Raw genomic sequence first — 144179 nt, forward strand, 5'->3', positions numbered from 1 at the left:
AAGGGATAGAGCCTCGTCGATCTGGCGCTGCACACCGGCTGCCGGGCCCACAATCAATTGGGCAAAGCAAATTTTTGGAGTATTTCATGTCTATTTCGAACAATAACATATGAATGTTCATATTTCATATAAGTTATATCGGGAGGAGAGACCTGCAGGTCATGATCATGGTCATGGTGATTCAGTTCACTTTTCGCCTCCCAGGCACAGGTGATGCCAAACAAAATAATAATAATAAATGAAAATTGTTGTGAGCGATTGCAAACCGTTGTGTTACAGGACCCGGACCCTGGACACTACATTTCTGATACAGTTTACTCCATCTGGAATTATGATAGATGCATATTTTGGGAAATTCAATTAGGACAAATGGCAGGCAGTAATCATACACCTTTTCATGTATGGCTTGAAAGCAGTTTGGCTCTGTTTTTTCTGAAATTCCTGGAAAGTGGATGATAGTTGGGATGTAACATGAGCCTGCCGAGAATATTCAATTTGTAGATTACCAAAAGAGTGTTGTACTCTTGCCTAATTCTAATCTACATACATTCATGTACACTCTCTTTACTCAAATTTGAAAAGATACCATATTTGACAGGCAGTCACTAAATCTGCATCACATATAGATGGATTTCATTTTGAAAAAATGGAAAGATTCTAGATTTCAAGAGTTTTTGCTATTTGTTTGATGGCTTGTAGTCCTAATTCATTTCTAGAATGATAATACCCTCTCAGTGAATTAGATCGCATGTTCAATCTGATTTTGTGTCAAAGTCAGCAGGATTTTAACCTTTCACCTTCTGCTCAAAGTCTCATGAGTTGGAGCCAGTCGGTCCTGGCCTCTACCACCAGGCCGTGATTAATCCATGGAACATTCATGATGAAACCTGAGCTATCTCATTTTATTCTGACTTGCATTCATAAACCATGTTCAGACGTAGTTCGAGTAAAGCACAGCAATTAAAATTTAAATGATTCTGTTTATCACAAGGGTCGTGGGAAAAATTATCAGCCAATTTCCACAGCCTTCACAGGTTCCCTGCGGAGGGTTTGTGTAAATTCTGGAAATACAGTAGTAGCTCCTTGTACATCATTTGTTTACCACCACCATTTTTCTTTTCCATTCTTGTTGATTAGATTCTTAATCTTAGCACTAGTTTCTTTGTCACAAGTGATTAGGTTAGAACTGTACTGCATGTCCATGTGTACTCTCAAAATGTCAGTATTTTTATTTGACCTCTTGGTCATATAAAGGTCATAGATACTCTTGAGGACTTGTCTGCACAGAAAATTTACTCCAACCAGATAGTCATGTAGCGAGATACTCCTGGAAATATTCAGGAGTATCTTGGTAGGACTAAGAGGTTGTGGTAAGTTCTCCCGACCAGAGGAAGTTACCATGACCTTGTTCAGATGGGCACAATTCAAACATTTCCTTAGACCAAGCATCCTCAGAGGCTCAGCCTCAGACCCTTTTTCCGACCTGACTTCAACCGAACTTGCCTTCGTGTGAACGAGGCTAAAGTCTGCCAAGGACAATTGTATGGAATTTATGAAGACTTGCTGAGGGATTTAGGATTTCAGACATATTTCTTTCGTTCTGGTTATACGTAGAATTCTTTGTAGATTATGTGTAGAGTGGGGGGAAAGCAAGGAACAAGCTGCTACTTGTATGTGTGGAATTGTTCCCCATCTAAAAAAAGAACAAATGAAGAAAAAAAACACACACACATAAAAGATCAAAGTGCCTGCATTGTAGCTAGCACATCCAACAATGTAGGTAGGATTCCAAATTTTAAAGACATGATTCTTTTAAAATTTTTGTTTGTCAATCTTGTTAGGAGATAAATGAAAATTTCATTACATTAGATAAACATGAATTATTGAAATTTGCATCTTTCATTTTTTTTGGGGGAAGGGTAGGTGGTTCCAAGTTTACGTGTAGCTAACGACTGTCTTCTTTGAGAAATGAAGCAAAACAAACAAATCCATTATTTTAAAAATATGTCTAAGATAGAAGTGTAGAAACTTCCTTGAGTATAAGATTCGATGATGATGAAATTTGGATACTACATTTTTGCTGCCTACTTGTTATCAAATCTCTGTATTATGAATGTGATAGCAAAATATTAAAAGATGCACAGTTACATGCACCAAGGAATAGTTTATCCTCCAGAATACAAATTCTGACTGAAAGACTCAGTTTTACCACCAGACTCCTATGAAATGTCACCATCTCATCGCGGAACATTTTAATCTAACTGCCCGTATTTCCCACCTCGATTCTGGTGAGCACTGCGTAATTATTCTAGATGTCCCCCCCCCCCCAGCCAGTCAACTAGTATGATGACAGCAAGCCTCAAGGGCACCACAAAGTCATTGGTGCTCTTCTTATATGTAAACATGTGGGACACCTTAGATAAACCATCCCATGGCTTTCTTTGATTGCCCCACATGAGCGATTAACCCGGTAAACATCCGCCACCCAATCGTTGATTGGATTAGGCAGAGAAGAGGGGGGGTTAAACTTCATTTTGGTCGACACATTGCCAATTTTGATTCAAGAAGTACAATTTCAGGTTCATGTAAATTTGGGAAACGTTCTTGTTTGTTTTTCTTGTGGTAAATGCTCCACAGTTTTGATAATGTTGATATTGTTAGAACCAGTTGACGACATGAGCTTGTTTCGTGCACAGTTATCACCTGGTGCCCGTAACACAAAGCTAAGCAATCATCGTAGAGCATTTTTCTACGATTGATTGCATTGACTACAATGCACAATCAATCGTGAAAATCAAGCGTACGATTAATCGCTAACCTTTGTATAACGGGAACCTGGTTTAATAATCAAGAGGTTAATATATTCCTCTTGATACTACATTAGCAGTATTTTGTTTATTCAAAGTTTTTGTCCTCAAAGATTCAGTTTATTCAGACGTTTGAGACTATTGTTGTAAAAATGTATTCAATCTTTATAAAAATAGGAATGTGAGGAATTGCATTGAAGACTAATAAAAATGAATGAAAGAAAACAGGAATTGAATACTCTCCACCCAAGGTTCACTCTGCCATGTGCTTGTAAAGTGTCTACAAAAAATCTTTTTTCCAGTTTGAGTCTTCATACTTCACACTTCATATGTTGTGCAGCTAATAGATGCCATCTTTGTGACATCTGTGTTGATATAGGCTACTATCAGAATGTAGAAACTTTATGTGTTTTTTTGGTTGGATTCCTCATGGGTCTTGCAAGGAACTTCTTACTACAGTCCCACACCTTGGACTTTTTGTGATACCTGGAGCTAAAAATGTTAGTGAAAGTGAAAGTGGATCAACGTGGAGAAATGTCCTTGAGTAGCTATTAGTTAACATTCCATTCCTGTAGACATAGTCTTCGCTTCAAAACAGAGTACTACTCTATCAATGCTCTTGCTGTTCACATAAACTTGGGTCTTTTTCTCCGCTGCAGCCTTCACTCACATTAATTTTCAACAAATAGTTTTTTTTTCTTGGATTATTCCCACTTTTTTTCTCATTATAAACCCATATTTTTTTAACATGCCAACAAAAAGGGAATCTGACGACATTGCCCAGCTTGTCATCGACAAGCTCGAGAAAAGTAGTCAATTAAAAAAGTTTGTACAAGATGCGGTTACGGAGGCAATGTCTGCAATCATCACCCGGCTAGAGATGCAGGAGGGCCGGATCATGGAGCTTGAGGGGAGGATAAAGGCCCAGGAGTCGGAGGTACAGCTACATAAGGAGGCGGAAAAGAAATCTGTGGAAAAGATGGCAGTCTTGGAGCAAAGAATTGATGACCTGGAGCAAAAATCCAGGTCACGCAACATCAGGATCCAAGGAGTTCCAGAGGTGAAAGATGAAGATCCAGAGGAGGCTGTCATTGACATTGGCAGGAGGATGGGGGTCCACGTGACTTCATCCGACTTTGTCCGATGTCATCGACTGGGTCCTCTAGTAGACAAAGGAGCAAGAAGAAGTTCTCCTCGTCAACTGCTAGTGGAGTTTTCCAGCCTCCGCACCCGAGCTCGTATTATGGGAGCCAGATCAAAGTTGAAGGGTTCAAAAATCTTTGTTAATGATGATCTGACTCCCACAAGACAGAAGCTAATTTTCAATGTTCGTCACTCACCGAAAGTTGAGCGGTCTTGGAGCAACGATGGAAAAATTTTCGCTGGACTTAAGAACACGGGAGGCAGACTTACGAAAAAACTCATCACATGTGATGATGATATTTTGAAGCTTTGAATTGTAATTGATGTCTATTGTAGAATATCATGTTGACCTATATGCCCACTTTGAAAGATAAAAGTTATTTCCTTGCGAGCCAAATCCCATGATAACCCAAAAGTTTTTAATTTCCATTTGTGTTTTTTTTTCTTTCATTGTTATTTCTATTGCAATCTCTAATCATCTTTTTCTTTTTTTCATTTGCTTTTGTAATTATTAATAGTTTATTAATAGTTTTCGAGACAATCTTGAAATTGCTACTGTCTTGCATTTAAATATGAGAAGTATGCCTAGGAACTTTGATGCATTTAGTACACTAATTGAAAAATTTGAAGATAGTATTAGTAAAACAGTGATTGGAGTCACTGAGACCTGGTTCTCGAGTGAGAATGACTTAAATCTTTATCATATTCCTGGTCATAATCTTGTGTCTAATCATAGATATGCTAAAAAAGGAGGTGGAGTTGCTTTATATATTCCAGATTCAGTGGACTTTCAATTAAGGGATGAGCTAAATATGATGGCTGAGCATATGGAATCAATATTCGCAGAGTGCTTCATTCGAGGAAAAAGAAATGTTTTATTTGGAGTTGTGTATAGACCCCCTCAGAGTAAGTTACATGTAGAGAGTTTTGTGAACGAAATGCATAGTATTCTTTCAAACCCACTTTTCGTAAACAAAACAATTTTCATAATGGGTGATTATAACATAAACCTCCTTCAGTGTGATGAAAATTATCATTATGATGCGTTTCTTAATATGATGCTGTCTTTTTCCTTAATGCCATTAATTATTAAACCAACAAGGGTAACTGAAGCTTCATCTACGCTCATAGATAACATTTTCTGTAATAGACAACCTTTTCCATCCTCAGGGATTATTGTATCAGATATTTCAGATCATTTCCCAATCTTCGCTCGTTTAAGTTTGGATATAGTCTGTAAACAAGAATCCAAATCAATTCGGAAAAACACTTCCGCTAATATCGCAAAGCTGCGGGCAGCCTTGATAGAAACTGACTGGAGTGAAGTTCTTAAAGAAAATGATGTGACATATCGTTTAAAAGGTTCTTACAAAAATTCATGTCTCTGTATAATAAAAATGTACCAGTTGTAAAGCAAAGTAGAAGAAATCGTAAAAATGTTCCTATTATGCCATGGGTTAGTGCTTCTTTGTTGAGATCCATTAACAAGAAAAACAAGCTGTATTATTCGTATTAAGTGCGTGGTACCGAATCTTCACGTAAACGTTATGTAAATTATAAAAATACGCTTACTTCAGTCCTTCGTACTGCAAAGAAATCATATTATCGCACCCAATTTCAAGCAACAAGAAACGATATCAAGGGAACTTGGAAAGTGATTAAGAAAGTATTCAAGTCAAAGGAAAAGATATCTCATGTAAAGAGTATTGAAATTAACGGTCATGTGGTGGAAGAAAGGAATATTATAGCAGACAACTTTAACGATTACTTTTGCAGCATTGGTCCAAAACTTTCAAGGGCAGTGCCACTTTCTCAGCAGACTTACAGAGATTTTATGAAAGAGCAAAATAGTAAAAGTTTATTTTTCTTACCAGTAGTTCGGGAAGAACTGCTTACCATTGTGAAATCTCTTAAAAACGGGAAAAGTCCTGGTTATGATGGGGTTACTAACAACTTCATTAAATAAATTATCTTAGGAATTATTCAACCTCTACTTCATGTCTTCAATCTATCAATGTCATATGGGAAAGTTCCTACTGACATGAAAATTGCGAAGGTCGTACCCATTTTTAAGAAAGGAGACCCTCAATGCCTGAATAATTACAGACCTATTTCTCTATTGACTGCATTCTCAAAGATTCTTGAGAAAGTGATCTATGTTAGAACTTTGAAATTTTTCAACAAGAGTAATATATTGTCTAAATTTCAGTTTGGCTTTCGCGAGAAACACACCACCACCCATGCCTATTTTATTGATAAAGTATCACAATCCATAGACAAAAAGATGCATACAATTGGTATATTTCTTGATTATTCGAAAGCTTTTGACACAGTAGATCATGATATTTTGATTGGCAAGTTATCACATTATGGTATCAGGGGTACAGCATTGGACTGGTTCAAGAGTTACTTAGCTGACAGGAAACAATTTGTCTTGATAAAGGATGCTGAGTCAGGTTTACAGAATGTCCCTTGTGGTGTTCCCCAGGGATCCCTCCTTGGTCCGTTGTTATTATTTATTGTGTATATTAATGATTTTCACTATTCCTCTGATATTTTATCGTTCATTTTATTTGCAGATGATTCAAGTTTGTATTATTCCCACAGAAATCCTGAGACCCTTTTAAAAACAGTTAATAGTGAACTGAGGAAAGTCACTTTGTGGATTCAAGCAAATAAATTATCTCTAAATTTGCAGAAAACAAATTATATGCTCTTTAGCAACACGATTAGAGAAGTTCCAGGTGATGTTATATTTAATGATGTGTTAATAGATAGAGTAAAGACGACCAAATTTCTGGGGTTGCATATAGATGAAAAACTGATTTGGAAAACCCATATAAATCATCTATGTAAGACATTATCAAAAAATAGTGGTGTAATATACAAATTGAAATCCTTTTTCTCTACTGATATTCTTTGTGTGATGTATTCAACACTAATTCTCCCGTATCTCAATTACGGTGTTCTTGCATGGGGTAACTCTCTTAAAACCAATCTAGAAAGGGTGTACTTGATTCAGAAAAGAGTTTTAAGAATTGTTTGTAATGTTAACTATCGCTCGCATACTACCCCACTTTTTTATGAGCACAGAATTCTAAAATTACAAGATATCTATGATTTTCAACTTGGTACTCTAATGTATGCATACAATGCAGGCATCATGCCACCAGCTCTGGTCACAATGTTCATGAAAAATAGTGACATACATAACTATTATACACGAAATGCTTCTGCTTTCCACTTACCCAAGTTACATACAAGTTTTGCTTTTAGGACAGTTGTAAATACAGGACCCAGGTTCTGGAACTCTCTCAATTCAAATATAAAAAAATCGGTAAGCATTTATACTTTTCAGCGTGTACTTAAAGGTTATCTTCTTAATTGTTATTAGTGAGTTGCTCTAGGTTAAGAAATGCTTTTACATGTATATACTATGTTATTTTTTAATTTTGGAGCCTATAAAAACTGTATATAAGACTGGAGAATGTTATGATATATCAATATATATTTATCTTGTGTCTTGTCTAACTGGTTTCTTCTGCAGAGGGTCAGCCCATGTTTTTTTTCCCTTTTGTATTCTTTTCTTGTGTTTCTTTTACCTTTGTCATGTTTTTAGGGACAGTGATTTTCCGTTTCAAAAAATTGCCTTTTCCGTTTCAGAAAATCTCAAATTCCGTTTCAGCATGTCAGGAAACGGAAATTCCGTTTCCCCATAGACTTTGTACACACGGAAAAGTGACAATTCCGTTTACACATTGAATCGAACTGGTCAAAATTTGTATCTGCTACTGTACCAACAACACAATAGAATCCGTTCTAATCGGATCTATGCGGGTGCATAAAATATTTTTACAAACCCATTTAGCATGCATACATCCTCACCTTTCACATTATTAGCATTATTTCACGGTGAAATTATATTTCATCGATAATTTGGGTTTTTTTTGGACATCGTTATCATCAGTCAACGGCTTTTGCCAATCCGCCATCTTGGATTTTAAGACCACGATATCGTGCTGATACATCTTCAAACGTAGAGGGCAGCAACACGCGACCGTGTAGTTGAACGATATGTGTGCATGTGAAGCCCAACCCGGCCGGCCGCGCCGGGTACGGGACGGGTACGGGGTACAATCGAGTGTGCTGATGTCGAGTGCAGTCACGATGTGTGAATTGTCATGATAGTAGCGAAGTGAGATCGTGTTTTATGGGGTTTTGTGGCCATTTAATATTCTCATTTTCTTGTGATTTTGGAGTAATTTCTGTTGCTATTCTGTGTATTTTGAGGGAAAATACGTTTTCCGTGATTTTCCGTTTGAAATGCCACTTTCCGTTTCAAAAGGCCCTTTCCGTGAATTCCGTCCGTTTTCCGCGATCGCGGAAAATCACTGTCCCTATGTTTTGTTTTTTACTTTACTATTATTATACATACGATCTTCCACTTTTTTCATGCCATGTTATCCATACTTATTTCTTCTTCCATCATATATCACTTAATTATATCATATTGTTGTTAGTTTATTAGACTTCATAATTGTACATTCAAGCAATGTATTCTATTTTTTTAGTGTGTTTTTTTTGTCATTGATTAGATTTAGTTTGTCTTTTTTGTTTTATTGTTGTTGCATTTTTTAAGTTGTTTTGTGTCTTTTGTATTTCTAAAGATATTACATGTACACACTGAATACTATTCAGTCATGTACTTGAAACAAAGGAGACCCTAGCCTTACAAGCCTTGCTTTTTCAGGGGTTCTCCTTGTCTTTCTCTCAATACGTAATTAGTTATTTGCTGTGTTTCTTTTTTCTACTGTAACAATGATTTATGGTTAATTGATTTTCATTTGTAGAATGTGAAATCACACTTGTAAGATAAAATGTATGTGCAGAAAGAAAGACGAATAAATATATTATCTTATCTTATCTTATGAAAATGAGTGAAAGAAAATGGAGTACAATATACATGTAAATAGCATCTCATCATGAGGGCAGCTTTGTGAAGGTGCAGACTTTCATGTTTCGCATTTTATCTTGTCCAATTTTTTTTTAATCAATTTTGTAGAACAATGAACATATACATGTACACTTGAAGTCACAGAGTTTGTTATTTTCTCTACTCTTTTTTTATACAGACTACTGCACGTCATTTTATCATTTTCTTCTGACAAAGCAGCAATTAAACTCTTGTTTATTCTCCTAATCTCCCCTTCCTTATCTATTAGTTTTTATACCTATTGTATGCTGTCGGCCTTACTACCTCTTTGAGATTCGCTAACGTCTGTTAGGAGTGTTGCAAATTCTTACAATGTTCTCTGAGGAGTGTTGCAAATTCTTACAAATGTTTACAAATCGTTTGCAAACTGCAGCTTCAAAATGAAAAATATGTTTGCAAATGATAGACACACATTTTTTATGATCAGTGGGTTTTGTATACAGGAGCCATGTGGTCATGTGGTCACTAACATATTGGTGAATTTAAAAAAAAAACTTCAGCAAAAGCATTTGCAAATGCTTACAAGTGCTTTGCAAGCAGTAACAACAGTTTGCTAAAAAATAGATTTGCAAAGAAGTTTTGAGCATGTTCAGAATTAATGCGCAACAAGAAAAATTGTTTGAAACACAAACTTTCTGGCAACCCTTTATGAACCTTTGGCCTTCTATTACTAAACCTGGCGAAATCTCAAATTTGCTACATTCGCAAGCTAGCATTGGTCGCTCAGTGACAAACCCCCTTAAGAAATCACAAATGAACATGCCACATGAGCTTTTTTTTATTATGGTGAACACAATAAAGAACACCTGCACTCGATTAGATTAGTCTGCTGCCAATAAGAGAAGGTTTAAACTACAATGAGGTTGATGTATTTCCCTGTTTTCTTGACATTCATTGCTGTTGTATGTGAGGAAAACATTGACTTATTTTGTTATCCTTTTTACTTAATTTCCGAAGAGTTTGTCAACATTGTCAAATTTGTTTTCATCGGGGGGGGGGGGGGGTGGGGGGGGGGGTTCTGTGCTGTTTTCTCGGGTGAGTTTTATAAGGGAGCCTTTTTTTCATAGTATTGACAAGATCCAATGTAGATATGAATGTAGTATAAATGGGAGCAAGTACATGCGTACTTCAAAAAAATGTATTATTCTGCTTAAGTTGTTTAGCCTACCAATCCCCACCCCCATCATAAGTAGGAAAATAGATAAATAAAGAAATGAATTGATAAATGAATAAATAGATAAATGAATGAATAAATACATATACAAATAAATAAATAAGTAAAGTAGAGAAATAGATGATGATGATGATGATGAGGAGGAGGAGGAGGAGGAGGATGAGGATGTTGATGATGATGATGATGATGATGATAATAATGATGATGATGAGGAGGAGGATGAGGAGGATGATGATGGTGATGATGATGATGATGATGATGATGTTGATAATGATGATGATGATGTGATGATGATGATGTTGATGATGATGATGATGATGTTGATAATAATAATGAGGAGGAGGATGATGATGATGGTGATGATGATGATGATGATAATAATGATGAGGATGATGTTGATAATAATGATGATGGGGACATTGATGATGATGTTGAAAATGGTCATGAAGATAATAGGGACAATGATGTATTAATGTTGTGCTGTCAATATGGCTGTATTATAGAAAAATATTGTTTTTCGTTTTTAACAATTTCCAATAGAGTATAAACTATTGTTTTTTGCAATGATAATATCATTTAGCCATTTTACCTGCTGATGACATTTTATGAGTTGACCCCCCCTGCATATAACATCTCTTAATATGCATGGGGCTAATAGAAGCAAAAGTAGTAGTTGTTGTCATGATGGTATGTAGATAAATGGATATTACACCCAGGGGTAATCTACAAAATCTATGGCACTTTTGGCGTAATATTGTGAGAGTAGCCTTCTATTCTAATATAATTTTTATGTGTATTTCTGCAGAAGTCACCAAGTAAAAGTTGGTCAGCTGATGCTATTTCCTTTCTCTTGGAGTCATTAGTTGAGAAGACTTGTTTGGCTCATATAAGGGTAAGTAGAAACTTGTATTTTATTTTCGTAATTCTCCAAACAAAATTACAGTAGATCTCGCTCTTGTGCATGTGCACCATCACGTTCATAAGCATGTTCTTCACCATCACTTGATGCCATTCTGCGCTTTTTATTTCTTTATTTTTACCGCCTTTGTGGAAATTAGTGTTCCTGGGTCATGTCCAGATCGCGTCTTCTTTAATTGTCTTGGAAATTATTTTTTTCATTGTTTCTGATAATTTTCTTTGCATTATGGATCAAGACATGGACACTAGCAGTCCGCCTAATCCGGACTCCAGACTGGCACGGCTGAAAATGAGTTTGTTCGTCAACTAAAATGGAAATGAGTGACTTATGAGAACTTATATCATATCAGTGCTGTTGGCATCAAGAAAAAATTAATATTCTTGAAGTAGTCATATGTATCCACACCTTTAAATATTTAGTGAAAATAAACATTGCACACATGCAGACAGATTGGTGTTGAAGGGAAGAATTCACCCCCCCCTTCCCCTATAGTTGCTTTCCTCTTATCCCTCTTCCTCTTCTTTATTTTATTTTACTGTTTGTATTTGTTTTGTTTTCTTCTTTTCTTATTATTTCTTCTTGTTATTTTTCCATTATCTTCTAAGTTTTGTTTTGTGGTCCTTGTTAGCCTTCTAATTACAAAGACAGGGTTTACCTGTAATTCGTCTCTTTCAAACAAAATTATCTCATTATTTCTTTAGATTGCAGTGTTACAATAGTCATTAATGACCAGTAATTACGGATGATATTCATGTGACTAACTCTTCATAATATCTAATTTTACTTTCTTCAATAGTAAATTTGTTTATATGAAGCTGAAGGTATTCTTTTCTAAGGACTGAATAAGGCTAATTAAAACTCACAGGCATAACAGTCTGTACCTTTATTTTATACATGTATTTTCCTTGCAGCCATCCTGCATGTACAGTACGAGAAAATTGCCCAATCAACATTGAAAACAATTATTTTGTTTTTCATGTATTTATGTTTATAGATTTGCGTAAGATGTGTGATAACATCATAAATATATTACAATTGCATTGTTGTAATTGTTTAACGTGTTTGTTAAACACAAAATGGATCTCTGAATGTGTTGTCAATGTTTTTACAAACTCACAAGAGACCGAGAAACATGTTTTTCACTTTCAGCTTTTTGGCTCTTTCTGAACGAAGGTGATGATATATTTCATGATAGAATAATATGTACAATATTTTTTGTAAAAATCATGATATCACAAAAGGCTTTAGTAAAGAGGTTTAAGCATTTCAACAGTCATGCTCAGTATCACAAAAACACATGTATTTTTTTAATTCATTGATTTTGGCCTTTTGATACACTCATGAACACGATGGCAATGCTGATGACTATCAAGGGACATTTTTACTTTTCATTCCAGTGTACAATCATCGCTGCCAGTTAACTAAAACCACTGTCACTATGAAAAATCACAACAAGTGTTTTCAGACATAACGTTCAAGAGGCAACATTGACAAATTTGCCTTTGCCCAACGATCTGTACCTGAATGGAATAAACTCCTTCTTCAAATTGTTAATGCAGTTTCGCTTGACAGCTTCCAAAAGCTCCTGCAAAATCACCTTGAAAATATCCCTCACTCCTCCTCATAACGTGCGTCCAAGTCTAATTTCATCTTTGAGATAGGCTGCAGAGCCCTTTGAAGATTACAGCAGATGAAAACTAAAGACTCAGTGTCATGTGAAACAAAGATTTATTCCTCACTGAATATGTGGAATTATCATGTTTTGCCATTTTGTTGTTCAAACAAGAGGGTCCTTATTGTAAAATCTGAAAAAATTGAAATATTGTACAATTGAAACCAAAAAAACAAAAGAAATAGTGAGTGAGGCGCATCATCAACTCTCTCATTTGCACATCATTGAGTTGTGCATATAACTGTTTTGTGAAAAATAAGCGAAATTTAAAAATGCCAGAACTTTCTTATTTTAGATACAATTTTTAATGAAATTTTTAGTGTTATGCTTCTTTGCATTTTCTCTTTCTCTTCAAATCAACTTTTTCTGGGGTGGACTTGTCCCTATTGTGTGTGTGATTTGTTTTTCTCTCCTTTTTTAACCAAATACTCAGGAGTGAAGGAAGATAAGTGCAAAAATAAAAGTAAATGTCACTCACTGTGATTGTAACTGCAAGAAAACAGAAATTAGGAGAAACTAATTTTATAAAGCAGAAATTAGTTTTAGATTTGTGGTTTCTGTCTTTGTTTTTAGGAAAAATTAGACCACAAGGAAACCAAATAAGAGGGAATTAGGCAGGATTTTTTTACAGACATTTTTCTCAGAAAAGACTAACTGGATTTTAATAGCTCTTATCATTCTCCCCCTTTTTAGTAGCTTTCCATTCTCTTCTTTCTTTTTCTTTTTCTTTTCTTTATTGCGGCATGAGCATCTTTTTGATGGATACATGTACATGTGCATTAAAAATATTCACATTAATATCATGAACTTAGAGTGGAATTAAGATGGTTTGATTTTCTATTAATATTTTCCTAATTTAACCACACTAGAAAGAATTGGAATTAGAATATGGATTACTCAGAAGGATATTATGAATGAAATTGCATAATACATGTACCAATAGGATATTAAAGAGAAAGTATTAGACTACATGTTTGCTTAATTGGAATGCCTCGGTTATACAGTGTACAGTATGCCACTTTGCTTTGGAAAAAGATCTACCAGTGACAAACCGGTTCCCTTTTGTTTTCTAAAATCCAAACCAAACTATTTTCCCCATTAGACTTTGTGGTAAATTTACTTGTTCTTGTTAATTGATACTCATGTATAGAATTCCAGATTTTTTTTTAAAGGGCTTTCTTATATATTTTCAAGTCAAAATCTAATTTACTGAGTTTTCTTTTTGATCTTGGAAAAAATTTGTAACTCCAATTGACACACATATTAAGCATATTATGACTTTCCAGTACTGTGAAATATATATGTTTTTTCATTGAAAGATGTAATTTTCCCTATCATTTGATACATGTCTTACATGTATATTAGAACTTGACAACGCATCAGGGATGTGCCATTAAACGCGTTAGAGACTGAATGATTTTGCTAGATGTATAGTCTGTGTTTTTCATAGATTCCAGCCTACACAGATGAGGGCTCAGTCCCCAATGGGGTAAATGCTGTACTTGAGCTTTGCCAATGACCAGCACTTGATCAAGAATTATAAACCATCACTGGTAGTCCCTTGGAATAATCCCCTGGGCTAGTCCTGGTCATTGTGTCGATCAAGAGTGTACCATCCAGGGGATGTAGACAATGCACCCATAGGCATTTTCAGGAAGGATAAGATGTACAAAGGGGGGGGGGATGGTACATTATTGATGTGTTATTTTCAGGAAAAAAAATACGTCAAATTTCTAATCCGCCACCATGATGGATAATCGTTTTTAACAATTTGATGCTTTACCCTGTGGTTATGCTGTCATTATTCATCTCTTTCATGGACTCATGATGTTGAGAATTATATCTGTTTTCTTACTTGCAGGCAATTTGCGTGAAAGATGAGCCATTAACCGTCGAGTTGACCCTACCCACTGGCGAGAGTGTCGTGAGATTGATGCTGAATAAGGGTTTTGCGGAGCTGCTTGCAGACTGCGAAGATCTGGATGATGGGACTTTGGATGATGCGAGCACCATCACTGACGGGACGTCCACACCGGCGTTTAGCCGAGCTATGAGTGAAGTAAGATTTTTTTTATGAGACACTAACTTCATAAAGTTCTGGCAATAACCTTGATTGTTTGTAGCTCTTAAGCAATCCTTATTTTCAATGAATACTTCTTTTTTCAACTTAGTATTAAACAACCTTGATGTACAATCATGTCTGTCTCCCCTGCTAGAATTTCCTGATTAAAATGGCCCTGAAATATTGCTACCTGGGACCCCCTACCCCAGAATGTGTTTGTTTCATAGAAAATCAATCTCATAGATGAACGTTTTTAAATGTATTTTCCCTAATGAATCTATCATCTGAAAATGCCATTGTGCAATTAACTCTCTTGTGGTGGTTGTTGTTCAACTACCGGCCCCCAGTCCATCATAAGAAACCCCCTGAAGGGATTAACGCTGCCCCAACCCTCTCTTCATGATCTCATCACGTGAGGTCCATCCATTAGCCGAGGTGATGGAAACTCGAGACAGGGGATGGGGAACGTTTCATTTTGCAGCTGGACTTCTGTCAATAGTGTAATGATGTAAAACCACATTGTTTCTTAAAGAATAAAACTGTGCAATCAAACTTCACCTAGATTCTTTGTCCAGCTCAGACATAACTTTGTGAGAGTTTATGATAGCCAATTTTTAAAATATTGTTGCAAAACTGAACATTTCTTGTTATCATCCTGGTAGAAATAAAGACATGTTTTATCGCTGTTTGTTTTATATTACTTCAATAGGAATATATAAAGTCTCATTCAGAATGAGGCAAGAGAAGCTTTAGAAGTAGCATGTTTCAGTTCTTAGACATTGTGGGACATTGCCCCTATTCAAAGTTCAAAGATGAATTCAAAAGTTACAATGCAATGGAGGTAGCAATTAATTTCTATCAGAAACAAAGAAAATATTTATTTGTAGTTGGTCTTTCTCTTTAATCAGAGTGTTGATCAATTCTTTTCTCTCTTTTTTTCCCACTCTCATCAACAACAGGATGGTGAAGATGGTGCTTACTACAATCCTGAAATCCCCCGTTCCGTCGTCAACGTCCTCAAGGGCGTGACCGAAGCCGGTGAGATGGAAGAGGGCGGGGCGATGATGGCTGCACCGGGTCAAGCATTCCATCCCACAATGCTCCCTGATGTCGGGGTATACTTCTGGGTCACCGTCAGCCATCTGGATGAGCCAGACTTAGTAAGTTAAGGTTCAAGTTCATAAATATATACTTTTATTCATTCATATATTTATTCAAGGGTGCTCATTTCACCAAAAGTGATGGTCTTCTATAAGGCCTTGATTTCAAAAAGAAATTAAAAGGAACAAATAGAATAAGAAGACAAATGAATATTTGACTATTGGCAGTAATTTGAAAGTGTGCAAATATGCAGATCTAAAACAGAAAAATTATGCAGTGGCTCAGGGCGAATTCGCCCCCGAAATGCCCCATTGAGCCCTGGATTTTTTTTTAAATTCAAACTGTAATACACTGTTGCAAAATTAGGTTGGTAAGCTCAAAAGAGTAGCTCAGAACCAAAAAGAATGAAAATTTTCCATGATCCCCCCAAAATCACAAAAATCATTATTAGTCTAACAAAATTTATGCAAGCTGAATAGCTATTTCCCTTTCCATTTTGTCTCGCCTGCATAGCATTAGCAGAGCAAGACTAAAGTAGGCGCCACTTTTCCGGTGGCAGTGTCGTCGTCAACATCAAATCTTAACCAAAGGTTAAGTTTTTGAAATGTCATCATAACTTGGAAAGTATACGGGCCTAGTTTTTGAAACTTGGTCATATGGATAATCAAGTATCACTGATCGTCTTGCACAAGTTTTCGGTCACACGATCAAGGTCAAATGTCATTTAGGGTCAATGAACGTAGCATTTTATCATCATATGAATGTTCTTTTTGTCAATGATTATTCCATAGTCATTTTCAAAGTCAGCACTGCTGCTATATTGAATTGTGTAAAGCAGGCAACACTGCCAGAGGCGCTCCACTTGTTACCTTTGTTTTGTCTCACCTGCAAATCAGAGTGAGTCTATAGGCGCTGCTTTTCCAACAGCGACGGCAGTGGCGTCAACACCAAATCCTAACCGAGGGTTAAGTTTTGAAATGACAGCATAACTTAAAAAGGATATGGCCCTAGTTCATTAAACTTGGCCATAAGGTTCATCAAGTATTACTGAACATCCTGCCTGAGTTTCAGGTCACATGACCAAGGTAAAAGGTCATTTAGGGTCAATGAACTTAGACTATGTTGGGAAAATCAACATCAAAATCTTAACCTAATGTTAAGTTTTTGAAATATAACTTTAAAAATATATGAACCTAGTTCATGAAACTTGGACATAAGGTTAATCAAGTATTACTGAACATCCTGCCAGAGATACAAGTCACATGACCAAGGTCAAAGATCATTTAGGATCAATGAACTTTGGCCAAGTTGGGGGTATATGTGGAATTACCATCATAACTTTGAAAGTTTATGAATCTGATATATGAAACTTAAACATAAGAGTAATCAAGTATCAATTAACATTCTGTGTGAGATTCAGGACACATGATGGAGGTCAAAGGTCATTAAAAGGTCAATGAACTTTTGCCAAGTTGGGGGTATTTGTTGAATTACCATCATAACTTTGAATGTTTATTGGTCTAGTTCATAAAACTTGGATGTACAGTGTAAGAGTAATCAAGTATCACTGAACATCCTTTGCGAATTTCAGGTCACATGACCAAGGTCAAAGGTCAATGAACTTTGGCCATGTTGGGGGTATCTGATGAATTACCGTCATAACTTTGAAAGTTTGTGAATCTGATATATGAAACTTAAACATAAGAGTAATCAAGTATCAATTAACATTCTGTGTGAGATTCAGGACACATGATGGAGGTCAAAGGTCATTAAAAGGTCAATGAACTTTTGCCAAGTTGGGGGTATTTGTTGAATTACCATCATAACTTTGAATGTTTATTGGTCTAGTTCATAAAACTTGGATGTACAGTGTAAGAGTAATCAAGTATCACTGAACATTCTGTGTGAATTTTAGGTCACATGCAGTCAGTCCGCAAGCCCTGAAAAAGTAGCTTCTTTTATCCAAGTGATATTCATGACAAGAGGGTTTTTGCATAGTTAATGAGCTTGGTGCGAACCAAAACACCTCTTTTTATTCGGCCATTGCTGCTCTAAATATTGACAAAATTTCATGTTTTTGGTATCTTTGTAAAGAAGTAGAATCATTCTTTTAGGTCATGTGTTTGGATTTTTAAAAGAATGTTGTAATATAGGAAAAACTTTTGATCTAAAACATGAAACAAAATATTTTTTTTCACGCAACAAAAGTTGTTGTTTTCCCACTTAATTTCTGTTTGGGCACAAATGATTTTTAGATCATGATAAAGCTGAAGATCTAAGCTTTAATATGATATAATTTTTATAAGAAGATGTAGCCAGCTTTTCATAGGCCAAGTACATTTTGCAGCTCAAAAACAAGAATACTGCGCTCTGATTGGTCAAAGACCACACACCCACGCAAATTCCAATGCTCCCCACACTGGGCCTCTGCAAGGTCACACTCACCATGTGGTAATCTCTTCAAATTACCCGCGCCTGTTTGTTTTGATAACAGTATTCAGCCAATCAGAACTCTGGATTTTATGTTACTCAGAAATTTCAGAAATCTCGTCTTGCATCTTGATGGAAATAACTGGCTGCTGACCCATCTAAAAGATGCCACATATCAAGAGTGACATTGTAAGAAAGTATAGAGTTTGAGCTTTCTGATGATATAAATAATGTTGGTGCCTAAAACACAAAATGTTGCACAATTTGCAAGTGAAAACAGAGGAAGAAAATTTTGTTTGATGCATCTTTTCAGGTAAAAAATTTACTTATTTATCAAAATATTTCAGTCAAAAGAAATGACCAATATAAAAGGGTAACATTTACTCTTGCCCATGGTACAAAAATAATCAATATTACTCAAGAAGAAAGTGGTTAAATTCTTTGAGAAAGAAAGTCTCACAATTCACGAGATTTTGCAGGGACATGAATTCAGCCACGAGAGGACTTGGATAAATCTTGCTCATTTGCTCATTAACACAGGGGCTTGCGGACTGACTGCATGACCAAGGTCAAAGGTCAATGATTTTTGGCCATGTTGGGGGTATCTGATGAATTACCATCATAACTTTTAAAGTTTATGGATCTCATACATGAAACTTGGACATAAGAGTAATCAAGTATCACTGAACATCCTTTGCGAATTTCAGGTCACATGACCAAGGTCAAAGGTCAATGAACTTTGGCCATGTTGGGGGTATCTGATGAATTACCGTCATAACTAAAAGTTTATGGATCTGATTAATGAAACTTGGACATAAGATCAAGTATCACTGAATATCCTGTGTGAGTTTCAGGTCACAAGGTCTAAGGTCATTTAAGGTCAATAAACTTTGGTCATGTAGGGGGCATTTGTTGAATTACCATCATAATTCTGTAAGTGTATTGATCTAGTTCATAAAACTTGGACATAAGAGTAATCAAGTATCACTGAACATCATGTGCGAGTTTCAGGTCACATGACCAAGGTCAATGGACTTTGGCCATGTTGGGGGTATTTGTTGAATAACCATTATAACTCTAAAAGTTTATGAATCTAGTTCATAAAACTTGACATAAGAGTATTCAAGTATCACTGAACATCTCATGTGAGTTTCAGGTCACATGACCAAAGTCAAAGGTCATTTTACATGTAGGTCATTGAACAGTGGCAATTTTAGAGGTAATTATTAGATTGCTGTCATAACTTCCAAAGTTTATAGATATAGGTTATAAAATGTGGATATAGAGGTAATCAAGTATCACTGACAAGTCTTAGGTCGCATAATCAAGGTCAAATGTCATTTATTGTCATTGAACGTAGTATTGTACCATTATACAGTGCGTCCCAGAAAAAACGAAACCGAGATTAAGCGATGATTTATCATAACTTAATCACAAATACAATAGACAAATGACCTACCAATGTAAAGCTTAGAATCTCCTCTTTCATCTGATATTTCTTAGATTATTCCTCATTCACGCATGAGTGAGCAAAAACTATTTGAAGAAAGGATGCCAAAAACTCATTTGGCGGGGGGTATCTGAATTTCAAAACGAAAATCACATGCCTAAAAAGTTCAATATCTGCTCTTTTATTTGATACCTTAATCACAAAAAATGGTCAAGAAGAAAAAAAGTTATGTTCCCTCGAAACAATGCTTGTATTTCCAAAATTTCATTAAATAAAGTGTTTTCACCGGTTTCCCACAGAAGCTATCGCATGGTTAACAAAAGAATTAATGCATGGCTGATCGTCAACAAAACGGAGTGTCAAGTGAGTTTGAACGCTAGCCTGTAGAACCTCTTCATTTTATGAAATTATTAAAATTCAAGCCTTATTTCAAATAACCAGAACTTTGTTATTTCTTGACCATTTTCGGTAATTGAGGTATCAAATTAAAGAGCAGATATTGAACTTTTTAAAAATGTGCTTTTCTTTTTGAAACCCAGATACAGCCCGCCAAATGACTTTTTGGTATTCCCTCTTCAAATTGTTTTTGCTCACTCATGCGTGAATGAGAAATAATCTAAGTAATTTCAGATGAAAGAGGAGATTCTAAGCTTTATGTTGGTAGGTCATTTGTCTATTGTATTTGTGATTAAGTTATGATAAATCATCGATAAATCTCGGTTTCGTTTTTTGTGGGACGCACTGTATGAATGGTGTTTTTTGTGAATGATTATTCTATAGTCGTTTTCAAAGTCAGCACTGCAGCTATATTGAATCGCGCAATGCAGGTGAGACCGCCAGAGGCGCATCACTTGTTACCTTTGTTTTTACTCTTGATATTGTTGTCCTATCCAGCTGTATATCCAATACACTCAAGCCAATGAAGATGATCCTGACCCAATCATAGCACAAGCTGCCCAGCATGCCCTAGAGTCAGAGGAACTTGTCGCTGAACTAGCCAGTATGGCCCCTCACCTGCCCTTCCTTCTCAACCCGCAACCAGGTCAATATTGTTTCCATAATATTTTTTTCATGTGTGATATGATTTGATTTGAAATATATTGAATCAAAAACAAGATGTTGCCTATTTTTCTGTGTACATTGCACGTACATGTACCTGTAAAGTCTAATAATAACTTCATCTGCAACGTACAGTGTACAAAATATGCATATTTTATATAATGCAGTCATTAAACAACACAGAAAAAGCATGATAAAAGACAGGAGCAGAATGGACGAGCTATACTTGAAATATTATTTGCAGTATTGTTGTATCAGGCTCATGGGCCCGAATTCACAAAGGTGGTTTTGAAAACCCATGGTTGAATCCATGGTTTATGCAGATTTCCTGTATAAATTATGCTTAATTACACTTAAATTAGCGCGTATCGGGCGCGTTTACAAAACATGTCCAATGCTGATGCACGCTTTTGTCACAGTGTGCCAAATTGATGCCTGTTACCATGGTTAGATACGCTTTTTTATTCATGAGTCCCCTGTTTAAAGAGTGTACTCATTAATTCAAAACAGTGGACTCGTAAATATAATAGCGAGGATAACCACGGCAACAGGCATCAATTTGGGGCACTGTGACAAAAGCGCGCATCAGCATTGGACATTTTTTATACATGTACACGCGCCCGATACGCGCTAAATTAAGCGTAATTTATACAGGAAATCTGCCTAAACCATGGACTCAACCGTGGGTTTTCAAAACCACCTTTGTGAATTCGGGCCATGATGTCACACAAAATTGAGGGCATTTACATGTAGCTCTTCTTACCATAATAAAATTCAAGGCACTCATTCATATTGACATCAGAAGATGCATCCCTAATAAAGCTGCAAAATCTTTAATTATTCAATATAAAGCTATTTAGTGAAAACATGATACTTTTAAAGTAGTGAACAGTTATTTGAAGCAAACTTTCTTCTTTGTTTTTCCACTTCCTTCTTGAGGAATGAACCATCAAACACAATCTCTTATTTATTTTGCATGCATGTTTTCATCACGTGCTGCATGCATGCAAGCATTGGGCACTCTACCCTATTTTCTCGCTTAAATCTGTTTTATCGGCAGAAAGCAAATGCTTCAGGCATAGATTAGTATCTTAAAAGGCGCTTGGGGAGACGGGCAAACATATCCTGTTGTATTGCACCGATGAAATCCGTCTATGCATGTAAAGTCATGTATGTATCCATATTTAGACATCATCCACTAGATACATGTACTGTATGACCTAGAGGGAAGGGCATCTTTGTGAAATATGTGGGAATGCTTTCTACCTATTATGTTCTTTTTGGTACCAAACCATTTCATAAAAAATTTGAATATTGCTTTAACAAGATGCTTCTGAAAGTAATAAGGAAGCAGTTGGTACTACCATACCAATCTGTCCAACTATCGCAGTAAGAAAACAAATTGTTTCTATTAGTTCTAGTCCATTGTGACTTTATGTAGCTTTAGTTTAAACAGATGATGGCTCACACAAGGCTGAATGCCTCTTACTATGGTACATGTAGGTGATTGCTTCAGGCATTATTTTTCTTCTCAATTTTGAGCAATGCACATTTTTGCTTAATTACTTGAATTTGACTTGACCTGTACACATTAATCAATGTCTGGGTCTGAGCATAACTGTTGTAAATGAAAATCCATTTTGCCCAATAGATCGTGGGCCCGGTAGCCACTGTGCAGCACCAGAACGACGTTGCCCTATCCCTTAAATCGTTTAACGCCAAACACAGGAGCAGCAACTCCCATCCCATCTTTTAACGTATTCTGGTATGACGCGGCCAGGGCTTGAACTCCTGACCTCTTGGTTGTGAGACGGACGCTTAACCAACTAAGCCAAATCATGTGCGATTCTAGAAGAATGCAGCCTTTCTGTTTCTTTATTTGTACGATAAACTTCATTTTCTTTTGTGTATGGTGTTTATGGCTAATACCCTATTGCCAAGGGAAGAAAAGTCAGTTTCTTTACTAAAGTCTCTGAGTGAGTGAGTTCAGTAGCCGTCAGGGTAAATAGTCTGTTTTGCCTTACACGTACAAGTACATGTACAGTCATCAGGGGCAGATCCAGGATTCTCCAAAGGGGGGGGGCACATTTTCCTGAGGAAAAATTAGACAAGCAAAAAAAAAAGTTTTCACTTTCAAAAAGGGGGGGGGGGCACAATTCTGTTTTAACAGCATTTTTTACATTACAAATTTCAAAATTGTGCCTCTCAAAGGGGGGCACGGGCCGGCTTTGCCTTGCCCCCCCCCCCCATGGATCCGCCAGTGACGTACACATGTACATCTCAAAAGAGATTTACTAGTATTGAATCATCTAAAGCAGTTCATGAACTTCCTATCATCCTATTCCATGTCTCCAGAGGTTTTAAGCAGTGATTTTGTATGGTATGGCTTAGGATCAGCGTCACTGCTGTATTTTAAACTGTTCAGTATGATCTGTAGGCTACGCAATCAAGAGGAGGAGGAGGGGGGGTGCTTCGGAAATATTTAAGTTGAACTAAGGGTCGCATTTATATTTCTCAGTTGTGCAGCATCACCACATTGGTCAAATCATGCCCTGGGAACATGTTGCAATTGCATAGTAATCAGTGGGGTGGTGCAGTGAATATCATGTGCATGTTAGCACTTAAGAATGACCTTAAGGCTTAAAGTCACACTGGACTCTTTTCGAAACACACCCAGGTAGAGCTGATGGTCCCAATTATGGTCAAAATGGTAGCGATGGTATGGTCGGTGCATGCTTCCAAATGCTGAGCCTGTGACCAGCACTTTCTCAGTTGAAGTGAGGTGGGGAGTGCTTTATGAAGCAAATAAGCCAATTATTTTTCATTGACTAATCTGTTCTGAGCCAGTCAGATGATAGGATACAGTAGTTTATATTGGTGAAAATCACCTACTACATGTATTTGTTTCATGAAATGCACAGAGATGGGGTATGTTTCATGAAGCAGTTGGTGATTTTCATTGACTAATCTGTCCTGTGCCAATCAGGTGCAAGTATTCAGTAGCTTATAACAGTTTGCAGTGAAAATCACCTACAATTTGTTTCATGAAATGAACAGAGATAGGGTATGTTTCATGAAACAAATAGTCAGTAATTTTCATTGTCTAATCTGTTCTCAGCCAATCAGATGCAAGGATTCAGTAACTTTAATATGTAACAGTTGTCAGTGAAAATCCCCTATAATTTGTTTCTTGAAATGCTCTCAGGGAAGTGAACATGTGACTGGACAGTGTCATGGGTACCATGGGGTTATTAGATGCAAGGTGTTCTTAGGGGGTGTTGCAAAAAAATATTTGCAATCAATCACAAATATTTTGTTGCAATTTTACGATTGACTGATCAATTTCATCTGTAGCAAATCAGATTACACTCCTTGCTTCATGAAGCAGATTACCGATCAATCACAAATATTGTAATTAATTGCATTACATATATGCTTGATTTAGGGAACTTGCAATTGATCGCAAGTTTCTTGCAACGCCCCAAAGACACATTGATCCACCATTTAAAATCATGTGTCGTGCGCATGCTTTGTACCTGTAGATAGAGTTGACCACAAATTGACAGCTAAATGTATTTTTAACCAGCTGGAAGATTTATCTACATGTATGATTGAGTGGGTGGGGCAATTTGTTGGTACATGTACATGTATCTTTCAATAGGCTAGACTCTGCTTTTGATTTCCTCCTATTAACTTTTTCTCTCTTTTTATAACTTTTTTTCACTACTTCCTTTTTTACGCTATGTCTTTCTTTGGTAGTATTGCTAATATTTGCTTCTTTTCATCCCTCAAAGTTCTTACTCTTTCTTTCTTGATATTGATTTCTTAATTTATTCCTAACTTCTAATTCACTAACTTCTAATTCACTCTTTCTTCCTTTCATTTTCACATACTTCAATCTACTCTATCAATTCATCTAACCTTTTTTTCAAGCTTTTTTTTTTATTGTCTCATGAATGTTTTTTTCCTGTATTTTATTTTCTCTGTTCCATTTGTCCAAGTTTGTTTAAAGATTGATCAGGGTGCTACACAACTTTTTAGAAGCACTTGCCCAGTTGGGCAAGTAAATTTTTAAATAGTTGGAATATACTTGCCAAAAAATCTATTTCACTTGCCCCAGAAAATCCTTGAAAAAAAGTTTTACCTCTTCAAAAGAAAGTTTTGCAATTTTATAAACCATTGACCTTTTTATCTCTCTTTTGACATGAACTAATCTTCCTTGTTTTATTGCATTTTTTTTTCCAAAGTGACTTTATGTTTCAATATATCATATCGACCCTAATTTTCGTCATTCTACTGTGAGAATTTTGCTTGCCCGATTCCGGCATGTAGTTTTGGTCTTTACTTCAAAGTACTTGCCCGACTCTAACTTTTACTTGCCCTGGGCAATCAGACAAGTGCTTGTAGCACCCTGAGATTGATAATGATGGTTGATGATTATAATTATTCACAGCATATAACCATTACCAGGTTTCTTTTCCAAAACTGTGTATAAAAACATTAGATGACCATCTGATTATAATTGTTTGCATGGTCAGCCCCCCCCCCCCCCCCCCACTTTTGGCTCAGCCCTCTCACTTTCAAAACCGTTCCGCGGCCCCTGATTACCACATCAAAACATCCAAAGATGCTTCTTGTTAAAGTAAAGTTAGCTGTCTAATGCCTGATGGAAAGCAAATTAAATGTAGATTGTTGGAAAGAGAGAAAAAAAATCATTTTCTTAGAAATTTCAACACCATTCTAAGACATAGATCATGATATCTTGTGTATAATGCATTCAAAATGCTTGTGTATTGTTCATGTTTCTCTGGGTACTGCATCAATACTTGGCACTCAAGTTATATGCTCATTCTCTGAATTACTTTTATCCTGTCAGAAGTTCCTATCAATTTCTGATTCTTAAAATGATGAATGGGGAGGTATCAAGGGATGAAAATTAGCAGGAGAGAATAATCACTTCTTCTTTTCTCTCTTTTTTCTCCCATCAGTAAACTACTCGGAAAAAAATGTTAAGATACATTATAAGATTATGGGGTAGATTTTTCCTTCCCGTAGGCTTACATTCCTTGTAAATTGATAGTGTTTAACAACTGAAAATAATCCATCTTATCCTTTCGATATCATTAATCAAAGCGATGACTTTTTCATTTTATGGTGTACATTAAACGCAAGACAGACACACACGTACGTGTACATCTAAGATTGATTAGTTTATGAAAGAACAGACCAGAAAATTTTATGTGTACAGCTAAGGCTGTGTTTATGCTTCCACTTTTCAGGCCAGAATCAGCGTTTCCATACGTGATTAGTCCAAAACACGGTTGCATCCATGCTTACTTTCATTTAAACGACGTTTAAAAAAAGGTGCGTTTGTAAACGTTGTTTGACCAGAATCAGGCTTTCTGGGGAAGTATAAACAGAACCACGATCGTAAACGTGTTTAAATGACGTCGTATGGTACATGCTTCCGGTGAGACGAAAATCCGCGGGCAAATACAGTCTTACTGCTCCATGGTCGCATGTTACCTCCACGGAATTACCTCTCATCTCCCTTGTTACATTTGCATGTGTGATAATTGATTTAAATATTATCACTAGTACTCTTCCAATTTGTAATCACGATGAATGTTGAGGGATTTACAAAAAGAAACCCTAGAACATGAGTTATAATGAGGAGACATCGCCAGATGCCCCCAGTACAATAAACAATTAGATATATATGTTTTATTATTTTATTATGTATACTTTAATATTCTTTATTTTATCTCACTATTATCCTCACCATGGTGGAAATTATATGGCTATGTCAAGTACCTCCATGCAATGACTAAAATATCGGAAATAAAATTGTTCGATGTTTAAATAACAGTCAACGTACATGTACCTTCCCCATAATAACACTCGGAAAGAAAAAACTTTTGGAAAAGGGCACGCCCAATTTGACCTCGCTTTCCTGCTCAACGAAAATTACGATGCGAAGACAGCTGGAGTTAGTGATTTCGCCTCCGAAAAATTAAGCATAAACAGCACTCCCAGAACCACATTTACGATCGGCGATTTGAAACGACGTTTGAAAACGCTGATTCTGTCCTCGCAATGGAAGCATAAACACACCCTAAGATTGATTACTTTATGAAAGAACAGACCAGAATTAGGGCAAGGATTTTGGATGATGTTGAACATTCTTACAGTTTTGTAAAAAAAATCCTTTTTAAAGATTTGCTAAATAACCTTAAAATGTTTAACTTCACATTAATATTAAGATCTGCTATTTTGTATATCAAAGAGAAATGATGTTAAAATGCAGGTCTGAGGAGGTTTTAAGATATCATTTTACATTTGCAATATCATCAAATCAACATTGATCTTGATTGTTCTGTAAACCATTGTAACCTCTTTGACGCTTGTGTTTTTTATTACTACAAATGAAACCAAGCCATATAAATATGAATTAGAAAAAGCTCCTATGGGTATTTGAATGCAAAATTCAAGACAGTTCACAAGTTTGCTATATTACACATGTATATATGGGGTATATCAGAAAACAATTAAATTGTCAAATCCTTTTCTTTATGAGAAACATTTTAAATCTTGGCCAGTTAACCCCAAATATTATAGAAAGTACACTCTGTTTGCTTTTGAGTGACACTTTGATTATGTGGAGTTAACTTTGATTACAATTCTCTGACATGATACATTATTTGACTGGACATGAAAATGGTCATTTGACTTTTTGGAAGTGATACAGACTTAACTGTATGCCCCCCCCAAAAAAAATATATATAAGTGAGTCAATTTGTATATCAGAGCAATTTCGCTCAGTATGTGTCCCTTTGACTCATTTTGGGGCCAATCGTTTCACTGTATTAAAGGACAACTGTAACTCACTTTTGTTTTCTGTGTACGTGTATGCTTTCGAAAATTTAGGAAACCAATCTTTTTGATGGTCAAAGTGATAATTTACAAAATGTTTTGTCTTTATACAGATATGCCATGCTGTGCCCAGTACAGTGTTGACGAGAGATGGTATAGGGCAGAAATCGTTGAAGTAGTCAGAAAAGACATTATCATGTGTCATGTTAGGTTCGTAGACTATGGCACGGTGGAGTGGCTATCCTTAAACAGGTAAGGCGACATGTATCCTAGATTCATGTCTTTTTATTTCAGTCTGTGTTGTCTTGATTAATACAATGCGTTCGGTTTCATTGATGTGACTACCCGTCTCAAAATCCACAATTAGTTCACCAGAAACAAATTGCAGTTTCTCATAGTGTGAAAGAACAGTTCCTACTTTGGATAATGATAAAATAATTTACTGGAATCTTTGAGGAATAATGATGAGAAATTGAGCTTTAGTTTGATGTTTACTCAATCTTGAAGCAAGACCGATTGTATCTCTTAATGAAAACGCACAAAAAAAGTTTCTCCAAAATGCTTTATGTAGGGAACTGTATGCCTTTATATTGATAGACAGTACTGGTAGGAGTAGAATTTGTCTTTCAGATATTAAAGACAATTTGATTTTGACTTTTGGAGCAAAATTAATACGTTGGTTCATTGCAGAGAATCTTTTGTAACAGCTCTTTTTTTTTTTTAGCTGGTCTTAAATTTTCCCCACTTATCAAAATTCTTCATATTTAATGTTTTTGTATATCTTTTTTTCTGAATAGAATTCTACATGAACGGGTACCTATTCATTATAAGTCTGTGTTTTACATGATAAATACCACAATGATAATAATGAAATGCAATACGGTTGTATTTAATATAGTGCTTAATACAATGTTTTTAAATGTATACCCAGCTTTAGCATGGGTGTTTCATAAAGCTGTTTGTCAGCTAAGAGCGACTTTATGAACAACTGGTGATCCTTTCTTGTGGTAAATGGTATACAGAAAAATGTTTATTGGCGATGGTCTAGCGCGTAAGAAAAGTTCACCAGGCGTTCTTAAAGTCACTCTGAACTTAGAAAACAGCTTTGCGAAACACTCTCCTGATTGGATACTCCACTATTCAAGGAGTTCCTTCCTACCAGGTAAAGTGCTATGGGTGAAGAGTGGCAAATATACAGTAGACAAACACCCTGCAAAAGAATGCAAGTGCTGCAGTGGGATTTGAACCCTGACTTTGTGGTTCAAGGCCGGAAACTAATCCACTGGGCTTTATCAACCTCTCTATATTAAGGAGATATTATACTATTTTTTATTTATTTTTTCACGTTCTTCGACTCCAAATTCAAGGGAGTTATTCTGATGACTGACAAGATGGAAATTAGAACTAGTCATTTGCTAGATTTTCTGTCTTCTAAATGTTTTTTTTCTAAAACTGATTTCTAAATGCCAGCTTCCTACCTGATGATGAGATTATAAAAGTAACTATTGTTTTATGGCATATCAGATTACTTGTTATTTTCATTGAAAAACAAGTTTTTGTTCAGTGACTTTCAAGCAGCATCCGAGAGTTAATTTATCTCAGCTTTTCAACTTATAAAACTAATCTTTGGTATATTCCATTCAGTGTAGGTGAAAAGGACAACTTCAGAAATAGAAATATGTAATTATTGAACATCATAGTATAATAATGTAGGAAAGTTGGAAATGCAGGTCACCTAGATCATTTATAATCTGCCATCTGATCTGGTATTTATTAGGGTATGGACTTACCCCAATTTCTGATGAAAAGTGAATAATCCTCTTTGAACCATATAAAGCATAGACATGACCTTATAACAGCAGATTACTCAGCCTACACAAGAAATTACCATGTAAATGGAAATGGAATGACATAGGCTCTCTTTCTTCTATTCTTATTTAATAAATTGTTTTTCAAAAAGTAAGAACAATTTTTCAACTTTTGTAAAAAAATTGTTTCAAAGAACTAACGTTTTTTGAATTATGGTAGCTCTTTCCTCTTTTTTTTTGCATTTAAAATAAATTTATGGTTTGATTTGGTATTAAATATCCTTTGAAACATGTTTTTTTTTTGCAAAGGTTAAACCTATTACAGCAAGATCAAACAAATAAAAATAAATAAAGCAGATGCAGGGAGTCGGTAAAGGCCATCCCTATAAAACCAACTTCCTTTCTAGACGTATCTATTCCAACAACAACAACAACAACAAAAGATAAAGTTCAATCTTACAAGTGCAGAAGTAAACAAATCTTATGGTAAAGACTTTTTCTCTTTCACTTTTGAAATAATCATTCATGTTATGCGGGCGAGAGGGATTTGAGGAATTCTTCTTTCTTGAGCTTTTTTGCTTCATACTTGCATCAATCAATTATGTTTGGACGGTTTGTCATACTTCGTAAGCCAACACCTTTTTTGCAACAGTTCTTTTGAAAGGCCAAGGCTAATTTTTTTTTTCTCTCTTCCGAAAGCCACATGTTCGCCTTTTCTCATGATATTTGTAGTTTTGTTATATGCCATCAAGTCGTCCATAGTGTCCCCGTTGGCATTCCAAAGATTTACCATTTCCGTGTGGTCATTGCTATCAATCTTACATTGCATTGCAACATAATGAGTGGACGGTTTGGCATCCATTCTTGTCATACTTCGTAAGCCAACACCCTTTTTTTGGCAACGATTCTTTTGAAAGGACAAGGTTGATTTTTTTCTCTTCCAAAAGCCACACGTCCGCATTTTCTCATGATATATGTTGTTTTATTACGTGCCATCAAGTCGTCCCTGGGTCCCTATTGTTCCCATGGGTATACATGTACATCCTTTTTAGGCTATTCTGTCAGGAATGTACATTAGGTGGTTTCAGACCGCCTCGAAGTTCGCCAGTTCCAGGTATTCTCTGATCGGGAAATTTACCCCGATCAGAAAATACCAGGTATTTTGGCGGTGTGAAAGCAAACTACGCGTAATATCCCCGAAAGAAAATACCCGATAAATAGTAGGTACTTGGCGAAATTACGAGAACTTTCGCGGGGATTTTTCCAAGGTCGTGGGTATTTTGGCGGTCTGAAAGCAAATTACGGGAACTTTTAGCCCAGCGTGTCGTTGGGTGCGGCGCCGTGCATGGGTTGCTGCTGGGCTAGTGATTTTGAATTTCACGCCTTGCTGCTTATCAGACCATACTGCGCATGCTCGTAACTTCAGGAACTTATTCCGAAGGGTATGTTTCAGGGCGGTGTGAATGCAGGAATAATTAATGGGTATTTTTCAGCCTAAAAAAGTTCTCGTAATTTAACGGGGATTCTTGTGATCGAGGCGGTTTGAAACCACCTAATGAAGCTCAGTTCTTTCAAAGATTTACAATTTCCGTGTGGTCATTGCTATCAATCTTATGGTGCATTGCAGCAGCAATTTTCTCCCAGCATTGCAGGTTTAGAACTGTTCAGTTGGAAACAAGATCGTGAGTTTTTTTTGTTCCCCCTTCAAAGTTTTCATTAATTGATTAACGTCCGATAGAGCCAGCAGTCTAAAATTACCTACATGTAGCATTTAATATTGGGTCAACCCTTTCTGGTCTACTGCTCGCAATGTATGTAGCATTGCAGAGCTAAGAGCCAGTGTTTAATCCTAGTATTAATACACTCCTCCATTTGATGAATATTTCTGCAGTTAACTAATATGTGATAATAAAGGATGTTCTGTAAATTCAGTAAAAGAAAGAGGTTTGTTTCATGAAGTGGCATGGACAGCTGCTGGTTCCCTTCATGACTTTCTCGAGTAATACCGTGCTTACACTTAATCGGCAATTGGTTCTGAACCAAATGCCGATGCAGAATCGGCATTTGGATTGCGTTTACACGTTGTTACAGCTCGCGGTTCAGAACCGCGAGCCGATGCAAAAACCTGAAATTAAACGCATACCTACAATATACGTCATAATAAAGACAACGCTGGATCATTGCGCTTACAATTACGTAACAATGGTAAAGTAATTGAAATGCGCACAAATTGCCGGTGCAAAATCGGCTTTCTGTTTACACGTAGTAAAAAAGCCGATTCTGCATCGGTTCGCGGTTCAGAACCTACTACTTTGGTGGTGCAAATTGCCGGTTCTGAACCGCGAGCCGATTCAAGTTGCTCGCGTTTACACGCTATGAAAAAGCCGATGCTGAATCGGCTCGCGGTTCAGAACAGCGAGCCGATTCAAATGCCGATTAAGTGTAAACACGGTATTAACCATGATTGAGGATTTCATTTGTTATTCTCTGTGCCCTTTGTCATCGGTTATGAAGATTATCTATTGATTGAAAGGTATTAAGCAACAGTCATGCTCTCACTACTCCAGTAGAAATGCTCTCAAACTGAAATCGAAATAATGTGTGCACATAAGAATTCATGAAGTTACTCTTTGACAGTATCAAAGAGTGGCTCAGGGCACATACATGTACGTGAAGCAGCGTGCAATTTCAATATTGTGCAGGGCATTATGCAAGACAAGAATCCACAAAGCATATTAAGGCCTAATAAAATTGAATATGTTACCCTCATCCAACCGATTGTAAAACGTGAAATACAGTGTCATTATTCATATATTATTATTATTCATCTTTTTTGCACACCCAAAATATACAAGTGCATTTTTTGTATAGAGAAAACGTCAGATTTGGGCACAGAAATTGCTCAAAAGTCAAATTTGTATTCAGTGGTTTAAATAAGTACTTAAATTTACATTTTGACTGCATTAATAAATCATCCTATGTGTGATTATCTTTGTGCAGCGAAGGTATGAACAAAAATTGACTAACTGAACTAAATTTCTGATTTTGGGCTTTTGAGGGCAACATAATTGTTTTAAGGCCTAAAGATAGCTTCACATACAGTGTATCTTTGACTCATTGTGCCAGAGTACAGTTTAATAGCAAATAGGCATGACTGCGATGGTACAAGATATGACATAACGTAAAAGAAAGATGTTTATGTAATGAAGCATTGTCAAGTTGAATAGAATGTTCACTATTTGTGTTGTATACAACACCATGAAAGTTTAGGGAAAATACAAAAAGTTATTTGACTTTTTAGATGCAAATTGGGGGGGGGTGCAACTTTGTGCAATCATGGAGAAGACAGAGTAACTGGATAAAGGAAAATAAAGCAGTAAATAATATCAGAGTATGATGAATACAAGTGATGAAAAGTGGACAAAAGGACTAAAGGAGAGAGAGAGAGAACTATGTAATAGAGAATAGAAATGGAGAAGTAGAAATTGATATTGTTTGAGTGGGTGTGAGTTTTGATGCATATACACATACGTGTGATCACTCTGGAGACAATGTAAGGATCATTTCCTTATCTTTTCAGAGCTCTTGATTTTCAAAAGATTTGTCTTTGATTAGTTGAAAGCCAGACTGCTCCTAGGAGAGTTTAGCCCGACTCTAGCCAGGGACTTTCCCTAATGGCAGTATCTTTGTCCGAGAAAACTTAAAAGAATTAAACCTCTTGAATGCTGTTGGAGATGACATCCACTGGCGATGTTTGCATGCTTTACATTACCTCTCTGTTGTTAATTAATGATCTTTTTCCACAGTCGTCCATTTTATTTTAGTTTAATATTACATTATAACACTCCCAGGTGTGCAAGGTGTGCATGGAGTAGGTATAGGTGTATTTCTCCAAATTTTCTCCTGGATACTTCTGACTTTCCCATACTATTTCACCTCTTGATTTCTTTGCATTGTCAGGATATTAAGGTCCCTTTATGAGCATATTCCTACATTTTTCGGGACTCCTTTTCAAAGATCTATCAAAATGATGAGGGTGAGGATGAGGAGAGGAAGCAAATGATGGATAAGAGATAAAAAGAGGAGAGAAAAACAGGTGGGAAAATACTTCTCTCCAACCCATCTCAAATACTCTCAGCTCTAGCTTGAATTGATTTTTTAATGAAATCATAATCATGGATTATTTACATGTAAGTGGTTCCTTCGATCCAGATCCCTCAAATACCGTTTTACCAAATTTTGTGGTTAAGTTTACTTAATGCATGATAAAAATGCATGCAAAAATTGCATTATCAAACTATTCCCTCCCATACCCCTGTAGGTGTTTTTATGAATAATAGAAGATTAAAATCCTGTTTTTAGGTTGTCAGGAACCTTTTTCTTAATATATATTGTAATTCTTTTTCTTTTACCATAAATTCCTGATTATAAGTTGCATCTCTCAGACAACATGTGTTTTCATTAAATCAAAAATATACTGTTTATATATCAGATATTTTGTTTATTTGTTTCATACAGTATCTATTATAGCAACAGAAAAGAAGGGGAAAAAATGGGGGATTGGAGGCTTCCCCCCCCCCCAAAAAAAAGAAAGATATATATATATATGTAGAGACATTTTTCGAGCAATTTTTGTTATCCAACCACAAATTAATCTTAATAGGAGATGAATATCTAAATGATTAAAGGCAGAAGAATAATCTTTTTCTGAGATTTATTCCTTTATAAAAAGAAATGTAATCCTTACTATTGAATCACCACTACCATTCTGATTTTGAGATATTATGCAATTTCCTCTATTCATTTGTATGATTATTATTATTTTTACTCTGTACTTTTGTACCTGGAAACTGCCAGCTCACTGGTTATATTCCCCTTTCTATACTTTACTGCTGACCTTGAATACTTGGGTTTAAAAATTTTCTTATCATCATTAGATGATTGTGCAAGGAAGTCCGGTGCAATCCATCCCCAAAAGGTTATCTGTATTTCCTTTCTTATTGATGTATGTAATGAAATGCACTTTGGCCGTAGGCGGCTGTCCCACCGTCCCACGCAAGAATGTCAAGATTTTTTTACTCTGCCTCCTTTAGTTTCATAAAGGCTCATTTGTAACTTACACCACCATCAAACGTAGCATTCATTGCTTTGTAGTTAGAGCTGCATTATTCAAGTGGTGTTAGGATTTAAATGCAAATGGGCAATTCCACATGGGAGAGGGGAAAAACAGTAAATGTCAAAATTAACAATTTGCATCTGAATGTGAATGTCCTTTTTACACAAAACCTTATATTTTAAGGAATTGAAAACCTTTTTCAAATATCTATTACAGATTTTGTTGAACAATCTTTTGAATTTGATGACAATTTTCAATTAGAGAACATATATTTTACATTATTTTGGATAAATTTGATAACTAAAAACATGTTTTACATTTTTGGTTCAAAATCATCTTATTTTGTGTGTGGAGGTGTAATAATTACCAGTAGCAAATGTCTTTATCATGGGTATTTTCAAATTTCTCAGAGAAAATTTTGCAATCTACTACAAAACAGATGTAATTCCATTACCATGAAACTGAAAAAGTTTTTCTTATGAACTAAATCCTTACTTGAATTTTACATAATTCTGAATTCTCTGATTTCATGTGACTTACTAAAGACTTAGCAACATTTTTTTGAAATATCATTTCTAATTCTGCTGTAACTGTGGTAACGGAATTACATGATAACGGAATTGCCATTATCATATCTTTGAAGGGATGTGCGTTAGCCCATTTTGTTCCATTAGCATGTTGATATCTTAGCTGTAGTTCATATTTATGAACATTAAAAGCCTTCTGATTAGTAATTACACTCCAAATCAGGATGAGATTATAAAATTACTTGACAACAAGCTCCCATTCAGTATAACATTCAGAATAAAGGCAAGATAATGTACTTTGGCATTAATTAAGTATATTGATGGAGCATACAATGTAGGTGAATGCCTTTCAAATGATTAATGGGCAAACACTTCTTGGTGAGGAGTAGAAGAAAGATTATGCAGGATGATAAAACAAAATTGTCTTCCAGAATCCAGATTGATTTTGCCAAAAATGTCACTGCCAAGAACCAGTTCTAATGAGATCCAAAATACTGGACACACAATCACGAAGTGACCATGTTCACTGTGTGTGCCTTGGAAAAGAATGGCATTCATTAATTTGTAAGTGCCTCTGAACAACTCACCCTCGACAGTCTGTAGTGAACTTTTCATTAAAAAAATTCTGGGATAGCTGGGAGTAGTTCTACATGTATGCTTCAAAGAAGTGGTTATATTTTTCAGATGGTACTGCCTAATCATTTAAGCGATATCTTCTGTGTTACTCTCCTTGTATTGGAAGACTGGAAATTCTTTGCAACAAGCCGTGGTTAGGGACCAGACTTTGGCATTGGCAAACAGTGTAGCGAGCAGTAAAAAGTAATGAGTGGAAAAGGTTGAAGTTAGATCCATAATTTGCAGATGCAAGAGCCACATGCCAAAAATATCATACTAAATCTTGATACAGATGATATTTCCGAAAGTATGGTGGATTTTTGACAAAGATATTCAAGTCTGTCTTTTAAATTAGCACCAAACCAATACTGTTCTCCACCCCTATGCAATGGATGTTCAGAAACATGCAGTCAGCATCATCCAATAATCACTGCTTCAGGGATGGAGTAAGTGAGTAACTATGGTGACCCTTCAAGTAAGGATGATACACAGAATGAACACTCCTCTAAGGAGAGGATGGTGATAATGTTGAGACCAACAGTGTCATCAATAACAAAACATATGAGAACAGCAACATAACAGAAGACAAACTCAATTGGAAATGGGTAGAAATGTACAGCATTCTGCTGTGAAAGAAATTCAAAGAGACAGAGGTAGTATTCTGAGATACATGTTGTAAAATAAAATATTTATCTCTATAAAATCACCTAAAGTTCTTTCCGTAATGGTATTCTAATAACCATTTATCTTTGTTTTATCTCTGTGACACATGCCTATTTATGAAGCAATTTCCAATGAGAAAGGCTGTTTTTTTAGCACTCATCTCATTCAACCAATGAAAAGCCTTTCTGCCATGAGGTTCGACAAATGAGTGAGATTGCATCAAATCATATTCTGTGCTTACAGCGATTTAATTTTAAAAAATTAACAATACTTTTAGAAGTCAATATCACATTTCCTACCTCATTTAATTTCATAGACAATATTAGTCAATAAAATTATTTGAAATATTTATTTTATATCTACAAGAATAATGTTAGAGTAGTACTCTCATGATTACATAATTTATTATTTTTCCTTTATTTTTATTTCAAAGTTTCGAGCGAATTGACCTCGAAATATTGCTGAAATTGAAAATGGATAGAGAGAATAGCTTCCACCTAATTTGAAGGTCTTTTTTTTTCTTCAGAGGAACATTGGCGCAGGCACATCATCTGTGATGCAATGGTTGGATACGCGATGAACGTGTCTACATCCTACATGTAGGCACTGCTTTGTCACATATCTTTAGATACGGAAGATAAAAATTCATCTCGGATAAATTTTCATATTTTATATGAAAGATAAAAATTTTTAATAGAGATACAATTAAAAAAATCATGGCCTAAGAAAACCACCTCAGGTCATGAATATGACATATGATCATCAAATCACTGCAGTTTCTTAGTGTCACATTTGGGAAATACATCTGTCAGGAAGATGATATTTACTTTATATACTCAGATCTGCTATAATTGCAGTCCTCAGTGAGCCACATATAGACAGAAAATGAATCCTTACCTTTAAAGAGAAGTAGATTAATTGGTGCACTAATTTATTGCTTTAATAGTTGCCCCCAGCATTCTTTCAAAATGTGAATGTCAACATTTTTTTCATGTGGTTTTAGCATTATTTCTCGTTTTAAGTACATTTATTGAACAACCAAATAGAAAGTTTTCAGTTTAACTGTTTTAAGATGCCAAATGTATGTAAAATTATGTTTCTTTTGAGTATTCAAAGACTTTAGAATATCTTAAACTATCATCTACACAAATTTTTTACTGAATATGCAGATCTGATCGCATGCTGTCCTCAGTTTTTGTAAAATTCCTGATGTGTATACATATGGCTGTAGTCCATGTAATTCCGTTACCATGAGTATAAGTGATGATTTTTGGCCTTTGCATTATTCCTTTCATCAGTACAGGAGGCAAAAAGTGGCTTGTAAGTCCTAATACCCCTGAAGTTGAAAATGAACTAAAATTTAATTACCACTGATCCCTAAAATTTTGTAAAGTTCTGTTTATTCATGGTAGAGCCACTTTATATTACATACTACATGTATATACTTATATTTTATTTGATATTATAGACGTGAAGTACTTAGTTTGTGTTAAGTATTAGAGAAGAATATATAAACAAGCTATATTGAGGCATTTCTTCAGTCATAAATGCCTAACAATATTATTTTCCTTCACAAATGTCAGAGGCGTAATTCCGTTACCATTATGTGTAATTCCGTTACCATATACTTCCCCCAAAGAAAGACCAGTTATGAAAATTTGTTGATGATTTTTGTGAATAAATTACTTTCAAAATAAAGTTGACATAATGAATTGAATCAGACATTAACTAGGAGCTAGTGTGTTGTAGATTTCAGAGAAACTTTTCCTAAACTTTATGTTGAAAAGTTACTGATTTCTCTGGTAATTCCGTTACCATAGCACATGTTATTCACATCTGAATGTGTGAGGGGTTTTCTAAAAATCTTGGTTCAGAATATAGCACAAATGGCCATGCATAGTAGTAAGTTCAGAAAATGGGAAAATATTGAGACATCTGGATGCTGTGAGCAAAAGTAACAGCCAAATTTCTCTGATTTGTAATTCCATTACCATGGAATTGCCCAAAAGCTACAAGTTCAGTCTCCCTTTGGTCTGCCTTTGCCATTCCTCCCTCACCCAGGAGATACATCAGGATATGGGAAGTCTATTTTATTTATTTATTTATTTATTTATTCACACATATATTATTTAAACAGGTTCACAAGATCAGAGATTCTTTATATTAAGAATTAGATATAACATATTAAGAATTAGATTTGAAAAAAAACAATTTGTATGAGTTCTCATGATTTGGCAAGGGTCAAGATGGAATTTAATTTTGATGTTTTCCCCTTACTTTCATAGATATATACATACTAAATGATGATGATAATAATTTTATTGATATAGAAATATAATAATAGGAATAATTATAAAAGATCAAAATAATTTATATGATTTACATGTATTATGTACCAAAAAACTGCCCCAAAAAGTACTTGAAGCACTATGTAAAGGCCTGAATCAACTATTCAAGCTTTCAGTACATTATCCTTCAAAGGGCAATGAACTTCAAAAGGCACTTACATGCCAATTCATATCAACAATTTTGATTAGACTTTTCCATCATCATAATTTGACTGATGACTGTGCAATCTTGTTATCCATGAATAACCTCAATTTATGTTTAATGAGCTCCCGTGATGATCCTATGATGATCATATGTTGACTAATGGGATTCCTTGACTGCGTAGTTCTCTTCAGTTTATGTTTGGTCAATATTTCTTTCACTATTATACTTACATGAAGATGAATACTGTTCTTATTAAAGAAAGCTATAGAGTTCTTAATAAGGACTCTGAAATTATTAAAAGGGGTTAGAGTCCGGATTGATTTGCTTTACATAAATTCAAATGATGGTGGTGACTGTAATCTTGATCTGAAAAGACTATAATAAAATAACCACCAAACTGCCATTAAAAAAGCATCAAAACAATTCTGGCAAAAATGACTAAATTGTGAATTAGCAAAATATGCATGGCATTGTTATTCTAAAAAGTGAAATGTTACATGTAGATCAACATTTGAAAGGTTTGAGGAGGGAAAGCCTTTCCAAATGTTAAATCAAACCTTGCATACAATGTAAAGCTCCATGACTTTAAGTGTTAGAACAAACCATTTTAAGTGGTAAATGCAACATTTACAACAGGTTGTCACTCCTCTCACCTTTTTAATATTGATTAAACATTTCATTCTTAAGAGTGCTCCAATAATAATCAACACTTTGATTGTGGGCATTAGACAAAAATGGGTCTTCTTCAAACCAATCATAAAACTTTGGCGTTTTTCTGTGTTGCTGATTTTTAGCATACTCTTGTTTCCATTTTTTTCACAGCAATTGATTTAATAAACTTTGTCAAAAGTTGATAGATCTCTATTTATGATACATGTAGTACAGGGAATAATTTTCCTGGTATCGCATCGCAAGTTGCTCCACATTTTTGAAAGACTGCTATGCATTAAGTCTTTTGTATAGCATATTTTTTACATAGCACTGTACATTTCTTAGTTGAGAGCTTTTCTCTTATGACCAAAAATGCTATTCAAATTTGTAAAGCAAAATTATTCCCTGCAGTAACAAATACCCTTGATTTTATTTTTAACCCTAAAGAATATTGCCCATAGCAGTAGTTGATCGAGTTCAGCTTTAAACCCATCCCTATGACGCACTCACTAAAAGATACAAGCTGGTTTGGTTTAGATTTATGCACTCTTAAGTAATTATAACATGGCTTTGTTTCAGTCCGCTCATTTCCATAAATTTCCAGTATCTTGAGATATGTTTGCCCAAATGCTTGTGCTGTCCCACTTACACTGCCTGCACTTATAAACATTTGTACAGGCTCAATTACAAAATTGATGTTATTGCGATGCTATCCAGAACATAAATTTTCACAATTTATTTTTGAACATGCTTTGAGAGTTTATGTCTGTGCTGTGATATCAAAATTGCCAAACTTGTTACGACAAACTCCATGATTTAGGGGGACAGCCAATGACTACATGTTTATTCTTCGCTTTGTTCTTTTGTAATACTTCCAAACATTTTTCAAGAATTTTGTTTCTCTTCTATCTTAGTAAGATTACTTTCAGAGATTTGTAATGTTATACCCCCTTTCTCTCTTTCCTTTGCCAATGACATCCTATTTGCAAAAGTGACTGGCACGTATAATCTGGAGAGATTGAAGAGCGCCATCATATTCAACAACAACAACAACTCTCTGTTCTTCAAAGCTGATTTGTAATTTCAATCAAATCCACTAGTACAAAAGTTAGTCTTCAGGCTGAACTGGAGCATTACACATTGGTCAATATATGCTGTGAACATGTTGTACATGTATGTAAAATTTTTGCATCATTAAAAAACTTACAGTTAAAAAACTGATTTAGTAACCAAGAAATTAGTTTTAACTGATCCTTGCATGTTCTATAGAACTAGCCTCTTATCAGAGTCTTTGTTCAAATATTTATGTAACAATATATTCAGGAGACTTTGAGAGAAATCATAAATGATGACTCTGCTTCCGAGCTATTGCCTAGATTGATGGTTAACCTCTATTTGAAAGTACTTTAAAGAGACAATATGATGAGTTCAATAAACATATTTTGAAAAGCTTTTAGAGACGGGACGAATCTGTCAGTCTTGAGTGTCAGAATTTGTTTCCTGTATCTTTTATTTTGATGGTGCTTGGATGGGACGGGGCAGCTATCTGTGAAAAAGGGGACAGTAGGTTGATAAACTAAAGGGGGTATCTCACCGAGCGGCAAAAGCTTACAAATGTAGCGAGTTATCACATTGTCGATTTCTCTGACAAGTGTTGCAAACTCTTACAAATGTTTGTTTGTGATAAAAGGTATTTGCAAACTGCTTCAAAATGGGAAAAAAATATATATGTTCAGAATTGTTCAAAGCACATTTTTATCAGTGTGTCAATTTTATACAGGAGCCATGTGGTCATTCAGTCGCTTTCTTTCCAAATAAAAGAGAACTTCATCATCATATTATAACCATTTAAAATGCTTTTGCAAACCCCAGGAAGCCTATTGATTTTGAAGTTAAAGGTCAAGGTCACAGTGACATATTTTCATCTCACCCTTTTGCAGTCCTTGCAAATGCGATAACTTCAGTTTAACTTAACCTAGGCTCATATTGTTGTATATGATACTAGCCTGGATTCCAGGAATCCTCTTGATTTTGAGGTCAAAGGTCAAGGTCACACTGACATGCTTTCATCTTACACTTCTGAAGTCCTTGTAAACGCGATAACTTTAGTTTAATTTAACCTAGCCTCATATAATTTGGTATGTATGATATTAGCATGGATCTCAGGAAGCCTAATGATTTTGAGGTCAGAAGGTCAAAGGTGAAGTCGCCACCTTCCACTTTTCTTGCTTGACCAATAACTCCATTTTCTGCGTTACAGGCGGGTAATATTATGTGCTCGCCTTAGAGAGACTCTTGTTGTACATGGTTTTGGAACCCCCTCCCCCCTGTTCCATGGCTTATGCGAAGCCGTTTCAAGTAACAAATGTTACAATTCGCAAATTTATTCTCAATCATTCACTGATAACTTCTAGAACCAGCAGGGATCTGTTGCAGGATTTAATCGCAACTCACAAAGTCAAATGCAAGTCCATGATGGGAGGTTTTGATTGGTTGATAGTCAGTTTGCATCAGATTCTGAAATTATGAAAGCTTGAGATCTATGTAGATTTCTTTAGATTTTTTACAGATTCCATCTTGGCCAATCAATTTTTTTTCAAAAAATATGTTTATGTCTATGTCTAGCTTTGCCATTTGTAACAGGTTGTATGAAATAGGGATAAAATAATGCTAGTCTCAGATTAGAACACTTGAAATCATTTTAGGGTCAGGAAAAAATGAAAAACTTCACCATTTATTTCTAATATGCATGTTGATAGAGGTAGTTTTTGAAGCTCATCATTATAAATGATGAGCTTCATTAACTACTTGATAAAACATAGGCCTACATTGTGTGCTCGATTGCTAATTGCAATTGGTTGTCATTCAAATCAATAGTAATAAATGCTGTTTGTTAGCTGCAATCAAAACAAGCTTTATGAATCGGCTTACAATTCAAAGTCTTGGATTGATGGTCAAGAGTGAATGGACCACTGTGTCAGGACACTGCTCTCTTGCTCTCAGCAGACACTATTACCAGATTACAGGAAGTCAAAGAGTATTTCAAGAAGGCTTCACATTCCGTCATGGTATAAACCAGAGAGACGACAGGTTCAGATTGGTTTATTAGGAATTGCTTCTTTGGAGAGTTCCCGGTTTTTAATGGGGTCTGCCCAACCCCCCTCGTCCATCTTTCCAGCGTGATAGATGACCCTTATTACCCTCTGACAAACGTTGGTGCACCAACCATCGGTATCCAAAGCCTGGGTACATCTGCGTCCGATCCCCAAGCGTTTTGTGGTGTCAGAACCAAATGAAGATGCATGGTATGAGAAGAGTGTTTGTTTGTAGAGGTATCTGTAGCCCTACGCCATTGATGTAAACAATTAGCTTTGTTTGTCCGATGAGGAGCTTTTGCTCAATCATCCAAGTTGTTTCCATTTGTCTCTGTTATGGCTTTTGTTTTCAAGACTCCTAGTTTTAACTCTATTTCATTTCTTTAACTTTGTGTTGAGTGACAAATGAAACCATCCCTTAGGGGCGTAGGGAGTTTTGGCCCACTTTTTCACTCACTTTTGATTAAACACACATTGTACTACTCCTTGTTTTTCTTCATCTTTTATTGCCACTTTTTTTTCTTTATATCTGTCCCTTATTTGTTTCTCGTTCTAGATTTTCTCCATTTATTCTAGTTTATGTTTGTTTTTCATGTTTGTAATTTTACAGGTTTTCCTACACAATTCTTCTTGCAATCACCCCGCTCTCTCTCTCTCTCTCTTCTCTCTCTTTCTGTGTCTTGTCTAATTCTATATACCATCTGGTGTAAAGCTGTCCATTTCTCCTTATTAAAAATCATATATTTAACTTCTACTCTTTAAGACCACATTAGGTTTTCCTTGCTCTCAATTATGTTTGAAGTGGCAATATTATGAAGATCATCCCATATTTACATACTTCACTGAAGAGAGCTTATTTGGGTACCCCATTACCCTGTGCCATATTTTTCTCCACTCCCCTTCCTTGTAAAAGTAAATTTCAATTATATTCAAATACCCACTTGGGAATGCCTTTCCTTCGAACCTCAGTTCTCCTCATCAGTCAGCCCCTCTTCTTTTCCATGAACCCTATATATGCTGCTCAGGACATTAGTCTGCAGGGACAGACTAAAATTTGACACTACATGTATAACCTATTATACCATGTCTAGATTGAAGACTAGATGCCACAGTGCATAGTGAATCTAGTCTAACTACTTCAGACTCTGCATTATGCACTATGCAGACTGCGAAAACCAATGAAAGGTCTTTGCCTGTAGACTAGAAGGACATGAAGATCAAGCATCCTCTTAATTTACTCCTTGCCCAGTATTTATCCAAAGATGCATTATTTCTCATCAAATGAATAATTTCCACCCTTTGAAGCTTAGATACACAAATCCCAGGCATCTTTTGGCTCCCCTGTAGGTATGTTTACCAAGAATCGTCTCGGGAAATGAGTGGATTATATCACGAAAGATGACCCAAGATCTATCAAGTAAAAGTGATTGTTCTCTTTTTTATATCTCTTTCATCTTTATTCTTTATTGCGATCTCCCCCACTTCTTCACTTTCCTTTGTATTCTCTTCATCTGCATGATCTTTGTTCTCTTCTTTACTTTTTTCTTCACTTTCTTTATTTTCTTTGTTTCTTGTTCCCACCAACTCCAAGATCCAAATATAATTTGTAAGCCAAGATTACAATGATTTAATACAGAAGCTAATGTTATCAACTTGTTCACTATTTCAAGCCAAGGCATGACTTGCCTCCAAGCACATATGTATAGTAATGGCCATTTGACCCTGTCATTGCTCAAAAAAAATTTAAGAAATGCTGAAAGAATATGGAAATACTAATACAAATGGTGAATTATTGTGTAATGGATGTAAATGTTAAGGGTGTTTAAAGTGCACTTACTTTTCAAGCTACATGAACATTTAAAGCATCAATGGTCACCAAACACATTTATGGTGCAGTTGCCATCCTTCCATTTTATTGTTCAAATAAAAAAATAATAGAAACATTGCAAATTAAACAATTTTGTTACGGATGTTACTGCTACGGATGTTTTATCATTTTTTACTTACATTTTCCAACTACAAGCATCGCTGGCCACCAAGCAAATACATATGGGGTGCAATGGCAATCTATCCATTAGAAAAAATAAATAAACAGAAATCTTGAATGCTAGATTGCAAAAAGGTGGTTAAGACAATAAACTGTGCCATTTTTTTTCTGAGAACGACCCAAATTGTTGCATCGATGACGTGCAATAGGAAAGGATGATTTTATTCAATCTCTAAGTTTTGTTTAACCTTCTTCACCCTTGGTCCTTCCTCTCCCAGACCCTACATATTTCCCTGATTCTGGAGTGATTATATGATTATATTAAGACTCCCAAAAGCATTGTTCATTTGTTGTTATCCTGCCCTTACATGTGTTTTGGTGTGATAATTTGTGATCACCAAATTATTCCTCTTGTATACCCATGTTCAGTGATCAGTTTGTATTTTGATTCTTACATATTTCTGTTTACATTATAAAGATGGAATAATTATTTATAATATATTTTATATATGGTTCTTCATTCTCTTTGCACAAACATGTATGAAACTTTGTAATGTGATTTTACTTATTACTTTTTTTAGAAACCAAATAATGTATTATTCTCAAGACTTCACCATAGCTATTTCCAGAGTATTATTTTGTGATCTTGTAATATTTTAGGAGATTACAGAAAATTTTTTAATATACAAATTATAAACTACATGTATGTATGCCCATTAGATCTTTTCTAGATTTGTTTGTAATTGAAGGATCAGTGGTTTAATGGCAATGTATATTATATATGCAAATGAAAGTGCTCATTATTTGGTTGATATCCTTTGTAATTTTCTAAGCTTTCTCAGAATAATGACAAAAATAGAGTCTGATTACAGCCAGGAGAAGGGTATTACTAACTACCCCACAATGCTATTGCTTTGGCTTAAAATGCAAATGCAGACCTCATATTTTCATTTTGACTGTCCCCAATATTCCTAATATTTCAATATTGATATCAATAGTCACAGCAACAATCATGAAACAAATTGATAGGGTCTTTGATATGAAATCACAAAACTTTTCTTCAGCTTCCTTTCTTTATATTTATATGATTTTCAAAAATATTACTAATTTTCAGTGTCTGATTTCATTCTCAATTTCCCTGTCTTTAATTTGTAGTTTAGATTGATTAATATTATAAAAAATTGTGTCTTGGAATTCTTCAGAAGAAAAACTGCAAAATGTGTTCTGTGTTGCCTCACATACATTATCTAGCTCTCTATTAAAACTATTTTAATCCTTTTCTGGATCTTGTGCACTACATAAATTTCTTTCTCTATTCATCTTCAAATCATTTCAACATTCGGCAACTCCCAGCACTGTTCCTTGACCTACCGTAGCAGTGCTGCCATTGTCGTTTTACTGGTATCCAAGTGCCTTTTTTGTTGGTGTTATCTCACCATTGCCTAACCTCCATTGATATTGTCTTCACCTTTTTCTTGGATCCCATACTTTTTGCCAATCTTTCCATATCTCTATCATCTCTATCATTTCAGCATTCGGCAGCTCCCAGCACAGTTCCTTGAACTACCGTTGCAGTGCCGCCGTTGTCGTCTGACTGGTATCCAAGTGCCTGCCAAGCTTCCACCAAAAACACCTCTACAGTCAGGTACCCATTGGCCAGCTGCTGCCATCAAGAGGGTTGTGGACATGGTGTCCAACCGAGTCCTTGTAGCAGTCGTAGAGGTAAGATTTCACTCTAAAGATACACTGGTTATTAAGCAAATGTGTTCAGTCAGGTACCCAGTGGCCAGCAGCTACATGTACCATCAAGAGGTGTGTTGACATGGTGTCCAACAGAGTCCTTGTAGCAGCAGTAGATGTAAGATTTCACTCTAAAAGATACACTGGATATCAAGCAAATGTGTTCAGTCAGGTACCCAGTGGCCAGCAGCTGCCATCAAGAGGTTTGTTGACATGGTGTCCAACGGAGACCTTGTAGCAGCCATAGAGGTAAGATTTCACTCTAAAGATACACTGGATATCAAGCAAATATGTTCAGTCAGGTACCCAGTGGCTAGCAGCTGCCATCAAGAGGTTTGTTGATATGGTGTCCAACTGAGTCCTTGTAGCAGCCGTAAGATCTTACTGTAAAGCAGAGGTAAGTTTTTTTTTATGTTATACTATTTAGACCACTGGTATGGATACACAAGGTTACTTTTACTTGCTGGGCTGTCAAAAAATGTCTACATTCGTATTCACGATGATGCATGCTGGGAAATGAATGCATCTCAAATTGTTACGATTATATCATTTAAAGCCAGCTACCGAGAAGGACATAAAACGTGAAGTAGCCACAGATTTTTTTGGCACGAATGTATTCATCAGGAGCTTTGAACACAGTAAAAGGTTTGACCTTGCATACTAAGGAAATGATTGCATCTGTAATAAAGACAGGGGTTAATTTATTGTTAGCTACTTTAGATGGACGAGAGTATATCTTACGAAAACACCAGCTATACTTTTTTGAATGCGCAAATATATTCATCAGTAGATATGAACTCAGTAATAATATTTTTGACCTTGCATACTTTATAGGAAATGATAGCATTTGTAATGAAGAGATAGGTGATTGTCTTTTTTTTAAGTCAACTACTTTAGGAGGATGAGAGTATATTTTAACAAAACATTTATTAGCTATTTCTTGGTTTTTTTTTGAATGCTCAAAATGCAATCATCTGTAGATACAAATACAGTAGTCTCCATGACCATGCATACTGGGCAAATGATTGAATATTAAATGTGGCTGTATAATATCAATTCATCAACAGGTACTGAGAGTATGTTGTAATAAAACATGAATTAGACTCTGAGTTGACACAAATACATTCATCTTCAGTAGATGTGAACTCAGCAGTATCCTTGAACGTGGGTAGTGGAGAAATGATTGCATATTATATCATTTCACTTCAATTCACTTACTGAAGAGGACTTAAAAGCATATTATAACGAAACACAAAGTAGCTTCAGATTAGCTAGCACAAATGCATTCATCTTCAGTAGATAGAAACTCAGTGCTAATCATTACATGACTGCCAGTAGATGATTGCACTTTCAATCGTGCAATGAACATATTTATTGGAGATTACATTGCGAGTTTGAGAGTGTATGATATATCAGTATCTACATGTACAACAAAACACGAAGCAGCTACAGATTTGATAGCACATAATACATTAATCATCAGTAGATATGAACTCATTGCTAATTATAACATGACTGCAAGAACATTGGTTGCATTTTTCATTGTATGAAAAAAATTATTGGAGATTACTTTTAGAGCGTATAATGTATCTGTATCTATAACTAATCATGAAGCAGCTACAGATTTGATAGCACATCATACGTTCATCATCAGTAGATATTAACTCAGTACTAATCATTACATGACTGCAAGAGCAATGATTGTATTTTTGATTGTATATTAATTGGAGATTGTTGTGAGAGTGTATAATGTATCTGTATCTATAACAAAAATTGAAGCAGCTACATATTTGACAGTACAAATGCATTCATCATTAGTTGATATGAACTCAGTGCCAATTACAGTTGTGCTCAAAATTTATTGAACCCCTCCACATATTGCACTCAAACTTTAATAGTGCAGACTTAATCACCTGACTTCACAACTAAATATCTATAACATGGCCGAACATGAACACTGTAATTATGTTGATTTTCTCGTGGGGTTCACTAACTTTTGAGCACCACTGTATAGTCTGAATGCAAAAACAGTGATTACCTTTTCTATTGTAGTATGAACATATTCATTGGAGATAGAGATGTCTATAGGGATGATTGTAAGAGATGCATTCATCAGAGGTAGATATGAATGCATTTATCTACTGTACACTGCTATTTAGCAATGATTGCATTTGCTGCCTTAGGAAATTAGATGGAAGATGTATAAAGCCTTTGGTTGGAAATTGAAGCATTCAGAAATTGATGGTTTGATTTGTTGTATTTATTATTCTGTGAAAAGGTGAGTATTGCATAGCAGATAATCTACAGAATACTTAATTATGTAATTCCCATAGACTGTGTACAGGTATCATCTGGTTCCAGTCGGCCAAAGGTCAAAGAATGAAAACGCGATGATATATTTTGGTGTCAATATTGAGTTTAATTATTATTCCCACATGAAGTGGACACACATTCATCAATATCTTTTGAGTAGCTTTATGTGGAAAAGTGGGTATGTTGTGTCATACTAATAGGTAAGGGTAGATAACAACATTAATATTTCATGAAAGTACCTACATTGGTGATTGGTTTATTACAGCTGTATCTTTCAGTTTGAGCTTAGTCAAAACAGTGGGAAAGAATGCTGCTGTGAAAGAAGTTGAGTGAGATTCCTTCAAAAATACATTCATTAGATGTTTAGGAATATGTTGTCATCTGTAATATTTCTTAGAAAAAATTGACAATATTAATTGTGAAATCTTCATCACATTTTTTCTTCATGAATCTGTAGAACATACCCCTTCAGTTAGTTAATTGGCACAAGTCTGCAATTATAAGAAGTCATTTACATCTGTGGTTTACATGTTCATTTGTGATAAGATATTTTCAGTTGTACCATTCCGATAAGTAGGAATCACGTTTAATAGTATCGATATTTCAAAACTTGCTATATAGTTTTCTAACATTGTCTGCATGGATTACTTATACTGATTGGTCAAGTGCAACTTTGTTAATCTATACATTAAAAAGATCCAGCATTACCACTTTCCTTTGAAAGATCCCCTCGGAGGAGTGACAGATCAACCGGAGCGGCATTCCTGAAGGTGTCATCCAGGCAATTTGCTGATTTGATGAGAGACGGATGTCTCAAAAAGTCGGCCTAGATTGCAAAAGGGCAAATCAAACTTGATTATACATGAAAAATCTCAGGATACAGCAAGACCCCCCCTAGCAGAAATATTTAATGGGTCATCTATATTCCATAGGCATCTGACTTTAAGCTATTTGCATAAGGATCTTTGGTTCTTTGGCTCCATTTTTCTTAACAAAGTAAACATTGACTCCTCGGAGTAAAACGACATCCAATAATTATGCCTTATTGTTATTTGGACTTGTGGCAAAACAGCCTCACAAGGACCTCTTCTTTTTCCCTTTTTCTCAAATTGGAATGTACACATGTACCGCTTTTTATCTTGAGTGCGATTTAAACCTATAGGTTGACAAAAGGAAGAGTTTGTTGTTGAGCAACATTTTGATATTTCTGCAACGAGAATCGCAGCTCACGTAATTACTGCTTCTCTGTGCCACCCCACCCTTGTTTTTGTCAATTTGTTGTGAAGGGTATTTTAGTAAAGATGGTGATGCTTGCCGGTTTCGTCACTTGTTTGATCATAACTTGCATTTCAAATTTATAAATTTATCTAGGGAAGCCATGGTTTTGATTAGATTTGAGCCTAAGAAATACATGAGGGAAACACCCTTATTACAGAAAATTTTCTCCTAAAATCACCGAATTGTATGCTTTGGGGCAGCCGTTGTTTTGGAGTTTCCTCAAGATCTTGCACAAACAAAAATCAAGAATGTTAAGAAATTTTCAATATTCAAAATAACACAGAATGGTATTTCAATTTACTGCATAATTGCTTATTGTGCTTTTAAAATGGAGCATTTGAAATAAAATAAATATCCCCCAAAGTGAGCAATTTCCCCATTGTGAAAATAGACCCTAAAGAATAAAAAATATTTTCTACCCTGCAAAATCGAATACCCTTCTATATTTATAATATACAGAGCCAAATCTACATTTAAGAGAAGAAAATTTCGTATGTTTCATATGGCAGCCATATTTTAATTCATGCTCCTAATCGTTTCATTTTTAAGGTAAAATAGTTATGTTGGCTCATTATAGTCTTGTATTACACATGTTTGTGATTATGTATCTACATGTATGTATTAGAAAATAACATTAATATACAGTGCGTCCCACAAAAAACCAGTCCGAGAATTATCAATGATTTATCATAACGTAATCACAAATACGATAGACAAATGACCTATCTTTGGAAAGCATCGAGCCTCCTCTTTCATGATTTTTCATCTGAAATGACTTGCATTATTCTTTATTCACACATGAGTGAGCAAAAATAATTCAAAGAGAGGATACCAAAAAGTCACTTGGCGGGCAGTATCTGGGTTTCAAAGAGAAAATCACATTTTTAAAATGTTAAATATCTGTTCTTTAATTTGATACCTCAATCACAGAATATGGTCAAGAAATGACAAACTTCTGTTTATTTGAAATAAGGCTTGAATTTCAATTATGTAATAAAATGAAGAGGTTTTAAAGGCTAGCTTTCAGACTTCCTCAACACTCTGTTTTGTTGACAATCAGCCATGCATAAAGTCTTTTGTTAACCATGGATAGCTTCAGTAGGAAACCAGTGAAAACTTGTTTGTTTAATGAAATTGTGGAAATACAAGCATTGTCTTGAAGGAAGAGAACTTTGTTATTTCTTGACCATTTTCTGTGATTGAGGCAGTAAATTGATAAAGTGCAGATATTGAACTTTTTAAGTATGTGATGTTCTTTTTGAAATTCAGATACCCCCGCCAAATGACTTTCTGGTATCCTTTCTTCAAATTGTTTTTACTCACTCATGTGTGAATGAAAAATCTTTATTTTCCTTGTATCAGATGAAAGAGGAGACTCTAAGCTTTCCAATCATAGGTCATTTATCTGTTGTATTTATGATTAACTTCTGATAAATCATCGCTAAATCTCGGTTTAGCTTTTTGTGGGACGCACTGTGCAGACATTTTTTTTTTCTTACATTTTAAGGATTATTTGTATCATTTTGAGCACTTAAGTCTGAAGATTCTTACTCCATCATGGGCTTTTGAAGAGTTACATTCGGAAATGAAAAAAATCATTTAGCTTGGGGCACATACTTCTGTTACTTCATGTAAATAGCGTTTGCCAGTAAATTTGTGTTAAAAAAAATTGTGAAACTAGATTCCTGAGTATTCATTCTAGTTTTTGTAAAGGGAAAAGTTTCATGAAATTCGGTGAGAACATTTGATATACAATACTAAATTTCATTTAAAAAACGAACCATAATTCATAAACATGAATAGGGCAAAGTAAAATACATCCATGCATCAGCTGATAACCTAAATCAAACTTGTTTCCGTAAGATTTGAAAAACAAAAATGCTTTTCAAAACGGGTTCGTCATAACATGTTTAGTACACAGCTGGAAGGAAACTGAGCTTGAATTTTAGAGCACAGAAGAAGTAGAACATGGGAACTTTAAAAGAAAAGTACAGAAAAAAATGATGGCTTTGAAATTGGCAAGCAAGCTAAAGAAATTGGTTTCTCTCTGTCTCTCTCTCTCTTGGAAGGGAGTGTTCATTCTATCTTATGTGATAATTTCTTTCCGTATTCATCTCCCTTTGTGCCAATGTTTTTCATTTAAAAGTACATTTTGATTCATGAATTTTATTCATTTCATTGTTTTAGGTTTCTGTTGTTGTGAGATACTTTCTCATATATATATTGCCACTCCCCCATGAACATTTTTTTTTTATTTATGAGTATTTTGTAATTCAGGTGATGGTTTACCATTTATGTGATTTATTTCTTTCTTCATTTATCACACATTTCTTGAAAGGTTAAGACTAAAAAAATGTGTTTTGCTATAAATTTAAGTTACCTTTATCATTGATCTTTTTTTTTCTTAGTTCATCCATGTGAAAAGAACAGGGGGGCAGTTACATTGAAGGACTTAAATTTTTGTGTACCTTTGCCAATATATGCAACTTTTATGGTAACATGGCTCAGCAGCCAATCAAAATCAAGTTTACCATGGCAGTTACGATAGATGTAACTACATGAAATGGGCCCCATAGCTTTGAAGTAGCAGTTCTCACCAGGGAATATGCACTTGCAAGTTTCATGCTGGCCATTACACTTTCTGTGAATACCTTCTGATCACCTCCATTGGTTAGATTTAAAACCACTTTAATTTTCTTGAAAATCCATACATTTCCCGTCTTTCCAATTATTACTGAGCAACTAAGCCTTCCTGACACTCCTTCATAATCCAGTCATTTGTCATGTTGTTCAGATCTCACAACTGTTCGGTGAGAATTGAGAGTACATTTGTAAGCTGATTTGGCATTTCAAAGCGGGAAACCCTTTTTTTACCTGAAAAAAATAATTTCCATTCTCAACTCAATCATCATTATTGCATTTTGTAATAAACTAGTAAAAGAAAAAATAATATTTTAGTGTTAGTTATTAAAAACATGATAATGATGATCAATTTGATTTGAACAATAACTTCCTTGCCTCAAATTTGCTATTAATTTTTGAAAATAAATTCTAGAAATTCAATTTAACTTCTTTTGCTTTTTTTCATAGCACAAAAATGGGAATAGTAATTTTGCATAAGAAGCAATACATTCAATGTGGTGTTTGTGTGAAGAAAGTGCCATTCTGAGCTTTAGCTATCATTCCTTCAGTAGCAAATGTCCGCAGGTCTTGATAAGATCTGTATACACCTCCGCTTTTTAATGGTGAGTGTGATGTAATCATTTGCCCAAACATTCCAGTCATTTATTGGAATTTTTTTTTTCTTTAAAGCGGTTATATGGATGCCCCCCACCCCCTTGTTTAAAAAAAGAAAGAAAAAAAACCCAACACATTCCTTTGGGAATGGACAAATGTTAAGCAATTGCAGAATAGCCTGGAGGTTTGCATGCATTTTAAGATGTTGTGAGTACACAGGAAATAGAGGGGACTAGGGGCACGATGAAGATATTTATTGTGGGTTTGAGATGCAATTAATTGGTTGGTGACTTTTTAGAGATTAAGAGAACATTAGAGAAAGCAGCGGAAGTCGATCTAGAGAGAAAAAAAATGTTTGAGAGTTGATTTTCTTTGGGAGTAAGGGAGATGGATAGGAAAGGAGATTGGAAGCAAAGCATTTCCTCCCTGAAATACAATGAATTGATTGCTTATTTTCTCAGGGACATTAAAAATCAACAGGGAGCTCTGCTGTCATTAGCCAACTTGCTCATCAAAGATCTCCTTACTAATATGATATCATCTGTCGCTGATGGTCGATGCCATCAACTTCTCACCAGACATTGATGTTTTAAACTGTAGCAAGAAAGATGGATGGTGGATAAGTTGTTGTGTGTGCTTTTATAAATGCGAACTGGAGTTGATTAAAAGGGGTAAAAAAAAAGATAGATGTTGGAGTCTGTTTCATATCGCAACTATGGCACTGGACATTGTGATCAAATAAAGGTGTGACCCTCTGAAGTTCAAATTGTCAGATCATAATGTTTTGTCACCACTGTCTGGCATGGTATATTTAACCCCCCCCCAAAAAAAAAAAAAAAAAAAAAAAGAATATAACATTTATTATTAATTTATTATTTATGCAATATGAAGAGTATACTTAGTTGAACAGTAATTATATTTTTACCCCCCCCCCCTAAAAAAAAATGTAAGTATTGCTTAAATCTTTCATCCCCCCCCCCCACCTCTTCCCCACCCCCACCCTGACAAAAATACTGAATAGATAAACAGTCTTGAAGATGATGTTTAATTAGTCAATTAGCCTAAAGGACTCTTTCAGCATTGGGAATCCGGTAGGGGCTGTCAGAGAAATCTAAATCAAAATATATCCTCAGGGCTCTTACTGCAGCATTAATTTTCCACCTGATTACATTTTTAGCACAAACAAACCAGAAAAAATATGTCCCTTTCTTGAAGGACTTTCTTGTGCATTCCCTGTCTGGTAATTCATTCATTATAGTCCGTTCCATTATCAGAATGACTTTAATTGAGATATGAGGAACACATCTCAGTTTCTTTTCCCACATGATTGTCTCTACACATTCATTGATTTCTGTAGGGCCTATTGACTGGGTAGAGTATCGACGGGAGCCACTCATGGTTTGTCATTTCAAATAATTCCCCCATGCAGGCATGTTTCAGAGATCCATTGAGAATTTGATTTATTGAAACTGAAGCCTCTTAAAATGCAAGGCTCTAAGCCAGCCATTTTATCAGAACCGTGTTCTTGTTCTTTCTTGAACCTTGTATTTTTTTTTAGATTTCTGTCTGACTTTGTTTTGAAAGGGATATTTGGATTTGTCTTTGTTCTTTCTCGCCCTCTTTGTTTCGCCTTCTTACTCCTTGTTAGTAATCATTCCTTCCTTCATTCCTCTCACCCATATTTTTGTCCTGCAGTTCTCTTTTTTATCTAGTTACATCATGTTATCTTTTTGAACTTGTATCCCAACCACTTTGTCATTCCTTCATTGCTTTCTTTTCCTTTCTTCTGTCTCTCTTTCTTTCTTCATTTCTTTTTTATATATCACCTCGCCCATTTGTTTCTCAGTTATCTGCTATTTTCCATTAATATGTTCCCTCTCCCCTCTTTCTTAAATTTTCTTCTTCTTCATCAACATTGACACAATCATCAACTACTTTGTCATCATCATCTTCTTCTTTTCTTCCTTTTTTGACAAATAATTTGTCATCTTCAGCTTCTTCTTATTTTCTTTTTCTTTTTTTCTTCAATTTTTGACAATATTGTCAACTACTTTGTCATCTTCATCTTCTTCCTCTTTCCTGTTTTCTTCTTTTTGTTCTTCTTATTTTTTAATCTTCAGTTTTTGTCTCTTTGATTACCTTATTATTTTTCCCCAACTTCTCTCCTATGGTCTATTAAATTTCTTCAAATTTTTTGTTTGTTTCCTCCTTGTCCCTGTACGCATCTCTCCTCTTTTCCCATTTTCTTTGTGTTCATCTCCATCTGTGTCTCATTTGCCTTTTCATCACAGACATCCTGTGTAGCATCTCTGAGGTATTACCAAACCTGACCGAAAGAATATTTGTTTTATCATTTTTTGCATTGTTCGTGTTTGCCTTTTCTGGAAAAGTCCAATGTTTGGGAAGACTCAAGAGACCCCAATGGAGTCAACTCTGCCTGGGGTTTTCACATTGTGTACAATGTATATTCCTCATTAGCTAGATGGTTAGAGTATCCCATGTGAACTTGCTTAGTGTTTTTTTTTATACATGAGCATGGTCTCTTGTCAGTTAAGAGTCAGTGTTATCACAAGGGACCTTTTTAGAGATTGACATTTCATCTTGACACCTTGTCATGTGACTTCGTGGTTTAAAAAGTAGATGGTTTTCGTGGGAGTGTTACATGAAACAAATAGAAAGTGATTTTTTTTTTATATACTAATATGCTCTGATCCAATCAGATGCATGGATTTTGGTAGCTTATAACAGTAGTCAGTGAAAATCCCGTGACCATATGTTTCATGAAAAACTCCCTATGGCTTTAAATCTTCAAACTCTCATTTACATGTCACTGTTTTTATCAGTGTGGACACGAGTGCTAATTCGGCACATCTGATATTGCAATGAGTGCCAGATTTTTAATAGTGGAAGATTCTTATCAATGCAGACCACCATAGTGAGAACAGGTGGGTGTTTCATAAAGCTGTTCGTAAGTTAAGAGCGACTTTAAGAACGACTGGTGATCCTTTATTGTGGTAAAAGGTGTACACCATTGGTGTTGATTTAGCGCGTAAGAAAATGCTAACCATTGCATAAGAATCCAGGTATTTATTTCTTCTTAGAAGTCCTCACCTTCATTATTCATTGTCTTTTGCAGGAGGATGGTCCGATACCAATGATCAGCCTCTACGAGAGCACCACCCAAGCACTTCCCATCTACTACTCACTGATCCTAGAAGGCTTGGCCGATGGCCCGGCAAACTCAGAAGAGCTGCTAGTCAACGCAGCCTTCAAGGAGGTTGGACTCATCCTCTCTGCTAGAGAGAAAACAGTCACAGGGGATACCGGAGCTACAGGGGTTGCATCAGCAGATGTCAGCAAGGGTGATGTGCTACCAGGCGTGTCCAAGGTTGCACCCTCGGGAATGGAAGAATGAAGGTGTGTTAATACCCCTCTTTTTGGGGGGGAGGGGTCAGTTACCCAGTCTCTAGCATTTTAACCCATTCAAGAGTGGGCCCACATATATGCAGGCTGAAGTCTATGGAAAATGTGTGTTGTAGCAAAATTATTCTGTAACCAATGGGTTAAGATCTATCATTTCTTGAGATTTTGCCCAGTATAGGGTTTTTCTTTTACCATATGTTAATCATGTAAATGATAACACAGTGGAGAAAAGGAATTTCACCTTTGTTGGAAAGGGTAAAATGTCATAAATGAATGTAAAGCATCTCTTGCATGCTTTAAATATTGTTGGTCAAATTACAGAACATGGCATATGGGTAGAGAGAGGGGAAGGTGGAGAGGTAGGGGTACAATTAGTGTTGCTAGGTGTACAGTGATATATGTGTACACTCATTTCTCTCTTTTTTTTTATATAAATGATTCTAACAATCTGGGAATAGAAAATAACTGACTTGCCAACATAGGGTACAATGCGGTGGCAACAGCAAGCTGAAGAGTAATACTGATTAACTTGTTTGAAGATTGAAGAAGTAATGCAAGATATGGGGAAAACAGAGGGGGGGAGGGGTAAAGAATGAATAAGACAGAAAAGGGAAGGAAGACAGAGAGAAATGAGTTTGTGTGTCATATTCTTATTTTTGTTAATAAAATGAATCCACGAGACATACTCACAACATGAACACAGGGCAAACAAAGTGCAAAGGAAATTGAAGGAATTAAGAAATAGGAAAAAATTTTAGACTTTAATAGAGGTGAAGGATGAGGGTAGTGAGAAAGACATTATAAAGATAAACATCAAATAAAGTCATCTTTAACTTCTGAGATATACATGAAACTGCAGTGACTTCATGCCTTCAACAAAATTCAAAACTAATTTATCAAAATCTGTCTTTTCATGAATAATATTTCCAAGTCTGCCAATTACCCTTAGGAAACTAACCTCATTTTAAATATTCCTCTGACGGTGTCGAGCCTATATATCAGCTTAATTCATATACCCTGTGATATCCAATTTTTATGAGATTACATGCCAAGGCTTCCATTGTGTTCATATAAAATCAAAATGTCATTTCATCTGTTATCGGCAAAAACTTTCAGGGTGTGGTCTGTTTGGGTTTGTAAATATCTTCATGGCTTAGATTGATCTAAGGTAATCAATGTCATGGCTTTGATGCCCTTCTCATTGGCTTTGATTTTATATTCACCTTTTTATTTCCCTCATTTGCACTGTAATGCAAACACTGCTCTACAGAGGAGAAGTCTTGTCTTAAAAGGACTGTACATTAAAATCTGCAGAAGTCAAATCTCATGGAACCGCAGAAATTTGTAAGACATACGCAAAGTTGACTTGAGATGTAAATAATACTTTTCATATTCTTGTCTGAAAAAATGCCTTGACTTCTTGGGCAGTTAGCCAACTTATAAAATGCTTACTTATTCAGACTGTCAGTCTCCGACATCGCTTTTTATTCTTTGATATCCATTCCATTCCTTTCATGCTTCAAGTGGGGAAGTCGGGTCTTAAGGCCCTGTCACATCGTTCCCTGCAAGCCTTGTGTGTGACTTGTGGGTAACTATCTTTGATCCCCGCATGTCAGCCGCAGGTCGTGGGCATTGACAGTATCTTGCACGCATCTCACATGCACCCATCACTTCCTCTCCTGGGTTGCAATGAAATAAATGGCACGGAATAGTCTTCATTTCTGCCAAGCAAGTTGCATCACTTTAAAAATTTGTAAAGTTTGTCTCTTCTCTATATTTGAGGTACGTGTAGAAGATCTACTTGCACCTTAGTCTGCTGCAAGGCATACTGGTAGGGGAGATTCTGGTACCCCCATGTCATTTACAGAAAAGTTCAAATTCCTTATCAAATTCATTCATTATTTTTTCACATCCTGATTACATGATGAATCATTCTTTTTGAAATTACCACATTTTGTGTGGTTTCTTTTCTCAAAATCAGATTATCAAAATGAGATACGGTATCTGAATTTCAGCCGCTGTCCCTCAAATTTGGCTTCATGTCTTAATTTGTCTGCAAATGTTCGGATTGATGGGTGTACATGTATGTCTCTCTGAATTGAATATTAGCAACATAAATTTATTGATAATTGGGGATTTTTTAATGTGATTGGTCTTGATTGGAAGTTTATTCATGTTCCAATATCAGGTGATGTCAAGGTCAAAGACCCTCTTTCTAAATTGAATGCACTTACAGTTGAGGCCAGAAGTTTACGTACACCCAGGAAAATTAAAGAAAAGTTGACACTTGCCAAACATCAAAAAATTTACTGTATCTTATAAAATATTTATGCTATCATGACAAATTTGATATCAAACAAATGAGTTTGTCATGCCGCTTCATCACACTGCTTTGTCATCAGGAGCTGAAAAATATTTAGGTGTTATTTTTTCCCAAAAATTCTTCATATTTTAGAAAAATGAAAAATAAAAACTTGACAAAAACATTTCATATTTGTGCTAGTTACTTCTCAACACAAACATTTCAGATTACACTTTTTTGTTCACTGGTGAAGTATCACGATAGAAATGTAATATAGATCATAGATTTGACATTTATATATTACTATGTAATGATGTTTGAAAATATAATAAGACAATATAATACATTTGGCACGAATAGTCCTTTTTTCTTCAAAAATAAATCCACCAGAAATATACTTTAATTCCAACGGTATCCTAATCATTTGAAAGAGCTTAATATGCTCTTTCATTTTATACTAAATTCATCATGGTAGTATTCATATTTCTGAAGATATAGTAAATTTTACGATTTTAAGCAAGCGAACAAATTTCACTGAATTCCATGGGTGTATGTAAACTTTTGGCCTCAACTGTACATGCATACATAGACATATCCAAGAATTATACTTACGTGCTTCCTTCCTCGAGCCACGTGATGATAGTCATTTCATCCAATCCCGGATTTCCCGCAGAAATGGATCATCTCCTTGCACCCGAGATATGAGGGCGAATTCCCCATAATGGGATAAAGAGGCTAACATTCTGTGTGCTAAGCTCCTAATGAGGGTATTACTTAGTCTGATTGATATCATGGGGTCGCCTTGGCAGCGTGGCCAGGGCATTCAGGGAAGAGTTCCTCTGACTCCGTGGACAAAGGAAGAGATGGGGTTTCCGTGATGGCGAGCACGTCCTTGTCGCCCCTGGCTCCAAGGCCTTAAACGTTGAACTTCCATGGTGGTTTTTTTTTGTTTTTTGTAAGACTGGTGTAATATCAGCGTGGCCAGGGCATTCAGGGAAGAGTTCCTCTGACTCTGTGGACAAAGGAAGAGATGGGGTTTCTGTGATGGCAAGCACGTCCTTGTCGCCCCTGGCTCCACGACCTTAAATGTTGAACTTCCATGGTGGTTTTTGTCGTTCGTAAGACTGGTGTAATATCAGATGAGTTTCACGGTCGACCAGAGTGAGGTGTGTTCTCAGAGCTTGTTTATAATGTAGAAGAACTTTTCCATTTAGACAGCATGAGTATCCCGGATTTCCCGCAGAAATGGATCATCTCCTTGCACCCGAGATAAGAGGGCGAATTCCCCATAATGGGATAAAGAGGCTAACATTCTGTGTGCTAAGCTCCTAATGAGGGTATTACTTAGTCTGATTGATATCATGGGGTCGCCTTGGCAGCGTGGCCAGGGCATTCAGGGAAGAGTTCCTCTGACTTCGTGGACAAAGGAAGAGATGGGGTTTCCGTGATGGCGAGCATTTCCTTGTCGCCCCTGGCTCCACGGCCTTAAACGTTGAACTTCCATGGTGGTTTTTTTTGGTTTTTTGTAAGACTGGTGTAATATCAGCGTGGCCAGGGCATTCAGGGAAGAGTTCCTCTGACTCCGTGGACAAAGGAAGAGATGGGGTTTCCGTGATGGCGAGCACGTCCTTGTTGCCCCTGGCTCCACGGCCTTAAACGTTGAACTTCCATGGTGGTTTTTTTTGGTTTTTTGTAAGACTGGTGTAATATCAGATGAGTTTCACGGTCGACCAGATTGAGGTGTGTTCTTGTTTATACTGTAGAAGAACCTTTCCATTTAGACAGCATGAGTAGGGATTTTGCTTTGTGTCTATACGGAGGAGAATCTAAATTTTAGTACGTGCTGGCTAGTCCAAGAGGGTCCTATAATGACAAGTGACCATGCTGGCTAGTCCAAGAGGTTCCTATAATGACAAGTGACCAGGCCAAAAAATATTTTTTTTTGGTTTTCGGGGGCTACTTTTCACAAGTTACTGCGTTATTGCCTAACATTGGATAAGCTTTAGTATTGCAATGAATGGGGATTTCAAGGGCTCCTTTTTTAGTTTCCAGGGGTCTTTTTTTAGCATTATCAGGACTAAATTACCCCAGCCCCATGTAATTTTTTCCCCTGCAAGTGACTACCTTGAAAGGTAGCAGACAGCCTTGCTGACATTAGTGATAAGAATACTTATACAGCATTTTTCCCATAAAGCCCAAAACATTTACAATGAAAATAATTAAAATAAATTATCTAATGCTAAAACTATAAAACTGCAAACTACGAAAAGGATGGGATATACGTATCTATACAGAACTAAAATTTGAGAGATACTTTTGAATCCACCAGAATCTGCCAGAATGAGCTTGAATTGAGATTCTCTGTATTAACATCAAGTGCAATCCCAGTCTATTTTCTCTTTGTAAAGCTTGACTTTGATTTTATTTTTCTTTTCTTTTTTTGTTGGGGGGGGGGTTCCACCCTTTCAGAGATATACTGGCCAGTATTCTGAAGTCGGGTCTAACTTAAACTCAGGTTTAAAGTTGTGGTCTAAGTATGGACAGCCAATTGTTACATAAATCACTAACAGTAGGGATATAATATTTCAGCTCATTTGGCTCTCAAATCATTCATAATTGTCTAGGGAGTATATATAGATTATTGCCTTCACCATCGATGAATCAGGAAAGAGCACAGCAAACATAAGAAACGTACAACTTAATAAACAAAATTGATACTTTTGGCTGTCCATACTTAAACCACAAATTTAAACCTGAGTTTAACTTAAACCTGACTTCAGAATACGGGCCAACTGTATCCAATTAACAATGACCTAGGAATCATAAACGGGATAGTAATTTCTTGCATAAACCAAGGGCTTTTATAAACTATTTTATGTCCTCAAACTTTTGTGGCTTACTCCAGGTAAAAGAAAGGTATTTTTCCTTCCAGTTTCTATATTTATCACAAACTATTCATTACACATCAAACTACAGGAAATAATCATATAAGTAATTCATTATATTTCCATTGATAGTTATATTTCTGCAGAATCTTGTTTTGGAAACCTCTAGTGTATTATGTGCCTGAAGCTATTCATTAAAAAAAAACACTGAGAAAATTAATCTTTTATTCTGATTTCTACATTCAAATTAACATTCTCTGTAGGGTATAGTTTTGTAAACCATAAAAACATAGATGAAGTTGTAAACATCATTATATTATCTTCAATTATCAATTTGTAATCTTTGGAGAATTACCTTATCTAATAGAGAGTGATTGTATGAATGTATCATTGCATCATTTGATTGGTTGGGGTACCCTATGTGAGTTCAGCGATTGCTTTACACGGAGTGGACAATGTTGCCTGGGGGAAATTGCAACAGGGATCCCTAACTGTTGGTTGAACTTCATCACTGTGTTCCCTTTGATTTAAACCCATTAACACATCTCCATAGATTGTTAATCCATTTAATTGAATTCGATTCCTTGTGTAATTTCCTTATCTACACTAAAACGTAACTAAGCTATCTGACTAGAGCGATAGTCATTTTGTGCAAGTGAATTGCCCATGTATTCATCGTACTATATTCTAGTTAAAAACGAATGAACTATCATGACTAGAAAATTACAGGGCTGGAATGATAGTTGCACTGAGCTAACACTTTGACAAGTAAATCTATTTAAAGTACATGTACAGGTGTACATGTTTAAATGGAAAGTGTTAAACATTTAGGGATATTGGGGTGAATGCGTGTATTTTCAGATTCAGTTGAGGGTGTCGACTCAAATTAGACATAACAGATGTAAGTGCATAACTCCAATTGAAATTTGTGCATTTGAAATATAAATAAAAAAGTGTTTGGATTTTTTTCTTATATATCCTAGTTTGTAATAAGTATTTCAGTCAAAAGTTGTATTTGGGGGAATTGTATAATATTGTACCAGTATCTAGACTGAAGGCATATTTATCCCTTAGTAGAAGACTGATATTAGAACTTTCTTCAAAAACATTGAGAATGGGCAACTTGAAGGAGGAGAGATAGACATAGTAAACTGGAGACAGAGAAGGGACAAGACATGGAATAAAAATACATCTTTAGGGCCTCTTTTTTTTTGTTTTAGTCTTTTGACATCAATTTGTGTTAGCCAGTATATATTTTCTGAATGCATTATCTACATGGCTTTAGAGTTAGCTGATATTTTTTTAAATCATAATGATGAGATGGTTTGATGAACAAATATGTTTTCACATCCTTTTTGTCTTCATTTATCTTTTCAGATGTGAACTGACTTTTGGAAAACAAAAGGATAACCCACTGATAGCCTGTGCAACTCTTCAAGATTCATATAAATTCAGTAGTTTTCTGTGTTGGGATAACTACCTAAAACCATAATGCACTAATGATGCATGATATTTTTCTTACCTATTTCACGCTTTACTTGAATGTTCCTAAACCATGAAGCTACCTTAATTGAGGCTTAGAAATTCATATGGGTATATCTGAAGGTTTTCCTTGTTTGTGAACAACATTGCTAATATGAAAACATTATCTGAAAAAGAAATGTCTCTTTCATTCTTTTCCCTAATTCCTAACTTGTTTTGTGTATCTTTAGCATGTAAACATTACAAAGATGGCGTCATTTTAATGGTAACAGAAAGTGTGACAATTGATTTCTCTCCAATATGGAGCATTCTTTCTGGTATTAATGTCACAATCATTGTTTTCAGAAAAGATTATACTACACAAGGATTAAACATTTTGGAAGGGAAACTGGATAGATTAGAATATGAGGAGAAACAATAAAAATAACTCAACATCGTATTTGAAATTTGTTTAATAATTTTGTAATGATAAGCTATGTTATACACAAGTCCATAAGTATGAACGTGCCAAATGGTATGGGAATTATTATTCCTCTTAAGTTTGAATATGAGCTTTTGTTCTGCTGCAGCATTTGATTAAAACAATTTCATAAGTGATGATGGCAATTGGCAAATATAATTATTGATGATGGACATGCATTAATTGATCCCTATTATGACTTGAGTATCATGTTGTAAATGCTGCCCACTGCTGTTCGAGTGAGTGTTGCATATCTCTGTATGGCTAGAATGATGTCTTTCAGTGCAGAATGGATTCCCTTCGTATCCCATAAATTATACAGTTACACCATCAAAACCAACTCCAGATGGACTAAACCAGTTATTATTTTACCAGTGAGATGTGATCTGTCGGATATGAGTTGATTTTGTCGATATGACTGGAGCTTAACTCACATACAATAAACATGTTATTGATTTCAATGTATCTGTTCTGACATCAAGAATATGTATCTAATCTTATTGTCAATCTTATCCTTTTGTTAGGGTCATGCTCTCTAAGAGAAGGAGGGTTTGTTGCAATTGATTGATGGCATTAATATTGAAGAATCAACCTATTGAATTTTAGGGGCAGTAATTATCTGAAAGTGCCAAATGCAAAGGGCAGAAGATGTGTGTGTTCATTTCTTTTTTTCCATGTTTAACTTGCTTTGCCAAGATGTGCCTCATTTTATTTGTATTACATTAAGCCAACTGCAGCTTTACCGTCATATAATTCTGTTTAAGTGTACATATGTATTTGCTGAATGTTTTCCAAAGAAAGAAGGAACTTCATGTGTCACAATTATTATGATAGTATTTGTTGTCCAAGATGATGAGGAGGATAAAACTAGTTGTTCTTAAGACATGCTTTTTTGTTAAAACTGTAAGATCCAAAGATATGGATTTTATTATTTATTTTTGTATTTTATACAGACATTGTTTCAGAATATACAGAGATATGTTTGTTTCAATCATTGATGATTCAATGCTATGTGAACTGCTACTGATTTTCGAGGAAGCCACAAGTTGCTGGCCTTTATGATGGAAAATAATTAAACAGTGTTTCAATTTAAAACTTAACTTTGACTCAAATTATGTTATTTTATCATGTTTGTGTTATGGCTCCCTCTGTCTGTTAGTCACCCCCTCTTCCCCTCTATCTCTCTCTCTCTCTCTCTCTCTCCCTCTCTCACACACACACACACATCTAAAACACCTTTTTCTCTTATGCATGTATTTGTGCACCCCTGCCTATTTATCTCTCACAAAATGATAGTACTCTCCTTTCTTTTTCCCCGTTTTTTAATCTAGTATAATTTTTGCTGTTTTAGCTCAGTCTGCTATGAATGCTGTCTGAATGAATCCTAGACCAAGGATATTCTCAAGAAAGAAGTACAAAACCAGCATTTGCAGACCGTTTGTAGACCATTCCAAAGTTTTGCATCTTGGTCGACAGCCTTTTCCAAGATGTCCTCGTGAAAGAAAAATATGATTTTAACAAAAAAAAAATGGGAACAAACATGATATTTGTACCCTTTTTTGGATTGGGGGAAATGGAGGAGTAGTCAATGCCTTATCACCAGTGTGGTCAATGGAAGTTATCATTCACGAAGCTGTTAGTAGCTCCATGTTCTCTGTCTAGTGATTACCATTTGTACAACTGTTCATTTCTCTCTGTCCGAAATTTTTCAAACTTTGATATACTGGACTTCTTTTCCCTTTTTCTCTATAAAAACAACTTTTTATTTGGGTTTGATTCCCCTTTGAATTCTTCTTCCTTCCAAATGGACAATCCAATATTATTAAGAAGGCGTATAATCACAGGTAGCTAAAGGAGAACGCCAAAAAAGAAAGTCGAACTGCTCAAAAGATAGGATTTCTTTTAAATTGACAACAGCAAACAAATTTATGCTCAGTTCCCTTAGGTGGGTGACGTTTGTATATGAATACAACTGGCATTGCCTTACCCGTGTGATTTATTTGTAAAGGCGTATTTATGCCGGAAACATCACCTTATTAAAGTAAATGGTGTCGCTCTTGTTTTCATGTAGTTATTGCTCTCTTACATTTGGGATGTTTTCTTTTTCTTCCTATCTTCAGGATAGGTCCGGGAATATGTCTCGAACAACATATAAAAAATCCTCATATATCCTCCTTGAGGGTTTTCCGTAATCCTAGATGGCATCGAAAATGGCCGCCATTCACAGAAAATTGACAAAATTCACTCATCCACTCTAGACATCCAATTCTGGTGCATATTTCATGGTTTAAAGGGGTAAAAAAGCTATTGATACAGGTAAGAGTGAATATAAGCAGACCCGTGTACCTAAAAATACAAGATGGCGGCCAAAGCCTAAAAATCCACAATTCATATATTACTTACTTTAATGTCTTCAACTTTGCTTCTATTTAATGGTTTAAAGGGTCAAGTTATTAGGAAAAGTTACCAGGACAGTTAGTGGTAAAGTATGTCCAAAAATCCAAGATGGCTTTCAAAAATGGAGTCTAAAAATTGCTGCTACTACGTACTTCTTAGGCCTATTTTGGCCTAATGCTCTCGGCCTCCTAAGGTACATCGACCAAATGAATAATTAAGAGTATAGGAATCTTAAAATCAAGCTGCTCTATCAGTCCGGGCTAGACGGTCAATCTTTGTGTTGCAAGGATTGTTAATATTATCTGCTGGGTGTGCCTACCAAACCTTTTGGGAAGTGTTCATTTGGAGTCTGCAAATGATGCTGTCGAAAAAAACACAACAGAGTTGACCTTTATGCGACAATAATTTGTCCTTGTTTGTCGTAATGGTATTTAGCCGGGAATGGTATGCCTACCCTTTTAACAGTTATTAGTTAATATCAAATGTTATGTTCTGATATATGTTTTACAATCTGTCACCCACCAAAAAAAAAGTAGGCCCAAGTACTTTCTTATACTGAATTTATGCAATTTTTTCCAACTCGTAGGAATTCATTGCAATAATCAACATAGAACAGCATTTTTATTACGACAATCTTAAAAGAATCGTGTTTATTTATTATCATAAGCCTTCTATGTATTTTGAGCGTTATTAATGTGAAATGGACCTCTAACCCATCGGAGAATTTGCATTATTCATGTAGGTCGTCACATATTTTTAATAGTTTCAAATATTGGTTAATATCGGATGAATAATTAGATCTTAACCTGGCATTGAGATGGGACTGATGGCCTGGATTCGCTTCGTGCTAGATCAGAGAGTAGCCGATAAAGCTTAGCTAAATCTAATGCAGGTGGGTTTGTTTGTGGGGTTTTTTTTTCACTTTCTCTTCATGTCAAGGATTTCCCTCTCGTAATCTATCGATACCAATTTGATTTTTTTTTTTTTCTGTATCTTTTATGAATGAGCGAGACCTGCTACTTTTTTTACGACTTGCTCAAAATTTCCCCTTTTCAATGTTTCACTCATATCATTGTTTCAAACAAACCTGGTTAAACAAAATTGAGATATTGCGGGTAGTTACGCGCCAATAATCTTTCCGTTGTGTAAAAGAGAATATTGCAATCATGACAAATAATTCCAAAAAAGTCATTAACGAACGCAACGGATAAATTTTTACACTGCAGTTTTCTTTATGTCAATTCCCTTCATTTTGGCGCAAAGTACTGACCTTGAAAAGAGGGGTGTTGTTCATCCACGCATGAATTCAAGCATTTGTATATTTTGTTTATCTGACAGAGGAGATTTTATGCTGTCTATTACACTAAAAAATCGATTTCATATTTTGAAAAATAATTTTGACAGATTTTTTTAATGAAATATGTTTTTATTTGCACTGTATTAATTTCCTATATTTTTATTACACACCAGGGGAGTGTTTCATCAACATTTTCATCCGACAAGTTGTCAGATCTGACATCTTTCTCTGATGTTGATTGGCTGAGAGGTACTGTTGCTATGGTAAATGTCGGATAAAATGGGACTTGTCGGATAAAACGTCCGACAAGTCCTTTCATGAAACGCACCCCTGTATAAACTATACACCTTAACTTGTCTTTTTGTCATTAAAATCGCTTTGTAAGTGGGCGAGTCGTGGTCTAGTGGTTCTAACTCTCGCCTTTTAAACAGAGGGTCGTAGGTTCGAATCCTAGCCTTGGCGTGTTTTCCTTCAGCAAGAAATTTATCCACACTGTGCTGCACTCAACCCAGGTGAGGTGAATTGGTACCCGGTAGGATTAATTCCTTGAATGCACGAGCGCTGGAAGGCAGCTCGAGCTTAAGCCGGGGTAGAAATAATAATGCGCCTCGGAATAGATTGTTTCTAGATAGATGGCGCTATACAAATGCCTATTGTTATTATTATCATCATCTGCTGGAAAAGGCGCTATATAAATCCAATTAATATTTTTGCGGAAATAAGTTTAGATATATCAATATAATAATTGTTTAACCTCCTGCAGATGTTTCTGATATTCGAATGAATGATTAAGGACTAGGTTATTATGAAGTAAATCATGGTCGATAAATCTATATGGATTTATGTGTGATTGGTTTATAGCAGGGCGGACATTTAACGGGGACAAGTCTTTTTTTAATTTTTACAATGCCCACGTTATAACTGCGACTTAATATGCCCATTCTCAACATCACTACTCTCTCTCCCCCTCCCCCCCCTCTCACTGTCAACTCTTTCCCACACACGAATGAACTCTATCCCTCTCTCTATTCTCCCACCCCCACACACTCTCTCCCCTATACAAACTCCCTCGCAAACGCACTCCCCAATAGACTCCCTCCCTTCTCCACACTCTCTCGCGCGCACTCTCTCTCACATTCTCTCACACACAAAGTTTACTGTTTTTCTTCAACTTTTTATTTTAGTTACGCTCACTATGCCATATATTCTCTCCCACTCCCGCACAAATCCACACATGCATTACTTTTTGTTCTCTCTCTCTCTCTCTCACACAGAGACTCTCTCCCTTTTGTCACCTGTTATGTCACAAATAAAATCTGCCCTCTTTTCCAACTCTTTCTTTTAGTTACTCACACCTACTCTGCTGCCTACTTTCTCCCGCACACACGCATTACCTCTGTACCTCCCTCCATCAATTTACTCCCCTTTCCCAACACACATACACACACATTATCTCTCTCATTCTCTCTCTCATCCATCTTTTATTTACCATACCCAATCTCCCTCCTTTTCTCATACTCTATCCAAATGAATACAGAAAGTCCCTTCTCTCCCATACCCACATTCCCTCTTTCTCTCCCCATCCCTGGCTCACACTATGCGATTCGTTGCGATCCGAATTTCAAAGAAATTGTGATAACATTTGATATGGACATTCCAACTAATGAAATATTACGGATCAGAGTTCAGAATAGTGGTAGGACTACTGAAATAGAAATTCAGTCCAGTTCGAGCCTCTCTGAATGAATAAAAACAAATTCAATTCCAATCGTTATGACGTCATCATCGGCTGCGACTTGAAGCCGATTTGGACTTTACTCCGACCACAGGGCTTGCCGCAAAGCAAAAGTATGATTTCGGTATTCATAACATCTTGCCAAACTTTATATGAAATAATTTTACCTCTTTGAACTTTAATATTTAATGCAAAATGCGATTTCTAGAAAAATCGCTTCGCACCGGATCGCATAGTATGATGTGTTTCTCTGGGTCCCTCGTTATGGCAGTCATATTCCTTTACAACGTTCCCCTCACAAACACATCGCCCCCATCCCTTTTGCATGTATCCCACACAGGCTCCCATTCCACTGTAACGCTCTCTCTTTCTCCCTTACGCACACACGAACATATACCCTCTCTCTCGGCTCGTCAGCCACATCAACTTCTCCCATCCTTTCTCATCGTCTCTCTCACTCTCTCTTTCTGACTCCTCTAGACAGGACATAGGCAAAACCATCTTACTCTGTCCTTTATAAACGTTCATCCACTCATACTGTCTACGATAACTGTCAACAACTCCCCTCCCCCACCCTTCCCAGTTCCCACCCCACCCCCTTACTAGATTTCACACAAAAACCTAAATCGGTCATGGCAGCGACAAAACAAGCAAAATTCATCAACCTGTTATAGTAACTGAAGCATGTTTACAAAGCTTAAAACATCTGCAACCTGGAGTTCAAATCATTTTGACCGTAACGATAATTGCTCTTGATATGTTTTTTAAATCACTTCTACGTCATGTACTTGCTTGAAGGACCGCATTATAATTTTCCGTAGATCTTTATCATAATTCTTCGAGGCCTACTTCGTCCAAAGAGGTATTGTCCAAGGTATCTGCTTCTGCACATGCAGAATAATTTTTCGTTATATTTGTGACAAATGCACACAGTTATATGTGAGTTATATCAGTAACTTTTGTAATAATGTTTTGTAGTTATATCAGTAACTTTTGTAATAATAACATTGTCATTTGCCTATTTTCCATGGTGATGGACATCACTGTTAATAATTATATTCATCATTATTGTCATCAGCATTTACATTTATAGTATTGTTCTTATCATTGGAATTGGTATAATCAATATAGACCTCTTAGGACTAGTATTAAAGGCTGGGCCATTTTCTAATCTAGGCACCCCTTCCCCTTACCGACGACTCAGTACTTTATCGTTCTGAACTTTATACCCCATTATTATAGCTGTTCTGTTTGAACTAATATTACTATTTTATGATTTTTCTATGGGAAAAAATCACGCAATATTAGCGTAAGCATAAATTGAAAAGAAAATTGTTTCCAGTGCCTATGTTTACCGACACAATAAGCCTTTTGATCGTTCCCTTAAACTCGCTTTATATATAGGACACCGTAACTATTACGAAACGTTAACCCGGGGAGTTTGAAAGCTGCAATAGCCGCCTCCTAACGGAGTCGGAAACGCACTTCCTATTGGTCCTCACGCTCCGTACACAGACGATCAAATTGGGTGGAAAGGCGCAGTGTCCCTTGCAAATTTGAGTTTGGATATTGCTTCTTTGTAATAAAACCAGCAAACAGGAACCCCATTGTAAACCATCCACGAGGATTCACACTGCATGGTGTTTTGAACTATTTCACCTAGATTTCCCCTGGCCGTTTAAATTATCCCTATTTGTTGTGACGTATGACAACAAATATTGATTTGGGATTCGGGTTACTCGGGTACTGGTTTGAACTGAAAGACATGGTAAACTTTTTTTTATTTGCTCAGAAATCAATGTACTTTCCACCTTTTGTGTTTATGTCCCATTCTGTGTCCTGTATTTTGGTTTATGTGCACTTTGATGTATCTTATTTGGGATGATATTATGTATCTTACATTCAAATCTGAAAACGTAACCTATTAGTATGAACTCTTACCAGTTTTAGTGAGAACTCAAAACCCAATAAACTAGCTTTATTGTTGCTAGTTAATAGCAAGAAAAGGCAGGCGAGATTAAGTTTCACATCAAGATGCGTAATAAGTGGCAAAAATAAGCCGAATCATGTTCAATTACTATTGATCATCGTCTCTTTTGAAAACATGACTAGGTCAGAGATCTAGTCATCTGATCACCTTCTCTTATGTAGACATGACCAGATCTGAGGTCTTGTCATCTGATCATTAACTCTTCTGTAGACATGAATAGATCCCAGTTCCAATTATCTGCTCATCATCTTTACCGTAAACAGTTCTAGTGATCTGATCATCATTACCTTCTACAGACATGACGAATTCTCAGTTCTTTTCATCTTATCATCATTTCTATACTGGAGACATGAATAGATGCCAATAGGACGTTTCATAAAGCTGTTCGAAAGTTAGGAGCGACTTTAAGAACGATTGATGCAACTTTCTTACGCGCTAATTAATCACCAATGAACATTTAATGGTGAATATCATGTACCACAAGGAAGGATCACCAGTCGTTCTTAAAGTGACTCTTAACTTACGGACAGCTTTATGAAACACCTACTACATCTATAGTTTGATCATCATTTCTTCTGTAGACATGACTAGATCTATGGAAGCATGTAAGTGCCATCCAGATGTTCAGATAATCATCCCGATTACATCCCTTAGAAAAAAAATAATGAGATGACAAGATCCGAGATCTTCTAAGGGATGTAATCTACATGCCGCAGAACAGATGTTCAGGTGACATGATCTTGGATCTCGTCATGTCTACATTACGTGAGAGGGTTATTATATGACATGAAGATTGATCTTAGATCTCGTCATGTCAACATTGTGTTGAAGATAATCAGATGGCACGATTTCGCATTTCGTCATGTCTGAATCGTGTCAGAGAGATGGTAAAATACCACGATTTTTGTCATCCTATAATTTCTTTTTTTTTTAAATTCAAGATGATCATGGCAATGAGAGTCAAAATCTCGTCATCTGATCATCTCTGCTGAAGGAAATAGACCCGATGAAATCTAAGATTCTGTCTACTGATCACCCTTCTATGACGAGGTCCGATCATCCCATCATCTCGTCTTGCGGATGTTGACATGACGCAGATCTTAAATCTTGTCATGTAAAAATATCATTTACAGGATGTTGACATGACAAGATCTATGACTGAGACATTAGGGGAACATTTCATGAAAAGACGTGCCGAGCGTTTTTTTTTCTCGACAAGCCCTGTTTATCCGACAGTGACCATGGTAACAGTGCTTGTCAGCAATGAAATTCAAAAGAAAGTTGACATATTTTATCTGACAACATAATGATGATGAAATGCTCATCTGTTCATCTTTTCTACAATGTGTTGACATGACGAGATGATTTATCTTTACCTCTAGATTTTGTTTATGCTTCCATATATTAAACCATTATAATTTGGATTCTTGTCTGAATTTCAATTAGCCTTTTTTTATCATACTTTACCAGATCTGATCTCCATCATTCGCATACAGTTGCTAATTTATATTGCCACCCCTAATTGCAAGTTGAAACCGTATTTAATGTAAACACTGCGTGTAAATGATATAATGGACGTTTAGCTTTTTAAATTTTGCTTCAATTTAATAAGTAAACAAATTAAGTGCTTCCCATAATACATCTGTCATGCAATAGCTCCGCGAAGACAGAACATGAATTAGAATCGTCGTCGTTTCGTTTAAATGAAAAAATATAAATGTGCGCAATATCACTTAGAGGATGACAGAGATATCTTTTAAGTAATTTTAGTCCATTTTGTAATAGCTTTCAGATCTCATTTTAATGGTACTCTTGTAACGAACGCTTTATTCATCCGAACAATGTATTCTTTTTAAGGTTTCAAGGCTTGCGCTGACATGCCTTGAGATCGGGGTTGTTAATAATTACAATATTACATGCAATCGCGACTTGGTTTAGTATCCTCAATACTGGTTCAATCGAACAAGTATTATTTAGATTCTTCTTGATAATACTGCTATCATAACCATCAGCGGATCAAGAAGAAAACCCTTCAATCCATTTCAAAGCCGACCGGGTTACTGATGCGTCGACCTGCAGTAGGCCTATATCATGCCGTTACAGCAAGTCCAGGTGTCACCTTTTGCAGGTGGGCCCAGGGCCTTCTCAGATGGACCTGGACTTAAAGCGATTAGTGGCTTAACTAAGCCTGGATTCAAGGATTTTCATGTAGACATCCCTCTGAGCATGAAATACAGGGACCGGGTGTCCTGGTTGGCCTTCTTCTACAAGTCAGTTCCCGAAGCGATCGGGATCGGGGGATTAAAATATGTCTTCAATCCCGCCGAAATGAAACTTAGACGGTAAGATCTAGTGAAAACCATATTGGTTTATTAATGTGCTGGCATGTGGGGTGTGTGTGGGGGATGCGTGTGTGTGTGTGTGTGTGTGTGCGTGTGTATCCCGGTGTTCAAGACTGTGTACGCATATGTATGGGCGTTTGTAGCTTGTGTTTTCGATAGAGAGCGCCTTGTATTACTTCCCATCTTGTTGTTAAGCAAAGATGACTTTAACATCACCATTAACATTAATATCAAGATCCCAAAGTTTTAGCATTGATCAGCCTGCGGATGGATCCTAGTTCTGTCAAATTTTAATTGTCATGGTCGTGGTAGGAGTATATAGTAGTAAAAGTAACAAAAAGTAGTAGTGGTCTTCTTCTTCTTGTGTCATTACACAACTATTGTCCAGTGTAGTAGTAGTAGTAGTAGTAGTAGTAGTAATAGTAGAAGTAGTAGTAGTTATAGTAGTAGCAGTAGTAGCATTAGTAGTAGTAGTAGTAGCAGCAGCAGTAGTAGTAGTAGTAGTAGTAGTAGTAGAAGTAGTAGTAGTAGTAGTAGTAGTAGTTGGTGTTGTGGTAGTAGTAGTAGTAGTAGTAGTAGTAGTAGTAGTAGAAGTAGTAGTAGTAGTAGTAGTAGTAGTTGGTGTTGTGGTAGTAGTAGTAGTAGTAGTAGTAGTAGTAGTAGTAGTAGAAGTAATATAAGTAGTAGTAGTAGTAGTATAGTAGTAGTAGTAGTAGTAGTAATACATGTAGAAGCAGCAGCAGCAGCAGCAGTAGTAGTAGTAGTAGTAGTAGTAGTAGTAGTAGTAGTAGTAGTAGTAGTAGTAGTAGTAGTAGTAGTAGTAGTATATAGTGCATGTAGCAGTAGTAGCAATACTAATAGTAGTCGTAGTAGTAGTAGTATAGGGATCGGTCGGCCGCTTGAAGTAGGCCTATTAAATAGTAATAATATGTATAGTTTTAATGAGAGTCCGTGGAAGTGTCATTCGCGAAATCGTTCACGAAATAATAATTCCAGTGGAATATATCTACATTTAGAGATTCAGCTATTTTTTCTGAATTCGATTTACCATCTTCCTTTGACTCTGATTACCCAATTCTTATCATGGATATCTGTCTTTCCAGGTTATTTTGGCTTTTCTTGATCATGGCAGCTTTCGTCCTTCTGCTTATACAAATTACCGATAGAGCAAAACACCTGTCAAGAAATCCTACAAGTGTGGATGTATATCAAAACTATACAGAGAGCCTTCCCTTCCCAACAGTGGCAATTTGCAACTACAATCAGTTAAAGTAGGTTTCATCAAAACACAAATTATAGACTTTCATTACTTCATAACAATTCTTTTGCTCCTTTTTTTTTCTTTTCTTCCTTTTTTCTTTTTTCTTTTTTTTCTTCCTTTCTTGTCTTCTTCCTTTTTACTTTTTTTTTTTTCTTCCTTTTTTTTTTTTTTTTTTCTTTCTTTCTTCCTGTCTTTCTTTCTTTATCATCATTTCCTTCATGTCCTTGTCCTCCTCCTCCTCCTTCTTCTTCTTCTTTTTCTTCTTCTTATTCTTCTTCTTCTGCCCCTCACCCATCATCTTCCCCGCCCCTTCTTCCTTTCGACGTCTTCGTCTTCTGATACTAGAGTGTTTTCGCAATACACTTTGCAAACGCTCTCTGGAACAATGAAAATCTATTGAAAATGCCCGTCAAATCACATTGAACAGATAGAGCGAAAATAGGTGAACTTTGATAGCATATCGTATCAGATATTCGGACCGGAGGAAATAGTGCATATATGTTGTTTGTCTGCAGTCCTGGGTCCCGTAACACAAAGGTTAGCGATTGATCGTACGCATGATTTTTACGATTGATTGTACACATAGTCAATGCAATCAATCGTAGAAAAAATGTTCTACAATCATTGCTTAGCCATGACGACACTAATGTTTTGATTCACCGATTTTCGACAAAGGTTGCTTTGCCACAATGGGCTTTTGACAATAGATTCTCAATGTTCCAGAAAGTGTCTGCTGAGTGATTAGCGAAAACTCTCCATCATAATCTGATTAGTAACATCAATAAAGACGTAGTTGTTTTTCATCACATTGAAATTTTATTCTCCTTTTCATAATACTTTTGATCAGTCTCTAATTTATTTCATGATTATTCACATAGACGTTCCATGGTAGAGGGTACAGAACTGGGAGATTTTCTGGAGACATACACATTCGATTATCATTCTATCAAGACTATGGATACTTCGAGTCCATTTTACCCACTATTAAGCAATCACACACTTTCCGAGATTTTCACCAGCTACGGACATCAGCTTGAGCAAACAGTTGATTTGTAAGTATCGAATAATTATTGCGAGGTTATTATTTATAGGAGAGTATTAGACCTTTCCTTGGTCACCCCCCCCCCCCGAAACCATGAGTTTATGTCCTAGGCAGTACAGTAGCAGAAGCGGATCTAGAGGGGGGGTTGGGGGGTTGCAACCCCCCCCCAAAAAAAAAAATCCGGGGACCATTTTTTTAAATCTTATCTTTTTTTTTTAACTTGTAATTTTATTTTATTCTATTTCTATGTATTTATTTCATTTATTATTATTATTATTATTTCTTTTTGGGGGAGGGGGGGGGGGGGTTGGGCGAACAAATGTCACAGAGTCCCTTGCCCCCCCCCCCCCATCAGCTTTTTCACACACAGATTTTCAAAAATTTTCCCTACTGTGGGAGGGGGGACACCCCCCTCCCACACCCTCCCCCCTCGCTCGCTCCGCTCGCTTGGACTCGGTCGCTACGCTCCCTCGCATACCACCCCAACCCCCCCCCTTTATAAAAAGCTGGATCCGCCCCTGAGTAGGCCCCGCAAATTACATATATATATTTCTTGTCCCGCCTGCATATAGCAGAGCGAGACTATAGGCGCCGCTTTTCCGACGGCGGCGTTAACATCAAAATCTTAACCTAAGGTTCAGTTTTTCAAATTACATCATAACTTAGAAAGTATATGGACCTAGTTCATGAAACTTGAACATAAAGGTAATCAAGTAATACTAAAGATCCTGCCTTGGATTCAGGTCACTTGATCAAGGATGAAAGTCATTTAGGGTCAATGAACTTAGACCATGTTGGGGAATCAATATCGAAATCTTAACCTAAGGTTACTTTTTTAGATGTCATCATAACTTAAGAAGTATATAAAGCTAGTTCATAAAACTTTATCATGAGAGTAATCAAGTATCACTGAACACCCCATGCGAATTTCAGGTCACATGATCAAGGTCAAAATTCATTTAGGGTCAAAGATCTTTGGTCATGTTCAGGGTATTTGTTGATTTGGCCTCATAACTTAGAAAGTTTATGGATCTAGTTCATGAAACATAGCCATAACGGTAATCAGGTATAAATTATTGTTTGCACACATCTCAGATCACATGATCATGGTCTAAGGTCATTTTGGGTCAAAGGACATAGTATTTTATTATGAATGTTTTCATTTGTGAATAATTATTCAATAGCTGTTTTCAAATAGCACTGCTGCTATATCGAATCGCGTAATGCAGGCGAGACTGCCAGAGGCGTTCCACTTGTCTAATTTTCGACTACACCCTCTTCGTCTTGTTCCCATTCAATCTGCAGACAGATTGACATCTGACACACTTACTTTTCAAGGCTGTTTGTTCTTAGAGAGTTTTTATTTTCCCCACATTGCCTTCTTATTCCATGCAGATTAGACTAAATATAATTCTTGTACATATAATAAAACTAACTTTTACATTTTTGTTTTGGTCATCGCTTGTCTAGGGCTATCTTTGGGAAGACGAGAGTTCTTGATCGTGACACTTACTTCTCGACAAAGATTACCGACTTCGGCCTTTGCACTGTCTTTAACGACGCGGAGAGTGGGAATCCACCTTTACTTATCAAACGCCCTGGTACACACACACACACACGCACGCATGCTTATATACATGTATATATATATATATATGTGTGTGTGTATATACATTTATATGTATATGTATATATTCAATTCAATTCATTTATTCTTTTCCCGGCATTAAAAAACAACAAAATATGTACGTTTGAAATACACATGTATATACAAAAAATAGATCAAATACATAAGCATAGTAAATTAATATTGTAAGTGATAGAAATATATAAATATATATATATTCATATATAAATGTCAGAAATTATGCATGTACAACAGCTTTGGCAACTCTTTGTATTTAAATATGTTGTGAAAGAAATGAATGAAGAGAACAATGGTAGGCGTAGCTTCCAATCAAGGTTCCCCAGAGCTATCTACCCTTTGGAAAAATTGGTGATGCCGAACAAATGTCTCTGCCGGGAATCGAACCCGGGCCCCCAGTTTTGAACGCCGGTGCCTTAACCACTAGACCACAGAGACGGGTTAGTGGCTAGCGCGACCCTGATCTGATTGACCGTCAGATAAACAGATTTTCGACACCACCAATTAACTTTCCTTCGTCGGGCGTATGTGAGTATTAGACAGCTGGATCAAAGCTATTGCTAAGATACAGTACATGTATGGGACAAATTATACAAATGTGAGAAATTATACATGACAAATTATAAATTTATATATATATATATATAAATATATAAATATATATGTATACATACACATATATGTATATATAAATATATATACGTGTATATGTATATATATATTTATATATATACATATACATATATATATGTGTGTGTGTGTGTGTGTGTGTGTATGTATATATGTACATATATATATATATATATATATATATATATATATATAGGAATTTTTTTAATTCATAATCAAATCTCACTAAACAAATCATATATAGTTGCTTAATTATAAAAGGATAAGTCCACCCCACACTCTAAAAAAACGAAGAGCTACGAATAGCTAATTTAGCTCTTAAAGAGCGTGTGTAATGACTGCACTTCGGAGTGCTGATTTTTCTCGTTCAAATTTGAACTAGACAAATCAGCACTCCGAAGTGCAGTCACCACTAGCGTACCTACGGGGGGGGCAGTCTGCCCCCCTGACGAGCTTGAAGACCTTTATTGCCCCCCTGACGAGCTTGAAGACTTTTTTTTTGCTTGTCAATTTTTTTGGCGGACGGTTTTGCCCCCCCCCCCTGTGGAAAATCCTAGGTACGCCACTGGCAGTCACTATACACGCTTTTTAAGAGCTAAATTAGCTCTTCATATTTTTAGATTGCAACAACACAGTTGATTTGAATAAAAAGAAAAAAATCCAACAAGCATAACATTTGAAAATTATGACATTTTTAAGTTCCGCTTAATTTCACAAAGCAGTTTTATTCACATACTGGTCGGTAAGTCGGTAAATAAGGGGACTGATGACATCACTCTCATTTGTGTTGGGTTTTATTAAATGAAATATTCAAATTTTCTCACCATTGTCATGTGAAAAAAAGTTTTATTCCTCCTTATTTCCATTGTTTTAACATTTTATGATTCAGTCAAGTCGGCCCTTATTGTCAAATCTGTAAAATGTGAAATACTGTATAATTCAAACAATAAAAACAAAAGAAATAGTGAGTGAGGGATTTGCATATCACTGAGTTGTGCATATAATTATTGTGAAAAATAAGCGAAACTATAAATTGTCGTATATTTCTTACTTTACATCTGATTTTGGTAAAATTTTCAGCGTAATGCTTGTTTGATTTTTCTCTATTGATTGAAATCAACATTATATGGGGTGGACTTTACCTTTAACTCGGGGAACTGTTGATTCGTACATTTATCATTTTAGTGTAGTACTACGAAGGCCTGGAGTTAGGCCCACCCGCCCTGGTCATCTCTCGTACTTTCAATATTGCAACTTTCGTTGTACCTTCTACACTGATCCCTGAAAATCGAAAAGTCACCAAAATCAATTATATACTCAGAGTTGAACTTTATAAAGTAAAACACTTCGAGTAAAAGAAGACAAATGATATGTATCATTGCTTTAAACGTTTAGTAGTTAGTGGTTATTTCAGCGTCACCTGATATGTTCATGTGTTTAGAAGTTTGGAACCACGGTGTATTGCATTCTTTGTATCTCGTCCAGTCCGCTCGCTCACAGCTTACTGAAAGAATTGGGCAACACTGAATACAGCATTTGTGACCCCTCATTGATTTTGGCCCGTTACGCCACTGGGGCCCGTTGCGTAAAAAGTATGCCATTGTGGTAATATTTTGCCATCCAACAGAAACTACCATGGTAACAATCAGTGGCGTACAGACAGTGGGCTTTGGGCGCTCCTCCCCCTCCAAATTTGTCATGAACAAAAAAAAAAAGAGAAAAGGAAATACATGGAAAATTAGAAAGGTGAAATATGATATTATTTTCTGAAAATTATGTCAAAATCTGTCACAAATATTTGATTTTTTGTAATAAAAATGTCCCGATACGCCATATCCAGCCCCCTCATTTGTTTTTAAGGCTCATGACGCCTCTGGTAACAATGCTCAAAGTATATATAATAGTGCCCCCTTCTTATTTCAGGTGCTCTCAGTGGCTTGCAGCTTCAGTTAAATGTCGAGGCAGCGGAATACTTTTGGAATCTATCTTTCCGGCAGTCATCCGGGTTCCAGATTGTTATATATGAATACGGTTCACAACCACTCATAGAAGACCAAGGCTTTGGGATAGCACCCGGCACCCATAGCCATATTGGGGTTGAAGTGATAGAGGTAACACCGTGTTATAATTCACAATGTTGTCATGTGACTTTAAACGTAGTGCAACCATTCTACACCCTCGGCAGCTTCTGCTGCACATGCATGACTAAAACTATTTTAGTAATAAATGTGACATGTACTATACATAGCATAACAAATGTACATTAACTCCCTTAAAATGGAGATCCAGCTTATATTGCCCAAATCAGATTCGTGTTGCTCGAGTCATATACTACGCAGCTGCGGGCTTGGAGTTACAATTATGATTTATTGTGTTGCATTTACATATTTCAAAATGTAACTCTTTCTGCCACCATTGGCAGTAGGTACTTGAATGGTCATTGCCAATATATTGTCCGTTCAAATTGATTTCGAATAATGTCGCATTTTGATCGAATAGTACTGAAGAAAGGGAGTAAGATACATGTAGTGATATAATACTACTCAAATAAGGTTAAAATAGTATTAAGTTTCCAGTCATAACGTATATAGGGCTAGGCATATTTAATGATGTTAATTTGTTTTTTATTATCTTGATGCGTTACTTTTTCTCTCACCCTTATATTGCTTTTAATAGGCTTTGAACCAGGAACCCCCTTACGGATTGTGCCACGACAAACAACTGAAGTATTTTGATCGCTACGGATACGCCGAGTGTTATCTCGAGTGCATGGCCAATTTTTCTGTCAATACTTGTGGATGCTCAAGCTGTGGAGTATTTAGTGAGTTTTCACAGCCCGGTGCACATTATGCGATTTGTTGCGATCTGAATTTCAAAGAAACGGTAATAACATTTGATATTAACATTACAACCAATAAAATCTTAGCGTTCAGAGTTAGGACTACTAAAATCGAAATTTAGTCTAGATCGAGGCTCCCTGTAAGAATAATCACAAATTCAAATCCAAGTCGTAATGATGTCATCATCGGCTGCGACTTCACGCCAATCTGACTTTAATCAGACCACAGGGCTTGCCGCAAAGCAAAATTATGCTTTTATTATTCCGAACAAATAATTTATTTTTTTGTGTGGAAATTTCACATTGTAAAATGCGATTTAGTAAAACAGAAAAAATGCGTCGCATCGGATCGCATAGTGTGCGCTGGGCTTAAGCCAACTTAAAAGAGAATGAAACTCTTAAATCAAGTTAAAAAGAGCAAAATGAAAGGAACCGAACATTGAAAATTTGAGGAAATAAAGTGAATGATATTACATTTGAACATTTAGATCAGCAATGATGTGTAGTTCCAGGGGCAGATCCATGATTTTCCATAAGGGGGGAGGGCAAATTTTGGCGGAGGAAACTTTTGACAAGCAAAAAAAATTCAACCACAAATTAAGAATATTTCGTACCCGAAAACAAAAGAAAAAAAGGTTTTTAACCACAAATTAAGAATATTTCGTTAATTTTGCTTCTCAAGGGGGGGGGGCACCCCCCTGGATCCGCGCCTGTGTAGATCCTACCCGATCCTCCCGTTGACAATGCGACCAATATCTGTGATTACCAAGATGTCACGCATGTACAACTTCACCCATTACTATGATTAATTTAGTCCATGATCACTTAAAATTTCTTTCCAAATTTATTTTGAAGTTTCATCTACACTGTTAGAAAATTCATCCTTAAAATAAAAGAAGTTCCTGCAGCAGAGTCTCGAGAACACCTGTAATCTTACCAGATTGCGTAATCTTACAGGATATTGGTATTTTGTGTATGGAACCTTACAAATTTCCTTTAATAAAACACCCTTTTTCCCTTTTTAAACAGACCTGTTCTGTTAAATTGCAGAAAAATTCCTGTTTTATGAATTTACAGAATGATTCTGTTATTGCTTTCTGCAAAATTGTCTTTTTTTCTGTAAAATCAGGTTTTTTTTTTAACAGTGTAGTCTATCGCAAGATTCTCTTTAAATAATGGGGGATATTTACAGACCAACCGGTTTCACGAAAGTACATCATGGCTGAATCGTTTGTCCTATCATTAGATTGAACAAAGATATGTTTTTTGGAATATTTCGCGATCCAAATGGGAGAGTTGTACATTGTGTGACGTCACACCTTATATTGTCAATGGGATGATTTCCATATGATTAGTATTCTCGACATTCAAATGCTCATAGCTTTCTTATTGTTTGTTCAATTTTACCCACACTTTGATTTATCATATATTTTTCTCCCTCATATAGGCCCTAAGGCAAAGTTGTTCCACAGGTTTCGTTCTCGTTTAAAGGGACAGTCCGCGGACAAATATTGTATAGCGCCATTTATGTCCACTTTTGACAAACGCATGTGAAATAACATGAGGCACCCATTTTCATAATTATGTTGGCGATTGGTCAAATTACCACTCTGTGTTAGATTGACTATAATTTGCGATTAATTATACGATTAACCTGTTTAGAAATTGGACAGCAATATCTCAATACGCGGAATATGAAAAAAGATATAGATAAGAAGACAGATTCGAGCATACATGTAGTTGCACCTTTCACTCGCCACCGCGCCTGTCCAGGCCCGCTGCGGCTTGTTTGAGTGCGAGTTTGAACCTGGCGTATAGTCTCGGTTCCTATTCATCCTTATCAATGTGCTCGGAAAGTTCAACCTGCTCGATACGGAGCCTTTAAAGTGCCATCGAGTTGACGACTTGGCGAGATACTTAATCATGTCGACATAATAACCTTATAATGTCGACATGGCGAGATACGGTATCTCGCCAAGTCGACTTATAAAAGTTATATGTCGACATGGCGAGATACGTTATCTTGCCAAGTCGACTTATAAAACATTATATGTCGACATGGCAAGATATGAAGTGTCCAAGGCCCGGCGAGAGTCCAAATATCTCGCCAAGTTGACATATAACTTTTTATAAATTAAGCAATTAAGGTTTCCACTTTGGCGAGTTGGAGTTGGGAGTCATAGCGAGCTGCGCGAGCTCTAACTCGCCTTAACTCGCACAAGCTCGCGTGAAATTTACATTTTTTTCTGGAAATTGCTTGAGTGACAAAAGACTCAACATCGAGTTCACTACGCTCGCTGTACGAGTAAACCGAGCGCGAAACGAGTCAGACCGAGCTTAGTATGCGTTGCAGTGACCTTTACACGACTTAAAGCGAGCTATGAACGAGTTATCAAGATTTTGTTACGAGTGATAAGAGTTTCATACGACCAAGGGTCGGGAAATTCACATTTTTGGCACTCAAAGATGGATGCCGGCGGCGGACCGCCGCGGCGGCGGCGTCAACACCAATTCTTAACCGAAGGTTAAAAGTTTTTTAAATTACATCATAACTTAGAAAGTATATAGACCTAGTTCTTGACCTACGGTTAAGTTTTTGAAATGTCATCGTAACTTAGAAAATATATGAACCTAGTTCATGAAACTTGGACATAAGGTTATTAAAGTATTACTAAACATCCTGCTTGAGTTTCAAGTCACATGACTAAGGTCAAAGGTCATTCAGGGTCAATGGACTTTGGCCAATTGGGGTTATTTGATGTAGGTGAGACTGCCAGAGGCGCTCCACTTGGTCTAGTTTGGTGTCTTGTTCTTTTACCTGGCTCTGCTCGTCATTGACATCCTATTCCATTTCAATTGTCTCTTCCTGCACTTCTTCTACTTCTACCCTTGTTTGAATGACATCTTCTTTCGGTGTTTCCCTACCTGAATGGCGACAACTCTTAAATCTCTTGGGTTGAGGCATATTTCTCTCCTTATTTGTTGGTAGTTGTAATAATGCAGTGACAACAGCCTTTTTAAAAGTACGTAGTACATGCGTGGGTCAGTTAAAATGTGCTCTCATTTTAAAATAAACTCCTCAAAAAAGGTTTGGAAATCTGAATTTGATCGATAACCCCTCCTCGGTTTTAGTAAATATAAATGTGTAATTGATATCTATGAATAGATCATTTAATGTTCTTTAAAATGATACTTTACATGATATGATTATGGCTCACATGGAGGTGCAGTGCCTTGAAATGTGGGGCAAGGTCAACATTCAAAAAGTTGCAAAATGACACAATATTGAAAGTCACTGTTCTTTTCTTCCATAGTGATGAGTGAGTTTCTCAGCGGTTTCTTTCAGTTGTTTTCATGCACTTGAACATCAACATTAAAATGGAATCAAACACACCTCTTCACAAGCAAACACATAACAAATAAACAAGCCATCACTACATAAACCACAACAAAACATAAAATATGAAGAAGCATGAATATTTCTGCTCGTTTTGCAGCTTTTTAATTCAGACCTCATCCAACACTTTTGAATTTTGCTCTTTTTTTGATGGCATGATTATAACACGCATGGTATCATTTTAAAGAAAATCAAATGATCTTTTGAAAGATATCAAATATGCATTGTGTGAAATTGGGAGTTGGGAGAAATAATGGCCAAACTCAGATTTCCAAAAAAATTTTGCTCGTTTTGCAGCTTTTAAATTCAGACTTCATCCAACACTTTTGAATCCTGCTCTTTTCGTGATGGCATGATCATAACAAGCATGGTATCATTGTAAAGAGAATTGAATGATCTTTTAAATGATGTCAAATATGCATTGTGTGAAATTACTTTTTTTGAGGGGTTTATGTGTGGGAAAATATAGATCACTGGATATTTATCATTCGGCTGGCATGTCAGTGAGCACTTGCAACGCACTCGGAATGAACTCATACGAAACTCGCTGTAACTCGGGGTGCTCGATCTGAAGTCGCGTTAATATCGTGGGCACCTCCACTTGACTCGTAAAACGATCGGAATGCTCGTATCTCGCTCTTGAAAACTCGGAACGCACTCGCGTATGCTCAGATGTGGCGAGTTATTACGAGTTTATCTCGAGCTTCTTACGAGTTTTTTCGAGTACTGCGAGTATATAACGAGTTTACGTGAGTTCAGCACGAGTTACAGCGAGTTACCATCACGTTTGAACATGTTGAAAAAATTTGAAACTGTTCACGACTTCAAGGAGAGTTGTCCCGAGCTTGAACGAGCTCCGCCGAGCCATGCAGAGTTGTCGCGAGTTATCCCGAGTTTCATGGTTAGCTTTATGCGAGTTATCGCGAGTGCCTCATTTTGGTAACTCGCTATAACTCGCCATAACTCGCGATGTTAACTCGCCAAAGTGGAAACCTTGCTTAATTGGAAAGATAAAATATCTCGCCATGTTGACATATAACTTTTTAACTTTTTATAAGTCAACTTGGCAAGATAAAGTATCTCGCCAAGTCGTCAAGTCGATGGCACTTTAAAGGCTCCGTAGCTCGGCAATGAAAAAAAATGCCTTTTCTCGTTTGTGTTTTTGTGTGTTGTGTATGTGTGTGTAATAATGTATACGTGTAATGACAGTGAAACTGTTTTGCTTGCGAAATTGCTCGTAAATAGAGTTTATAGGGTCTGGGAACACACTGCGTAGAAATCTTACGTGTTGATGGGTCTCTGAATCACCAAAATAATTGCATAATTTGCTACGCTTGTCTAATTAGTTTAGGTAGAGTCCTTGTAAGAAAAGTGGTTTGTTTCTTAGTTTTATTTGGGGAATAAGGTCGTTTGGCAAAGAAAGTCATTTTCGTTACTATTTCAGTAAGCCTTTTTTGCAAATCGTTATATACAAGTAACAACCAACCAAACGTTGTAATTATATAGATTTGTGTTTTGAGGCTGTCAGTACCCCATACACACGATCCACCATTTTTCCCTGTTTGTGCCAATTAATTATTGCGGATTTAAAGGTAGAATGAGAAATCACTGACTCTGATTAGATGCATCGCAGAAGAATTCTGTAACCACTTGAAAATTTGGCGAAGCGGACGGCCAGGCACGGTGGCATCCTGATATGGGGTGACATTTTGCACATTAATAGATCCCAATTTGGGGAAGAGTTCCATATGTAACCCACCAAAAATGTATTCGTGTCTAGAGAGATTTATAAACATTGTATATTCAGGTGCAACGATCGATTAGAAATATCATTGCAAAATTTCACATCTAGCCGATATAGCTGTTGGAAAAGTTTTTCGTTTTATTCAATTTATTCATTTTTTTTATTTTTATTTTTTTCATTTTTTTATTTAATTTTTTTTATTTAAGTTTTTATTGAAATAAATCATAACAATCACAATATTTACAAATGATTAGTATGATGAAAAAGCATAAAATCATGAAACATTACAATAAAAAAAGGCAGATATAACATTATAATTATCTAAAAGTTTTCAAGAGGGAAGCGCAGAGATAGAAACAAAAAAGACCGCCCTCATATACGACACACACACACACACCCGCACGTAAAGAAAAGGGAAGGAAACCCTCAGCTAAGTGGTTCCATCCAATCCGAGATCCTGCCAAATATGGACCATCAATCTCATACATTTGGAAACACTGCAAGTTCGAGAAAAAGGTCAGGAGGTCAAACAGAATACGCTTGCATAAATTAAGTCTCGGAGGTCGCCCTTGAAAGTACGTACATGTATGTATATAATATACGGACAAATCAAGCAGTACATTCTTACTATCTTACATCAGATAAACATGGTTTTCTTCATATAAAAATAATGTAAAAACAATAATCACTATAGATACAGTGGCAGAGATGATTAGGTAAGGGGAACAATATAGGTACCAGCAATCTGTAAAAAAATCAGAATCAGAATCGTGGGTCACAGGAATAAATACAGAGGTTGGCATGGACAATTCTACAAGAAAATTCTGTAATTTAGAGGAAATAATGGAGCATGGTCACTAGCAATTTATTCATTTTTTTGCATTTTATTCGCCTGTCTTTAATATTATAGATGTAAGTGACACACACGAATGCTCTCTTTGGGATACCTTCACGTGTGCGTCCAGATCGTTCGGTAAGTACATTTTACTTAATCCTTTTCACATTACTTCACATTAAATGCAGCATGCAGAATTTCCATACCCCCATCCCCATATACAGTATAAGAATATTTGTAACGTGATAAAAATCGAAGGCCCCTTATATTACAAAAATACAAAACTTCAAGTAGATTGATGAGTTGACGTTGGGACAGTTCTGCGTTGGGGTTGATGATTCCACCCCAATAAATGAATAAATAAGATTGTAAATAAATTTGATAAAAAGTATATGAATAGACAAAAAATAGATAAAAAATGAACAAATATATGAATAATTTGTTACAGAAATGAATGAATGAGTAAATAAATAAATAACTAAATGGATAAATAATTGAATGAATAAATAAGTAAATGAATGAATGAATAATGAATATATGTATATGAATATATGTATATGAATATATGTATATGAATATATGTATTCATAAATAAATAAGCAAATAAATAAATAAATGATTATAAAAAAATCGTCAGAAAAATTAATACCTTTCTCATTTTCGTCTTGCATTTAATACCACATTACATCAACAAGCATCCTAATATTTACTGTACTCTAATCACTTCATTTTTAGCTGACTTTGTTGAGAACGGGACGTGTGATTGTCCCGTGGCTTGCCGTGTCCTCACCTATAAACCATCCATCTCAACCACCAAATACCCGACCCCATTAATAGCCGAATATTACCAATCCGCCAACCCTGAATTGCAGCTTGGTGACTATATGAAGTGAGTAGATGGGATTCACGATGTATCGTATCATGATACATACTTTCAGGGCCCTGGACAAAAAAATCCTTCAAATTGAATATCATAATTGTTAAAAAAAAAACGGGTTTACACGACAAAATTTAAGGTGATTTTAGTTAAATTTCTGCTTTTTCACATATACCTACCACCAGTGGCGGACCGTGACCCGGAGGAGACAATTGATTGGAGGGGCACTGTATTGTTTGTGAACAAAGCTGTGCACCTCCAATGCTTTGTCTCCTCCGGGTCACGGTCCGCCACTGCCTACCACATTTCCAAGTGGTGCTGCCTATAATGAGTAACACACTCAGCACTCCCTAGTAAATATTTGGGGTGCACCCCCGCTTACCAGGGCAAAATGTACCGTAGAACGTCCAGATTTACTCAATATAATATCTGCATGTCTCTGAAATACTCCCTGTATCCAGATGATTGCATATCCACATTCTGCCTTCATGCGGAACCAGTACAGTTTTATCTGAATGATATCATAAAAAACACAAACAAGGGATGTGGTAGCGGTCACGCATGTAGGACTACAGAAGGATACTTCCTTCTGGCTGATCATGTTATGTAATTGTGATTGTCATTCTAAGATGCCATCCTAATCATAGAGTCCCTACTGTTCGCACATATATCCACATAAATACTTCCCAAACAACAATCCACCCCCCCCCCCAAAAAAAAGGGGGATGCTTAAAGGATTAAAATCATACATAAATTGTGAATACAAACCAGACATTATTTCCATGCCAAGGGTCCAATTTAAAGTTGTTTTCGATAACGATGCACAAAATATATGAAAAATACTATGGTTATGAAGGTTTATTATTCCGAGTCATTTTTATTGATTGAGACGAACTTTCAGGAAGTGTGATTTTTCTTTGTTTGAAATTCAGATACCATCTGCCAAATGTCTCCTGGTGCCCTTTCTTCAAATTGTTACACGTTCATGCATGAAGCATACTTGCATTGAATGAAAAGGGAGATCTACAAGTTACAGATATAAATCACTTATTAATTGTTATTGTGAATAAGTGATGATAAATCATCAATGATATTTTAATTACGGTTTTGTTTTCTTCTGGGAAGCACTGTACATGTATATCGTTCTTATCCAATTCTTTCACATTTTACATTTCTATTTCAGGGATAACATATGTTATGTCTCTATTTACTTCAAGGAGATCAGCATCAAACAAATCACTCAGAATATCGATTACAACTACTTCAGTTTTCTCTGTAAGTTTATAATTCCTTATATTATGTGTATATGAACAAGTAATCAAATTGTAGAGAGCTAATACTCAAACATTATAACATATTGCATAAATCTACAATTACATTTAATGAGTGACTATTCAGCTAATTACAGCCCGTAAACTATTTATAATTCAACTTATTGATAATGAAATCAGTAGGAACGACTTCCGTTTTTTATGTTTTAGAAGGTAGGTGTTTCTTTTTTTCACTGATGCCCTCGACTGAATGATTTCTCGACAATTGATATGATTACTTTGAATAGCCTTGGTGGTGTTGATTTTTTTTTCAATTCAATTTATTCACATCTCTTTAAAAACATCAAAATATCATATTTACAAATCAATACAACATACATTATACATAACATCATATTATGGTAAAGATGAAGTAAGGAGGATGTGGGGGATAAACAAAAGGCCATTGGCCTGTCAAGGTAAATCCCCGAATTTACACCACTTCAAAAAATAATTCAAAATAACATATTACAAACTCAAAGCTAACAACATAAAACAACATAAAAGGCAATAAATTGTAAATTAAATTATTCAGACTTAAGTAAATACAATTTATATTTACTGGCAAGAGATTCCAAGACTGTGGACCTTAAAACTGACAGTTGTTCTTAAAAAATCATAATGATAAAAAGGTACATACATTTTACTGGCATTTCTTGTGCTATATTTATTTATGTTGATGTTATATTCAAAGTATTCATTAAAATAATTTGGAAGCAATTATTCAGAGTGAGAAAACATAAAAGATGCAAGTTGTAATTTATTTATATCATAAATATTCAATATTTTCAATTTCTTAAATTAAGGTTGAGTATGTGCTAAATAATTGGCATTAGTAATAACTCGTATTGCACGTTTCTGTAATAAAAATAATTTCTGTAATGACTGAGACGATCAGCTGCCCCATACAATATTGGAAAACACGAGATGTGATAAAATCAAGCAATTGTATAATTCAATTAAAATTCTCAATGGTAAAATGTGTTTCAAACTATTAAAAACTCCAATGGATCTTGATATCTTTAAAGCAATGTGATTTATATGTTCCTTCCAATTCAGGTTTTCGTCTATGATTACGCCAAGAAATTTAGTACTAGTTTCTCTCTTTATCAATACATCATTAAGTTTTATATTTATTTCACTATCTTGTATTCTGCAATTCCTACTTTAAAGATCATGTAACATGTTTTATTTTGATTAATATAAAGTTTATTGACAGTAAACCAACTTTGTAACTTTTCCAATTCTGAATTCAATAAATTGTTCAATGCCACAGAATTATTACCTGATAAAAATAAAGTGGTATCATCAGGAAACAAAATTATTGATAAAATATTGCTAACATATTGCAGATCATTGATATAAAGTAGAAATAAAGTGGCCCGAGATTAGAGCCTTGCGGTACGCCTACCGTAACATTTTCATATTCAGAATTACAATTATCAATAGTCACATAATGTTTCCTATTAGACAGATTGCTTTCAAACCATTTTAAAACCTGGTTGCTAAGAAAGCATGAATGCTTGTAAGCGAGCAACCAGAGTACAGACGGCTTTAGGTCCTCTCCGAGGGACCTGGTAATAAGGATGAATGCCTTACCAAATGGCACCCGGGTCACCGGAATTCGAAACCCCCGCTCTACCGACTGAGCTATCGCGCCTTTCTATATAGGCTTTGTTAGAGCTCAAGTCTACGCCAGAAAATGTTGATTCTAATCAATATAGAAAAATAAAAAGCAAAACGCTGAAAATTTGATTGAAATCGCAAGTAAAATATGAAAGTTTTGACATTTAAAGTTATGCATATTTTTCACAAAACAGTTATAAATTATGTACAACCCACTGATGTATGCGAATGTCAAGTCCAAAATTTGCATTTTATGCTGGGAAAATGTGCCAAGCATCGTCAAAACATGCTCTAGAAAGTTTAGAAGCTTCGTAGATCGTTCGCGGAAGTCGCTTTGAGTTGTGCTTTGTCTACGATTAGCTTTAACTTTAAAAAAACTAACTTGACCTTTCCAAAATAACGTTTTATAATCTTTCTATCACGTGTTATTCCACATTTCCACTGTCTTTATTAATAAGTGTCATTCGCCTATATGAGGTATGGATGGTTATCTTTCTCGAATCCCCTCTAATTTCCAATGTACAGCAGCAAATTAGAGAGGATCGTGTCACCCTCCCCTTGCCAAGTAACGAACGAAAATCTCAGTAAAAAATAAATGAATAAAAAAAAATTGCCGCGCATATAAGCCGAGATAATTACGGTTCTTTGACCTCTGATAGAATAGCGATTGTAAGGCGACGTAATCATCATTATCATTAACATCGTTGTTATATATTTCAATGGAGTCATTAGAATGTGGCTATTTTACTGCAGAGTACATGTACATTGGACGAAGACATTGCATTATCAAATCAAATTTGTAAGAAAAATACTTTTTACGTGGATTTCAGGAAGACCATTGCAATCAACGTACTAATTTCCCCTTTCGAAATGTATATTTCAGATGCAGTTAAAAAGGAATGTATTTCGCTGGTTCTTTTTATCCTTTCAGGTGACATCGGTGGTTCTCTTGGCCTATGGCTTGGTGGGAGCATCTTGACTGTCTTTGAGATTCTGGATCTGTTTGGAAATTCGATGTACACCTACACCTTACGTTTTCAGAATGTAAAGAAATAGATTTATTAGGAGAGGACATTGGCGGACCGTGACCCGGAGGAGACAAAGCATTGAAGGGGCACTGTGCTTTGTCTCCTCCGGGTCACGGTCCGCCACTGGGAGTGGACAATGTTTAAAACAATTACTGAATATAAAAGTATAATGATTATATAAAATGGAATGAAATGGAAAAAAGTAAAACAATAAAAAAATAACAGTAATAACAATAATGATCATGATGAAAAATAAAAACAAGGGGAGAATTTACCACAAAAAGAAGAATAAGAATAAGATAGAGAAGAAGAAAATAAAACAGAAGAAGAAGAAAAAGAGGAAGAAAAATAAGAAGAAAAAGGAAAGAAAGAAAGAAAGGGAGAAAGAAAGGAAGGAAGGAAGAAAGAAAGAAAGAAAGAAAGAAAAAGAGAGAGGGAGAAATAGAAGAAGATGAATGACGAAAGAAAAGGGAGACACATTTGCCAATATAACATATACATGAATTCTCCGCCGCAATCCGAAATCCTCCAAATCAACATTTATTATTTTTCAAATCGAAAATATAATCGGAAGGTCTTTACATTTCGTAATGGAATGTAGTTTCTCAAATACCGGCTGAGAGACATCGTTTTTTTGTATATATCATTTTTGTAATATTTTTACTGGTCTCAATGGTTTGTAACATATTTTCATTTGATATATATAATTTTTCTGTGAATACATAGTATATGTGTGAATATTACTTGCAGTGAAAATTTTTAACCTGCGTGAAAAAAAAACTACGAACTTCATTATTCTACGATATGATGAGTGGTGATTAGGCTTAATCAAAAGGCTCGATTACACTTTGTGCAAGTACATTAAATTCTAGGTGGACGCTATACAATTGTGAATTAATGATAAAAGTTTACTTTCTTTGTATTTATATGCATTTGTTTTATTCTTATAACACATCCGTAGTTATACCATGTTATTTGTTGATTTGTACATACTATGAACCTATTGTATTACAGTCATCCATTAAAAAATGAATGAAATGATACAATAAACTAATAAGAACATTTTTTGTTTAGTGCTCATTGTACTGCTATTTATCATGTCACAATGATAATTTATAAATTTGTTGTAGGGGAAACAACCGGGCCCCAGTCTTTCATCAACGTGATCAAATCAATGGATATTTGATATGTACTATGCCTGCTGGCTCAATTCTATTCAAATACGACAAAAATTAGCCCAAAGTCCCGTAGTGTAAATGACCCTACTTGAGTGGGAGCATTGTCAATATTCATTAAGGCCATTGTTTATAATTACTCAGTCTCTGATTGGAAATTCTTACTGCCTTGGTTAAATAATCATTGGGAATGCTAAGTCTATGATTATGATTTCAATGTGAAATATGTTTACCCTGTAATGAATTAAGCCTTGCCTAAATTGGATTGAACATTAACGTCATTAGTTAGACTTGATGAGTATTTTGTTCGACGTTGGCCTCTTTCTGAGAAACAATTATTTTTAAGATTGTGCTAGAGCGATGAAGAGGTGAATAGGGGGAAAGGAAATCGATAGATTTTTAAAAAGAAAACGAAATTGGAACATTGTTAACAACAAGCCAAGTTACCGAAAAAATAAACCTGTGAAAAAATAAACGTACTACTTTCAAACAACTCATTTTGTCTCTCTGTCTTTCCTAATTTTACTATCTTCCGTTCCCCACCCTCTCTCCTCCTCCCCTTTTTCTTAATTCACCACATCCCTCGGCTTTCCCCAGTGGCATCGCATTCCTCATCATGCATAAATAACTAAGAAAACAAGCAAAAGTTCATAGCCTTTTTCGCGTTACATCGATTTAGCATCCTCTTGTTATGTCATACGACTTTTCCAATCACAAGTTAGTCGAAACTTTCAGCAAATTTAGCAGACCTCCATCAGGCAATTAGCAAAAGCAAATTAAAGCTCTCTCTTTTATTCGGAACGCGAAGTACTATTGCCTTGCAGCTGTCTAGAAAATAACACCCTACTTTATTTTGAAAACAAACATACGCTTAGCAAGTTATTAAAAAAGAGTGCTTACTAATCATGCTATTAGGAGGTCCCAGGTCCCTGCACAGGTGTATGCAGATCACTCATTTTTTATCGGCAAGAAACTGATCCACAATGTGCTGCACTCAACTCAGGTGAGGTAAATGGGTACCGGTTATTCCTTAAAAAGCTGTGTGCGCTATGAACGCCTAGCTTAGCCGGGTAATATAGGAGCGCCTTGAGCACCTAACAAGGTGGATATGTGCGCAATATAAATACCCTATATTATTATTATTATTATTATTATTCAAATATCTTGATATTTTGAATATTCAAAACTGTTTTCACTTTTCTTTTCGTTTTACTAAGAGCACAATGTTCAGTAAGCACAATGTCATTGGCTGTCAGATAAAAGTCAACTAATTTGGCATTCTTCGCATCTGAGTCTATGTATGCTCACGCTATACGTGTATAAATCAATACTTTTTTATATTCATGTTTTTATTATAAATCATCAAGAATCTCAATATTTACAGGAGATTGGCAGGATAACAAAAAAGTCCAAATCATTAAAAAAAAAAAAAAAAAAAAAAAAAAAAAGGTGGAATATTATGTAGGCCTAAACATACTTAATAGCGGTGTTCAGCTAACACATGAGCGAATGACAGTGTCAGTGTGCCTTTACCCATACAAAAGAGCAATGTATTATTTTAATGAATATGTTTTTCTTTTTAGATTTTAACCAATGACAATGTAGAACAACAATATACACTGTAACAAATGAAGTGCTAATTTAGCACTTACAGTGCTTGTATAGTAACTGCACTACGAGTGTTGATTTTCTAGTTTAAATTTGAACTAGAAAATCAGCACTAGTAGTGCAGTCCCTATACAAGCACTGTAAGTGCTAAATTAGCACTTCATTTTTTACAGTGTAGCAGAAGCCACAACAAGGGGGTTGCCTTCACAGACCGCTTCCGCATGATTTGATTCATGAAATTCGCCCTCTACCAGCGACGCCATTGCTGCGGTGTGGATGCGCTCTCGCCCTCTCTTTCTTTCTCCCGTCGTCCCTTTCTGTTCCCTCTGTCTTCATATTATTTCATTGTTTTAAAACCATTTTGTTGTTCAATTAGCAACCTCTTTAGAATCTGTCGGCTACGATATCCCGTTCATGGTTTTAAGAGCCCATTATATTAGGCAGTCTGCCTCGTGTTTCATTGTAAACATCACTCAAATGTATCACTAGCAGTTCTTGGCGATAGCACTAATATTCATTAAGGTATGAATATCATCGGAAATCAGGTCTGAATGGATGGTGCGAGTCTGTATCAAGGCGTATTATGTTCTTGTAATGAAGAAAGCTGCGTGCACGTTCTTGTCTTTTTGCTTATTACTTCTTTTTTTTTTTGCTCCAAATTACTTACTTGTAATGGATCAAGGCAAAGCTTCTGAAAACTTAAAATCTTTTAATTTGGTGAAACATCAGACGAGTTTAAATAACTTTAATTTGTTTTTCATTAAGATTGCAAGCATAGAGAATAAATATCTAGCAAATTATATTTAACAAACAAACACACAAACAATACGGAGATGCAAAATAAGAAGACGCACGTAATCCATTGTTCGTAAAACAGCTGTATCAAACACCGTCATTATGTTCATAACTAAATCTGTCCTATTTTCATAACTGGTGAAAAATTATTGTTCATGCCTCAATTCCCCCGTCACGTTCCCGTCATCGATCAAAATGATCGACGGGACGACGACGTCCCCCGACACGCGATCTCTAGCGAGCTAGCGTGACCACGGATTCGAAGCCTTCGACGTCGTAACGCCCGATCGGGTGTCGCATTTACGACCAGGGGGAGGAGAAAACTGGGTCTCAGCCTATTTTGAGCATAGAGTTTAATTACGGCCTTGCATGTCGGCATGTAAACTCTGTCCCTAAGAATGGCTAAACGAGTGCAATGAAGATATCGTCACTCATTTTCTTTATACGATTTACTCGTTGCTTCTGCATTATGTCTGGATTTTCATCCACTATCTATCCACTTTATTCCCTACCCCCTCGATCTTCAATACACTCTGTCTTTGATACCTGTTTATTGTGTCTGTCTTTCTCCCGTATACCCCCCCCCCCTCTCTCCCCCTAGTTATCTCCGTTAATTTCTCTCTCTCTCTCTCTCTCCATCTTCTCCTTTTCTGTCTCTCTCTGACTGAACAACTCCTTCCCCTCCCTTCCTCTCCACCCATCCCTCCCTTTCCCTTAACTCTCTTCATTTCTTCAACACCTTTCTTCAATATCTCAATCCTGCCTTATCTTTTCTTACTTCCTCGATTCTCATCTATTACGTCTCGCTTCGGTATTCCATTTAAGTAGCCATTTATCCATATCCCCATCTGTATTACGCCATTCATAAATAATCAGATATTACTTTTATATGTTGCAGTCAATAAAGCAAAAAAGTGGGATCGCGGTGAAGATTGAGGTTGAATTGGATATTATAAATTGATAACCGGTCGATGGGTTCGACATCAGCTAGCAAATTGGCTATTCTTGGTCCTTACATATACATGCAATGATAATTGTGACATAAAAAAGAAGATGTGGTGTGGAATGGGTTTATCGGGTAGACGTATGGCGGCGCCAGGGCAGGGGAGACCCCCTCCCCTCACCAGTGAATTTTGAAGTATTGGAATGGGGTTGAAAAGAAAAATAAGGATTTGGAGGAAGATTATCCAAACGAAAGTTCTCGGTCTTGCTACTTTTATAAACTCATGTCATCCAATAATGAAACAAGTGGAACGCCTCTGGCTGTCTCGCCTGCATTACGCGATTCAATATAGCAGCAGTGCTGACTTTGAAAACAGCTATTGAATGATTATTCACATAAGAAAACACTCATATGATAATGAAATACTATGTCCATTCACCCAACATGACCTTTGACCATGATCATGTGACCTAAGACGTGTGCAAAACAATCATCCACAAATACCCCCAACATTATCAAAGTTTGTTGACCCTAAATGACCTATGACCTTGGTCATGTGACCTGAAACTCACACAGGATGTTTAGGGATACTTAATTGCTCTTATGTCTAAGCTTCATAAACTAGATCCATAAAATTTTAAAGTTATGATGACAATACCACAAATACCCCCAACATGGTCAAAGTTCGTTGACCCTAAGTTACCCTTGCCCTTAATTCAATAATATTCAATAATACACTATCATCCCTATGTCCAAATTTCATGAACTAGGTTTAAATACTTTCTACGTTATGACGACATTTCAAAAAGTTAACCTTGGTTAAGTTTTCGATATTGATTTCCCAAATATGGTCTACGTTCATTGACCCTAAATGACCTTTGACCTTGACCATATGACCTGAAACTCAGGCAGGTCGTTCAGTATTAATTGATTACCCTTATGTTTAGGTTTCACGAACTAGGTCTACTTTAATGATGACATTTCAAATAACCTAACCTTGGTTAAGATTTCAATGTTGACGACGCCGCCGCCGTCGGAAAAGCGGCGCCTATAGTTTCGCTCTGCTATGCAGGCGAGACAAAAAATGAAGTCTCCGATTGGTAATCTTGCCCCCTCTCCTTTCAAATACACTGGTGCAGACCCTGTGTTTATTTATTTTTTTCTTTAATGAAATTGGTGATGTTATAAATATTGAAAATGTTGCATTCCAGAAGAATAATGAAGATCCTCTACACTTTCAAAGTTAGAACGACTAGTTCGGGGTCATCCTTTGATGACCGAACTATACAAAAAAGAAAAGGAAGCCCCCCCCCCCCCTAAAATGACAAGTTTGAATAGCTCTGTAAGCTGTGTATCTTTTTGCCGGACACAACAACAACGGATACTCTCTACGGATGACCGGAAAAACATAGTCGTTAGTAACTTGTAAATGGAATGTCTTTCGTAATTTACAAGAAACAAAAGAGTTGAAAACATGCCAATACTAAAGCTTATTTCCTATTCATTGTTCCAACAACAGCTCTTGGTAGTCAAAGCCGAGATTGTGCTTTTCTTTCATGGTCTTGTGTACTAATTCCTGTTCCAAGAATGATCCTCCGATCTATTCTTCATACTCGACCACGCCGATCATCAACACCTCACAACAGCACCAAATTACCTCGTATAAATCTAACAAGTTCATTATAATATTCAAGACCGCTGTAATAATCTTCCAAGGATGTTTATGTATTTTATAGGAAGGAGCTAACCGAATTTTGTCTTTGTGATTATGAGGATTCAAAAGTGACATCAAAGTACTGTTGGATCGACTGACCAAAGTTAACCTTGAATCTATTGCGTATGGAGTATACTCAACGAAGAAGTCGGTAAGTCATTGTTCAAAATCACGTGTATGGAAAGGGCGTGGGCTTATCTCAGTAGGAACTTTTCGCAACAGTAGAGACGAATTTGAGAACACAGTAAATGTATCGAAATGCCCGTCAAACGACAAAGAGCAGCTGGGAGGTATTTGTCAAATATTTGTGAACCGGAGCAGCAGTTTCATCCTAAATTTCAGAGATGACGAAAAATTGCAAATATGTCGTTTGTCGAAACTGCTGTTCTGATTCACCAATTTTCGACAAAGACTTCTTGGTTGCATTTTGTGGTGAAGGGCATTTGACAATATATCTTTTGTGTTCTTGAATCCGTCGTGCGCCGTGGAGCGAAAATTCCCTAATAACAGAGACGTCTCCGCGACTTTCCATTTGTTGTCGCAAAGACGTCTGCAAAGACGTCTGCAAGACGTGGAGGCAGTGTAGCTCAGTCGGTTAGAGCGCCTGTTCCGGATAAGATCGTAGATCTCAACGTGCGTGGGTTCGAGTCCCGCAGCATGCCGGAAGACGTCTAACAAAAAAACTGATGCTAGCGTTGTGTGTTAACGTGCCTCACCGCTGTGTTCAGTGCGGGTGTGAATGCAGTTGGAAAACACTCCGTCCATCGGAAAGGACGCAAATGTTGGTCCCGTGTATAGGAGAGTCACAACCTATGCCCGTTAAAACCAATACACTATTCGTCAAAGAGTAGGGTGTTCACCCGGTGTATTGCACCTGCCGGTCCCCGGTACTACAATACTGCAAGAATCTTCAGGATTGAAGGAGGCAGTGTAGCTTGAAGAAGAAGAAGAAGAAGGTCAATAGAAAATTGTAGGAGACTCCAGTTGAATAAGTGCCAATCGGTTTATGTGGAAGTCTCTGACGTTTCACGTAGTAGAAGGAACGTCTTATCATTAATCAATCTAGAGTTAGAAACTTGTCGCGAACTCATTTTATTGTTTTAAATAAGTTCCATCTAACTATGAGTAGACTAATGACAATCTGGATGCAGTGAAATTCCAGAAGAAATTAGATTATAATTTATAAGAGATGAGGTAAGGAGATAGTCCTCATTCATAGCAGATATTTCCTTTCGGTGTGTAATTGCAGATCCACCAGTCAACTCAATGGGGTGAAATAATGAATGGTGCATTCATTTGTTAAGTCTGAGTTTATGATAGGCAATACACGCCATGGAGCAAAAGCATGTCCCAATTGGATTTGATGATGGCCATACACACATAATTGATTTAATTTACCCAAAAGTTTCATCGAATTTGTAAATCTATTCCATTTTAAAGGGGAGGGGTGATATAAACTTTCAACATAATATATTTTGAATTTTTGGTTGTGTATAAATCATCTCTTTGGTCTGAAACAGTATATTTTGTAAGATAATATAATCTGTAAAATAACTGTTTATGACCAAGGAGATTGTAAAATAATATACCTCCGAAATGTCCAAATTTAATATATTTATAAAAGGGCAATTCGTCATTATTACAGGATGGAGTTTTCGTAAAAATTAAAATTTCTACTTTTTCACGTGCTTTGCCATACTACAGTGATGATCTTCACTAGAAAGGGAAATGAGCCAGTCGCCACTGACAGGACTAGTCTGCTTTCTATATCCAGTGGTACCCCGTTTTCGACCTTTTCTTTTAGCATTCCAATATCCTATATCTACTTAAAGGATTTGGCTAGATAATTATGTGAAGTTCTCTAGGATTCCGATTTATTTTTCACATGGAACTTGCTATTGAATTTTCTTTTTAAATAAGATTTGACATGAACACTTCCGATAGAAAATGCCATTGAAACCTAGACCGCTAGTTCAGACATGTTGCTCTTAAGTAACCTTTGTCACTTTAAACATTTCATTAAGGTTTGAAGTTATTATGATCCGAGGAACTGTTGAAAGGGACAATTGAATGTAAGAATTTTCTATTTTAATACGGAAACTGCCACACCCAGGGTATCTCCCACTGGAAAGAACACTCTCCCACAGCGTGTCTTACAGTGTGTCCAAAGTGCATTCACAGTATCAAATACAGTGTGAAATCATACTGACATTGTGAAAATGTTCAGATTACCCTATGTAAACACTTTATAGAGGACTGGTGTGTGGTGTCCACACTGTTAAATCGTCTTCACAATGTTACACTCATATAAAAAGGTTATTTGAGAACACTGTGAACACAATATGTGACACTGTGATCTTTCAAGCTGGATTAGTAGTGCTGCACCCGCATGCGTTATCCGTGACCCACGTGTCAATAGTCACATGACAATTCACCTGATCAGCTGTCGATAAAACAGGACATCACGTTATTCATAACAAGGAGTAATTGTGCTATAGTTCAATAACAATTTTGCATTTTCTCGCTTTCGACATCGATCTCTCCATCCTTTCTTTTCCTATAGTCCATGTTATGTTAATAACATTTTAGGTACACGGTTGTCTCAAGTTAGACGCGAACTTTAAGAGACGAAAAGCGACTCGGAGACCCGTCGATTTTCCTTTTTAGATCGGAAGTCCTGCACTCATCTACCTCGGGGGCTTGCTTGGGATGGTGTTATGGTAGCTTTCTGTTCACGTGCCCCTCTGTTCCTGTTTACGATATCATGTAGCTTGTACGACATTCGCTAAAGTACATCTAGGCTCATTTGTTCTGCCTTTTTTGCTTATCCCGTTTGCTTGAGCTCTCACACACATCCGCACACCCGTACCGTATAAACGCACATCATGCCACCTTTAACATGTTAGCTAAGAATTATTTCATCTTTTTTCGCTCTTTGCTATGAATTTGTCAGTTATCAGGAATTTCCCATCTTGCTCTCGAAGGGTATTCACATAACGTGGCTCAGATTACTTATGCCAATTCCTTAAAAATCAACCATCTTTCAATTTAGCGAAATTTTGCCGAGCGACAGATAAGAGGATAATTGTAGCGCAGATGGTTCTCCTTAAATGTTGTTTTGGGGATGTTATTTTTATTGGTGCGTGTCGGAGGAAAAAAGGTAAAATTAAGAAAATTCGACTACCTGACAGGCCATTTTGGAAGAAATTGGTTCACACAAAGATTCGAAATATTAAAAGGACGGGGTATTAAAAACCAAACATCGTGAGTCAATTTTCAGCGATGATGTTATTATAAATGATGTTTTCAAAATCTGTTTTCTATTTGAATTAATGTATATCACTTCGCTGATGTAGCACCCGTCGTTCGCTTTCTCCTTTTTTCGTACTCTCTCTTCTTCAAGTATAGCAATAGTACAGGGGAAGCGTGCTCTTGGCAAGTTAAGAGTATTTTAGAAAGTATTCTGGGATATTTTTTTTCATCATCAACTTGTCCGATAATGGCCTGCGGTGTGAATTACAATCAAAGAAGAGTGTCTAGGAATTTTAAAATTAGTTTTGGATAAGTATAGACACTAGGCAGAATAATTGAACGTCGTTCATTGAAATAATGAAAAACTACGATTTTGGAGTGTAATTATATACAATCTGAATATTAAAAGCACATAACTTTAGCAGGAAAACCAGCTTGAAATACAGTTTTTGAAATTTACATTTTTTGAAAACACATTGCTTTCATGTAGAACTTCAGAAAAGCAGCTTATTATTGGCGTGGGCGTCTTACATCATTGTTTGATCACGTGATCAGAACCTTTAGGGACGCTAGAGGATAAGACAACACGTGATCGTGTTTCATTACCCATAATTACATCGTTGGCGAGACGGGTTAGGGAAAAAAGGCGGGAAGTATTGGTTTTACACCCGCTTGGCATCCGAGACCCCGGTCTAAAATCGTGTCGATAACTCGCAGGCGATTGGAAGATAGTTTTCCATGTTAAACCCGCAAATCATCTCCCTCTCTCCATTTCACTCTCTCTTCTTCTGGAAGTATATTTTAACCCCATCATCCTTATCGAGGTTACATTGGATCTATCAAGTATGATATCCAACAAAACACGTCCCTGCATATGGCTGCATTCAATTTTCTGCGATTCATTAAAAAAAAATTCGCATTCCTCGTGTAATCATTGCCACCCAAAACGCGTAATTACCAGACAATTACAATTTCCAACATTTTTTCATGGTTGCACAGCTGTATAATAGTTGAGTTGCCCCTTCGGTCTTGATCTACATTATATTCTGAATGAGTTGATCATTTTTTAACAACCCATTGGCCCTCATTGCGCAATGGACATGACGGACCTATACAACCATACTTTCGCATCCGGTAAAATGAAGCGATGACCCTTTTTTTTTTGCTTGTCAATTTTTTCAGACAAAATCGCAACCCGTAAAAGTCAGGCTCTGGATCCGCGCCTGCCTGCTACCATATCACTCTTTAACTGCTGAAGATGGCGGATTGGATTCAATGGCAGTGACCTGTCAAAGGCGAGGAGCATTCGTCTGTTGGGTCTTATTAGCTGGGTATGGATACCAATTACTTGTGAAACTCCTCCATTTCTTCCCATCAATATTTCAAGCCCCAACCGGTGGGAGTCTTGAATAATAAAGGAGTGTCTCGAATGCAGAGTGTGAGATTAGCTAGGCAGGACGAATATGACACGCGAGGGCAATAATATTTACCTCGATATTTCCCTCATCGACTATTTCCCGATTGCTAGCCCATTTGTCGACACGATGTGGTATTTTAATTACGTTATTACAGCACCAAGTACATTCGCTAGCGAAGCCGCCGCAGGCAAAACATTCGTTTAAGTTGTAGCTGCAATTCAACGCAATGTTTTCTATATTATTTTGTTATTTATAATTCACGCTTGACACATTAGTGTCGGCCCAAAACTTGTTGTAAAGGCGCAATATATATCCGCGTATTCGGGCGACGGTCGTTGTTTCACACGCCAAATTTTGCCAAAGTGAGCCAAAGTGAGTGCACAATGGTACTGGTTTCATTACTCGCGTATAAGAACCGGTTAATGTTCATTTAATACCGACAATAATCAAATGCAGGACTTTTTCCACATATTTTTTAATGAATGATGCTTTCCCCTTGCTCCCAAGTGCCCCAAAATCATCACGTGTGCTATGCAAATGCAGTAGGGTCGTCTTCGAAATTCCACAGCAAAACAATTTTATTTCCTCAAGATTTTATTTCCAAAAGAAAATTGGTCATTTAAACTAAGTATTATCAGCAATGAATTAGTCAAGTTGTGCAATAAAGTCAAATACAACTTCCCTGGGTAGGACAATGTTCTTCGAAATATTGCATTGCAACATTATACTTTGGTTCAATCATCTTTTTATTTGCTTTGCTTACTATACACTATAAAATTCCAATTATCTCCCAATCCTCACCCTGACCTTTTCCCGAACCCAGCATTCAAAGAATGTCCAAGTAGGTTTTTGTCTAATCCTATTTATCGTTAGCTGGAAGATAGCTCGCAAAAACATTGCCATATATTATTTTTTCAATGAAAAGGGGCGTATATTAAAGGAAATACGGTCTAAAAGGCACTATATGCGTGTGTTTTCGTGTGTATGTATGCATCGTTTTGTGACAGTGCACGCGGGTGAGTGTATGCGTGTGTTTTCGTGTATGTATGCATCGTTTTGTGAGGGTGGGTGCGGGTCAGTGTGTGCGTGTGTTTTCGTGTATGTACGCATCGTTTTGTGAGGGTGTGCGCTGGTTAGTGTGTGTTTTCGTGTTAGTATGCATCGTCTTGTGAGGGTGTGCGCGGGTGTGTGTACGTGTTTTCGTGTATGTATGCATCGTTTTTTGAGGGTACGCGCAAGTGAGTGTATGTGTGTTTTCGTGTAAGTATGCATCGTTTTGTGAGGGTGCGCTGGAGTGAGTGTGTGCGTGTGTTTACGTGTGTTTGTACGCATCGTTTTGTGAGGGTGTGCGCGGGTGAGTATATGTGTGTGTGTGTTTTCGTGTGTGTACGCATCGTTTTGTGAGGGTGTGCGCGGGTGAGTATATGTGTGTGTGTGTTTTCGTGTGTGTACGCATCGTTTTGCGAGGGAGCGCGCGGGTGAGTGTATGCGTGTGTTTTCGTGTTTATGTGCATCGTTTTGCGAGGGAGGCAGGGAGCGCGCCGGTGAGTTCGTGCGTGTAGGGGGTGGGTGTGTTGATATGTGTTTTCCAAATCCAAGATAATTAGTGGAAGAAAATGTTTACATTTTGTTAAAGATTGGTTACTTAATTAGCCATAGCTTATGGAACATTACATTGCCTCTTTCAGCATAGCACTGTTTCTGTGCAATATCGTGTCTGGTGCAGATTGTTTTGTCATTTTTTTTTTGTTATAAATGATCATACAACATCAATTCAGATCGAATCAAAGTCGGAAGGAAAGGAACTATCATCATCGATTTATTTTTAGTGTTCTTTTTTAAATCCAGGAAACGGGGGATAACAGTCAGAATTGTTATCTATTCAAAGATAAATGTTCTTTTACAACATAATCCCATCCGAAGAAGCCATGTGAGACACTACGCAGATGATTCATTTCCCTTTATAACGAAAACACAATATTAGATATGAGGGAAAAAAATGACTCAGGAATACCCCATGACGAAGAAAAAGGGGAAGGAAACGTCTTCTTATTTATTCAAAAAGGCATTTAGAAATCCCGGATTCGTTGGCTGACCTTTAAAAATCTCTATAATGCGACTTTAATTCCTTTTTTTAAATGTATCCAATTTCCTGTACGAAAATAATCCTTTCCAGTTAGGTTCTAGAGTAAAGCATATCTTTATGGCTTGGTTTATCATTGTGGAAGTTTTTCTTGTTTTCTGCGGGGTTTTCTTAATTTAAAAAAACCACCATAACATATGTTTTTTGTACTAAGTGTGTATGCTGAATGATTATCTTTACCCACATTAGTTCAGTATTGTAATATCATGATACATTCTGTAAAATAGATATATATTTACAGATGTCCGATTTAAATGACAAGTGATGGTAGTGGTGGTGGAGGGTGGGGTCTTCTATGATTTTGGGGTTAAGTATCATCCTTGTTTCTTTACAATGGTTCCTTTTTTTATATTCATATTGTGTTATTTTGAATTAGTGCACGTAATTCAATTAATCGAAATAAAAAACAAAATAACGTACCCTTATACTCGATTCCGTAGATTTGTTCAAGTGATCGACACATTTATTCTTCACAACTTAATTCACAATTTTAACATTTAAATATGATACCATAATTGCATGGCTTAAACATACAAGTTCAATAAATTCTTACACATACAAATTCATTAATAGGCTATTTGTATAACCTTCACAAAATTTAAGTGCACAATACAAAATAAAATAAGATTTTTTTTTTAATCGATGCTAAAAATATCGAACATTTTTGTACGGGAAGGTAGTGTGCTTCTTACTTCTGTGTGCAACTTAGGTACAGGCCGTTTTAAGAAAAAGGAAAATTATGAAATTTGAGTACACCAGTTTTTTTTTTTTTCGAATGTTGATATGGCGCATTTTCAAAAACTTATTCGTATACGGTATACTAAATCTGCTCATCATGATTAACATAGAAGGGATAAAAGCAATGGATGTGATGAAATTATTAATGATAAAAACTTGACAAAGAGGGAATTCTCGCACCCCACGCATAATGTTTTCAAGAACAAAGAAAATGTATTGTCAAATGCCCTTCAGGACAATGAACAACCGAGAAGTCTTTGTCGAAAATTGTTGAATTAAAACAGCAGTTCATCCCGGACTCTGGACAAACAACATATTTGCAATTTTTCGTCAGCTCCGAAACTTAGGATGTATTGTTTTTCCGTTTCACCAATTTTTGACAAAGACCTTCCAGCTGTCCATTGTCATTTGAATGGCATTTCCATACATTTACTGTGTTCTTAAAGTTAGTCTGCGTTGTGCTGCAAAAACCCGCTAATATGACAAGTGATTAAACTAGAAACTGCTTCCTTCTACAATGTAATTCTTGGCATTTAAGAAAAATCCTGTTCGACTGCGATTTTGGACCAATAGAACTATGGAGTTAGGATAAAATCGTGGAGATTTTTTTTATCGCAAATCCTTTGAATTAAATTCCTCGTGAATAAATTCTCAATCCATAGTAGGACTCATCGCCAACCTTACCTAATCACAGTTTATTTTAAATCCCTATAATTTAAAGTGTACATGGCGTAATGGTCAAATAAGTATTTGTCGTTTAATTAATGGCATAGAGTGATGGTATAAAAATGGTGAGAAATTGATTTTCAAATTCTGTTAATGAGGTTCATTACTATGTTTTTATTCTTTATCTTCTGTTAATGACTATAAGAAAAAATTATCAGACACTACTGGCAACATGTCGTAATAACGATGTAAAGATATGCGAGAAATATATTGAAGCTTCGTATCTTTAAGAATTGAAGGCAAATGTCTGATTTGATAGTAATTCGCTCTGAAATTGAAATTGCAAAAATTTGGAATTTCATGCCTCGGAAATGGAAACGTGAGATGAAATAAAATCAACTCAATTAAAAAAAAACAATGATGAACATTTTAATTTGTAATTCACAACAATGAATACGATTACATATATGTATATATAATTTGTGACTCTAAACGATCTAAAATTACCCCTAAAACCCAATAATTATAATGATCACAACATAATTATTCATGCCAAAGGCCCACCATGCTTTAAGAGGTAGGTTTGTGATTTTAACGTCTCAATACTTGTAATATTTCAAACTGCCTCAGACAGTATATACTGATGCTTTCTGTAAAGCACTAAATCCAGCACATTCAATTTTGATTTCCATTTTTAGATAAAACCCTCTACAACAATCACATAGATAGTTTACAAGTGGTATGAATAATTAAGTTATTTAATGAGCTTAAAGCTAAAAAATCTTTAAAATCAGATAACACAATTGTAATTTATGACTCTGAAAGACTTATAAAAATAAAGGCATTCAAAGAATTCAAATACTTTACCATGGCAACAGTTTATATATATCTACAACACCTAAATTACATCGAATGTTTCATTTCAAAATCATACACGTCATATATCTGTAATTTACTCGATATGAAATACAACAAATCACCCCGTCTGTACATATTTTAGGTGTTAAATTTTTCACAGAATATACTGGCAGCAATGAGCTTTGGTTTAAACGAGCTGTACAATGAGACATAAATAGCAATTATCATCTGTAATTTTTTTTATATACCCTGCTAACGACTAAACCATTCAGGAAAATAAGATGAATTAATAGTTTTATATCTTGAAAGTTTATTCTTAACCGTGGCAACGTTAATATTATAATTTTTTCTATATTTGATTATTTTTTTATTATTATTGGTTGTTTCAGAGATAGCAAATATCAAGGGGGGGGGGTGACGAACACAATAATAACCAATGGCAGTGGTAGTGGTGTCAGTAGTGGTCCTGGTAGTAGTAGTAGTAGTCACTGGCGGATTCAGGGGGGAAGCAAAGCCGGCCCGTGCTCCCCCCCCCCCCCCCGTTTTGAAAGTGAAGACCTTTTTTTTTAGCTTGTCAATTTTTTCCTCGGGAAAATGTGTGCCCCCCCCCTCCTTTTGGAAAATCCTGGATCCGCCCCTTGTAGTAGCAGTAGTAGCGTACGAGGCCAGTGCTGGTACATATATTGTTTGGACTTGAGTTTTCTTTTCCCCAGTGATTGCCACAGGTGGTAGGTGGTTATGAGTGTTTGTTTCATGAAGATGAGCCACAAACACTAACATAGGATGCCATAAGTAATACAAATAGAGGATATTAAAAGTATAAAATTATAAGCACAGTATATAAGCACGATAAGATTTAGAGCAAAAGTATCAGTAGCAGAATTATACATTGTAACAGAAAAATAAGGAAGAGTATATATAGAAGCAGTATTAATAGAAGTACATGTAGTAGTAGGAGGTGTATGGTTAGTAGTAGCAATAATATTAGAGCAGGTGGCCGTCGTAGTAGTAATGATAATAGTAATTATGGTATCATTTGGAAAGATAGTAACAGCAGCACTTGTAACGTTAGACGTAGGTGTACATTATTAGTAAAATTAATGAAGTAAATATTGGTGGTGTCACATAGTGAAGGTAGTGGTGATGGAAGTATAGTCGTAGTAGCAAAAGAAATATATAGTAGTAAAGTAGTAGTAGTAGTACTAGTAGTAGTAGTAATAGTAGTAGTAGTGGTGGTAGTAGTAGTAGTAGTAGTAGAAGAAGAAGTAGAAGTAGTAATATAAATAGTAGTAGTAGAAATAGTTGTAGTAGTAGTCGTAGTAATAGTTGAAAGAGTAGAAGTCATAGTAATAGAGAAGCAATATAAGAAATAGTAAGAGTAAAATCATTTGTTATTGTATTAGTAAAGTGGTTATAGGTGGTGAGAATGGTAGGGTAGTATAGTCATTATTAGTCGCAGTTGTAGAAGTTGAAGTCGTCACAGAAACAGTAGGAGTACTTATTAGCAGCGACAACAGCAACGCGGATGTAAAACGAAGCAGTTAACTTGTCAATGGATCTTCTCTGTTATTGCAAATGCGAACATGATTATTTCCTCAGGATAATTCAAAAGTAGTAATGGTAATACGCTGTAATTAACAATTATTATCATAAATTGGAAATAATAATAACAAGAGTAATAAAATAAAAAATATGTAGAAGTGTGTGCTGTCTAATGCAGAATGAAGGTAGCGGAATCAGTACATGTAGCAGCAGGAGCAGTAGAAGTAGTAATAGAAGTAGTAGTAGTAGCAGTGGTGGTTGTGGTAGAAGTAATAGTAGTAGTAGCAGCATTAGTAATAGTAGTAGTAATAGTAATTGTAGTAATAGTAACAGTAGTATTAGTAGTAGTATTAGTAGTAGAAGTAGTAGTAGTAGTAGTAGTAGTAGTATTAGTGGTGGTAGTAGTAGTAGTAGTTGTTGTTGTTGTTGTTGTTGTTGTAGTATAAAAGACGACTGCGGTGGTAATGCTTGTGATATTCGAAGTAAAGTAAGATGTTTCAGTACTAGGAAGAGGAGTGTATATGGTAAAAGTAGTAGCAGAAGAAATAATGATAATAGTATCAGCAGGAACCGTGAAAGAAGCAACGGTCATCTTCATAATAAGTAATAGTAGTGGTGGTGGTGGTAGTAGTAATAGTAGTAGCACCACCACCACCAGCACAACCAGCAGCAGCAGTAGTAGTAGGAGTGGTAGTAGTAGTTGTAGTAAAAGTAGGTAGTAGTAGTAGTAGTGTTGGTGGTCGTAGTAGTTGTTGCTGTTTAAATTGTACAGTGCGTATCAAAAAAAATATTACACTTAGAAAAAATTCTGTAAAATTATACATTTGTAATATCCTGAAGATTTTTCCACATTTTAACATTGGTACAGATCCATTTAAGCAAATGACGATATAACTGTCTGAAAAAATATTTCCGCTTGAGTGAGCACCACTTACTTTTAAAAAGTTAGTGAAAATGATTTGCGCAGAACTTTGAAATAGTTATGTCAATAAAAGTAGACCTAAATCATGAAGAACACGTGAAATTCAGCTGGTAAAATTGATTTGAAGATATATTTTACCTTTTTTAACTTGTTTCCTTGCCCAAAACACTTCGAAGAGTACATTGCGCCCTACCCCACTCCCCCACACACCGAGGCCATTGTGACGATATTTCTTTTACACTGAGCTGTGATGTACATGAAATGGCTTAGGCTTGATTTTCATTTTGTTAATCATTGTCAAACATGAGAAAAGTGTGGAGAAACAAGTATTATATGAAAAATGAAATGTAAACCCACTTTAAATACTAAAAACTTAGTGTGAAAAAATGCTGGAGATGTCTGATATAAACTTTTGTTCAGATTCAGTTATGTCCTCAGATCCAGCTGGCACAAAAAGGGTAAAGGTTGTGCTTACTAAGTGTTGAATTTCAATAAGCCAGTTCACGGTTAGCCCATGATCAACTTTTCCCTAATGACCTTTGTGATTTTTCATTAATATAAGCACTATCATTTTCAAATGTAGATGTTGCGTAAGCTTTACCGGTAGAGTATTCAAATTCTAAGAACAAAAGGCATTGTATAGACCAGGGGCCTATTTCATAAAGGTACAGCGTCAGCGTCAAGTCCCAAAACAGCGTCAAATTTTCACCTGCAGCGTCAAATTAAATATTTGACGCTGCAGCGCATTTCATAAAAAGTTGACGCTCCAGTAGGAGCGTCAACTTTTTACTGGAGCGACAAGTATGGTTACTGGAGCGTCAAATAGGGTTAAATATTTGACGCTGGTCATGGGGGAGCGTCAAGTTGACACTGTAAAGGGTTTTTCATTGTTAAGAATGGTGTACGTTGTGCTCAGGCATGCCCAAAGGGCTCTTACAAGAGAACAGATATTTAGAGCAATGTCTGTGATAATGCTAATAAAGAAAATATTAATGTAATGCTTTCTAGTAGAAATGCTGTTTCTTTTTTTTTGTTCTACCTACCCCCCCCAAAAAAAAAAAAAATCTAAAAATTCCTCCGAAACAGCAAATTTTTCAGTCTTTCCCAGGGCAGGCAAAGGGAAAAAAAGGGAGGCAAGTTATAGACAGACTTTAAAAAAAAAAAAATTTAGAGGATTTTTTTTCTTGTGGGAAAAAATAGAGGAAGGTAGATCTATTATGTGGAAGTGTTTAATGCAAGGCCTAAATTAAAAAAGCCCTAGGCCATAAAAAAGGTTACACTTCGTAATTCCGAAGGTCCGTAATTCCGAAACACGTAAATTGCCTATACCTCGATGTTCGTTAATCTGAAAACGTAAAAGAGTTCGTTAATCCGAACATTTGTGGCGTTATTCCGAAGGTTCGACAATCCGAAAACGAAATAAGGTTTGATGTTCCGAAGGTTCGTTAATCCAAGAACGAAATAAGGTTCATTGTTCCGAAGGTTCGTTAATCCGAAAACGAAATAAGGTTCGTTAGTCCGAAAACGAAATAACGTTCGTTAACCATTTCGTTTTCGGATTAACGAACCTTCGGAATTACGAACCTCACTTCGTTTTCGGACTAACGAACCTTCGGAATAATGAAGCTTCGGAATTACGAATGTATGCGATAAAAAAGTGATTGCTTTTTTTTCTGTTTCTGACTTTCTCAAAAAAAAAAAGTTTTGGCCATGGCATTGTTGAATGCATTTACTGAATGGTTATTCACCGTTGAAACCGATAACTTAAAAATCATTTCCATTTTGAACAAAAATAATCTTTTAAGGTCATTTTCGATGTTTCATGCATAATTAGAGCCTACAAATTTACTTGCTTCAGGGTGATCATACAGCACTGCACCAGCAGTGGGCCGCCGCCTGCCTTGTTGTTGATACAACCTTGCATTACCGACACAAATAGTCAAGTGTGGGACTGAAATTAAACTTGTACGGTAGAAAATTTGTTGAAGGTGAAATTTTGACCGGCAATAATAATACATTTTCCCCCTTTTTAAAATAATTTTTTCCCTGGCATAGGGCTAAATGAAATCAATTCTCTGAAAACTTACACAATGGAGAAACAATGCTATGCCATCCTGTGACAAATATATATTTTCTTCTTATTCTCTTCTAGAATTGCAAACTATCGCCATAGAGCCATCACTCTGCTTCAACTGCTAGTCTTATGCTGCAGACCCTGTTTGCAGCTGCTAAATAATAATTTCGCTCCCGAAAAAATTAATAAGCAAAAAAATAATAATATTCTCTTTCAATTTTTCTTCTTCTAATTTTGCTTCTCAAAGGTGGGGGGGGGGGGGGGGCACGGGCCGGCTGTGCCCCCCCCCCCCGGATCCGCCAGTGCTTTCTACCAAAACTTATGACTTGAATTGAAAACAAAAAACTGGAGAGAAAGGGGATTCCCCCCTAATCAGCCTCGTACATGACTATTCAAATAAATAGCTGGAAAGTCAAGCTGACTTTCCAGCGAATGTGCTTTTATGAAATGCAAAGTTGCTAGCATAGCAAGTTGCTAGCATAGCAAGTAAAAGCTGCTATTCTACCAGAGTTGCTATGATAGCAACTTGCTATGATAGCAACTTTTTATGAAATGGGCCCCAGGTGACTAGAATAGTACATCAGGGATAAAGTTTGGAAATCTGTTTTATTGTCTGCCTTTGGCACATTTGACTATTGTTTAGGCTACTGTCAAATACCAGTGATTATGAAGGCTCTATTTATTACTCTTCAGCTTGGATGTGATAAAATGAATATTTTGAAAGGAATACATGAATAATCATCAAATCACAAATGCCTATGTCAGTGAATTTGAAAGCCACCTTCATGGTTTATCTCAAATGACCCTTTTCTGCTCGTGCGCAGTTTACAACCGTGAACAGGCTTATTTGGGTGGCAAAATTGTTACAAAATGCTTGAATGTATTCGGTTTTTTTCAATTGACTAAAAGTGCAAGGGAAATGTATGAGAAACGTTTCGCAGGGTAAGTTTTTCACCCTTTCCCACTGACACAACGTAAAACGAGCATTTCTGCGCAAACAGATTTCTGCGAGCTTTACGAAAATGGACAGTGCTCACTCAAGTGTAACATACCCCCATGTTGTATATTATTTAATTCCAAGGGTTTTTTCAAAGTGTAAACTTTTTTTGATACGCACTGTAGTAGTAGTAGTAGTAATAGTAGTACTAGTGGTAGGTTATTTTAGCGGTAATACAAGTAGAAGTAGAAATAAAAGTAGCAGAGGCAGTGGACACAGAGGTAGTAGAAGTAGTAGTCGCCGTCGGCGTCGTCGTCGTCGTAGTAGTATAATTGTAGTGTTAATGGCAGTAGCAGCAACAAAAGTAGTAGTAGTAGTTGTAGTAGTGTAGTAGTAGTAGTAGTAGTAGTAATAATATCATTAGAAGTAGTAGTAGTACAACAGTAGTAGTAGTAGTAGTAGTAGTAGTAGTAGTAGTAGCAGTAGCAGTACTAGTACTTGTAGTAGTAGCAGCAGCAGCAAATAGTAGATTTGGTCGTCATAGTTGCAGTCATAATAGTGAAAGTGGTATAGCATAATTCTGTAGAAGTACTATCAATAATAGATAAATATTGTGGTAGGGCCACACAGAGAGAGAGATAGTATGGTGATGGTGGTAGTAGACTACTAGTGGTGGTAGTCATAGTAGCAGCAGCGGTAGTCAGGTAGTGTTAGAAGTGGTTGAGGTAGTTGTTAGAGATAGTCGTACATGTAGTAGTAGATGACAGTGGTGGTAGAAATAGCAGCAGCAGCAGCAGCAGTAGTAGTAGAAGTAGTAGTCGTATATAAGTAGTATCAGTCGTGATTTTGGCGGTAGTATTAGAAGAAGAATGTAGATCTCACAACGACAACAACAACTAGAACGTTTAATTTTGATGTAAAAATAAACATGATATACTTATAATTTTTGTTTTAATAATAATAATAGTGATATCTTACTGAGCGCACACACCGTCCGGAGACGCTCATGGCGCTAGCACAGCAACAGTTCCTTTAAATATAAATATTTTATACATATAAACAACTACAAAATATAGATAAAAATAAAGTCGACAAAAAAATCTTAAATCACTACAAGTACAGCCTTTAATCATCACCACTGAAATTCCCAGCTACGTGCTGGTGGGGCCTGGTGCTCCTGTGCTTGCTGCTCCGCTCACCTTCAATTTAAGGGGCAAGCCCGGTCGGCTCAGTACTCGTAGGAGCTCTAGCAAATAAGGGCACCAGCCCCCATAGGAAGCCAGTCAGACCAGCGTTTGATGATAAAAGAGTGTACCTTACATTTTGGGGCAAGGGTTTTTTTTTAATGAAAATTACAAGGGAACATAAAAAAAAAAAAAAAAAAAAATCCAAATTTAATAACACATCCAGTTCGTATACAGTTGTTACTGTTGTGTGCATGACATTCCTGATTAAGAGTACGACCTCACAGACAAATGAAGATTTTTGGAAAACTTAGGCTAATGTAGTACAAAGATTTCATCAATTTTATAATACAATGACAGTTAAAGTTTCCCCCAATTATTCCGTCCTTCTTCTGTTTTCTCGTCATTTTTCTTGTCTGCGAAGACAACCCGTCAGCCTGATGATTTTGATAGGGAGACACGCCCGGGGTGTTCTCTAGATCCCGTTGCTCTCATCACACAGATACTCAGATCCGAAGCAAGCATTGTCAGGTCTTCTTGAGAGCTGGGATATATAACACTTGCTTTTAAATGAAATAAAAACTCGCCGGAGGATGATTATTTGTGAGGAGAATCTCTCCAATGTGAAAATTGTCAGAGGAAGCAAAATAACATTTTTACATTTTTCAGTCAGGGGCGTACACAGCGCACTAAAATGTTCAGGAGGCGGGAAGAATTTTTGAGCTATATGAAATAAGATCCTATCCCAAGAAAATGGTATCTGCCCTGAAGTAAACCAACAAAAAAAGGCGTTTGCAAGGTCACTATAACAGTAGCTTTCTTTTCCAAGATTAGGCCTAACTGTTGGTGTCAATTCCTTTTAACATTGCTTCTGTATTACCTTTAAGAAGGAAGCGTGCAGGGAGTTCATTACCTCCAATTTCTCCTTCTTACCCTTGCCATTTAGTCATCCAAGTTTGTTTAATAGACCGAGGTTTATTTGGGAGTCTGGTTCCTCTATCCCTGCAGAGGCAAATTAGCTGACGGAGCGGGTTTTATCACTTAGCGGGAAAATAAAGACAATGTCTCCTACCTTAAGAAAGCTTCAAGGACCATATGAGTTTCATCATCTAGGCCTGCCCCCATCTGTTGCGCATTACCAAGAAAGGCCTGTATTTTCTTCTTTATCTCCCCATTATTGGTTTAATTTCCCATCTTATTGCTACATGGTACTTAATTTCAGGATAATATGTCGGGCGGCAGAGTAATTTGAGTGGACGTACGGCTTGGGTCTTCCCGAGGGAAATAATGGCTTTTCGCTTGGACGTGCTGGGTACTTTTGCCATCGCGCGTTGTGAGGACGTGTCTTGAAATCCAACCCCTTTTCAATCAATCCATGTGCATGACAAGAACACTCACAATGATAATTGGCAACGGAGGGAGAAATATCTGTGAATGTTTTCCACAAGATGGTAAGGTTGTATTATTAACAAAAATTTACACTGTTGCTGTATCATGCATCAACTCAATTATGCAATTCTTCTCCAAGCACTGACCACATTGGTTGGTTGATAACTAGGAACAAACAAGTGACTTCTAGTCGCACATAACTTACTGTTTTGAACACAAACTTCTTTGATGCTGCTCACATCTTATGACACAAAAGTGATTTTTTAGCAAGATTGATGTTATAAAAGTTATCGGGAATGTGATCGAAATTGGTAAATAATATCTGCCAGTAAAAGCCAAAGTAAAGCTGGCGCACAAATCAAAGCTATTATTCTCTCAGACCATTTCACAGATTGAAATAATTAATAACTAAATCGATTGTATTCGATTGAAAAACATCAAAGGGATTATGCACGGGAGTGGATATCGAAGACATTAATACAAATGTTATATGACGTAAAGAATATGTAAATGTAGAGAGAGTGCAAACTTTCAAAGATAAAACACCTTGGGATGTACTTTCCTATTAAATAAATGATACACCTTTCTCACCTACATATCAAGAAATAAAGATAAATATCTATCATGATAAGTGTGTTCTACTATACAATCAATATGTACAATTTCAAATTAGTTTTGAAAATAAATATAATCTGTTGTTTTCTGATACCAAACTCATCGTTCAATCTTCCATCAGTTTTTGGAGGCGAATCGAATACGTTGCCGACCGTGTCGAAATCTTTGGGTGTGTGGGGAATTCGGCCTGTTCCCAAATGGATCATTTTCTCTCGGCTTTCTTCGTGAAACATCGTGCGCATGAATACTTACTTCATCGAATCTTACACATTTTCTCTGTAACCTTGCTACTTTCGCTTTGGCAGTACTGTGTGAACTCCCTTGGCCTGGCGGCGGCTGCACTGTAGAAACCACTGGTCGTTCAGTGTTCTTAATTCTCGGAGGTGGGCGCGTCGATACATGCCGAAGATGTACGTATGTAGCCATCGGCATCCCTTTGGCATCAAACCGTGCACGTTTTCGTCTCGGCCGAAGACGTTCGCAACGACTCATCCAGAGCTGTGTTCTTTGTCGTGCTTGGGTTGAGTGGGAAGGTCGACTTCTTGTGGAATCTGATTGGGCGACGAAAATCACGGCCGTTTCTGCAGCATAGGTACTTCATGAAGTATTGGCGGTAGGTCCGGCTTAGGAAACAGAGTGCAATGGGGTTGGCGCTGCAGTTAAAGTAGACCATGAAGTGAGCCGCGCTTTGGAATATCATCATCCCCGATTTGGAGAATAGCGTCTCGTTGAATCCAAACTGGAACCATAGACTGTGAGACAAAGAAAAGAAAATAAAAGTGGAAAGGTTGATCAATAATTATTAAATGCAAAGATGCAGATTGTGCTTACTCGACAATGCCATTAAACTTTTGTCATTTTCCCAGGTAATTAGAGCTCCTTAGATTCTTGCAAATTTATAACACTTTTACATTTTTAAACGTGGGACGTGAATTGTCAAAATGGTCAAGTACAAAGCTCTCAATTTTACTTGAAAATTTGTTAAGATTTTCCGAATGAGTGGGAAGTGTCGGCAACATATAAACAGGTTTGATAAATGCAGGAAACGTATGCAAGAAGACAGTGAATTATACTAAATCAAAACAATTGAAAGATACAGCACGCAAGATGTGGGAAAAACTTTCAGAAATGTTGGAAAGCATGAAATATAATGTCTAGGAAGTAGCCCTTTTGACATAAAGCATTTTTTTTAATGGAAAACGTTAGCTGGATCATCGGCACGTGTGCTCTCAGTATTACAACCGTATATAGTTGTAGATGAATGTCATTTTGTCATCCGGTACTGTTTTGCTGGAGTAATCTCCATAATATATTTATACTTATTAGACTTGTCTTTGATCGAAATGAGAATATGCCACTCCTGTATATTTCCATAGCTTAGGGGTTTAATTACTTGATTGTCCCATGCATTAAATGAATCCTTCTTCTCGTGATTTCCTATGGGTCCTTTCCATATATTACCATTTTGTGGGCCAGAACCCTTTCAGAAGTACCGCTACATGTATACATTATGAATGCAAATTATTTTGTAAGCTTGGATGCTAAATAAACTGATCCTCGTAACTCCGGCAGACGAATTGAGGGGGGGGGGGTTGATTTGAAGCTTATTTTGTCATCAAAATATTCAGTTGAACTGCAAATGAAGGAATCATAAATAGCATAAAGCATCTTCTAGTTTTCAACAGGTGAATTTAATTCCGGTTGTGTATAGGCAAACTTGCCTCATCACCCCCCTTCTATAGAAACATTTTTATTTACAATATGACATATTTGATGTGATATGAATTTAAAATACCATCCGTGCACATTACTTTTTGCTATGTCTTTAAGCGTCTCCTGAAAACTATATAAAAAAACTTTATCTATTGAACTTTACATACGGTTTAGGTGTACTTGACCTTTAAACAGATGGAGTTTGTAGTTGTTTAGTCAAAGAAGTTCCGTTTGTAGGGCATTTCGTAAAAAAGGCGAATCTTTTAAAAACAAATCTGTACAGATTTGGCTCACAGTCAAAGTTACTCTAATCCCCTCGGATTACAGAATATTAGTTTGACTGATTAATAGAAAAATTGACCGAGAACCATATCAATTTTCCATGTATCACCCCCTCAAAAAAGAAATATAAACTATGAAAAAAGGACTCTTTGAAATATTAATACCCCTCATAAAGTCATAACGTTTTCATAATTTATTTCAAAGGATTTAATTTCGCTAGGTAACAATCTTTAAAATGAAGATATGCAGTAGAAACACATCAACAATTCAATACTGCGATCTCCTAATATTTAACAAATTGTTATGTAACTTAACCAACGATTGTTTGTGTAAGAAGTTTCCCCTTTTACCTTTTGAAATCCCTTTTAACTATTCTTCAGAATTCCCCAAAACCATTAAACATAGATAGTCATGTTTCAGATGATATCCCGTTTTACTATTCTTACAGAGATAAAAGACTTTAATCAATCCCCAAGGCGGGCTAATTGTTGAAGTTTTCTCCCAACTATAGAAACCAAACACCTTTTTATGTTTTAAGAACCTCTAATGCAACCACCCCGTGTTGGTAAAAATGAAATTACGGTTTCCAGTTGGACAATATTTGAAACAAAAAACGTTGTTTCTCAGTATATACTCAAGGCGCAGCTCCGTATTACTTTATATTGCGATCAAATCATGGGTGGCAACTAACGGGTCCCGTTCATAACCAAATGTTAATACCGGACTGACCGTCGCAGAGTTTCACATCTAACGGAGATAAATATCTTTTTTCAGCGGACTGGATTTTCGCGACTTGATCGCCATTTAGCATTGTCTCTGAATAACTTGGGAAAGTGGACCAAACCGTCCATCACTACCACAGGGGCCTAAAACCAATGAACAAAATAACCACAGGAGGGGAATAGTCCCTCTGTACACGTGGAAATGCCATGGCAGTCGGCCTTGATGTTTTTTCATGACATTATTCCACAGAAAGGGTATTGGTGTTTCTTCTTGTTCTGTCAATAGAAGCGGCGAAAATGCCAAGGCGTGTGTGCGGTAATAGCGAGCAGTGCATGGCTGCAGAGTGCGTACGCGGAGAGCGTTTCATAAACATTTGTCGTTTGATAGGTTGTCTGATAATAATGACAACTTTCCTTGATTTTGATTGGATGAAAGTCATGTGCCTGTCAGATTCTACGCTACCTGACAGACATAGCAAGCTTTATCAGACAAATCATCCGACAATTCCTTTCATGAAACGAAGTGAGTCTGAGATTTGTTTGTTCGGAGGAATAGGCCTATGGTATTCTGCTTTAATAATTATTGAGAGACGTTGCAAAGAGAAGATCGCATCACACCCACTATTTAAGTTATACCACTATAATCAGAGAGAACAAAGTATTTTTTGTTACAAGCGTACGATCGAATTACATAACCCATAGCAATGAAATCATTAGGCCTATTCTCCTCGAGCTATTGGATGAATTTCCTATAAAGCCAGGGGATAAAAGTGTATTACTTTCATTCTGTCCTTCAATGGCTTGGTCAAGAATCGGTCTTCTCAATCCACAGAATGTTAATAAATGCGTATTCTATTATCAGGTGTAATTTGGTCTTTTCAGTTCCACTGCACAAACAGGAAAACATCTATTTTTTTGTATTACTTATTTTCAGATTATTTTTCATTTCACGAAAGGCACACGCGAGATATAATTATCAATATATTCTGCAGAATGGTGATATCCTGTATCGAGATGAAATCATTGTTTAGCACATACTTGCGATTTTGAACAAGGTTATGGATGTTTTTCTCCACCACGAAAAATATGGAAGTAAATAAGTATGAATATCTCAAATAAGAGTATAAAGAAAGGAAGTAAAGAACATTGATCTTAAAAGAGAGGCAGAATGATGGAAGAGAGAGGGAGTGTGTGTGGGTGTGCGTTTGAAGGTGGATGGGTGTGTGTGTGTTTGTGTGTTGAGAGCTGGAAGATAATGGATGTTCAGGTGGGGATGTTTGACATGGGTGTACATGGAAGTCTTGATGTGTCGACTTGTGCTGTTGATATTTTGTAACTGAGATTGAAAGGAATACCGTAATACTAAGAGAGAGGAAGAGAGAGAAAAAAGGGAGATATTGTGGATGTGCGTGCGTGTGGGTGTTAAGTTCATGTGTGGGGAGTGTGTCTGAGTGTGTGGGGTGAGAGAAATCGTGAGGGTCTGTATGTTTTGGGTGAGTATAGTATGTGTGTTTAGGTGTGAGTGTGTGTCAATTAGAGAGAATATGTGTGTGAGAGAAAAGGAGAGAAAAAACGAAAGAAAATGAGAAAAGGATGTTTACACCTTTCTGAGAACGTTTGGCTGACTTTACTAGTCTTGGGGCATTTTCCAACTACGTCTACCTCAAGTGATCAACACGATTAGAAATCAGATCACCCATTAACCACTGGCGAAGTGGCGTTTGATAGAACTTGCTTTTACCCAGTAATTACAAATTTACAGCCCTACAAAATGATGTGTTATCGATCGCTTTCCTCCTACTTTTTTTGGAAATCTTAAAAGGATTTGAGACTGCATAAATTATGAGTGATTGTTATTAAGGGTGACTGATAATGGATTTGCAGAGCAGGAGGAGAAAGAGAAGGAGAAGAAAAGAAATGAAGAATAATAACATAGAAGAGACGAAAAAAGGGGTGGGAGAAAGAAAAATAATGAGCAGGAAATAGCAGGGAGAGATGGATGGTTTATCAAGGCTTTAGGGTGTGTTAATTTACACGTTAGTTGTCTTCTCGCCGAAATGCTACCGATTAGTTGGGTATAAGCAGTGTAGTCACGTCTTCAAATGTAAATAAGGACATAAAACATCTTTCGAATATAAATCATTGTTCCATATCTATGTGTTAGTACACCAGCCCCACCCCAGGCAGAAAAAATGATTACCTTCACAAGTAGGCCTACGCTGGATGTACCGTGGATTGGGATTTTTTTTATACAAGTGTACCCTATCGTTTATTTCAACATCAGCATAATAAGTCCAAAATTCAGTCATTTTGGTAACAAATAAATGATTGATTCTAAACACCCACCTTGCTTAATGTGTACATGAATATTAATCATATCTCCTAGGCCAGAATATATCCCCAAAAAAGACAGATGGTATTACATATTCTTGTGCAGCGTGCTCAATGTAGAAATTGCTTTAATTTGGAAGTTTGCCAATTGTGTCTTTTTTTCCATAAGAGTTTATAGACCTGGGGAAGCAGTCATTGAAGAAAATATGGAGGATTCAATGGACCGAGACATACTATCTTGGAATTGTGGATACGAACTGACATTCAAAGCAAATGGGTGGTTATTACAATGGGTAGAGACCGAGCTCAATTATGCAACATAATAGTACAAGGTGTCGGACGACTTCTCTGCCCACTGCCCACATCACGTTTCCACTTGATTCGCCACGGCAGTGTGCGATTGAGGAAACAGATTTCGAGATTGTCTTCATAGAGAATCGCGATCTTTAGTAGATGAACGGTTCTTAACAAACTTCCGTTTGTGGCGCCAGACTGTCCAAATAACACTTCTACCTTGTTTCCAATGCCTTTATCACACTTTTCTCTATAAAATATGAAGGAATTTGTCATGCCGTGGCTCTATTGAGGAAATGGGAGGCAGAGATGGTCTTGAAGAGGATTGTGGCTTGTATTGGATGAATTATTAATTTATAACAGCCCCCTATAAACTAATCCAATATTGGTGTGCGGTAAGACGGTACACTAAATTCATGCAGTCGTCAGTGACTAGATTTATTTAGAAACACCACGTTGGTCAATGGCAACACTGACAATATAACCATGTCAATATCTACATGGTCTAGTAGATAGATCACTTTTACTCTGGGGACTTCTATAGAAGGTTTTATTTTCTGACATTTTACGGGAAAAGTACTGGTTTGTCATAGTTTACAGTCGACATTTCAGAGGTCTTTATTGAAAATAAACTGAAAGGCGATTGATAAAAGAATAAGTATTTGCAGAGGCAGAAGAAATTATAACTTTAAGAAAGTATATGCAAACACACATCTGACACTGGTGTATATAGCCGGTAGCGATTTGAAAAATAAAAATCAAATTATGCAAACCTTAAAGAAAATTAAAAAATAGACTCTCAAATGCTATAGAAGACAATTTTTTACATTGCCTGTAACTTAAACATTCTAAATAAACATGCTCATTTCCAACGAGTAATCAGTCATTTAGTATGTGAAAGAAGGAAGCATGCTGGAAAATGCTCAGGAGTACAAGCTCTCGAACAGATAATTTTTCTTTAAATAATATTTTTCTCATGAATTATTGACTTATTGCTCTCTATATATCTGACTTATTAACACTCCGCCTGCTTTTTCTCCCCTATTGCATCTTCTTAAACCAATTTTATTAGTTCACTCTTTCAAGTTTAAAAAAACATTCATCAAACGACTAAACCTGTCATAGTCAATCGAAGGGTATACCCCGCAGGTGAGAACCTGTGCCCAACAGACGGCAAACAGTGGCATTGCGCTACCAACCCTTAAACGGAGACCGTGCATTATTGATCGATACGGACAACTTCAAAGCCATATTGCAGAGCAATTTAATCCCAACGATTTCTCTTGAAAAGTTAGAAATTCCTTTCTTGCGGGTCAAACGGGAGAACGTTACTCAAAAGTCTTTTCAATTTGTCCCATTTACAACATCCCTGAGGTACGCAAGGTGTTTACTGAATCCAGGACAGCTGCGCTTTGAAAACAAATTCTTCGTCTCGAGCCATTCTTAAGCTCGGATGCAGTTCCCTGACGACAAGTTATTGTCTTCCAGAAAGTGACATCTCCTGACCTGTCGAGCTTTACGATTTTCCTTCACTATTCAACTCCAAAATACTTTTCTATTTCTACGAGGATATCCTCGTTTCCTTGATGACAAAGGAATAGACTATTTTGACAGAAGGGGGCTTTGATTAAGAGCTAGTACTGATATGAAACTGTAGACGGATACATTTCCCTGATCCAATCAGGAATATTTAACACAAAAACGGCTAATCCTAAAGTCTGTGGCAAACTGAGTATTGTAGTAGTTTCAATCAATAACCGATAATTTTATCACTGTACGTTACACTGTTGCGATACGAAAGTATATCTTTCGTCTTTAAATCTAACACTTGTTTTCTATGAAAAGTAAAAAAAAAAAAAAATCAACATCAGATTCAGTTACTTATACAAGGGGTTACATCATTACAAGCAGTAGATGTTGACCTATAACATGCCTTTCTAATGTACAGCATCACAGCTATTATCGGTCTGTGGTCGTTACGTCTGTATTACTGTTGCTCTGAGAAACATATAAGGGAAGCGGGGTAAGTTGTGACACTTTTTGCATTTTGCATGTTAGAATTGATATGACTAATAATCTTGTAGAAATAAGTACCTTGCTTTTAAATTCATTCTTGGGAAATACTTTTCACCTTTATCAAACTTTCTACCCCCACACTGAAAGTCATTGTCACCTTTCAAAAACGATGTCAAATGGCTCAACTTGCCCCATCTGTGGGGTAAGTTGTGCCACCTTCTGGGGTAAGTTGAGCCACAAATACTATTTACAAAATGTATGCGGGAAGAACCAGCATGTCAATGTTTTATTTAAAGTCATTTCACTTGCTAATTCTCTATACTAACATCCTCTAAAAGTAAAAGAACTGTCATGTGAATTTGCTCCTTTCTGCCTGCATACCAATGGCCTTTTAATTATTTTTATTTTTGTTTTATTATTATACTTTACCATAAGAATTACCATAGCTCAATTTTCCCCATGTTGGCTGGCTCATATTACCCCAGTCTGAACTTAATGCGATATTTTCATATCCACACATTTCTTATACATCCATCATGTAAAAGACTATGACAAGAATGAGAATCCATACCTGGAATAACAATATTGTTCTTATACTTATACTTAGAGACGTGTGTGGGTAAAAAGCACTGATCTATTTCATATCCTTTTTTTTAATACTATTTTGGCTGAAATTTGTATTTTCCCTCTAAAAAAGTAATTTTTGTTTCATTGTTGAAAACAATGTGGTGGGGTTAAGGGTTATGTAATTGGTCATCAATACATGACACCACCACAATGTCTGACTCATTTATTATTGGCCCGCCTTCCCCTACTGTACATCAGACGATCAAACTTTAAGGTACAACCCGAGTATACGACGCCACACAGAAACGATACTTTCGTAGAATCGGCGGATCAAGGATGTTACCTAGAGGTCCATGGAAATCGATCCCAGCCTCCTGCCTTGCCTCCGTCTTTGAGAAATTTAAGAATATATGGCCGTGTTCTTCTATTTTAACATGAATTGTGCGTCACATAACCTTCACCTTGCTATAAAGTCGTTCAACGGTGACCGGCTGTTGCCCCCAGATATGAGAGAGTTGCTATAACTCGATTCAAATTCGTTACACTGTCACGGTCCAACCCCAACCAGGCAAATCAATCAAACATGCCCTAGCCTGGGACGGGTTCAGTCAAAGAAGGTCTTCCTAATCTTGATAACTTTTGTTGTCTGTTCCGGTCATGCCGTTGGAGTCAAATTGTATCATCTCGCTTAAGGGTGATAAACTACTACAAACTGATCGTCTTTCCATTTTATGTAACAATACAAAACGACTCCCCCCCCCCCCCGGTATCTGAACAGTGTCGCAGTCGATAATTGTCTAGTAGGGCCCGTCGTGGATCAAGTAGCAAAAATAAGTTTGATTTTTCACCATCTCCATATCGAATGACCGAGTATACCGTAGCAATATAGGTTAATTCGAAGACTGCACGTGAAATGATACTACTATTGATTATGCCCTCCTTTTGTGGATGGGGGTATATTGACAGAAATTGAAATATTATTACGTACCTAAATCCATCGTATCGCGTTGCAAAGTTTAAGGAAACATTATAGGGATCACATTCCAATTGACTTAGCCCAAATGAAAGACAATCGCGATTTCGATTCATATTTGGAACAGGTTTGCAAAAGTCTTTACTCATTCGAAATAGATGTCATACAGCTCAAGGCATCGCTGTAAACGAAACGTGATATTAGGAAATCAACTATGAATGAAAGGTTTCCTGATACAAGTTAAAATAGAGAGAGGTGAAGGACGAAAATATGTTATTTTACCTGTTAACTACCACTTAAACATAATGAAGTTTGTTCATAACTTTTGGTCTTATAATGCTAATATTCAACTTTTATGAAATGATTTTGGAAAAGGAATGTGTAGGTATTTCTAACACATATACGTAAAAATATAACAATATAGAAGAGAGAAAAATGGTTTGAGGGGGTGAAGGGGGGGATAGTAAACAGTCAGTGTTGTGTCCGAGGCCAAGGCCGGATTACCCGAGCCAAGGACAAGGCCAAGAAAATGGGCATCAATTAAATTGCGTGCAACGCGCGTTATTATTTGTTGTACAACGCCTACTTAGCTTGTTGTACGCGAGCAAATGGGAGGCTGAATGTCAAACATTCGTACCGTTGCACAAAAGACGTACCATCCAAAATGTACCGTCCAAAATGTACCGTTGCACTGCTTTAGGAGGTGACGTCACAATACGATTCAATTCATTGCGCTCAGTAAAAATGCAGGTGCAATACGCGTATAGCCTGCTGGCTAAATGCGCAATGCTGCCCGAGGTGTTCGCTTGTGGGATTTTGCTTTTCGCTTTCCATATTTTTGCTCCCTTTTCATAGATTACTGCAGGAAAAACTCTTTGTTTTTTCATAAATTCGCTAAACTCCGAGGCGTTGTACAACACAAATAGCGAATATTCTTATTCGTGCAATGGTGCGAGATTTCGCATTCGGTGAAAGAAATAAACGCTCTATTCAACTCGGCTAACGCCTCGTTGAATAGAGCATCTTTCTTTCACCTCATGCGAAATCTCGCACCATCGCACTCATGCCTATTCGCTATTTGTATATTGTTGATTGTGTAGTGTTGCCAAATTATCGTACAAATTATCAACAATTGCAACGGGATATTTTTATTTTTATATTCACAATCAATAAATCAAATATACATGAGAAAAAATAAAACTAAATGTTGATTGAATTTATTTTGAAGACGCTCGTTACAAAAAATATTGAAGGTAAATTTTGAAATGAGAATACCAAGAGACAAACGTAATGGCGCACGCGCAAATCATTTTTTTTCACAGTACTAGCATGTGCACGGGCATTGCAAAGTCAAGTCTCCGTCACATCATTGTCAGTGCAGTTAGCATGCAGTGCAGCTGTGCTGCATGACTTGGCTTTGACATCAAGAACAAAATAGAAAGACAAAAGAAAGTAAGAAAGGAGGGCGTTCTCATACAGGCGGATGGGCGTACTAGACAGTCGACCCCCCTATCTCTCTATGAGTTTCATTAATATCTTATACTGTCAGACTGTAGAAACTGACAACAATCGTTTGCCATGCACCCAGTTGACCCGAGAATTGCGTCCGAGGCCGAGGATTGACCTCCGTCCTCAAGGACGAGGCCGAGTACGATTCTGCGGCCTCGAGGATGGCCTTGATGCCGAGGCCGGCCTCGAGAACCACAACACTGGTAAACAGTACAAGTTTGCGGGTAAAGTTCAAATTTAAATGTAAACTTTTAATAAACTAACGAGCATTCCTCATCTGCTTACAATTGGTAGTCTTTGCCATCTTCCATCAATTACAACACTCCCATTGATGGCGTCATGAAAGAAAAATTAATATGCCCACGTTAATTTCAGTTTACCATCATTTTTATACCCACTTGAAAGGAGGTTATTATGTTAAATAATGGTGGTTGTTGAATATTCGATAGTATGATGGTGGGCCCCAAGTCTGCGCACCTAACAATTTGAGTTAAGATTTAACACGAATTTCCTCTTATTTCACAAAATCTTTTAGTTAATAGTGTTCCTTATATTATTAAGAGTAAGTGTACCAAATTTCTTATTAAAAAATGAAAGAAAATATAAGATTTTCTTGAAAAAACCTCGGGCAGTCATTTTCAGATTGAAAAAAAAAATGGTACCCCATGTCTGAGCACTCATTCACTTTGCACACGATTCAGGGATTTTGATGACAAAGGCTGCATTTTGAGGCCGTCACATGAAATGCCCTGAATTCATTATTTTTCCACCATTTTGAGTCAGATTTTTTTATGAATACCTGTCTATGTATTGCATGTGTAAAATTCGTGCTCGTTGCGTATCTTCTTGTACTAGAATCGCGCAGATACGCGGGTGCGCAGACTTGGGAGACCGCGCAGACATGGGGGAACTGACCATACCATTCAGTTCTAGCTAACACGACTTGTATTCATTTACTCGTTTTTTTAATTTATCCATACCGTATCGTAATTTATTAAGATGAAATCAAATAAATTAAATATTTATAAATTTCCAAAGGTGATTATAACAGCTTTTACATTAACGGAACCCGATCTTGCCCCCCGAACTTGTAAATCCGCCGCGGTCACGTGCCTGCTGAGGTCGCGCGCTTGGTCATCTACCTGGGCCTGTCGACGCGAGCGGCCAAACTTCGGTTTTTTGGAAGAATTATAGGAGAATAAGTGTGAAGATAAATCATCTATTTGCGGTTTACGTGGCTATATTCGTGGGCAAAGGATATGCTACGTTTCATTGACACGTCTAACTTGACGATGAAATCTACTCTCGCTTCGTTACGTATAATGCAAGGTGCCAGATATAAAACAACATGAACTAATGCGTTATTGGTTATAAACATGACTATTTTCTGGTGTGTTGGGGTATACTCCGTCCGAAATTGGCGGGAATATTTCATGATTTTTTTTTGTTTCAATATAGTTTCCCAAAATACATAACATTTGATTACGTTTAACTACATAGGCGGAACCAGGGAGAATTGCCTCTCACTTCACCGACTATACCGTCGTTGTTGTTTTCTACACCGTACTGTGCACCCTCCACTAATGTCATTGATCTTTACATTCACCATTTTGTCCCATAATCCACCCCTGCAACTCATAAAGGATCTAAATATGACGATGACCAACTCGGACATCTGACGTATAGCATGGTACTCAACAACGCCAAGTGACACCAGATACGTCATTGGTTAATGCTTTGGGGATTTGCCTTGCCTTAGTAGCCAGGATCAGATCTGACCCTTCACGTTGCACCAAAGGGCTTACGTGATCTAGTGGTTATTTGCTTTTTATGTAAAACGAGTTCTAATAAACGCGTAGTATATGACAAGTCTTATCATATTTCTTAAAGACTACCTTAGAGTCGAAAAATAATATAATATTTCTAAATCGAACCATTTTGCATTTTCTGGACTGCTGACCAGAATTTGTTGAACAACTCTCATGTTTTGTCGTCATACGTTCCTTGACCCCATTCGAAAGAAATGTCTGGTATTAAAGACTTGTATGGCGTTTTGCGTGTATAAGGCACGTCAGCATTTTGTTGATTTCTCAGTAATGGATACATTACATACATATTACACTAATCAGTCTACCCCAGTTTTGATTCACGTCATTTCGTGCGAGTAACAGCACCTAAAATAAAGCCTCTTGCAGTCGTTACCGCTTGTATATTGCATGGTTTTCTTTCTATTTTTATACCCATTTTGTCCTCAAGATTCAGCTTAATATTTTTGTTTACACTATTTTCTCGCTCTATGTAATTTCATTCTCTCTTTCTTTTGTTTATTGTCATTGTCTTTCTGAACTTCTTCATCATCTTCTGTTTCTTCACAATGTCTGCCTTTTCCTTTTACTTTCCTTCTTGTTCTTGATAATTTCCTGTTTGTACACTCCTTTTCTTTATCTTCTTTTTATTTTTTCGTTTTATTTTTCTTTATCTCTTTCCTTCTTCCTCTTCCTTTTCCTTTTATCTTCTCTTTTTTATTCGTCATCTTCTTTTTCTTTTCTTCTTCTTTCTCTTTCTCTTCTCCTTCTTCTTCCACTCTAATCTATTTATTGATGTTTGGTCATCCATATATCACACCCTCTCTTTGTGTTACACTTTATAATCTCGTAATAAATTAGGCGGGATCCTTTACATGTTTATGTAAAGTGGATGCCTCCCATATCAAAGGCGGAAGTCCTCTGGGCATTGTTGAATCTGTTTCTTCCTGTATCAATCCTGATCATGTTTCACCGGCTCGTTAAGCCAATGTTTTTCTATCATTCACACCCGGTGACCGCAGTCCAGTGATGGACTTTACTCAATCAATCTTTCCCTTTCTCTCCCCATCTCTAACTCACTTTCTCTTATTCTTTCTTTCTTTCTTCCTTCAATCATTTCTTTCTTTCTTCAAATTACAACGATGTCTCTCTCTCTCCCTCTCCTTTTTTTTATTTTTTTTTATTTCTCACCCTGATCTCTGTCTCTCTCTCCCTCTCCCCGGTTCTTTATTTATATTTATGAACTTTCTCCACTATCTCTCTCTTTCTCATCTTTCATTCCGACTTTCCTTCTCTTTCTTTTGGTCGTTTTGATCGATCCACTCTTCTTACTTTTTTGGTATTGTATTTCATCCACTCCCCTCTCCCTTCCTCCATCTTTTTTTCCAAAGCCCTTCATGCACTCCACTATGCTTCATTGCATTTGTTGCATATGATACTCATCTTCCTAAAGACTTGCATGATGAATCATAAGCTGATTACGAACTGACTAACCAGTTTTCAAATTAAACATAATATGTCCCTATGTTCATATCTACTGAAAATGACAATGTAAAAAACTCGCCTTCTCTCTTTTTTGCGAATATCGGACCCGAATTTTACCTCAACCCGATCCGGCCACCAATGTTCTGTAATTTATCATTTTTTCAGGTATTTTATTTTGCTTTAGTTAGCAGCTGCATTGTGATTCTCTTTGAAATTATTGTTTCCTGTGTATTTTCTAACAAATACATCATGAAGCTTTCGCGCAGGTCATATTATACGAACAACGTCTGGTTGTATTGAGTTGTAACTTTTGACATGTTTAACTTTTTCGCTAGAAAATAGTGTTATAATATATACAAATCCATCCGACCTCCTTCATAACTTTAATCCTGTTGAATCAATCCCAGGAGGAAACGACCGGTCTGCGATCAGGGCATAATGGGTCGGACGGCAAAATAGGATGATGAAACGAATAAAGCCAAGGACCTGGCAAAACCGAAAACACTGAAACCCGATCCAAGTCCGAGGCAACACGGTTACCCGGGGACCTTGTTTGGATCACAATGAAATCCCGGTATCTTCAATCATTTCAAAAGGGTGTTTTTTCGAAGAAACGGAATGCGTAGCGAATGAATGGCGAGTGGTGATGTTGGATGATGAAGGTGTTTTAAATGGTCAAAAAGCGATTTAGTTGATACGTACATGTACATGTATACAAAATGAAAGAATATGAATTTAGTATTCCACAAACTTGCTAAATCATTTGCATAAGGATGATGCAGATTATTTCAATGACATTGCTTTTAATATATCAAAATCGATACAAATATGGAAAACTATTTTCTTTTAATAATTTGAAATAAACTTTACATTCCCTATGGCCTGTATGTTGCAGCATGTAGTGTGTGGTCATATAATGAATAAATAAAACATGGATTAGGTAATTACGTAAATGGAATAATGAATAAGAAACCTTGAAACAAATCTTTCATAGGAGAGACTTGGAATAAATATCAAAGGGAAATGGATTGTGGGAGAAGAAAGATTTAAAGAAAAGGGGAATGGAACAGGCATAGCACAAAGGAAAGATTAAAAAGACTGATAAAATTCATGAAAAAATGCAAAAGGAGGATGAAAGAGAGAATGCGATATGGAGAAAAGAATGTGTTGGAGTTTGTGAAAACAAAGTCGGTTGTTAATATTGTCATCTTCTTAAGATTTGAACACACTGATATATTACCTGCAATTTAAAAACTGATTGATTAGTTCGAATATCTTATCGAGACACAAGAAACGAATTTTTATTGAGGTGAATACCATACATTAAAGGAAGTAAAAAGTGTATCAATATGTGGGAGAGAGATTGATGGATAGAGAGAGAGTAGGAGACGAGGAAAATAGGTAAGGTACACCCCAATATACTCTATTCGAACAAAAACATATACGATCTTAACGGCTGGCATTTTGTATTTTCTATACAAAAAGAAGAAGATTCTTATCGAAATTGAGATACTGTCTTCTCTGTTTGACAGCAAACCTTTCATTTTGGTAAAAAGTCTATGTAAAGTGTTTTGGTAGATTGTTTTCTGAGTGTAGACTGTATATGTCTAAGATCTATTTGAAATGTGATATATGATACTTATACATGTCCCGACCTCATGTCTCCTTAAAATGGGACATCCACTAGCAATTAGCTATTCGTCATAAGGACTACGAACAAAACACAATTTAATGGCATTTAAAACAGTTTTTAGCAAAATGGATCCCACTCTCGTTCAGAAGTAGCATGTCATGCGATACTGTTTGATATTGCTGATGTGTCCCTAATACCTAACCAAAATAAAGCTTTAATTCATACTGAAAAAAAAATAAACATATAGAGAGTGGCTTTTTATTCGAGGATCGCTCCCCTACCAATTCAATATTTCCTTTAAAAAAATCGTAAGAAATTAACTATGTCGAACTGATAATTACAATATTGTCCCCTTAATCACCCACTCCATTTCTTTCCAGAGTCCAACCCCACCCCTTCTATCTCTCCATCTACCTCCCCTATTTATTTACACTGTTTTATTCCATGCTTTCCTGTATTATCGGCATATCGGTTTTTATTTTATTTCTCATCCTCATTATAGCTCTTCATTCTTGTTTTGTCTTTTCTCTCTTTCCCCAGCCCCCCCCCCTCATCCTCTCTTTTCCCTTTCTCTTTTCCTCTCTCTCATGCTCTTTCTTTCCTCTACAGTATATCTCTCACCCTCTTTATCTCTCTCTCCCTCCCTATCTCCCTCTCCCCCTCTCTATCTCCCTCTCCCCTTTCTCTCATATTCTGTAAACTTGCCCATTTACAGGGTCCGTCACAGAAAAGGCTCTCTAGGAGAAATTCAATTTCCGCTGTTTCAAATTATGCTTTTTGACCTAATAAACACTGATGATCCTTTTTAAGGTGCTTCTAAGTCCGATCATCTTCTCTTCAAAGGATATAGCCTCAGGTCCTGCATGGCTACTTAACGAGCTTAGACCTTCCTCAAATAATACCCAAACCCCATGTACCATTGTTAGACTGGGCCTTTACACCCCCCCCCTCTCTCCTTCCATGAAAGGGAGAGAGAAATAAAAAAAAATCATAAGATACAAAATCTTATTTTGATAATACATCCTCCACGCTTCCTTTATTCAAACCTCATTTAATATCCCTTGATTATCAGATTTCACCCACATTGCACATTGATTAGCGAACATTTTATTAGTACTTAACTTTTTTTTAACTTAAAGCATAAAAAAAATTGCATTACAATCCGAAAAAAAAAACAATATTACGTTTGTAGAGAAATAACGGGGCATACAAATCCAGTTGATATCAGAATAATTATTGCAAAAAATAATTGCTATCTAATTTAAGGCAAGAGCTTTCGTTCAAAATAGGCGGGTAGGTAATATTATTGTAATGAAATCTAATGAAAAACAATCATTAAGGCCAGATAAAGATTATTTTCTTAATGAGTAAGTCCTTCCATCATTATCATCGAGATCGCTTACACTTTACAAAATGAGAAACGACTACAGTATAAGCATGATAAGAGCGCCCTTTCTTTGCAAAGCAACAAAAAGGAATGATCAGATAAATTCGAGGATGTAATAAAGACGACAAAATATAAATTCCGCAGCTCATGCACTGTGATGAAATCATATCTGTATATGACACTACTGCATCAGATCTCCATTATCCTCATCTTTTTATGAACCTCCGTGTACCAAACCCAGTAAGTTGACCTTCAGTTAGACGCGATGTTATACAGCATCTTCATCACTTAACCCGAGTTCATTACTTGGGGTCGGCCTGCAGCAGGCCTGATGTATGACGAAAGACAACGGGATATTAAAGCTTATGCCGCATTTAAGTCGCGGTGTACTTCAATTCAAATGATTGGAAAGAACACGAACTATCGACATAGTTATGACAAATATTACAAACAAAACATGCAGTAATATTATATTGAAATACACCATTATTTTACTAAAGAGAGCCACCTCAGTTAAACACACGTGGGCGCATATCGAATATTGTAGGGAAATCCCGTCAAATAGGTCTAATTGCACAATGACTTGATTTAGACGGATTGTTCCAGAACTCAAAATTGACATTCGTGTATTGGATAATGGGAGCACAATATCGCAAGGGAAATCATACAACTACAACTTCATGTATTGATTAATCACCGGTCTTAAACAATCCTTTATTTTGTAATTTTCGTTAAAGCTAGAATCTTTTTCTTTTTAAACCTGTTATTTATGCAACTTGAGTGGGAATACGGCAGGCGAAGCTCTTTTCCCACTCATTTTTACATACGATCATTATAGTTACTTTAGTCATATATCAAACTCGTTTTTTAATAGCAATGTCATAATTAGTTAAACCACTGATGAGTAAAAGAGACTTTTGTTAAAAACAAAAACAAAAACAAACATGACACTTCTTTTAACAATACCAAAGATAAGAAAGCCTTGCTTATTTTTTTTTTAAATAAATTCTTGTTATGAAACCTCACAGGTCACACTTGCGAAAAAAAAGTTTCTTTTGATCCACCCTAGTTGCGCATGATTCATAGTATCTGGTTTAGAAGGTTGCCAAGTATATATTCGCCAACTTTAATTCATGTCCTCCTAACCAAGATAGCTCTATGACCCTTAACGGTCAGGATGAAATTGGTTAGATTAGGAGTGGAATAGACAGATGCTATAGTGGACGATACTTCCAAGGACTTGGTGACCAAAAGAACTAATATTCTAAGTACGACGTCCAGTGAAGTCATTTCCTGTTTTCATCACATCTGTTTCGTCCAATCTTTTACTTCCAATATCCTGTATCTGATGTGGGATTTGTAAAATTGGGAAATATAAGAAGTTCTTTATAGTCAATGCATGCGCACTGTTCATTATTACGAAGAATTTAGAATGAAATTACAGACTTTGTATTTCAAATAATCTATTCTTTATTTCGTTCCATTCGATACACTTTAAAAGTCAGGTTTTCCTAAAAAAAAGAAGATTTTGCATAAAGCGATAACAATATCATTCTGTAAATTCATAAAACAGGAATTTTTCTGCAATTTAACAGAACAGGTCTGTTTAAAAAGGAGAAAAAGGGTGTTTTATTTAAGGAAATTTGTAAGATTCCATACACCAAATACCAATTTCCTGTAAGATTACGCAATCTGGTAAGATTACAGGGGTTCTCGAGACTCTGCTGCAGGAAGTTTGATTATATCTTGAAAAAAATTGTTGAACGGAAATAAATCAAACTAATCTAGAATCTAAACTTCTTTTATTTTAAGGATACATTTTCTAACAGTGTATACTTTCCCTGGCTTTAGCAGAGCAGCTGAAACAGGTTCAACGCTTTGCAAGTCAATGGAACAAAAATCCTGCCAGGTCCCGATTAACCTCGGCTGGTTTGAACTCTCGTTGAAGAAAATCCCCGACTTGAATAGAATTTGAACCCAACACCCTCTATTCACCAAAGACACGAGAGTCAAAACCACTTCACCATGAGGCCTCTATAAACGCGATATTGATATAAATGTAATATATTATTCCACTTTTCTCACTCAGAGGCAAGATTGCAAAAGAAGATACACGTTTAGAATTACAAAGGCTCTTCATCACAATTAATCTACAGCTAATATACCTAATTTCCGGATCATGATTAACAGCTAATGTACTTAGTCTGTATTCAGATCTTAAAAATTATAGTATTTTACATCAGATTTATTTTTCATTTAAATTTTTCTTCGTCTGTTTTGTTATACTCCTGCCATTATCCTTTTTATCATTGCTTATTTAGCTCTTTATCTTTTGATCGCTCTGTCTAACTCTCACTCTCTCCGGATGTAATTGCTACTGTATTATTCAGGTAAACTTGCAATGGCGTTCAAAAGTTGGCTCTTTTTCCAGTAGATCTTATGATATAGGTGAGTCTTTTCAACCCCCCCCCCCGTCACTTTCTGCTTTTTATGCAACCTCCTTTTATCCTCACCTTGTGTATAATTGTCTACGGTTCCCTTTATTATCCCCCTCTCCCTCTCCCTCTTTCTCTTTCTCACACACATACACATTCTCTGTCTTCTATTCTCTCTCTCACTCACTCACTCTCTATTTCTCTCTAATGCTCTCCCTTTCTTTGTCTGTGTTCTCCATCTTCCTCTCCCTCTCTACATTTCCTTCCAACTTTCACTCGCCGTGGTGTCACTCTCGGCCTTTTACCTCCATTATTAGGGCCTACATGACGTTTATTTCTTCATGAGCACTTCTAAACAAACAACATGGGATCAATACATGAACCCCGCCGCCAGCTCCGCATCAGACAACTTAAAGAGAGACAGAAACTCCCCATCAAAAAGAACGCATGTTACTAGTAATTACAATAAAATCAATTCTGAGTGTATCAGAGGTCTCCGAGTCTGATGGATGTAAAAAAAGGATAATTGCGATAGGGATGATTGCAATTCACCCGTGATTCTTTTAACAGGTTGTCGTTTGACATGTCTGGGGTTATTGGTACGGTAAGTGGGTTTTAAATCCAGCTTAATCCCTTTCTAATACGCTCATGTAAGATAAGGCTTTCGGACACGTGACCTGTTAATCGTTGACACGATCTCATCGCGACCCCAACGACGCCCGCCCCCAACGTAATGACACACTATATAAGGGCGTCATCGCGCAGCCATGCTCGCGAAACCCATTTTTGAACTTTTTGAAGAAAAAAGAAATAGCTTCTACTCAAAGATGCAAAACTTTGAATCTGTCAAACTAATAAAGCTATTAATCCAATGAAATAATTGTTTCTTTCACGTCAGTTACATTACTTTCTAGAACTATCGAACGAAATATGTGTCGCAGGACTTATGTCCTTTTTTTCAACTTTAAACTATTGCAAAAATAAATATATATTATCACCATTCCAGAACACTATGGACTGATATATTTTTATCATCAAGAAGTAATCCATACCACACACCCCACCTGACTTTCTTTCTATCCTCTCTTTCTTGCCCCCTCCCCCCTCTCTCTCTCTTTCTTTCTTTCTCTCTCTTGTTCCACCTTTCACCAATTTATTGAAATTTTGAATATGAATATTTGTTTATCTTCTTTGTTGGTTTGTTAAAGTTTTTTGTAAGTGATGATCACTATCTTTACTAAGGTAAATTGTATTTTATGTCTCAGTAAAAATTACTTCGGTAACTTGTACGTTGGGTCCTGGATATAAGAGTGGCGAAGAAGGGCCACTTATACGGAATTGCGTGATCTCCTCTAGTCCCACGAAGGAGAACTAATCACGGAAGCGTAACCATCCATTGTCAACATTGGGCCGTGATCAAAAGTTCATCTGAGTGAGTCACTGTTGAGTACAGTCGACATGGGACTCATTTGTAAATGGTAAATTATTTCTGTCATACAACGTCGCATGCACACCAGCATTACAAATTCCGTATCAATGAGAGCTTATTACGTTATTCTAAACACCCCGTCTTATATCGGGTTTAGAGTCAGTTTTTTTGCTGATGTGGCTGGGACGGGCTTTTCTCTTACCTAAAGTGGATCACAGTACTTAAGGCATGTGTGACGAAAAGGTCAAGTTTAATTTGAGTACTGCTGAACTATCGAATCTTTCTCATGTCCTCTTTCAGACAAGCCTATAGAGTGGGTTGGGGGTTGTGGCCGTGGTACTATGAGTTCATCAGTTGTTCAGACAAAGGGCGTACCTAGAAAACCTCATGGAGGGGGGGGGGCGTGTCAAAAGATGTCAAAGGCCAACGGCATTTTCGGATTTTTTTTTCTTTCAACATTATAAACCTTAAAAGAAATGTCAAAATTATCTCTGATTCTCCCAAATGCTAAATGTGTTACGCCAAGTACGGTTATGTCAGCCCCTAACAAAACTATCAAAACCGGACAAGTTGCTGCATTACATCAATATAACTGTTGACCTATTGCCGCTTTAATATTTTCTTTACTTATCATTAAGATTTCGATTGAAAAGAAATAAAATAAATTCGTTTAAATGTATGTTTTTGTTTAGATATATTTATACAATTCGCGATTGATTGGGGGTAATGCTTGTTCTAATTGTAAAATAAGTCATTCGACCGTCCAATAAGATATAGCTTAAAACCTCACCGACGCTGCTCATTACCCGATTGGCCCATGTCAGTTGATAAGTTTGTAAACAAAACTTTCGAGAATATGGAAAGAACTTTTAAAAAGTATTTTGTTTATTAACTATCTGTAAGAAGACATCAATATTATTTTTAGCAATAACTTCTTGATTTCTGTACCAGCAAATATTGGTTTGATTTGGAGTGTTCTCGGATATAGGGGGTAAGGTTTCAGTTATTAAATATTACGTGTACACTTGACAAACAATGATGTGAATATCCTAATGTTGCCAATGTTCAAAATGGTGAAAAAAATTGTGGGTGTTTTGCCGCATCTATTGTGTTTCTGTCTTTTCCTCGATAAAAAGGGTCTACGTGTCATTACCCCTTTCATCAACACTCGGAAATAAAACGACGTCACTTTCGTTCAAAGTCAGTGCACTGTTAAGAACTCTTAAACATTCCTGTAAATAAATTCAGTTCAAGAGTTGGATGCTCTATTTCATTTCAGGAATAGATTGGTCACTCATCATGACGTCATAATATCCATAGTTTCGCACTTCCCAAGTTCTAGAATAAACGACAATTTAATACATTAAGATTTCTGAAAATTTAATTCATGAACATTTCCGGGTATCCTTGTTCGCTCCCTCCTACAAGTCCAATATTTCTTTTTTTTTTCTTTGCAGTTTAAATACCATTCTTTCCATTTTGTACTACTTTCCAAACATATGATCTATAATTTGATCACCTTTGATTAACTGAGAAAACTCTCAGCGCATCTAAAGTAGATACCAAAATTGAAGGAGAAAACATAAATGCACGGAAAATATTTTACCTGACTGTGAGGAGAAATATGACTTGTAAGGAAACATAAAATTTCCTTTTCGCTCTTACTATTTTATTGCTTTTTCTGATTCTGTCTGATGGATGCTTTAGGGCATTTCCAGGCTGCCGCCAAAACAAGAGTCTTTAAATAGAAACAATTTCAATCACTATGAACAAGGAAAGCATAACCATGAAACTTGGCGAGCAATGTTCAAATGAGACATCAATTTCGAATCAATATTTCATGTTTTTCCCATGATCAATTTAAAAGAACACTGTGTGCCAATGGATATCGGTAAAAGAAAATCAAGATAGAAAAAACGCAGGATAAAAATTTATGTTTCTACTTGGTTTGATATCGAGATGCAATAGATCATGTAGATTGTTAAAGTTTGATTGCAACTTTATCTGCAATAAGCTAGTGAGGAATCGGTCTAAGTACATTTTTTCTTCCGGAATACACTTTTTCAAATTTATGCACTTCTATATCAAGCTTCAAAATATATTTCAAAACATGTTATACCACAACATTTTGATTGCTTCACAAATAATAGAATATTCAATAAAAGACAGACGATATCCCCAAAATATGAAGAACGGTGCTTTTTTCATTCGGTGATCAAGGGGATGACTTAAAAAAAAGTTTTAAAAAGAAACTGTGGGAATCGTTAATAGAGTGATATTTTTGCATAAATATCCGAAGAGACATACACGAGCAGGGGAAGGTTTCATCAACATTTGTCATGCGACACATTGTCAGAGATGACAATTTTCCTTGGTAATGATTGGCTCAGAGGCACAGTTTCTATGGTAACTGTCAGATAAAGCATACTTTGTCGGAAAAATCATCCGACAAGTTCTGCCATGAACCATTTAAAATATCGTATATTGCAATGATAATGTACAGTGATACACAGTGGCGTAATGAGACAAAAATGTTGAAGGGGCCAGGTATGGCGTATCAGGCCAAAAAAAAGTGGGAGCGAGCGAGCAGAAAATTGTTATTACAAAAATCAAAAATCAAATTTTATGATAGATTTTGACATAATATTTAAAAAATTACATATTTTTCACTCTTATCTCTATACTTTTCTTTTGTTCTTTCTCGGTAGTGATTTTTTCACGGGGGGGGGGGGGGTAAGCGCCCCAAGCCCCCAATGTGTACGCCACAGGACTGGTGTTGCATTGAAGTCTGTTTCTTCCCGAAACAGACTTTGTATCACTAAGTTTGAAACACTGCCATCTTTTGTTTTATTTTCTCAAACGTTAACGTGTGAGTCCTAGACTAATTTCGTACATTTTATAATTCAAAACAATAAAAAGCGACAACCTGTCTAAACTCTTCAGTAGTGTAAGTTCACCTTTACAGGGGCCGCGGAACGGGGGGAGGCTGGGGGCTTCAGCCCCCCCCCCCATTTTTTTCCAAAACCGTGTACAAAAACGTAAAAATTACCATATGATTGTGATTTTTTTGCATGGTGCCCCCCACTTTTGGCTCAGCCCTCCACTTTGAAAACCGTTCCGCAGTCCCTGCTTTATACTAGATTTAAAATATTTTGGTATTTAATTATCAGCTTATTTTCAGCATTTTGTGTACCTTGGCCATACAAATGTATAAAGGAACTTTTTCGTTTTCAGCTATTTTCATTTGTGATCTCGCACACCTGGAACTTCACACCCCTAAAAATCTAGGCTTGTGGCTTCACTTTCCGATATCGACAATCACCTCATCATTCTTTTCCCCCACTTTTAGCCATTTTCTGTCATCCAACTTCACTCTATGCAATAATTCCTTGTCCGTTTCATTCTATTGTTTTAGAGTTTGCTACTCAAATGTCCTTTCATGGATAGCGGGAAGGAAATACCCCCTTCACCCATGCCCAATATTACGAAAATATTAGCGGAAACCGCGAAAGTGGGCGCGATTCCGGGCCTGCGGGTTTTTATTATGGGTCCCCTACTCATATCGCCACATACTTTTTTATCATTTTACAACATGAGCTCCCAACTCGAAATGAAATCAAACAGCAATATCCGTACATGACCGCTTTTTACTTGCGACATGTGGGAGGTTGCACATCGTGTTCGGCATCTTTAAAGGGAAGACAATGCTCTTGTCATTTTATTTCATTTTTCAAGAATGTCAAATGTGATACAAGACACTGAGGTTGGTTTATGTTCTTCTTCTTCTCTTCCTCCTCCTTTTTCCTCTACTTCTTCTTCCTCCTCTTCTCCTTCTTCTTTAATTTCCTCCTCCTCTTTCTTCTTCTACTACTACTACTACTACTATTACTACTACTACTACTACTACTACTACTACTACTACTACTACTACTACTACTATACTACTACTACTACTACTACTACTACTACTACTACTACTACTACTACTACTACTACTACTACTACTACTACTATACTACTACTACTACTATACTACTACTATACTACTACTACTATACTACTACTACCACTACTACTACTACTACTACTACTACTACTACTACTACTACTACTACTACTACTACTACTACTACTATACTACTACTACTACTACCACTACTACTACTACTATACTACTACTACTACTACTACTACTACTACTACTACTACTTCTACTATACTACTACTACTACTACTACTACTACTACTACTACTACTACTATACTACTACTACTATACTACTACTACTACTACCACCACTACTACTACTTGTTCTCCTGAAAATATTTCATCCTCCTGATTGGTTGCAACCGGAATTTAATTATTCTGATTATACTTCAGTTTAAACATTTACAGTCATTTTGGGGGCCTCATTTTTTTTTAATCTTTATCTTTTTTGATTGTTAAGTGTGACTCGGACAAAGATTCAATCGTGGAAGTCACAGATGAAAAACCGAGGGCGGCGAACGCACTTTACAGTTGTAGTTATTGCCAACAAATTCAATCACGTCTGGGACTGTGCGCAAAGGGCATATCTTGTTTGCCGACTACTCCAATCGAGTGCGTTGATCTAAACCAGGCGGAATCGTAGATTTAATCATGCTCTTGCAAGCAGGGCTTACGGGCTCATTTAGATTCAAGCATCCCTATGATAATCATCCAGGAATATCCTTAGCGGCGAGGTATTGTCTTCCGAGAAATTAGTTTATAAAAAGACATCTCAGCCGCATAATGTATATTGGAGTTGACTGTGCGCGGGTTCGAGCATTCATATTATGATCAATGATAATAACAGATTTCTGAGCGACACCCCGAGTAAAGTTTTATTTTCTTTCCACATATTCATTTTGGGGCAGTTCCATTGTCGTTCTTTAAAATGCATTTTTTATTATATTATAGCTATCTACACTTTACCTTTAAAAAGCAAAGGAGGGAATGGTTTTCCCTGCTATACTACAAGCAAAATAATGTATTTTTAAACCCGCTCTCGCCAGTTTTGCAAATTACATGAATATTCAGGCCATGCCAATGTTCGCTTTGACTGAGGTAATGTAATATTTTTGGAACGTTTTCTCGAGATAACACGACCACTCTTTGTTGTCATCCAGAGCAGTTTGGTTATAATGAAATGCTCGCAAGAAATTGCACGAACGTTTTGATGACAAACTTGACATTTCAACGGGAAATACTTCTAAACAAAACAATACAGCGTGTACGCTAAAAGCATACCGCCTTTTATTTGCACATGAAAGAAGTGCCTGTGAACATCGATGCAACATCCTACTCCACACGACTAAGGTCTATTCAGAAGTGAAAAGCAGCACATTGAATTCTATTTCAAAAACTGAGTAAAATTATACCAACATTTAATTTTGACTGACCAATTAACATGGTTGATTTGATATCTCATACCAAATGATTGTAAAGTGTTATCGATGGTAGATTTAAAGGTATTGTTTAACTTTGTGAGCAGCCGATTTAAAAAATTATCAAACCAAGATGAAACATGTGTACAAGTGCATGAATTAGAACTAATAAACCCTGAAAACAACCATTATTGAGAATGAAAAGCTAAAACTTCAAGGCTAACCCCGATTTTGTAAATAGGAGTCTTATAGACGTCTAAATAGTACACATAAGTGTATGGGATGACATTAAGATGGTGTTTTCGGTCACTTTATATTTCAATTTTTAAAGCACTAAATAATTATTTTCGAACGCAATTTTTTCTGGGCTTCATTTTTGTAACATATCACAGACACAGGTGACAAGTTTGACCTTCTAGCTCAGATTTTAAAAAAGTCAAACCAATGTTAACTAATCACTTTAATGCGACGGCCGGGACCCGGTTCCGACCCTTGAACATGTTGAATATGCAGCGCTTTGATATGCATCTTACGTGCCCTCTGATGACATCCACAAGTGGACGGTTTAAGTTGGATGGGACAGGAATACTTAATGTTCCTTAAAACAACAGGCCACTCTATCTAGCAGTCAATCTGTCGGACAGAACAATTTCCTGTTTTTAGTTTCCCCCCTTCACCTTGCCAAAACCTTTTCTTATCTTTTTTGGGGGGTTTTAGATGTCTCTATTGGATTGTCAGTATGAGGCTAGAATAATGTATGATGAAAGGCGGGGGGGGGGGGGGGGATGTGGTGATGGCGATGGTGTGGGGGAATATGAGTGAGTAGGTATGATGGAAATTAGGAAACAGGGGAGGCCAGATTTCGGTGGGAAAAGATCGTGAAAACTGAGTCGTCCATTTTTTTACAATAATTCTTTATCCTCTGCAAAAGAATGGCCATGATATTGAAATAGATAGAAGCGAATGGAGGAGGGGCTGGAGGTATGGGTTTGAAGTCTCTGGTCACCCTGGTTGGACCATTCAGATACAAAGAAGCAGAGAGAAAGGCATCAGACAGATCGTGGATGGTGTAGGGGAGGGGGGGGGTAGTGGTCACATCAGTCGTTCGATTCGCCAAATAAACCCCAAAAATGTTTTTAAAAGTTTCAAAAATGAAGGCTAATTCGTTGACCAGTAAATTGTCGAGACTGATTTCAATGTAAAAAAACAATCAATTTAGCTTTGACAATACAGAATGAAAGAAAAAAGAAAATGTCTCGCAATTTTGAAAATATACAAACAAGGGAATCAAAGTTGATGAAGGACACACCAGGTAAAAACACAAGATTAACGACAAAGAGATGTAGAAGTAAAGAAAAAAATAGCAGATAAATAAAAAGTAATGGAGGAATAGATTAACAAAAATAATAACCACGTGATTAAAAATAGATAAATTAAGAAATAAGTGAAGACATAATTGTAGTAGTATGAAATTAATGAATTGGTAATAGGAAAACAAAAATAAATAAAGAGATAAATAAAGTAATAAATGACTAAGAAGGTAACGTAAAAACAAGATGAAAGTTAAAAAAGACATCTTTAAATCGTAGGTGATTGGAACACGGAATGTATTGGCTCAGACTGGCTTGTCGTTTTGTCAAGATAATCTTGCTTGTTTGTTTGGGCATGAAATGACCATCGCATTAAATCTATCCAGTCAAAAAACAAACTCGGAATGAACTTCTTGAAAATAATGACAAGATCAAAGTTTTGTTTTACCAAGGAGTCATCGGTAAGGAACATTAAAGGCAACCTAGACAAATATGGCGGGAAAAAAGGCATTTGTAGGCGGGAAATGCCGCAGTGAAAGCAAAATTTTCGCGAATTTCCGCCGGAGGGCACGGCTGTCATCCCGGCTTTTCATAGGGGGAATCGAATTACTCTCAGGTCCGACATCGAAGACCTTTACGGAAGACACGATGGCCCTGACCAAATTGACGACGGGCCTTTCGGATGCATTACGACTAACTCACTGCGATAGTTATGGGTGTAATTGGTTTTTGAGTAGCTTGTGAGAAGAAAAGGTCTCGTGTGGTGCTTAGAAGATTTGTCAAGAACAGTGTAGGGTGTGCAGAGCTGCAAGTTTAAGGGCTGAGATGATTGAGCATGTTGAGTGTCCCGATCCCCCCCCCCCCCCCGACTAAACACTTGGATGTGATTTTTCTTTTAAGATCTTCATCCGCAATAAGGTACCTACTAGTTCATATATTTGATTCGTTTTTTCTGATGAATGAAATAACGGAGAAATTATGAAAGTTTGATGGAAAATAATCTCGGGCGTGAAGAGAATAAATTATGCAAAAAAGGAGAGGCGGAAAGAGAGAGAGGGAGAGGGAGGGGTCTTCTTCCATTGATAACATTATCAATACAAAGAAACAAAATTTACACATGAAAGAAGGATATATAGAGACAATTAAGAGGGGGCATG

The 144179-nt window shown here is 36.4% G+C and overlaps 2 protein-coding genes across 2 annotated transcripts; both read left to right on the top strand.

The window, feature by feature from the left end:
• Positions 1–3555: 3555 nt before the first annotated feature.
• On the top strand, positions 3556–64858 carry LOC135153969 (tudor domain-containing protein 1-like). The gene is made up of 9 exons (XM_064098957.1): positions 3556–4134; positions 10923–11009; positions 14570–14767; positions 15730–15930; positions 20646–20793; positions 27797–27935; positions 46171–46360; positions 56343–56623; positions 63194–64858. The coding sequence occupies exons 1-8, from the start codon at positions 3556–3558 to the stop codon at positions 56619–56621; spliced, it is 1821 nt and encodes a 606-aa protein (XP_063955027.1). The 3' UTR covers positions 56622–56623; positions 63194–64858.
• An 8149-nt stretch (positions 64859–73007) lies between these two features.
• Positions 73008–91786, top strand: LOC135153948 (acid-sensing ion channel 1-like). The gene is made up of 10 exons (XM_064098902.1): positions 73008–73519; positions 74623–74790; positions 75659–75832; positions 77293–77423; positions 80021–80208; positions 80774–80918; positions 86988–87050; positions 87648–87801; positions 88973–89064; positions 91657–91786. The coding sequence occupies exons 1-10, from the start codon at positions 73269–73271 to the stop codon at positions 91779–91781; spliced, it is 1491 nt and encodes a 496-aa protein (XP_063954972.1). The 5' UTR covers positions 73008–73268; the 3' UTR covers positions 91782–91786.
• Positions 91787–144179: the final 52393 nt, after the last annotated feature.

Source organism: Lytechinus pictus, chromosome 4, assembly GCF_037042905.1.
Source record: "Lytechinus pictus isolate F3 Inbred chromosome 4, Lp3.0, whole genome shotgun sequence".
Taxonomy (NCBI): Eukaryota; Metazoa; Echinodermata; class Echinoidea; order Temnopleuroida; family Toxopneustidae; genus Lytechinus; species Lytechinus pictus.

What these genes read in the sequence shown, in the direction of transcription:
- LOC135153969 (XM_064098957.1), top strand. Translation starts at nt 3,556, where the DNA reads ATGCCAACAAAAAGGGAATCTGACGACATTGCCCAGCTTGTCATCGAC. An exon ending in GACAGAAGCTAATTTTCAAT is followed by an intron (nt 4,135 to 10,922) that starts GTTCGTCACTCA and finishes GTATTTCTGCAG; the next exon opens with AAGTCACCAAGTAAAAGTTG. An exon ending in CCTTCTCAACCCGCAACCAG is followed by an intron (nt 20,794 to 27,796) that starts GTCAATATTGTT and finishes GTCTTTATACAG; the next exon opens with ATATGCCATGCTGTGCCCAG.
- LOC135153948 (XM_064098902.1), top strand. Translation starts at nt 73,269, where the DNA reads ATGCCGTTACAGCAAGTCCAGGTGTCACCTTTTGCAGGTGGGCCCAGG. An exon ending in GTGTGCGTCCAGATCGTTCG is followed by an intron (nt 87,051 to 87,647) that starts GTAAGTACATTT and finishes CTTCATTTTTAG; the next exon opens with CTGACTTTGTTGAGAACGGG. An exon ending in CAGCTTGGTGACTATATGAA is followed by an intron (nt 87,802 to 88,972) that starts GTGAGTAGATGG and finishes TTTCTATTTCAG; the next exon opens with GGATAACATATGTTATGTCT.